The 144179-nt window shown below is 44.8% G+C and overlaps 2 protein-coding genes and 2 long non-coding RNA genes across 5 annotated transcripts; 2 read left to right on the forward strand and 2 right to left on the reverse strand.

Moving 5' to 3' along the window:
- Nucleotides 1–991: 991 nt before the first annotated feature.
- On the forward strand, nucleotides 992–3281 carry LOC115092103. The gene is made up of 3 exons (XR_003856902.1): nucleotides 992–1123; nucleotides 1796–1974; nucleotides 2370–3281. It is a non-coding gene; the product is annotated as an uncharacterized LOC115092103 (long non-coding RNA).
- Nucleotides 3282–28246: 24965 nt separating this feature from the next.
- LOC115092106 lies at nucleotides 28247–93657 on the forward strand. Of its 2 annotated transcripts, XR_003856904.1 has the most exons (4): nucleotides 28247–28320; nucleotides 44189–44249; nucleotides 75354–75435; nucleotides 90778–93657. It is a non-coding gene; the product is annotated as an uncharacterized LOC115092106 (long non-coding RNA). The 2 variants fall into 2 exon arrangements; XR_003856903.1 differs by lacking the exon at nucleotides 44189–44249 and having other exon boundaries at nucleotides 28250–28320.
- ALOX5AP (arachidonate 5-lipoxygenase activating protein) lies at nucleotides 62892–115098 on the reverse strand. Its single transcript, XM_029602642.1, has 5 exons — nucleotides 114957–115098; nucleotides 113918–114017; nucleotides 72706–72776; nucleotides 68273–68354; nucleotides 62892–63529 (listed from the first exon to the last, which is right to left on the reverse strand). Exons 1-5 carry the CDS (start codon nucleotides 115024–115026, stop codon nucleotides 63367–63369), a joined length of 486 nt encoding a protein of 161 aa, XP_029458502.1. The 5' UTR covers nucleotides 115027–115098; the 3' UTR covers nucleotides 62892–63366.
- A 21897-nt stretch (nucleotides 115099–136995) lies between these two features.
- On the reverse strand, nucleotides 136996–142442 carry LOC115092361 (mesenteric estrogen-dependent adipogenesis protein-like). The gene is made up of 5 exons (XM_029603162.1): nucleotides 142234–142442; nucleotides 141993–142120; nucleotides 140639–140754; nucleotides 139644–139829; nucleotides 136996–137310 (listed from the first exon to the last, which is right to left on the reverse strand). The coding sequence occupies exons 1-5, from the start codon at nucleotides 142440–142442 to the stop codon at nucleotides 137239–137241; spliced, it is 711 nt and encodes a 236-aa protein (XP_029459022.1). The 3' UTR covers nucleotides 136996–137238.
- Nucleotides 142443–144179: the final 1737 nt, after the last annotated feature.

Below are 144179 nucleotides of genomic sequence, written 5' to 3' on the forward strand. Positions count from 1 at the left end.
TTGTGGGGATCATACAGGTTGCTGGCTCATCTTTCTACAGGAACAAAGCATAACAGTTGCTACTCCTTCCCCCTGGGGAAGCAGAGCACTAACAGATTGCTGAACTCCGCCTCCTTCAGGAGCCAAGCCTATCAGATTACTAACTCCCTAGCAAGATCCATAACAGATAGCAAACTCCGCCTCCCTGGCGGGATGGTCCTAAACAAATTACTACTTCGCAGCCTAATTCATAACAGATTGCTAACTCCTCCTTCTTTAGGAGCAGAAGCGTAACACATTGTTAACTCCCATCTGCTGGCTCCTCCCATCAGCATAGCAGATTCTAACAGCACCAGAGGCCCATCCTTGTTTTTCTCTTTCTGCACGCCTGGTACTAGAAAAGCAAAACATTCCATATCACTCACAATAGCATATACAAGGGTTCCTCTATTTGTTTGCTGCTTTTCTTTGTGGGGTTTGAGGAGACAAGAGCTGTTTATTCAGCTGAGAGTGACTTGCTTGAGATAGATTAATCTATCTTCAGTCATTGTTAGCTGCATCTAGTGACTGACTTTGATTTAGTGCCAGTCTTGGAAGGTAGCAAGCTAACTAGACACTAGCCAGCTGCAACTTCAGGCCTATAGACTGAGACTCCATGCTTAAGCAACATCGTAGCACTGGGTGGGGTCTTATACGGAGTGACTGACCTGACTGCTGCTTTATCTGTTTGCTTTGGCCGTAGTGTGAGATTATAATATATACAGTTCTTAACTGTAAAGCCTTTTACTGTACAGCTTTTATACTGCTTGTTTCACAGAAACTTTCAAAGTTCCCTCATCCAAAGCAGCTAACGTTCCACCCAATCAGTCTTCAAAACAAGGATCTTTATGTTTGAAATCTTTATTGTAAAGATAACTTCTCATTACTTACAAGAGTTGTTTTCAAACGTCTATGCCTCTGGCAGAAATCCTTGTAGCTGGAGAAAGGCAGGGGAAGGGAGGTGAAGTATCTTTGGACGCAGTAGGAGGAACGTAAAAAACTGTTCATGTAACAAAGGTTACAGGCACTTGAGTTATCTACTGGCTCAGCTGAGACAGACCCACCGTCATGGAATGAATACCGGAGAAAATCTCCTCAGGCTGAGGTAAGGGGAGAGAACCAATAGCAGAGAACCCAGGACCCAGTGACTCAGGAGGGAACATGAAGGGAGGGGGTTTCTGTTAAAGGCAAACTCCCTCTTAAAGGCAGGGCTCTCAGACTTTTATGCTGGGTTACAGAAAGTGTCACAAGTATTAGGAAGGAGGGGCTGTGGTAAACACAGGTGGGCTGCACTATATACAGACACAAACATGTACCCATTAATGGGGACAGAACATAATATGTAAAGGACCTTCAGTTTTCCCTTACTAAAGGCGTGTACAAATTGACTAAGTTGGTTCTGTGCAGAGATAATTGAGAGATTTGGGTTTTGCTCCACAACATGGTAACATATATCGCATATAATTTAACTTAAGAACATCCATAATATATTGGGCTTGGTAGTGTGTCCGTCAGTGCTCGCGCATGTTCCCCAGCCCGCTGATAGATGGCACTATAATATATCGGGCTTGGTAGTGTGTCCATCAGTGTTTGCGGATGTTCCCCAGCCCACTGATAGATGGAGGCTCAAACATGCCATACAGCAGCCATGTCACAACACCAGCTACAAGAGGTACTCCTGGGGGAATTCAGCGCTACTGCAGAATGCAGATTTTGTGCAGAATTCCTCCTTCCCGCAGATTTCCTCCCTCACCTTGCCGATTTCCTCCCTCGCCAGAAGTTTATTCAAAACCGGAAGGACAGCAGACATCGCAGTACAGGCAGAAAATAGCAGAGGAGACCCTGGTATGCGGCGCACGCTCCATTTGCGGCGAAGATGAAGGCCCGGCATGCCATTCACGGTGAAAAGGGAAGGCCCCCGTGTGCCGTGAACGGCGCGAGTCCCACGGCATGCAGGTGAGAGAGAATGTGTGTCGGGGAGGGGAGAGTGAGAGAGAGCAGGAGGGTGTGAGAGAGAGCATGGGGGGATGCTGGTGAGAGAGAATGTGTGTGAGAGAGGGGGGGTGACAGAGATCATGGTTGGTAAGAGGGGGGTGGGGAGGGTGTGAGAGAGAGCATGGGAGGTAAGAGAGGGTGGGTGGGGGGATGCTTGAGTGTGGTTTTCAGAGAGAAGGAGCCTATATGAGGGGAGGGGAATGCCCATGAGAGAGAATGTGTGTGTGAGAGAGGAGAGGGGGTGTGGGGGAATGTGAGAGACAGCTTGGTAAATAAACTTTGTGAGCCCTGGCTTTAGCAAATGTGCCTCCACGTCCCTTGCCCTGGGTGAAAACAATTTAGTTTTTTCTTTTCAGCTAATGCTTCCATACAAGAACATATGTGCCAATAAAAAGGCTCGCTGTCCGGGTGTAGAACGGGTACAGTTGCTAGTCAGAATATACAGAATCACCAAGACAGGAAGAACAAAAGATAATATTCAATCATGAAGAATAAATCAAACGAGATTTACCGCTCATACCTTTGACCAGTCGGGCCAACACATTGCTTTCTATCTTTACAGTGCTCCCCATTTTTCTAGACGCCTGCTTATACCTTGACCAGCCTGTCCAAGGCATTGCACCATGTCTTTATAATTGTCTCGCATTTTGAAGTCCTTTGATCCTACCTTATGCTATAACTTGTTAGATTTTATTAAGTATTTTATCCAATTTGTATCTTGTTAATTTCCTAAGTAATGAATCTTTTATCATTTCTAGTTTATAAGTACTTAATTATCTATTAACTTTGTTTAACAACTGTTTAGCCATGGTTCCTTAATTATGTTCTTGTCTCTTATATTGTTCCATGTAATGCTCCTTTGCAAAGTTTTTGTTCACTGTAAACTGGTATGATTTGTAGTCTTGTACAGGAATATCGGTATATAAAAATAAAAAAATAATAAATAAATAAATAAATAAACGAGAGAATGCAAGACTCTCAAACAACCCCTTAATAAAAATATGAAATCATCATCTTGTGTTAATTATCCATACTCTTTGTATTATGCACTAGATCAATTTTAATATGTACTACAAAAATTCCCCTTGATAGACATTAAGACCTACCCATGAATACAACCTCTGTAATCAATCTTTTATTTGAGTTATAACTATGAATGTCACTTTGTAAACCATTGTGATCTATACATGGAACGACGGGATATAAAATGTCTAAATAAATAAACATAATCAATATCAAAAGATACACCTATGCCGCGAACTGCTGTACTGAACAAAAACAATCAAGAGCATAAGCTCTGTCGCTGTGCAATTGAATAAACTTTTGAATGAATAATATGTGTTCTGAAATTATTTTAAATAAAGTAAATACCTACACTACCAATGGTGAAAATTTTTTAATAGTGTGTATAAATTTAAAAATATTAAGTGGAGTCAGAGAAAGGTTTCATACATGGTGTAGGTGCCCCGCACCTCCGTAAGGTGAACTTATAATCATCAACCTTCCTCCTCCTCCTCAATAACTTTTAACGATTCTTTTTTGAAAATTTTTTATGTGAACTTGTGTTGTCCCTAACAACACCTAAAGGACTCTTCCGTGGCAATATAATTTTTAAATGCGTGACCGCAAAAGTTTACTCCATATTACTCAATGAGAATGTCAATAAAGGGTATAAAAACAGACTTCCCCGATTTTGGTTGGTGTGTCCATCTTCTTATAGGTTATCCCAACATGTTTCAGACAAAAATGCCTTTCCTCAGGGGATTCGATGTTTGCCAGGACCAACTTCACGGAGTCTGCAACCCTCTCCTCGACGGTTTCTCCTAAGCTCGAGATGTTATGCCACAAGGCGATCTTCCTCTGTCGATCGCCAGGAAGAATCATTCCGTCGAGGAGAGGGTTGCAGACTCCGTGAAGTTGGTCCTGGCAAACATCGAATCCCCTGAGGAAAGGCATTTTTGTCTGAAACATGTTGGGATAACCTATAAGAAGATGGACACACCAACCAAAATCGGGGAAGTCTGTTTTTGTACCCTTTATTGACATTCTCATTGAGTAATATGGAGTAAACTTTTGCGGTCACGCATTTAAAAATTATATTGCCACGGAAGAGTCCTTTAGGTGTTGTTAGGGACAACACAAGTTCACATAAAAAATTTTCAAAAAAGAATCGTTAAAAGTTATTGAGGAGGAGGAGGAAGGTTGATGATTATAAGTTCACCTTACGGAGGTGCGGGGCACCTACACCATGTATGAAACCTTTCTCTGACTCCACTTAATATTTTTAAATTTATACACACTATTAAAAAATTTTCACCATTGGTAGTGTAGGTATTTACTTTATTTAAAATAATTTCAGAACACATATTATTCATTCAAAAGTTTATTCAATTGCACAGCGACAGAGCTTATGCTCTTGATTGTTTTTGTTAAATAAATAAACATGCAGGAGGTGGGTCCAAGCTGTTTATCATCCCACAGCACAATATTTCCTTGTGGATTTTCTGTTTGCCTTGCAAGGAGGTAGGAGTGGTCTGCCCTGTGTTTTTCTAAATTTTCCTCCTAATTTAAGGGAAGGAGTCAGGAAGTTCCCTTTAGGGGTCAGCCTACAGTTGACTTGTAGGCCTGCTGTTAAAGATTGTTTTGGTCTCTTCAACCAATTTTTGAGAAATCCCTGATACCCCATCACAGTGGATTGGGGTTTCTGCTATATACGTTTAGATCACGCGTAAAGGAAGATTCTGGCAGTCTTTTTGTCTTCCCTTCAGAGGATATAAGCTGTCTGGTGACCCGATGCAGAGCACTTATATTTTTGTATTAACTGTCTGTCTTGGTGCACCATCTTCTCTGTTTGGAGGAAGTCTTATTCCACCTTTCCTGCTTTTTGCTTAACTCTTCCCTCCCACCTCCCCCTTTTGGATTCATTTTAATATATTTTTCCACTTGGAACTGATAACCTGTGGTACCTGGGAGTCAGCCAGGCTTGGCACGACCGGGTGTGCATTTGCACAGGGCAGCACCCCCAGAGGGGTGGCATGCTGGCAGCTGAAGGAGAGGTCCCCATGCCCATGCATGGCTTCTGCTCCCCCCCCCAAGCAGGAAGGCCGATAGCAGTGGCGGAGCTCATCCCACCACAGGGCAGTGACAACAGGAGGCCCTGTGTGTCACACATAGGATCTGACACACACACACATATGCTGTATCTGTGAGAGAGAAGGAGCCTCTGTATGTGAGAGTATGAATGTTATTGTGCATGTGTGTGAGGGAAGATAAAATTTTGTACGGCCCTACCTCCCCCAATCCATGATGATCTCAGGGTGACTGGAAATCAAAAGATCCCAGGCAGGCCCGGAGCAAGAGGTTGTGCATACCGTGCACTTGCTGGGGTGGTGGCCTAGCGGCAACCGCAAAGGCTCCGGAGCCGCCACAGTGGTGTACCAAGGGGGGGAGGCAGGGGGCGTCAATGCCCCTGTACACAGACCATAGGGGGAGACCTGTGGATCCCATCAACAGGAAGATGAGCCATGCGGCCACCAGTGGACCTCATCCCACCGGTGACAGAGCAAAGAAGTGTCCTTCCTATCCTGTGTCCCAGCCACTGTTCCCACTAAGCTGCACGTGTGCATGGCAATGCATACCAGGAAGACTGGGGTGCCCACCAATGCCTGAAGAAACCTCCAAATCTGCAGGTGCTCCATCTTATTTCTGCCTGCGTGGCCCCGGAAGAAAAACGTTGCTGGAGCCCCGTGGGCAGGAAGGAGGAGGAGCATCAGCCCGCGTATAGAAAAGGAGCAGCGCTGTGGCAGAGCTGCTGCGGATCTCACCTTGAGGAGGTCCACCATGAAGCCCGACCCGTGGAAGCCCTGTAGAGTGAGTTGAGAGATTATGAGTGAGAGCCTGTATGTCCAGAGAGACAGCATGCGAGAGCCTCTGTGTGTGGTGAGAGAGAGCCAGTGTGTGTATATGAGAGAGCATGCAAGAGTGAGCCATGTGTGTATGTGAGACATTATTTATTTATTTATTTATTTCAGATTTTTATATACCGGCATTCGAGACAGCAGTCACATCATGCTGGTTCACATAGAACAGGGGTGCATAGTAAACATAACTATAACAATGGTGCTGAAGAGGCAGTTACATATAACAGGGTGATAAGAACTTGGCTGAGAAGGAAGAGAAAGGACAGGTTATTAATTCACATAGGTATGTGAGAGGAGAGCCTCTGTGTCTGTTTGTTTGAGGAAGGCAGAGAAGAAGAAGGTGGAGAGAGAAGAAACAGAAAAAAAAGAGACCCTGTAAAAGGAATTGATAAAAGAACAAGAAAGGGAACATGAAAAATAAGCCTGTGACTAGAAAACTAAGATCAGACAGCAAAGGTGAAAAAAAAAATCCCAAATTCGAATTTTTTGCGATCGGCTTATGTTATCTTTGGGAATGTGTGAGAGTAGCATTTTCTCTATGCTGGTCTCATGCATCACGAGATCAGTATGCAGGAACTGGAAGCCCGTAAATTTTTAATACTGCAGGGCTTGCATAGAGGAGGCAGCAGAACGGACTTCAGTGCCAGTAGCAGCGATTGGTGCCTCCTCAATATCCACGCGGAAGCAGTGACAGTGGCAGCAGAGGAATAAAAAGAAGGGGTCTGCCTTCAGTATGTTGCCATGTATGAATGGGAGTCTGCCTGGGGGGGAGTGGGTGTGTGTGTGTGTGAATGAATCAGTGCCTGCCTGGAGGTCTGTGTGTGTTTGTGAGAATGAATGCATACCTGGGTGGGGGGGTGGTAGTATGAGAATCATTAGAATGAATGGGAGCTTGCCTGGGTGTGTGTGTATGTGAGGGAGCCAGTAGGTGAGAGTGTGTGTGTTTATGAGAGAATCCGGCGAGAATAAGAGCTTGTGTGTGGGGGGTGGGGGCAGAGAGAGGGTCTTTAGAGCCTGTGCATGAGAGTGTCTGTGAGAGATAGGTTGTGGGTGTATATAAAAGCATGTATGTATTGTATGTGTGAGAATGGACATGCAAGTAAGTATGAGAGAGAGGACAAACTTTGTTTGCTCTCCTAAACCCCTAATCCTTGCCAATCTCAGGGTGACTGGAAATCAAGAGTTCCCAGGTATGGACAGCAGGGGCTTTTTTTTTTAATCCTTAGTTTTAATTATTGAGTGTTATTTAATGCGTCTGCTGTTTTGAAATATTTTATTAGTGCTTAGGAAATTTGTTTAAAAATGTGTATGACTTTAATAGATGTTCTGTTCGACAGTTTTGAAATATTTATTCTTTTATCAGTATGGTTTTACTATTTTCATTGATGCAATGTTTCTTGATTTTTTTGTTTGTTTATTTATTTATTTATTTATTTCGAGGTTTTTCTATACCGAGGTTTAGCAGATAGCCTTCACCCCGGTTTACAATCGAACAAATTGTTACATATAACGGTATAGTATACATCAAACTGAACGGGTAAACAATCTATAACTGGAATTAACTGAATGAACAAGGTCAGGTCATAAAAACATTAGAGCATTACTAGCTCGGAGGCATATGAGGAATGGTAGCTCTGGTTTGTGCTGCTATTACTGTGAGGTGGCTCCAGAATTTAAAAACATCTTTTTGTATTACGAGCTGTAAGGGAAACATCCAAACTTCATTGTTGGGGAAATTTCTGTGGATGCAAAGTGTGTTACAGAACTGGAGGTGAAGGATTTATATTGACATTATGTCCAATCCTGTATACATTCCTGACTTCACTCTCTTAAGAACATAAGATATGCCATACTGGGTTAGGCCAAGGGTCCATAAAGCCCAGTATCCTGTTTCCAACAGTGGCCAATCCAAGTCACAAGTACCTGGCAAGTACCCAACCATTAGAGAGACCACAAGCTACTATTGCTTATTAATTACCATAATAGCAGTTTATGGATTTATCCTTGCGGAACTTATCCTAACCTTTTTTAAACCCAGTTACACTTACTGCTGTAACCACATCCTTTGGCAATGAATTCCAGAGCTTCACTATGCGCTGAGTGAAAAATAATTTTCTTCAATTTGTTTTAAATGAGCTACTTGCTAACTTCATGGAGTGCCTCCTGGTCCTTCTATTATCTGAGAGAGCAAACAGCTGATCCATATCAACTCATTCAAGTCCCTTCATGACTTTGTAGACCTCCATCATATCCTCCCTCAGTCATCTCCCTTCCGAACCCGTCAGCCCCAACATCTCTAGCTCCTCTCACAGGGCAGCCATTCCATGCCCTCCATCATCCTGGGAGCCTTTCTCTGCACTCTGTCCAGTGCAGCTATATCCTTTTTGAGATGCGGTGACCAGAATTGCACACAGAATTCAAGGTGCAATCTCACCATAAGAACATAAGAACATAAGAAATTGCCATGCTGGGTCAGACCAAGGGTCCATCAAGCCCAGCATCCTGTTTCCAACAGAGGCCAAAACCAGGCCACAAGAACCTGGCAATTACCCAAACATTAAGAAGATCCCATGCTACTGATGCAATTAATTCACCAACTTTGACTTTTTCAAGGGAAACCTTGGCTGGTGGTTTTTGTACGGAGGTTTCTTGTAAGGATAACCGATTTGCAGTTATCCTTTTCTTCGCTTCCGTCTATTAATCTTTTATTATTTTTAAAGACATTTCTGAAGATATTCACTTTTTTATTGTTCCTTTTCTTATTTATTCTTAAAATCCCTTCTCCCCGGCTGCTTTACCGACCCACTTAAATTTTTATTTTATACTTATCAAGGTCGCAGCCTTTATTGATGTTCATGGGTGCGGAGCTGCCGTCCGACATTGGCCATGTTTCGGCACTATGTGCCTGCTTCAGGGACTGCGGGAGAAAGAAGGGAAAGAGGTTGGTTAGTGATCACTGATGCAATTAATAGCAGTGACTATTCTCTAAGTAAAATTGATTAATAGCCATTAATGGACTTCTCCTCCAAGAACTTATCCAAACCTTTTTTGAACCCAGCTACACTAACTGCACTAACCACATCCTCTGGCAACAAATTCCAGAGCTTTATTGTGCATTGAGTGAAAAAGAATTTTCTCCGATTAGTCTTAAATGTGCTACTTGCTAACTTCATGGAATGCCCCCTAGTCCTTCTATTATTCGAAAGTTAAAATAACCGAGTCACATCTACTCGTTCAAGACCTCTCATGATCTTAAAGACCTCTATCATATCCCCCCTCAGCCTTCCCTTCTCCAACCTGAACAGCCCTAACCTCTTCAGCCTTTCCTCATAGGGAAGCTGTTCCATCCCCTTTATCATTTTGGTTGCCCTTCTCTGTACCTTCTCCATCGCAACTATATATTTTTTGAGATGCGGTGACCAGAATTGAACACAGTATTCAAGGTGCGGTCTCACCATGGAGTAATATAGAGGCATTATGACATTTTCCGTTCTATTAACCATTCCCTTCCTAATAATCCCTAACATTCTATTTGCTTTTTTGACTGCTGCAGCACACTGAGCCGACAATTTTAAAGTATTATCCACTATGATGCCTAGATCTTTTTCCTGGGTGGTAGCTCCTAATATGGAACCTAACATCGTGTAACTACAGCAATGGTTATTTTTCCCTATATGCAACACATTGCACTTGTCCACTTTAAATTTCATCTGCCATTTGGATGCCCAATCTTCAAGTCTTGCAAGGTCCTCCTGTAATGTATCACAGTCTGCTTGTGATTTAACTACTCTGAATAATTTTGTATCATCCGCAAATTTGATATCCTCACTCGTCGTATTTCTTTCCAGATCATTTATATATATATTGTTGCGATTCCGGGTCGGCCCCGGAATCGCTACTTACTCCGTCGGGGTTCCGCGTTGGGCCCGCGTTCCCCGGACCTCCGGGGACCTCGGCCGCCGCGGGCTCGGCGTCTCCCCACCTCGCCCGAGCCTGCAGTCCCTTCTGCCATATCCTCTTCGCTGTGATGCAGCAGCCGGCGTCCCTCGGCGGCTGGCCCCGCCCCCTAGACGCGCGCGTGCGTCTCAGGCCAGGATTTAAAGGGGCCAGCGCGGGAAAAGGCAGAGGACGCCTCCGGATGACATCAGACGCTGAAGGATATTTAAACCCTGCAGCTTGACCAGGATATTGCCTTGCAACAAGGTTCCAGGTTTCCTGTCTCAAGTTGCTGCGTCCTGTCTTCTCCTGGTCTTCCTGATTCCTGATCCCGGATTGGCTTACGGTGTTCCCTGGCTCTCGACTTTGGACTGGCTTACGACGATTCCCTGGCTCTCGACTTTGGACTGGCTTACGACGATTCCCTGGCTTCTGACTTTGGACTGGCAAGCGACGACTCTCAGGCACTCGACTCTGGACTGGCAAGCGGCGACCCTCTGGCACTTGACTCCGGACTGGTGAGCAACGACCCTCTGGCACTCGACCTTGGATCTCGTCTGATTCCGCCCCCGCGGGCGCTCCTAAGTCCCAGCGGCTGGGTCCCTACGGGCTCCTCCTGGGGGGACTCCGGCTTCCAGGGTGAATCTCCTAAGTCCCAGCGGCCGGACTCCTACGAGCTCCTCTCGGGGGAGGTTCGGCTTCCAGGGCGAAGACTTCCTCACCACTGTGTCAGCTCCATCCATTCCCTTCTTCCGTGCCTAGCCCTTGGTCGCAAAGGGCATCCCTGGGTCTTCTTCGGTCCAGCCACATCTCCATCCTTGCCGCCTCCCGGTCGGGGCCTCTGCTGCTACCTTGCAGCAGTTCACCTTTCGGTTCCGATTGGCTCAAGGGTCCACGAATCCAACATATATATTGAAAAACACTGGTCCAAGTACAGATCCCTGAGGCACTCCACTGTTTACCCTTTTCCATTGAGAAAATTGACCATTTAATCCTACTCTCTGTTTCCTGTCTTTTAACCAGCTTGAAATCCATGAAAGGACATTGCCTCCTATCCCATGCCTTTTTAGTTTTCGTAGAAACCTCTCATGAGGGACTTTGTCAAATGCCTTCTGAAAATCCAAATACACTACATCTACCGGTTCACCTTTATCCACATGTTTATTAACCCCTTCAAAAAAATGAAGCAGATTTGTTAGGCAACACTTCCCTTGGGTAAATCCATGTTGACTATGTTCCATTAAATCATGTCTTTCTATATGCTCTACGAATTTGATCTTGAGAATAGTTTCCACTATTTTTCCCGGCACTGAAGTCAGGCTCACTGGTCTATAGTTACCTGGATCGCCCCTGGAGCCTTTTTTAAATATTGGGGTTACATTGGCCACCCTTCAGTCGTCAGGTACAATGGATGATTTTAATGATAGGTTACAAATTTTAACTAATAGATCAGAAATTTCATTTTTTAGTTCCTTCAGAACCCTAGGATGCATACCATCTGGTCCAGGTGATTTGCTACTCTTTAGTTTGTCAATCTGGCCTACTACATCTTCCAGGTTCACAGTGATTTCGTTCAGTTCGTCTGACTCATCTCCCCTGAAAACCATCACTGGAACTAGTATCTCCCCAACATCCTCATTAGTAAACACGGAAGCAAAGAATTCATTTAATCTTTCTGCAATGGCCTTATCTTCCCTAAGAGCCCCTTTAACCCCTCTGTCATATAATGGTCCAACCGAGTCCCTCACTGGTTTCTTGCTTTGGATATATTTTAAAAAGTTTTTATTATGACATTTTGCCTCTATGGCCAATTTCATTTAAAATTCTCTCTTCGCCTGTCTTATCAATGTTTTACACTTAGCTTGACAATGCTTATGTTTTATCCTATTTTCTTCAGATGGATCCTTCTTCCAATTTTTGAAGGATTTGTTTTTGGCTAAAATAGCCTCTTTCACCTCACCTTTTAACCATGATGGTAATCGCTTTGCTTTCCTTCTACCTTTCTTAATGCGTGGAATACATCTGGACTGCACCTCTAGGATTGTATTTCTAAAAAATGTCAATGCCTGTTGAACACTTTTAACCTTTGCAGCTGCACCTTTCAGTTTTTTTCTAACTATTTTCCTCATTTTATTAAAGTTTCCCTTTTTAAAATTTTGTGTTAGAGCTGCAGATTTACTTATTGTCCCCCTTCCAGTTATTAGTTTAAATTTGATCATGTTATGATCACTGTTGCCAAGTGGCCCTACCACCATTACTTCTCTCACCAAATCTTGTGTTCCACTAATAATTAAATCTAAAATAGCTCCCTCTCTTGTTGGTTCCTGAACCAATTGCTACATGAAGCAATCATTTACTACATCCAGGAACTTTATGTCTCTAGCAAGTCCTGATGTTACATTTACCCAGTCAATATTGGGGTAATTGAAATCTCCCATTATTATTGCACTGCCAAATTGGTTTGCTTCCCTGATTTCTCTTAGCATTTCATCATCTGTCTGACCATTTTGTCCAGGTGGACGGTAGTATACTCCTATCACTATACTCTTACCCAACACACATGGGATTTCTACCCATATAGATTCTACTGAGCATTTAGTCTCTTGTATGATCTTTATCTTGTTGGACTCTATACCCTCCCGGACATAAATTGCCACACCCCCACCATGTTGATCCTCCCTATCATTGTGATATAATTTGTACCCTGATATAGCACTGTCCCATTGGTTATCCTCCTTCCACCAAGTCTCTGTGATGCCAATTATGACAATCTCATCATTTGCTGCTATATACTCTAACTCTCCCATCTTACTTCTTAGACTTCTGGCATTGGCATACAGACATTTCAAAGTGTGGTTTTTGCTTGTTTTAACAACATGCTTTTCAGTTGTTTGGGATAATTCGGAACTCATTAGCTTTGGTGATTTTTTACAATTAGGCATATGAACTATGTTTGCATTTAATGGAACCTCTCTGTTGGGATGCCCTAACTCTCCTGTTTCATTAGTATCCTTCAAGGATACATTTCTCTGAAGCATGCACTACTGAGTGACTGTTGGCTTTCCCCCTTGTTCTAGTTTAAAAGCTGCTCTATCTCCTTTCGTGGATTACAAACTGGCTAAAAGTCAGGAAACAGAGAGTAGGATTGAATGGACAATTTTCTCAGTGGAAGGGAGTGGGCAATGGAGTGCCTCAGGGATCTGTATTGGGACCCTTACTTTTCAATATATTTATAAATGATCTGGAAAGAAATACGACGAGTGAGATAATCAAATTTGCAGATGATACAAACTTGTTCAGAGTAGTTAAATCACAAGCAGATTGTGATAAATTGCAGGAAGACCTTGTGAGACTGGAAAATTGGGCATCCAAATGGCAGATGAAATTTAATGTGGATAAGTGCAAGGTGATGCATATAGGGAAAAATAACCCATGCTATAATTACACAATGTTAGGTTCCATATTAGGTGCTACAACCCAAGAAAGAGATCTAGGCGTCATAGTGGAAAACACATTGAAATCGTCGGTTCAGTGTCCTGTGGCAGTCATAAAAGCAAACAGAATGTTGGGAATTATTAGAAAAGGAATGGTGAATAAAATGGAAAATGTCATAATGCCTCTGTATCGCTCCATGATGAGACCACACCTTGAATACTGTGTACAATTCTGGTCGCTGAATCTCAAAAAAATATAATTGCGATGGAGAAGGTACAGAGAAGGGCTACCAAAATGATAAGGGGAATGGAACAGCTCCCCTATGAGGAAAGACTAAAAAGGTTAAGACTTTTCAGCCTGGAGAAGAGAAGGCTGAGGGGGGATATGATAGAGGTGTTTAAAATCATGAGAGGTCTAGAACAGGTAGATATGAATCGGTTATTTACTCTTTCGGATAATAGAAAGACTAGGGGCACTCCATGAAGTTAGCATGTGACACATTTAAAACTAATCGGAGAAAGTTCTTTTTCACTCAACGCACAATTAAACTCTGGAATTTGTTGCCAGAGGATGTGGTTAGTGCAGTTAGTATATCTGTGTTTAAAAAAGGATTGGATAAGTTCTTGGAGAAGTCCATTACCTGCTATTCATTAAGTTGACTTAGAAAATAGCCACTGCTATTAATAGCAATGGTAACATGGAATAGACTTAGTTTTTGGGTACTTGCCAGGTTCTTATGGCCTGGATTGGCCACTGTTGGAAACAGGATGCTGGGCTTGATGGACCCTTGGTCTGACCTAGTATGGCATGTTCTTATATAGGTTCCGAGCATATGTCTTTCTTTAAACCCTGGAAGGCTTCCTCCGCCTCTGCAGACCATCTAACCTTCTCTGGGTCTTTCTTTTGTAATAGACATGTGAGGGGCTCCATTTTTTCTGAAACATTTGGTATGAACCGTCGATAGTAACCGATGAGCCCTAACAAGGCTCTCACCTTACTCTTTGTCTGTGAGACTGGGTCTCAGGTAATTGCTTCTATTTTCCATGCCTGAGGGTGAACTTTTCCTCTCCCAAGGGAGTATCCCAGATATTGTACTTCTTGACCCCCTAATTTACATTTCTTGGGGTTGGCTGTCAATCCAGCCTTTCATAGACTTGTAAGTATGGCCTGTATTTGCCTTAGGTGTGTCTCCCAGTCTCCACTGTAAATGATGATGTCGTCAAGATAGGCCGCTGCATAACCCTGATGTGGGTGTAGTAAGCGGTCTACCAAGCACTGTAAGGTAGCTGGAGCACCATGAAGTCGGAACGTCAGGACCATAAACTGGAAATGTCCCTTCGGTGTTGAAAAAGCCGTCTTCTCATTCGCAGTTGGCGCCAGGGGAACTTTCCAGTACCCTTTGTCAAATCCAGCGTGGAGATGAACTGGGCAGTTGCCAAGCATTCAATGAGTTCATCCACACAGGGCATTGGGTATACGTCCAGCTTCGAAGCCTCATTGACCTTCCGGAAGTCAATACAGAACCGGATACTACCATCCGGTTTAGGTACCATTACAATAGGCGAGGACCAATCACTATTGGATTCGTCTATTACTCCAAGTCGAAGCATTTCTTTCACCTCAGCTTCTACCACCTGCCTCCTGGCTTCAGGAATCTGGTAGGGCTGTTGTCTAACTATTACTCCTGGGGTTATAAAAATATTGTGACAAGCTAAGTGAGTTCTCCCGGGCGTAGTCGAAAAGACATCTTTATTCCGAGTCACTAGTTTATCCAGGTCCACTTTCTGCTTTGTGGAAAGTTGGTCCCATATGGGATCATCTGGAACTCGGACGTTTGTGAAACATCTGGACCAAAATCTTCTTCTTGGATCAGACTGCAAGTCGGAGCAACCCATTTTTTTAGTAGATTCACGTGGAAGATCTGGGCCTTCTTCCATTTGTCAGGTTGGGCCACCTTATAATCCACCGGGCCCATCTTCTCCAATACTTCATACGGACCTTGCCAATGGGACAGCAATTTACTTTCCGACGTCGGTAGTAGCACTGGTACGCGGTCTCCTGGCTGGAAGACCTGAGGAACAGCGGACTGGTTATATTGCTGGGCTTGGGTAGCCTGGGCCTTTTCCAGGCATAATCGGGTAGCTTCTTCTGCTCTCCCTAGTCGGTCCTGCATCTGGATCACATAGTCGGCAAATTCCATCCAGAGTTGGGTTCCTCCTCCCAGGTCTCTTGTACTATATCCAGGATTCCCCGTGGTCTTCTACCATACAATAATTTGAACGGGGAAAACCCTGTCGAACTTTGAGGGACCTCTCGAATGGCGAACAATATATATGGCAAGAGTAAGTCCCAATTCTTGCCATCTTCCGTGATGAACTTCCTCAATATTTGTTTGAGAGTTTTGTTATAATGCTCCACGATCCCATCAGTTTGTGGATGGTAAACTGATGTCCGTAGAGTTTTTACCTGCAATAATGTGCAAACTTGTTTCATCACTTTAGAGACAAATGGGGTACCTTAGTCAGTTAATATCTCTTTGGGTAACCTCACCCGAGAAATCATCTCCACCAAGGCCATGGCTATTGTTTGAATCTTCATATTTCGAAGGGGAATAGCTTCAGGATACCTGGTTGCATAGTCGAGAATGACCAGGATATATTTGTTTCTACAACTAGACCTCTCTAAAGGGCCTACCAAGTCCATAGTGACCCTCTCAAAAGATGTCTCTATAATTGGCATGGGCATTAGGGGAGCTATGTGCGTTGCTGCCGGTCTGGTCAGCTGACAGGTAGGGCAGGACTGATAGTAGTCCTGAATGTGTCAATACAAGCCAGGCCAATAGAACTGGGCTAAAATCTTTTCTCGTATTTTATCTTCCCCTAAGTGGCCCCCCAAAAGATAGAAACATAGAAACATAGAAATGACAGCAGAAGAAGACCAAACGGCCCATCCAGTCTGCCCAGTAAGCTTCACACATTTCTTTTTTCTCTTACTTATCTGTTTCTCTTAGCTCTTTGGTTGTATTTCCCTTCCACCCCCACCATTGATGTAGAGAGCAGTGATGGAGCTGCATCCAAGTGAAATATCAAGCTTGATTAGTTAGGGGTAGTAACCGCTGCAGTTTTACCCAGACTATGTTATTCAGCCCTTATTGGTTGTTTTTCTTCTCCCCTGCCGTTGAAGCAGAGAGCTGTGCTGGATATGCGTGAAGTATCAGTTTTTCTTCTCCCCTGCCGTTGAAGCAGAGAGCTGTGCTGGTTATGCGTGAAGTATCAGTTTTTCTTCTCCCCTGCCATTGAAGCAGAGAGCTATGCTGGATATGCGTGAAGTATCAGTTTTTCTTCTCCCCTGCCGTTGAAGCAGAGAGCTATGCTGGATATGTATTGAAAGTGAAGTATCAGGCTTATTTGGTTTGGGGTAGTAACCGCCGTAACAAGCCAGCTAATCCCCGCTTTGTGAGTGCAAATCCTTTTTTCCACATTTCCTCTTGCTGTTGAAGCTTAGAGCGATGTTGGAGTCACAGTAACCATGTGTATGTTTGTTGAATAAGGGTATTATCTCCAGGCAGTAACCGTCATTCTGGCGAGCCACCCACTCTTCATTGACGGCCTCTTGACTTTATGGATCCACAGTGTTTATTCCACGCCCCTTTGAAGTCCTTCACAGTTCTATGGGCGGGCCGCAACACTTTCTGATGATACTGCTGGGGAACCAAAAGCTGCTCAACTGTTTCACCCTCCAGATTCCCCTTTGCTACTCTGTATACTAGATTTTTCTTGAGTACATAAAAGGGGGGGGGGCTGACTTTTGACCCTCCACCCCAGAGACTAATTCCCCATCTATCATCTGTATATTATCCCGGGCCACTTTTAGTGTCCCATCTTCTTGTTGGGCCCGCCTAAAATTCCCGGGGTTTCCCTCGCCTATCTAGTCTGAGGGAACCTCTATGGGTTGGGGAGCCCCCTCTAACTCCATGACTGCCTCTAAACCTTTGGAATAATTATACTTTTCTATTCTACATTCTCTACAAGGCTTGGGTGTCTTAGGATTATTAATATACAAGTCCATGTCTTCTAACTGAAAGACCTCCGGAAATGAGGTCTCTTCCTCGCTGAAGTCATCTGGGCCCCTCATGAGCCGGGCCCAAAGATTCCCAAAGTCTGGATAATCTCGTCCCAATATCACCAGCATTGTGTATCCAGGGGAGCACTCCCACTTCTATTGTAGCTTGTCCCACTGGAGTCTTCAACAGGACCTGACTGGTCGGGTATTGTTTCTGGTCTCCATATATGCAAGCGAGGGTCACTGTCTGTTCATAATCTGTGTTCTTTTGACCAGTTCCCTCCGAATGAGAGTTTTTGCATTTCCCAAGTCTACTAAGGCTTGGGTTGGATCGCCATCTAGCTCCACTGGAACCATGAAGGTTGAAAACTCCGAGCAGGGAATGTCCACAAACGAGCCAGGAAAGGGGCCACAAAATTGACGTCCATCAGTTCATCCTCAACTCGATAGCAGTCCAGAGCAAAGTGCCCCATCTCTCCACAGTTGAAGCAAGTCCCTTTGGGCATCACTGCTTCTGGATGTTTACTCCTTCCATCCTCAGGCCCTTCTAATGCATCTCGTGAGGTAGGGAGACTCTCCACTTCTTGGCTGATATAGCAGCTTAGGGTTCTGCCCCTCGATTCTCTCCTTCTTTTCTCCAAGCCCTTTACTCAGGAATTCTTCTCTGCTGGAGTAGGCCCATGGCATGAGTCTGCAGTATCCATATAATGCTCTACTAGGGAAACCACATCCTTCAGGGTCACTGCTGTCTGTATCTGTACCCATTCACGCAGTCGGGAGGGGAGAACATCCACAAACTGTTCTGCCATGACAGCCTCTGCAACTTCCACTCCCCTTCTATTATCGGGTTCTAGCCACCGCCAGCACCAGTCCTTTAAATTCTGAGCCAGAACCCGGGGTCTCTTTCCTGGTGTAAATGTTAAGCCACGGAAACTTTTCCGATAAGTCTCTTTGACAGTCCCAGTCTATCAAGTATGGCAGCCTTGACCTCTTGATAGTCTTGGGCTTGCTGGTTGTTAAGGGCCTGGTATGTGGCCTGGGCCTCACCAGTGAAATGCAGGGCCATTCTCATGGCCCACTGGGACCTAGGCCAGGCCATGGTCTCCACTACCCTCTCAAAGGTGACCAGGATGCTTCTGGGTCATCTTGGGGCCCCATCTTTGTCAGCCGGATTTCCAGTGTTGGTGGGGGTGGACTCTGTTCCATTCCGGTGTGTATCCCAGCGGTCCATGGTGATAGTGTCCTTTGTAGTAATTGGCTGTTAAGCTGTGCTTGGGCTTCCAGGTGTTGCTGCAATTGTTGCAGTAGCTGCTGATGCTGCGCATACTGGGTCTGAGCAGCTGCCCGGAGCTGTTGCTGTCCCTCCATCAGGGCTTGCAGTAGCTGCTCCATTTCTCAGGGAGGTTCCTGCAGAGGCTATCCTGTGCTCCTGCCCCTTCAAGACCGGAAACCTTTCCCCTTCTTCCAAACAATAGAAAATCCTGCTTCACCAGCTCTAACTCACTTCTTCTGTTCCCTCCCTCCGGCGGAGCTTCTCTCCTTAGCCTGTACCAACAAACAAAAAATCCTGTGTGGGTCCCTGTCTGTGCAGACGCTTAGACCAGGTAATCCCGCTTCTACCACCATATGTGATATCCGTGGAGCGGTCTAAGACAGGAGAAGGTTGTAGAACAGACCAGGCTGGAGTCTGTTCTGCTTTTCAACAGTTTAATTATAAAAAGTTCAGCAAGACAAAATCAAAATGGCTGCTTACCTCAGCAGACTGACAATGCAAGAACAGTTTTCAACAAGAGCACAGCAAGAGTTAGATAGGCCCCTTCTTCTCACTGGGGCCTATCTAACTCTCTCAGGGCCTCACCTTTGTAGCCCCATTTCCTGTTTGTCTTAAGATGGACTGGGCCAGATAATTGGAGCCGGTCCTTTAAAGCAGTCTGAGGCTCTCTGTCATACACAGGGGGATATGATACAGACCTTCAGATACCGGAAAGGTTTTAATGACACACAATCGACAAACCTTTTCCATTGGAAAGAAATTAGTAGAACTAGGGGTCACAAAATGAAACTCCAGGGAGGACAACTCAAAACCAAAGTCAGGAAATATTACTTCACGGAGAGAGTGTGGTGGATGCCTGGAAGGCCCTTCCAGAGGAGGTGAAAGCAAATACAGTGAAAGATTTAAATGGGGCTTGGGATAAACATTGTGGATCTCTAAAGGCTAGAGGATGGAAATGAAGAAATGAGTGCACGGGGATAACTTGCTGGCATGGTGGTTACAACTTTAACCAATAAGCTTCATATTGTTGATGCAATTCCAACATTGCTCTCTGCTTCAAACGGCAAGAGGTAACAGGAAATTGGACAAAAACAGCAACCAACAAGGGCCCTGACTCTGACGGTCTGGGAAACTGCTAAGTATGGGTGAAACTTGTATGACGCAGCTTGCTTGGCAGACTGGATGACGCAGCTTGCTTGGCAGACTGGATCGACCTTTGTTCCTTTTCTGCCATCATTTCTATGTTTCTATGACTAAGACAGCCTAAGTGTCAGGCCGATGCAATAAAGTGTGCATGGTTAACCCATGGTTGGACATGCATCCATAACCTCTTATGCGATCCAAAACATGCATCCAAACCAGCACGTAGCTAAAAACGCTCATCACATGTAAATGCCATGTTGATGAGACTATTAGCTATTCCCCATTATGTAAAAAATAAATGTGCACCCCTTCCCCCCCCTCCCCCACATGCATATTTTTACTCAAAAATTAAACGCCAGCCTCGGAGCTCGCGTTAAAGTCTTGAGAGGCCCCAAAAGTTAACAGAAAAGCAGAAAATACTGCTTTTCTCTAGGTTCTCTGATGTGGTGAAATTCAGTTGGAGGAACTGAAAAAGGAGTAACAAAAAAAAGAAAAAAAAAGTCTTGCTGGTGTTCAAGTTAGGAGACAGATGCTCAATTAACGAGCATCCATTTTCCTATCCCACACACTGTCAATTCTTCTGGGCGCCCGATACTGGGAAGGCGCTAGGGACGCACACAATTTCCCCTAGCTCCTCCTTTTTAACGCAGTGGTGACCAGAAGGGGAGGATTGGCACACATTAGAAAGACGGGCGCTCGGGGGAGAGCCGAGGAGAGGAGAGAGAAGGGCTCAAACCAGCTTACCATCTGCCACCCGAGCTTGTTTCCTGATTGCCATCGCTGAGAACAGCTGGGAGACTCGGCGTGTGAAAGATCTGGGACTGACGTCATAGGCAAGTGCCTGCCTATAAGAACGGGCGCCAGACTTTGAATCTTGGGGAGAGCCGAGGAGAGGAGAGAGAAGGGCTCAAACCAGCTTACCATCTGCCACCCGAGCTTGTTTCCTGATTGCCATCGCTAAGAACAGCTGGGTGACTCGGCGTGTGAAAGATCTGGGACTGACGTCATAGGCAAGTACCTGCCTATAAAAACGGACGGCTTGCGGCGCATGTCGCCGCCGGCATGCCTTCGGAGCGCGCGGCTTTGTCCGGCTTCGTCCGGATAAGTCTGGTAAGTTTGGGGTTGTTGTTATTGAAACAGGAGAGATTCCCTTTACCCTTCCTTCCCTAAGTAGGCGTATGGGGAGAAAGAGAAAGGTGAAGAGCTTTCCTGTCTCCCCGATAATATGCAGAGGCCCCATGGACAACCACGTCTGTCGACGGGTTGAAGCGCCAATAGGGGAAAATTCAGGGGAGCATTTCTCAGCTTCCCTAAGCCCCGGCGAGGGACTGATACTTTCACCTCAACCGACGGCACTATTAGCAGTATCTTTGGATAAGGCAGGGGCAAGCACCTCAAAAGATGGGGAGGTATGCTTGGAAACTGCTGATATGGCATTAGGAGTTTCGACTCCTATTGATAATTTATCATTGTCAGGAGAATTGATGCGGCCAGAACAATGGCCCACAACTCCTCCAGACAATGTAACTTTAACAGATATATGGAAAATGGTGTCGTCCATGAATGCAAATATTCATCAAATGAAATTATCTTTACCAATAATCGTAAATGAAAATAAGTTGCAAATTGAAGATCAGGGAAAGAAAATAATGAATATGGAACAGGAGATGGGAAAGTTGACAACTAAGGTTAAATTATTGCAAGACACAGAGTCTATCCATATAAAGGATAGCTTTTCTATCCATAGGGATTTGGAACACTTGGAAAATATGTTACGATATAAGAACTTGAGACTAGTTAATTTTCCACAGATGAGACTCCTCTCACCTAAGGAAATGTTTTTAAAATACCTTAGAGAAATTATGCAGTATGATGTAAAAGATATTCCACAAATCTCTAAGGTTTTTTATTTTCCTAGTAGATCTAGTAGGGAAAATAAAGAAGTGAGAGAGGAGAAGGTGGATGACTCAACAATTGGAGTCTCCACCTTTCTAGAGGAATCCATTGATATAATTAATAAAAGATCCACGCTGTTTGTGTCATTACAATTGGAATCTGAGAAAGATAAATTATTTAGAGATTTCTTTAGATTTAAAGAATTAAACTTTTGTGGTCAACCCATTCAAATGTTCCATGATGTATCTAGAATTACTCAAGTGAAGAGAAAGCATTTCTTGTCTCTAAAGACTAGGTTACTAGCCTTGGGAGCAAGTTTTTTTCTAAAATACCCATGTTTATGCCTTTTAACATATCAAGGAAATAAGTTTAGTTTTAATGATCCGATGCATTTGGAGACTTTTTTGCAGGATAAGAGCAATGTTGGAGGAAATAATGAAGTCCAATACAGGTAGATAATCTCTCTCATTGAATCTTTGTTAATATGGAATATAAATATTTTTTGTTTTCTCTCCCCCAATTATGGGTTCTGTAATTACAGATATAAATGAGTTTTGTGCAAATGTTGGATAATTATGATCTGTAAATTGCTATCTATATATTTTGTTTAAATTGATTTTAAATGAAATTCAATAAAAAAGAAATTAAAAAAAAAGAAATTAAAAAAAAAGAAAGACGGGCGCTCAATCAAGAGTGCCTGTTTGTCGCTCGCCGATATTTCATTGACCCGACAGTGAGAAAATTGTCTGAGCCAAAGCACTGCCATTACGTGTCACAACTGTTGCGATCCCCCCTGGTGCTATGCTACAGGAGGTCTCTTACCTTCCTCCGGAGGCCGCTCTGAAGCCTGGGCCTCGCCTGTGTTCCATCCGGGACTTGCTCCAGGGCCTGAGAGGCCTAGCTGTGCCTGTGGCTTGCATGCCTCTGCGTTTGGACTTCCTGGTTTCCAGCCACGCCCGTTTCCCTAGGGGCTGGCCCGCAGCTCTCTACCCCAGTTATAGGACCAGCGGTGGGCGGTCCTGGCAAGCTCCTCCCAGGGAGTTGCCTTCTACCTCCAGTATTTAAGGACTTTCTGTTCACTTGCAAAGGGCCTGCGGATCAGGTCCTACAGTTGTCTGTAACCGTGCTGATCCAGGTCTTCCGTGATCACATATGCTTTGATGGATCCCTGTCCAGTGTCTCTGCCTAGATGTTTGTTCCTGTGCCTGCCAGCCGTAAGGACTTCGGATGTGAGTATCCCAGCATTGGAGTTCCTGTTCGCCTGGAGTTTCCCTGCACCCTCCTTTCTTCAGCGTGGTCCATGACCAGCCTTCCTGGGCTGTGTAGGGCGCGTCTGGGACGGGGTGGTCCGTGACCAGTCTAGCTGTGCTGGCTGAGTAGGGCGCCCTGATGGACAGTGCCATGTTTCCGTCCAGCCTTGTCTACAGTGTCTGCTTCAGCCCTTGCCCGGATGTCTTCCTGTCTCTGCCTTAACCTACGTCCTCGTCTGGTTCCTGAGCCTTCTGTCCTGTTGGGCCCGGAGTGGCCAACAGGAGGGATTCGTCCCACGGGCTCTTGAGCTTCTGCCAGCCGAAGGGGCTTCGGATGTGAGTATCCCAGCATCGGAGTTCCTGCTCGCCTGGATCTTTCCTTCTTGCTTCAGCCCTTGCCCTGATGTTTTCAGTGTCTTGCTTCAGCCTGTCTTGGATGTCTGCTTCAGCCCCTGTCTGATGTCTTCTGTATAAGGACTCTGTCTGCCCTCGCCTCTGTCCGGCCTGCTGCCCATTGCCGTTCCCTGCGGCAGGTCCGAAAGGGCCGGGAACAGTCGGAGGACCGTTCATTAGTCAACTTCCCCGTGTTGGCTACCATGGGCATGCAGGTCCGGCTGAGGGTCGGACTCCCTGCTTCTGTTCCTGCCTGCCTGGCTCACCATGCCTGCTCAGCTCACCTCCCACGGTGGGGCTTGGGGCTCCTCCTTGAGTCCTGCCGTGGCCCAAGGGCTCACCACCACCCGCTTACGACGACCGCGCGCGCTCGTAACAACAACTTCCCTCTTTGTTCTAATAGAAATAGGTATACTTAATAGGGATGTGAATCATGTGATCGATCGTCTTAACGATCGATTTTGGCTGGGGGGGGAGGGAAATCTGATCGTCATGGTTTTTTTTTGGTAAATATCGTAAATCGGGGGAGGGCGGGAAAACCGGAACACCAAAACAACCCTAAAACCCTCCCCCACCCTCCCAAAGCCCCCCAAAATGTTTTAAATTACCTGGGGTCCAGTGGGGGGGGGGGGGTCTCGGCGCGATCTCCCGCTCTCGGGCCACAGCTGTGTTAATAGAAATGGCGCCGGTGGCCCTTTGCCCTTACCATATGACAGGGAAAGGTAGCGCTGGCGCCATTTTTGTTCCTGTCACCTGACGTCACGAGTGCAGGAGATCGCTTCCGGACCCCCGCTGGACCCCCAGGGACTTTTGGCCAGCTTGGGGGGGCCTCCTGACCCCCACAAGACTTGCCAAAAGTCCAGCAGGGGTCCGGGAGCGACCTCCTGCACGCGGGCCGTATTGCCAATATTCAAAATGGCGCCGGCGCTACTTATGCCCTCACTATGTCGACATAGTGAGGGCAAAAGTGAGGGCAAAAGTAGCGCCGGCGCCATTTTGAATATTGGCAATACGGCCCGCGTACAGGTGGTCGCTCCCGGATCCCCGCTGACGTCAGGTGACAGGAACAAAAATGGCGCCGGTGCTACCTTTGCCCTGTCATATGGTAAGGGCAAAGGGCCACTGGCGCCATTTCTATTAACGCAGCCGTGGCCCGAGAGCGGGAGATCGCGCCGGGACCCCCCCCCCCCCCCCCCTGGACCCCAGGTACTTTAAAACATTTTGGGGGGCTTCAGGAGGGTGGGGGATTTGTTTTAAAGGGTCGGGGTGGGTTTTAGGGTTGTTTTGGTGTGCCGGTTTTCCCGCCCTCCCCCAATTTATGATTTTTTGACGATAAATCGGGGGAATTGCTATTGTATCGCGGCTCTAACGATTTTTGACGATTTAAAACATATCTGCTTAAGAAGTTTTTCTAGTTTTTCACAGTGTGTATGTATATATGATATTGAATCATGATTTGAAAATTTTCTACACTGCTGTGTAATATCTTAATGAAAAGAAATACTTAATAAAAATAAAATATATCTGACGATTGTTTTAAATAGTCAAAAAACGATTCACATCCCTACTTAATCTTTTTTTAAGCCATAACTAGAGAGCAACAACACTTTGGGCACCTTTTAGTTTCCCTGACCAGAAGACAATTGTGTTATTAGGAATCCTGTTTTTTAGTTCTTTAAAAGTACAGCATAGGGGAAGAAGAGTTTGAGATGAGATCAACCGGTGCCTCTCATCTATTCAAGCAGCAGCACTCAAACAGGAAGAGTGAGAGAGTGAGAGAAGTAAATGGAGACAGCAGGAGGAAAAAAAAAAAAAAAGAAACCAATTATCACAAACTTTCATGAGAAGTTTCCTGTTGATATTTTTCCAAGGTACCATTTCATCAGCTGGTTCCATCATCATCACCTATAGAAAACAAAAAAGGTTTACACAAAGAATCAGATTTTTTAAGCAATTGATGTAAAACATCACATTTAGTGGTATGTTATTAAAGAAGACAACTAATAGATTACTTATCTGATATTTATTTTTGTTTATATTCAGAACCAGTTCTAGTAGTTTCCTTAACTAGGAAAAAGAAAAGAACTTACAGGCTATTGCAAAACAATGTGCATTAAAAACAGACACTCATATTGAGCACACATTTTCCTAACACGTCCACAGTGGCATGCCCTGGGCGCCCGACGCAATATGTAAATGAGGGATTGCATAAAAAAAAAGACATGCTAGGGAAGAATTGTGCATCCTTAGCACTCAAATGCATCGGACATCCACAACTGCAATGGGCATGCGTCTGTTTCATCCCGCTGCAGGCCAATTTTGCCCCTGCTATTGTGCATCCAGAATTTTTTTTTAAATCACATCAAGTGAATCGGTTATTTACTCTTTCGGATAGTAGAAAGACTAGGGGGCACTCCATGAAGTTAGCATGGGGCACATTTAAAACTAATCGGAGAAAGTTCTTTTTTACTCAACGCACAATTAAACTCTGGAATTTGTTGCCAGAGAATGTGGTTAGTGCAGTTAGTATAGCTGTGTTTAAAAAAGGATTGGATAAGTTCTTGGAGGAGAAGTCCATTACCTGCTATTAAGTTCACTTAGAAAATAGCCACTGCCATTAGCAATGGTTACATGGAATAGACTTAGTTTTTGGGTACTTGCCAGGTTCTTATGGCCTGGATTGGCCACTTTGGAAACAGGATGCTGGGCTTGATGGACCCTTGGTCTGACCCAGTATGGCATTTTCTTATGTTCTTATGTTCTTAAGTCATTGCATTATATCTTTATTTTTAAATACCACAAGCAGTAGATTTAAGTGATACAAACATACTAAGTGGGAGAAGCCACAGAGGATAGTATTTAATTTCTCATGAGCCCTTGATTTGTGGATTGACTTAATGCCACCTCTGGGACTGGAGTTAAATTTTCCACGTTAAGACGTGTCTGTTGGGCACCCAGCAATTTTTTGCAATCGAAGGTAATAGCTAATAGCCTCAACTATATGGAATGTACATGTGATGAGCGCTATAGTTAGGCTACGCATTTGTCTGAGTATGTGTTTTGGATGCGCTAATCTCCTTATTGCATCAGGTGTTAGTCTAGTCTAGAGCATCCAAAACACACATCCAACCGTACATAGACCTGTGCGCACTTTATTGCATTGGCCCTTTAGTTAATATTCATAATCTGTTATTTTGGGGTACTCTCATTAATCATTGTAAATTTAACATTGTTACTGCTTTTTTGAAAATAAAATGAAAGTTGACATGTCTTAAAGGCTCTAAAATTATTTCATCTGATTTCTTCTAAAGTTCTCTTTTGTAATTTGGGGTCTGCCTTCCCACTCAATCCCTGGGGGGACATTCTAGGTGGGTTCTGGACCCCTTTTCCATTTTATAGGAGACTCAGTGGGAAGGAGAATTCCCTTTCTGCCCTCCTCATCTTGGTTTCTCTTCATAGAGTGAATCCTCGGATAACGTCTGAAACCCCATTTCCTATCATCTCGCTTTAGTCACTGTAGCAGGAGACTCATTATATGGTAGGGATGTGAATCGTGTGCCCGATCGTCTTAACGATCGGGTTTGGCTAGAAGGAGAAAAAAATCTGATCGGTGGTGATGTGAATCGGAATCGGTTCTGATTCACATCGTTAATTTTTTTTTAGTGAGGCCCGACCTTTAAAATTCTCCCCTTACCTTCCCCCAACCTCCCGAACCCCCCAAAAAATTTTTACGAGTACCTGGTGGTCCAGTAGGGGCGCGGGACCGATCTCATGCTCTCGGGCCATCGGCACCATTTTGGCTGCCACTCCAAAATGGCGCCGATGGCCCGATAAAAAAAAAACCACCCAACCCTTTAAAAATGACCCCTTAGCTTCCCCCACCCTCATGAGCCCCCCAAAACATTTTAAAATTACCTGGTGGTCTAGTGGGGGTCCCGGGAGCGATCTCCCATTCTCGGGCCATCGGCTGCCACTCCTAAAGATGGCGCCGATGGCCCTTTGCCCTTACCATGTGACAGGGTATCCATGCCATTGGCCAGCCCCTGTCACATGGTAGGAGCACTGGATGGCCGGCGCCCATCTTTATGATGGCGGTGGCCATCTTTAAAGATGTGCACAACTTTTCCTGCGGGCATGCATAGCTTGCCCTCCCCTCCCAGTACAGGAAGCCTGGTGGTAGGGATGCGAATCGTTTTTTGATGATTTAAAATAACGTCCGATATTTTTTAAATCGTCAAAAATCGTTAAAGAGTGCGATACAAAAGAAATTCCCCCGATTTATCTTGAAAAATCGTTAATCGGGTTTGTGTCCACTAACGGGAGTTATTTGGGGGGAGGGCAGGAAAACCGGCACACCAAAACAACCCTTAAACCCACCCTGACCCTTTAAAACTAATCCCTTACCTTCCCCCACCCTCCCAAACCCCCCCAAAACGTTTTAAAATCACCTGGTGGTCCAGTGGAAGCCCCGGGACCGATCGCCTGCTCTCAGGCTGTCGGCTGCCACTAATAAAAATGGCGCCGATGGCGCTAGCTTTACCCCTTATTCAGTAACACGCGTCCAACCCCCCGAAACAAATAGCGCCTGCAACATGCAAATGCATGTTGATGGCCCTACTAGTTATTCCCGTGCGATACAGAAAGTAAAATGTGCAGCCAAGCCGTACATTTTACTTTCAGAAATTAGCGCCTACCCAAAGAAAGGCGTTAATTTCTTTCGGCACCAGGAAAGTGTACAGAAAAGCAGTAAAAACTGTTTTTCTGTACACCCTCCGACTTAATATCATAGCACCTCCTTTTACCCCGGGCCCTAATAATTAGCATATTTTTATTTACTGGATCGAGTGCTCGCCCGCTCTCCCGCGTTTCTTTCTGTATCGGCCTGTTAAAGTGCTCCAAGAGGCAGTGCTTATTCACAGCGTGTTTGAGCACTGGGCTGCTCTGCCTTGCTCTCTGTGTTTGCTTTCACTTTTGACAGAGACGAGTAACGACTTTTAAGGTAAGTCTCTATAGAAGGAAAAACTGTGTTTAAGATCTTTTTTTTGGGGGGGGGGGGGGGTTTAAGATTATAAATGTGTTTGGAATTTTCTGTGAGATTTTTGGCAAAATGTGCATTTTTGAAAATGTATTACAGATACTCACCCGTGATTTTGATAATTGAGATGCTCTCTTATAGTGCTATTTGGGATAAAGTAGTGAGTGTAATGAAAAACCTTAGTCTGTGTATTTATATCGGTATATGTTAGGTATATGTAAAAAAAAAAAAAAAGATGTGTGGCACGAGCAGTTAATCACTCTTTAATACATTAATTCACAAATTTTATTTAATCGGAGACAACAGAGGGAACACTTAAGGCACAAATACATTTAACTGTTCATAGTAGTCTTAAATGTTCCCTCTGTCTCCGATTAAATAAAATTTGTGGATTAATGTATTAAAGAGTGATTAACTGCTCGTGCTACACATCTCCTTTTTTTTTTTTTGACATTTATCTATGTGTGTGCGCTGTTTACTCCACATATTTGTTGTGTGTTGTTAGTTATAATACCCCAGACAGGGTATGTCAGGGAAGGTCATGATGAACGGTATGCTCATTATTAAGGTCATTTTGATAATGAGGATTTAAACATTGGGAAGCAAGGTAGGATGAACTGTAGAGGTTCAAGCACATGCTGAGATAGTTCTGTATGTGGTCTGAATCAACAATGACAGAATTAGCTTTTACTGAACAGCAGTTTATTGACGTGGCATCATCTCGAGGTTTAGCAGACTTGCTGGGAGACAGGGAAACCATCATGCAGTAGTAGTCTTCTCTTTAAGATCTGATTACATCAAATGACTTAGGCGAAGTGATCCCAATGCAGCGTGTGCCCAGTGAAAAGCCCTCCTTGGGTTTTCTGAAAAAAATGAAGAAAAAGTGCCTCCTTTCAATGGAATTCCTAACAAGGTTGGGCACTTAAGGATCTGTTTCTTTATTTGTTACTTTCTGGAATGATTAGGAATTGGTAATTATTTTTTCTAAAGACTGTAAATTTATGGTTTTTGAAATTGTATTATTCTTAGGCTCTTTGGAAAAGGGCAAACTTCTATATAGTCAAACTGTAAAATGTCTTTTTCTGCACTGTATATGTGGGCACATTTTTGTAAACTTCTGGTTTTGTACTGTTCTAAACAAAAGAAACGGGTTATAAGATAACTGTGGTATGAGTGATGTGAGGGTAGTTGGTAATAGGGAGCTGGAGATAAGAGGAGGCTAGCAGGTATGTATCTGTGAATAAATGTTTTTATACAATCATATTGTCCATATGTTTTAATCTTTTATATTTTTATGGGGGTTAATTGGTTAAACAGGTGGTGGAATGTTTGCATGTGTTTCTTTGAAGAATTATAGAAAAACTCTGATGTAACAAATATAATAAAGTAATATAAACAATTAATAAAATATTGAATGGATCCCTTCCTTTTGATATAATGGTATAGATTGGGATTTTCAGGTTTTGTTGTAGTACTAGACCTCACAACCCAATCAATTCCTTGAGTGGGAAGGAGCCCAGTCCCTTCTGAGTGTTACGGCGGTGGCTGCTGTGCTACCGCCTCACCACCAGGGGTCCCTCTAGGGCTGGCTTTCCTGACAGGCCCAGTCCATCTCCTATGTCCACTCTATGCTCTGGGTGTGCCCTCTTAACCCTGCCTGACAGTTGCCTCGGTGCTTCGGCATCGAGCTCACCTGGGCTCCCTGCTCTAGCCTGCCTTGCGTGGCCTTCGGGCCTATCCTTGCCTTGCCTTGCGCGGCCTTCGGGCCTATCCTTGCCTTGCCTTGCCTTGCGCGGCCTTCGGGCCTATCCTTGCCTTGCCTTGCCTTGCGCGGCCTTCGGGCCTATCCTTGCTTTGCCTTGCCTTGCGCGGCCTTCGGGCCTATCCTTGCCTTGCCTTGCCTTGCGTGGCCTTCGGGCCTTTCCTTTCCTTGCCTTGCCTTGTGCGGCCTTTTGGCCTTCTTCCTTGATTTCCATACCTGGCCTACGGGCCTTCCATGTGTGTGTGTGTGGCCTACGGGCCTTCTGACCTGCCTTGCCCCGCTATTGGTGTGTGGCCTACGGGCCTTTCGTGTGTGTGTGTGTGGCCTACGGGCCTTCTGACCTGCCTTGCCCCGTTATTGGTGTGTGGCCTACGGGCCTTCCGTGTGTGTGTGTGTGTGGCCTACGGGCCTTCTGACCTGCCCTGCCCTGCTTACTGTGCCCTGACCCAGCCTGGACCCAGACACTGCTGACTGCCGCCTGCCCTGACCCAGCCTGTACTTGACACTGCCACTTGCCGCCTGCCCTGACCCAGCCTGTACTTAGACACTGCCACTTGCCGCCTGCCCTGACCCAGCCTGAACCCAGACTCTGATTCTTGCTGCCTGCCCTGACCCAGCCTGGTACCTGACTCTGTTCGAGCTTCCTGTCTCTCTCCACCTGGAGCCACCCTGCTGGGTGGTGTGCACGACTCCTGTCCGGAGCCCAAGCGTAACAGTATGCCGAAGCCATCACATTTTCCAGGGGAAGAGATAGGTCTGTGTCCTGCCGGTGAGTCAACTTTTCACTAATTCAAGATGCCTCCTTCTTTAAAGTTTTATACCTGCAATTCCTGTCAAACTTTGAATTATCCAAGCTATCAGAACTGTCTAGCCTGTGAACTTGTTGGTCAGGAACACTGGTCATGCAATAACTGCAACAAGAAAAATGTCTCTGTCTATCAGGAGTGTTTGAACTGTCTGGCTCCTAAACCAGGGTGGTGGAAATGCTCCTGTCTCCCGTGTTTGTTACCTCCAGGCAAACCCTGCCCCTGTTGTTCTGCTCTAGGACCAGCTGTGCAATTAGAAAAAGCTATCAGCTCTCCTAACCAGTATTCTGTTTCTGGCTCAACTAAAACAGACATTTTTGCTGGCAGTTTGTGGGTAGAAAGACCCAGGACTTACCTGGCCAAGAAGGCTTCTGTGAGACCAGTGCTAGAGCCTCGGGAACAGGTTTCTCTACAACGGAGAGAGCTGATTAACTCTAGCAGGGCTCAGCTTCCCACAGCTGCCAAGCGGACACTAACGAGCACCTTCCCTAGACGTCCTAGAACTGCCTGTGCCTTCTCTAAACTGCTCCCCCAGAAACAAAATCAGGAGCATCAGACTTTGGCTCGAGGTATCAAGCCCACGGCAGTACAATCTGTGTCTTCCATGCACACTACCTCTAACCATGCTACTCTGCCATCTGAACCTGCTACAACGCCCGGAGGGGCGTTCGAGCCTGCTTCACCGCCCCGAGAGGGGTCCGAACCTGCTACAACGCCCCGAGAGGGGTCCGAACCTGCTACAACGCCCGGAGAGGTGTTCGAGCCTGCCTCATCGCCCCGAGAGGGGTCCGAGCCTGCCTCGTCGCCCCGAGAGGGGTCCGAGCCTGCCTCATCGCCCCGAGAGGGGTCCGAACCTGCTACAACGCCCCGAGAGGGGTCCGAACCTGTTTCATCGCCCCAAGAGGGGTCCGAGCCTGCCTCATCGCCCCGAGAGGGGTCCGAGCCTGCTACAATGCCCCGAGAGGGGTCCGAACCTGCTACAACGCCCGGAGAGGGGTCCGAGCCTGCCTCATCGCCCCGAGAGGGGTCCGAGCCTGCCTCATCGCCCCGAGAGGGGTCCGAGCCTGCTACAACGCCCCGAGAGGGGTCCGAACCGGCCCTGCTGCCGTCCTCGGAGGGGTCCGAACCGGTCCTACTGACAGACTTCCTGAGTCAGCCATCGGAGTCTGCTGAATTGGTCCTGCTGCCACCCCTGGAGGGGTCCATACCGGTCCTGCTGCCGCCCTTGGAGGGGTCCGAACCGGCCCTGCTGCCGTCCCTGGAGGAGTCCATACCGGTCCTGCTGACGCCCCCGGAGGGGTCCGAACCGGTCCTACTGACAGACTTCCTGAGTCAGCCATCGGAGTCTGCTGAACTGGTCCTGCTGCCACCCCTGGAGGGGTCCATACCGGTCCTGCTGCCGCCCTTGGAGGGGTCTGAACCGGCCCTGCTGCCGTCCCTGGAGGGGCCCATACCGGTCCTGCTGCCGCCCTTGGAGGGGTCTGAACCGGCCCTGCTGCCGTCCCTGGAGGGGTCCATACCGGTCCTGCTGACGCCCCCGGAGGGGTCCGAACCGGTCCTGCCAACTGACTTTGTTACTCAACTATCTGAGCCTGCTGTACCGGCCTTGCTGCCGCCCCTGGAGGGGCCTGTACCGGTCTTGATGCCGACCTTGGAAGGGTCCGGACCGGTCCTACTATCGCCTCAAGAAGGGTTACGGACTATTTCTCTGCCCCAGGTGGGGTTTGTGTTCCCCTTGTCACCCCAGGAGGGGTTATGGAAATCTGCACCGCCTCTGCTACCCCAGGAGGGGTCTAACCCTGCCGCCTTTTCCCAGGAGGGGTTATGGACTGCCTTATTGCCTCGGAAAGGAGTTGAACCTGCCGCATCACCCCCGGAGTGGTCTCCCGTTATTCTTGATTACCTCCTGCACAGATGGGATCCAGGAGGAGGGGGAGGCCTTGAGGGGGGGGTACTGTTACGGCGGTGGCTGCTGTGCTACCGCCTCACCACCAGGGGTCCCTCTAGGGCTGGCTTTCCTGACAGGCCCAGTCCATCTCCTATGTCCACTCTATGCTCTGGGTGTGCCCTCTTAACCCTGCCTGACAGTTGCCTCGGTGCTTCGGCATCGAGCTCACCTGGGCTCCCTGCTCTAGCCTGCCTTGCGTGGCCTTCGGGCCTATCCTTGCCTTGCCTTGCCTTGCGCGGCCTTCGGGCCTATCCTTGCCTTGCCTTGCCTTGCGCGGCCTTCGGGCCTATCCTTGCCTTGCCTTGCCTTGCGCGGCCTTCGGGCCTATCCTTGCTTTGCCTTGCCTTGCGCGGCCTTCGGGCCTATCCTTGCCTTGCCTTGCCTTGCGTGGCCTTCGGGCCTTTCCTTTCCTTGCCTTGCCTTGTGCGGCCTTTTGGCCTTCTTCCTTGATTTCCATACCTGGCCTACGGGCCTTCCGTGTGTGTGTGTGTGGCCTACGGGCCTTCTGACCTGCCTTGCCCCGCTATTGGTGTGTGGCCTACGGGCCTTTCGTGTGTGTGTGTGTGGCCTACGGGCCTTCTGACCTGCCTTGCCCCGTTATTGGTGTGTGGCCTACGGGCCTTCCGTGTGTGTGTGTGTGTGGCCTACGGGCCTTCTGACCTGCCCTGCCCTGCTTACTGTGCCCTGACCCAGCCTGGACCCAGACACTGCTGACTGCCGCCTGCCCTGACCCAGCCTGTACTTGACACTGCCACTTGCCGCCTGCCCTGACCCAGCCTGTACTTAGACACTGCCACTTGCCGCCTGCCCTGACCCAGCCTGAACCCAGACTCTGATTCTTGCTGCCTGCCCTGACCCAGCCTGGTACCTGACTCTGTTCGAGCTTCCTGTCTCTCTCCACCTGGAGCCACCCTGCTGGGTGGTGTGCACGACTCCTGTCCGGAGCCCAAGCGTAACACTGAGGTTGGTTCTAGCAGTTTGTGTTGGATTTCTGGACTCATTTTTTATGTCTCTTGCTTGTGAGAGCCCTGGTATCCCAGCTACAGGATTTTAGGAAGTCCAACAATGAGGTAGATCAGGCGGTAGGGAACATTCCTCTGCTCTCCTTTCCACCCACTGTGGTCTGGATCAGAGCTGATCTGCTGCAAGAGGATTCTGGATGTTCTTATTTTGTGAATTTTGTCTGGAGGTCCTGGGAAGGAAGCTATCTCTGGAGGCCCACAACTGAATCTTTATCCTGGGAAGAGGAGGTAAAGTGGGATGTTTGTACAAAGACTGCAAGTTTGTTGCCGTATTTTTGGAAGCGTTTTTTCTGCCCAACTAGGGACCTTACTTTTCCAAGCCCTAAAGATTGAGGAGTTTTCCTCCCTAAAACTGAGACATTTGCACAGCTAAATATAGAGAACTGTAAATTTCTCACTTTCATGCCAAAATCTAATGTGAAAGTGCCATTTCTGCTACCTAAGAATTGTGACAGTAAAGATTTCTTTTGGACACTCACTTGGAGTCTCCAGTGTAATGTGTTGGCACTCACATCCCCTGAACGTACCTCCTTCGGGCACTGAATTAAGAGTCACCCTGCCATCTTTGGCCTTGGAGGATTCAGGCTTCTCTTCCCCTGTCCTAGGGCCCCTGGACTCTTTGGAGTAGCAGTTGGCCCCAGAACATTTGTGTGTCCCGGCCCCTAATCCAGATCCGCAGGTTACAGTAAGATATTTGAAATTAAAATGATCAAAGATGTCAGAATTCACATTAAAAAAAATGTAACTCACTAACAAATAATTGTACAACTTCTTTGTCACCTTCTTTTTACTCTTAACACACCAACTTTCCCATGCCTCCCCATTGCACACTTTCCCTTCCCATTACCATTGTAATGTATTTTTTATGATTTTCTTGTATTTTCTGGAAATGTCATCTCTTGTTCTGATCTTCTCATTGTGTTCAAAACTAGTCAAGAAATGTATTAAGCTAGTCCAATAAAATGGTATCGGTGTTTTTTGTTTTTTTTCAAGTGGACTGGCACAGCAAACACACAACCTTAACAGAAATAACATCACTGAGTTTTGACACTTAATCATGTAAACTTCTTTAGTTAACTTTAAGACTGCTCTCTGGTATGACTTGACATAGCTGGATCAGTTATCTGGGTAACTCCACCCGTAAATGCTCTCTGAATACCTTCAAGATATTCGGATACATTTATCAGCTAGCTACATAACTGGATAACTTGAAGGCTGGCAGAATGTGGGAAATTTAAAAGCCTATGGGCTGTCTAAGTTCCAAACTTAGCCAGACAAACCATTTGAATATAGGCCCCCCTCAGGTATTTTACTCAGTAAACGGAGTGTTCCAGTGCTCCAAGGGTTACTGGCCCAATAGACCTCATCTTTGACCAAATAAGTACCTGAAGCCAGATCAGGAGAGAGACGCTGAGCATATCCCCCTCTTTTCTACCTTTCCACGTACAGATATAAATAAAGATACAAGAAATCACTTGCCTCTAAACAAATTTTTATTGCTACAGAAACATTTGAATACAGAAGTAAGTGCAAATCAGCAATGGGGAGTAGTAGCATTAGATCTGAAGGATTTACAATCATAACATTCAATCCATATCATCACAATTATCTGCAGTTTTAGTATGGGCATGATTCAAGCTTCTAGATATCAGAATCATGGTGACTAAAGTATAATCACATTACTTCAATATTTTTAAAAAATAGTGCGGGTCCAATCTTTTCAAGAATGAAGATTAAAATTATTATTTAGTATTCAAAGCTGTTTTTATTTGCCAACCAGATTAGATTAATCTACTCATTCCATATGCTCCAGCATGAATTTTAAAATCTTCTCAGCAAGGTCTTCTTAAGTTACCTGCTCCATATGAAATTAGATTCAAAAGCATTCAACATACACTGTTTTCTTACCAGGCGCCACTATTGTGGAATGCTCTACTTATGCACATTGGTCTTGAAAAGAAAGATTCCAATTTTAGAAATATAGTGTATGTGGGTTTTTTTTTTAATTATTGTATTTGTCACTTTTGTAAATCATTTTGATTATCTGTGAAAGGCAGTATATTAAAATAATGAAATCAAGGACTTGGACAGATCCTCCAGAGCATATCAGAGCTTCTTTGGATGCCAGGCGCAGAAGGGTTCACAGAGGGCTGGATCTGGATGCGATGCAGCAAGAGAACTACTGAACATCGAGGAGCGCATCACCTTTTCAATGAATGGGTTGTAAAGAAGCTGCCACGTCGTTCCAGTTTAATGAGCGGTAGTCTGGAACCTCATCTCCAGCCACAGCGATCATCCTCCTTCCCTGATAGTATTCTTTTTCATAAAGGATCCAAGCTCCGGAATCCACTTTGTGAGAGGAGATCATTTTATCCATCCCAGCATTCCTTAGTGAGCCGACTGCTTGATCCAGCTTCAGCTCTTTGCCCTTGTAATTGATATGCTCATAGACTGTGATCTTGGGATTGTAGACACCACCCTTAATCAATCTCAAGGAAGAGATGCGTTTGTTGAACTCTGGGATGGAGTTGTAGATCCCTTCCTTGAAGATTTCAAAGTCTCCTTGATAGTTGGCCTCATTAAAGGCAATCCAGGGGTTCCCGATCACGCGCAGGGATGAAGCTCTTTTGCTAAAGGCTTTCGGTTCCAGGTTTTTAGTGTCTACCTCTATAGCCACAGATTCGCCTTTCCCATCTGGAAGGTCATAGAGTTCAATGCAATTCATGATCAGGTGTTTGTGAAGGACTCTCAAGCAGAAAGCTGTAGCTGCTGTCTCAGGCTTTGAATATTCCTGGCTGCTGTCTAGTTTATATACTGCAGGACTCTGGGACTGTTGCCCACAGTAACAACATAAATAATCATATGATCAGAATGTTGCACAAGTTATTTTACCAAAGAAATGTCCTTGTATGCTTCATAAATTTAAGAACACATGACAAACGCTTTCCAAGATAAGATAGTACTTAGGAGGAAGCCAGTTCATTCAGTTCCTCAGAATAATATACTGATGTGTGATTTAATATTGTGTGAGTAATTTTACCTAAGAAAAGAATATGCAAATTTTTCACACACATAGTAAAGACAGTTCTTTGGAAGAAGCCCGTGGTTTTGGTTTTTCCATTTAGTTGCTGAGAATGTTTGTTTGCGTGGGGTTATATTCTGATTAAATTCTCATGAGCTGAAGATAAAGACTATTCTTGGGAAGAAGCTTGTTTGTTCATTCGGCTTCTGAGAATGTACTCCAAATGGTGTGAGATCATCATTAATTTCATTTCTTTCATTTCCAATGGATAAAGTCATAAAAACTCAATGAACCCTCTTTCTCCCCTTCTGGACTTATCCATAACATCCCCATTTGTACTGGGGTTGAGGTCAGTAGTACGTGCGCTCGGGCGCTACCCCCCTGTGTAATGTCCCCTTTTCCTTTTCATATTTTGGCAGTTTCAGTTACGCCTCATCTCCCACCCTCTTTTCCTGCCCTGTAAGTATTAGGTCCCTTTAGTAACAACTCTGAACCACAACAAAATATGAGAGAGGAAAATACCAAACAGTAACATCCTATGTCAAGTACATAACTAGAAACTTGCCCGCTTGGCCCATACCAACCAGATGTCCAATTTCCATGCAAGCCTGTGTCAAAGACTGTACTATCCCTTGAAAATCAGATGGAGAGACTGGATGAAATAAAGATCTGGAGGGAGGGTGGGGAGGGGGGAAGGAAAACTAAAACTAAGGGTAAAATATGCAGTCTGGTGAGGCAGATTGGTTTCTGTGTTCCATTTTGACAATGATTGCTGCATATGTCATATTCAACATATAATTTAATAAAAATATAACAAAAAAAACCTCAATGAAACGTTGTTCCTGCCATTCCTTTCATTTTATTGGAATGTTAATGTAAAAGAAGCTCCACCCCATCCAAAAATCTCCCCAATAAAATTTAACATCCCTGCTATACACGTGTGCAGAATCTTTCCCGTATACACATGCAGAATAGAGCAGGATCATTAGTGGTGGGCAGCAGCACTGATGGTTTTGGAGAAAGAGCTAGAGAAAATGCTATAGATTCAAAAGCTGGTGGTACTTAGCACACACCATTTTAAAGTTGGTGGTGGCTGTGCACAACTGTGCACTATGGGCACTATGCCCATGCCACTGCCTACCTGCCAGGCACTGTCATTACCACTAGTGCAACACAGGGTGTACTGCTTTTAAATAAATATATATGTTTTAAAATGAGAATTGGCACCAATGTTTAAATGGGCCAGTAACCACAGGCACCCAGTGATAAAACAGAAAACTATTTGCAACCCCTGGGTCAACGGATCCTTTAACTGACATTCAGGGGCACATAAAGAATTAGAGACAGATCCTTTCTGCTTAAAACAGCTCCAGTCTCTATATACCTCTCCCTTGCTCCATGGATAGCTTTAGTCTCTTGAGGCAAGGCTCCCAGATGGTGGGGATGAACAATAGCTCTTATACCCTGCTTCTTTGCAATCAAGCCCTGTCTCCGGCCTTTAGGGATGTGCATTCGTATTGAACATAAATGTAAAACGCTACTTTTTTTTTTTTTTTAACTTAAAAAAGTGATGAGACATAAACAATCGGATTTCCAACTTATTCAACATAGCTATGTTGAATAAGTTGGAAATCGCGATTGTTGATCCAAAATAAAAATTTAAACCCCTCACCTTCCTTAATCCCCCCCCCAAAGACTTACCACAACTCCCTGGTGATCCAGCGAGGAGTGAGGACGCCATTTCTGAAATTCTTTGCGAGGAGCACGTGACGTCGGCGCCACGTCGGAGTGACGTGGCGTCACATGATTCCCCGCGGGTTCGCGCCGGAACGCTTGTTCGGCCCAAAAGTTCCTTTTGGCCAGCTTGGGGGGGTCAGGAGGCCCCCCCAAGCTGGCCAAAAGTTCCTTTTGGGTCGAACGAGGGTGCCGGAGGGAACCCGCGGGGAATCACGTGACGCCGCGTCACTCTGACATGGCGCCAACGTCACGTGATTCCCCGCGGGGTCGCTTCCGGGATCCTTGTTCGGCCCAAAAGGAACTTTTGGCCAGCTTGGGGGTGTCAGGAGGCCCCCCCAAGCTGGCCAAAAGTTCCTTTTGGGCCGAACGAGGGTGCCGGAGGGAACTCGCGGGGAATCACGTGACACCGCGTCACTCTGACGTGGCGCCAACGTCACGTGATTCCCCGCGGGGTCGCTTCCGGGATCCTTGTTCGGCCCAAAAGGAACTTTTGGCCAGCTTGGGGGTGTCAGGAGGCCCCCCCAAGCTGGCCAAAAGTTCCTTTTGGGCCGAACGAGGGTGCCGGAGGGAACTCGCGGGGAATCACGTGACGCCGCGTCACTCTGACGTGGCGCCGACGTCACGTGATTCCCCGCGGGGGTCGCTTCCGGGATCCTCGTTCGGCCCAAAAGGAACTTTTGGCCAGCTTGGGGGTGTCAGGAGGCCCCCCCAAACTGGCCAAAAGTTCCTTTTGGGCCGAACGAGGGTGCCGGAGGGAACTCGCGGGGAATCACGTGACGCCGCGTCACTCTGACGTGGCGCCGACGTCACGTGATTCCCCGCGGGGTCGCTTCCGGGATCCTCGTTCGGCCCAAAAGGAACTTTTGGCCAGCTTGGGGGTGTCAGGAGGCCCCCCCAAACTGGCCAAAAGTTCCTTTTGGGCCGAACGAGGGTGCCGGAGGGAACTCGCGGGGAATCACGTGACGCCGCGTCACTCTGACGTGGCGCCGACGTCACGTGATTCCCCGCGGGGTCGCTTCCGGGATCCTCGTTCGGCCCAAAAGGAACTTTTGGCCAGCTTGGGGGGGCCTCCTGACACCCCCAAGCTGGTCAAAAGTTCCTTTTGGGCCGAACGAGGATCCCGGAAGCGACCCCGCGGGGAATCACGTGACGCCGCGTCACTCCGACGTGACGCCGACGTCACGTGCTCCTTGCAAAGTTGGTCAGAAATGGCGTCCTGACTCCGCTGGACCACCAGGGAGTTGTGGTAAGTCTTGGGGGGGGGATTAAGGAGGGTGAGGGGTTTAAATTTTTATTTGCACATATGGACATATACTCAACTCATTGAATTCTGTTTATGTCCATATTGACTGCAAATGGGACCCCCTTTGGACATATGGACATATGAACTTAAACGTTTGCTCTGCACATCCCTACCGGCCTTTACTTCACAGCTCTGCAAATATACACTATGGGGCGGATTTTAAAAGGCCCGTGCGCGTAAATCCGGAAGGATTTACGCGAGCAGGGCCCTCGCGCGCCGGCGCGCCTATTTTGCATTGGTCGCCGGCGCGTGTAAAGCCCTGGGACGCGTATAAGTCCCGGGGCTTTCGAAAAGGGGAGGGAGTGGGCGTGTCCGGGGGCATTCCTGAAATGACGCGGCGTTTCGGGGGCGTGCCGTGGCGTTTCGGGGGTGGGCCTTGGGGCATGGCGCCGGCCCGGGGGCATGGTCGAGGCCTCCGGACCAGCCCCCGGGACCGGAGGATGGAGCGGGGCTGCTGGCCGACGCGCGCAAAGTTACGCCTGCTGAAAGCAGGCGTAACTTTGCCGACAAAGGTAGGGGGGGGGGGTTTAGATAGGGCCGGGGGGGGGGGGGGGGGTTAGGTAGGGGAAGGGAGGGGAAGGTGGGGGGAGGGCGAAGAAAAGTTCCCTCCGAGGCCGCTCCGAAATCGGAGCGGCCTCGGAGGGAACAGGCAGGCCGCACTGGGCTCGGCGCGCGCAGGTTGCTCAAATGTGCACCCCCTTGCGCGCGCCGACCCCTGATTTTATAAGATACGCGCGGCTACGAGCGTATCTTATAAAATCCAGCTTACTTTTGTTCGCGCCTGGTGCGTGATCAAAAGTACGCGCTCGCGTATTTTTTAAAAATCTGCCCCTATGTTTGCATCCAGTAAATGCACAAGAAAACAATGGTGGTTTCCAACTTTTTTACTGATACTTTGATCAGATGATTGAATAATATTTATACTTCTCATATTCGATTGATTAGAAACAATGAATAAGACAGCAGAGACAGAATAAACTTGTGACCACATCTACTAGCAAAGTCTCTTAATCATTTTGGAAGTACTCCTTATTTACAATGAAATTTCTTCTCCCAGTTACTTAATTTCCTCACAATACGTAAAGTTAGTTCAATCCTCCTCATTTAATTCTTAATTCTTCCCATATTTAATCAGAACTTAGTCCTAGATTTACCATCTTCCAATAACACCTTCAGACTTCCTTAAACTCTCCAGACAGAGTGAAGTCCCCTTCTGGTGCTTTCTTGATTCTGTTAAATCTTTAGGCAGAGCCTGGAGGGAACTTCTCACCCCTTATGTAAAAAAACTTTACTCAATAGCAACAACGTTCTTTGTTCCCTTTATGTTGTATCTTTGTTTCTCCTGACAGTGCACTTTATTGGGATCCCTTGCAGTAGATGGAATTTGTAACTTTCTGTATTTTTCTGGATGAATGACTCCCCTCATTCAAAGGTTTGGCATGCTGTCTCCCAGGTACCACGAGTTATCAGTTCCAAATGGAAGAAATATTGGAATGAACCCCAAAAAAAGGGGAGGTGGGGAGTCAAGCAAGAAGCAGGAAGGATGGAATAAAACTTCCTCCAAACAAAGGAGATGGTGCACCAAGACAGACAGTAAATGCAAAAATATAATTCGACTGCATCGGGTCACCAAGCGCTTACATCCTGTGGAGGGAAGACAAAAAGACTGCCAGAATCTTCCTTTATGCATGATCTAACCTTATACAGCAGAATCCCCAGTCCACTGTGAGGGGTACCAAGCTCACAGAGATTTCTCAAAAATTGGTTTAAGAGGCCAAAACAATCTTTAACAGCAGGCTGACAAGTCAACTGTAGGCTGACCCCTAAAGGGAACTTCCTTACTCCTTCCCTTATATTAGGAGGAAAAATTAGAAAACACCGGGCAGACCACTCCTGCCTCCTTGAAAGGCAAAGAAGAAGTCCCTGAAGAAAGAATGTGTTGCGGGAGGATAAACAGCTTGGACCCACCACCTGCATGTTCTCACTTTGGGGAGCAAACCCCAAACCTCTCAATTATCTTTGCACAGAACCTCCCTAGTCAATTAGTATACTCCTAATAAGGGAAAACTGAAGGTCCCTTACATATTATAATCTCACACTATGGCTAAAGCAGCCAGTGAGACTTAGATTATAAAACAGCAGCCAGATCAGTCACTCAGTTCCAGACCCCACCCAGTGCCTTTCTGTTGCTTAAGCACAGAGCCTCAGTCTACAGGCCTGAAGGTGCCTATCTTGCAGGAACTGCAAGGCTCTCTCAAATGAACAAAGAGCTCTTGTCTCCTCAAAACCCACAAAGAAAATTAGCACATAGCCAGGGCAACCCTTATCCTATTGCGTCAAATTACTCAGCGATGTTATTTCTGTTAAGAGAGGGCATTTACATGGAATTAAATGTTAACTAAAAAAGAAAAAAGCAACAACATTTTCATTGGACTAGGTTAATACATTTCTTGACTAGATCTTAAATGATTGAGAAGATCAGAACAAGAGATAACATTGCCAGAAAATACAAGTGAATCATAAAATACACTACAGCAGTAGTGGGAAGGGAAAGGAATGGGTTGATTTGGTGTGTTAGAGTGATTAGAAGGTGACAGAGAAGCAGTACAATTATTTCCAGTAGTGAGTTAAATTTTGAATGTGAGTTCCAAAAAGTGTTAGATCATTTTAACTTCAAATATTTCTCTTTAATAAATGTATTTATATATGTATTTGTTTTTATATCCCAATATTCAACGCAAGTCATCACACCGGTTTACATATAACAAATTGAAAAAGAAAAGGTTACATTGTAATAAATAATAGACAAAACAGTAGAGGGAAAATTAATTAATGAGCAGGGGAAATGAAGAGAGTATGATTAGCAAATATTAATTAGAATGGTGGTGATGATGATTCTTCTTATTATGTTGGGTTTGCTTTCTCAAAGCGCCATGTTTTTAATATTTTTTTCGGGTTTAGGAGCCAGGAGGGCAGGGGCACACAAGGGTATAAGCGCCAAATCTCACTCCATTTTCAATGTGGGGGAGGGGGGAGGAATCAATCCTCCAAGGCCCAGGATAGCAGGGTTGACTCATAATTCAGTTCCATGGGAGGTATCAAACGTCTTTCACAATCAGGCGATGTGAGTGAGTGTCCAAAAGAAATCTTTGCTGTCACAATTCTTAAGAAGCAGAAATGGCACTTTCACAACAGACCTTGGCATGGAAGGGTAAAATTTACAGTGCTCCAATTCTATCTGTGTAAATGTTTCACTTTTCTGCAGAGAAACTCATCCTCCAGGACTTAGAAAAGTGAGGGCCCCAGTTGGGCAGTTTTTCCTTAGTTAGATGAAAAAAAACAAACCATTGGCAACAAAATTACAGTTTTGCACAAACATCCTCACTTTACTTCCTCTCCCAGGATGAAGACTCAGTTGGAGGCTTCCGAATATAATTTCCTCCACAAGAACTTGACAAAATTCACAAAAATAGAACATCCAGAATCCTCCTACAGCGAGTCACCTCTGATCTAGACCACAGTGGGTGGAAAGGAGAGCAGATCTATCCCACTTTTGGTCTCCCCAAAATCCTCCAGCAGGGATACCAGGACTCTCACAAGCTAGTGACCTCCAAAATAAGTCCAGAAATCCAACACCAAACTGCTGGTCTCCTTCTCACTCAAGGAATTGATCTGAGCCCTGAGGCCTAGTACTAGAACAGGGGAACACACGTTTAGCTGAGAAAAATCACTCCTTCATCCTCTAAGATGGCTACATTAAGCTAAGCTGCAGTATTTACTTAGACAGGATATGGGGCTGGAAGCATCTAAGTTGTGAGTGTGGTGATGATCCAGAACAATGCTCGGAATGCAAGACATATCATTAATGTTTGCACAGCTGCATGCGCACCAAAGCCTACAGATTGTCATATTGAAGGTTTTCATGTGTCTAGTTGGTGCAGCTGTCAAGAGGAATACGGTGTCTGGCCTTGGAGTGACTGAACGCACTGGATTTCCAAACATTAGAATCTCTCTAGCCAACAGATTTGATGATTCTTAATCAGATTTGACTCAAACCTCAAGAGAAGAATGTTACTGAGGATTTCTAGATTGTGATTTCTGTACTGTTGCTGAATTTTTCTGGATTTTGCTGTATGCCTTTGCTAAATGCTGATTTTGTATAGCCTGTAAGAAAATATTTTCCTAGCTTGGAACACAAAACAAATTCACACAAACTTTAATTTTTCTTTCAGTGATGATCCCCTGGGTCCTGCAGCATGAATCTGAGCTTGTACCAGACATTGCACAGAGTGGGTTGGTACTCAGCAGTCTCTGAAGTTGATCCCCAATGTAGGGGATTACATTTAGTCCATTTATCAGTTCTCACCAATGATTATCCAGGCACAAACTTCTTTTTATTTTTATAAATGCCTGGTGCCAGGTTGGATCGTAGAAGATCCAAATAGAATTGGCAGAGGCAAGAATATCTAGGATATTTCCAAATAATGCCATTGGCCACTTGATCACTTTGCATTTGCATGTTTATATCCCCATCATAGGATCCCCACCTTTGGTAGCATTGCAATGCACCATTATATCTGGCTTTCTTTCTTGTCCTTGTGCAGTCGTCTCATGGGGTACAGTGGAAGAAAGAACATCTTTGCCTTCTTGGCCACCTATGACACTAAATTAGATGGTCCACAGAACCCAAAAATACTTGAAAAAGTATCCTGGTCATCATTGGCAACACTATGGGGGAGGAAGGGACAAGGAGTGGAACGCATGCCCTTCAAAAATGTCTTTCCCTCTCCTATCTCAACCTCCCTCCTCCGAGGCTTAGCCTGCACAGAAAGGACAGCAGAAATATATGACCTGCTCCTCCTGTGACTGCTGGTGCCCCTTCCTGTCACGCAGTTCAAATTGCAATCAGTAGTTTGAACTGCGGGGGAGGAAGAGGACTCCACAGAAGCAAGAAGAGGAACTTTGAATCTCCAGGCCGTGGGCGCCGCTTTCCTGTTGGTAACCTGCACAGTCTGTCACTTGAGCTTGTCTGACTGGACAACTGTCATGCAGCTCATGCCAGGGATGGATCTGTAACCCCTGGGGTTAAAAATAAAATGATGGGGAGGGGGGTATAAGTTTTTATTTAAATAAAGGCGGATAAGCCTTAAAAAAACCCCAAAAAACATTTTTTTGCCTGGCTCTAAGTCCCTGGAGCTGCTGGGAGAGAGCTATCAGGGCTGGCATGGCCTGTGTTTATGGAGCCAGGGTTGTGGGTGGTTTGAGCCTGTGGTGAACTGCAAGGGAGGACAGAGAAGGCTGTCCGAGGCAATCAGGGATGATTATCCTGGTTCCCGAGTCAGAGAAGGGCTGCCAGTGAGAGCAGCAATGAAGGAGGGAGAGACTGGAGGCAAACCATCCCCCCCCCCCCTCCCCCCCAAAAAAAGAGCTTTTCCAAGCGGCCACAATTATGGTGGTGGAGAAAGAATGCAGCAATCAGCTGTCATCAGCCATAGTGGTCATGGGGCTGAAGGGAGCCAGCAATCAGCTGTCCCGGGTTTGTGGTGGTGAAAGACTGTCCCAGGGAGGAGGAGGAGAAATCAGCTCTCAGCAGTAGTGGGAGACTGGGGCTGCAGGAGAGCACTTTCATTGCTGTAGCAGCAGGACTGTAAATAGTGCTGCCGCTGCTGGAGAGAGCCACTTTCCAGCAAAGTCGCTGGTGCCAGTGAGAAGCACCGGAGAACTAGAAGTGACAGAAATGGGGACTCCCGGATTATGGCTAAAAACAAGGGCAATCTCAAATTTAAATTAAGGATAAAATAACCAACGAAAAATTAACACAAGGCCCGATCTAGGGCGGGGGGACCCTGCTGAGGCTCCCACAGGTATTTAGGAGCTCCTGCTGAAACTCACCTCAGCTGACAGAAAAAGTGCACACAACCACGTTAATATTTGGAAATCTGGCAAACCAAAAGTGGTGTTAGGTCAGGGGGGCCTCCTGAAGTGGCCTCTATGGTTTTTAGCACCCCAAAGTGACTTAGAGGACACAAAGGAATAACAGGTGTCCTATCATTTTAAAAAGCCCAAATTCGAGTCCATTCATGGTGGGGAGTCAACTGAGGGCTGGATTGTTAACCCCAAGTGACCTTGGATGAGATTGAAAAAGGGCTTAAATAGGCTCAAATTACAGTTGTTAAATTGAGGGGGAGGAGAGCTCCAAATCTGTCCCACAAAAAACATTCTGAGAAGCACCTGAAAAAAAGATAAGCGACTCCTAATTTACATGGGAGAAGATTATGGGGGAAAAATGTACTTTTACTGTGGTGTCATAAGGACCCTTTCGCTTGTAATGAGGGAATGTGACACTGGGAAATCATGGGAATCCCTTTAAATTGGCCAAAAAGGACAAATTGTGAAAAGAATATTGATACAAGAGTCCAAATTTGAGGAAAGAATGTGGCCCCCAGTAAAGTAATGTTGGGAATTATTAGAAAGGGAATGATGAATAAAATGGAAAATATCATAATGCCTCTGTATCGCTCCATGGTGAGACCACACCTTGAATACTGTGTACAATTCTAGTCGCCGCATCTCAAAAAAGATATAATTGCGATGGAGAAGGTACAAAGAAGGGTGACCAAAATGATAAGGGGAATGGAACAACTCCCCTATGAGGAAAGACTAAAGAGGTTAGGACTTTTCAGCTTGGAGAGGAGACGGCTGAGGGGGGATATGATAGAGATGTTTAAAATCATGAGAGGTCTAGAACAGGTAGATGTGAATCGTTTTTTTACTCTTTCGGATAATAGAAAGACTAGGGGGTACTCCATGAAGTTAGCATGGGGCACATTTAAAACTAATCGGAGAAAGTTCTTTTTTACTCAACGTACAATTAAACTCTGGAATTTGTTGCCAGAGGATGTGGTTAGTGCAGTTAGTATAGCTGTGTTTAAAAAAGGATTGGATAAGTTCTTGGAGGAGAAGTCCATTACCTGCTATTAAGTTCACTTAGAGAATAGCCACTGCCATTAGCAATGGTAACATGGAATAGACTTAGTTTTTGGGTACTTGCCAGGCTCTTATGGCCTGGATTGGCCATTGTTGGAAACAGGATGCTGGGCTTGATGGACCCTTGGTCTGACCCAGCATGGCAATTTCTTATGTTCTTATGTTCTTATGATACAGTTCAGGGTTTTGAAGTGGACTCCATTTCATGGCAAACTTGCTGTAAAATTGTCAGTGTGTGCAAGTTAGCTAACTACCGTTTGGTGAAAAATAACATGAGGGTCTATCATAAAATGGCAGGTGGAAGAGTATGCCTGAGTTTTCAGCTAGCTAATCTGGACCTTATATGGATTTGTAAAAATGCTCAAAAATCCCTAAAATCTTCCGGCCCTAAAAATAGGGGTAGATTATCAAAGGGGTATGCACGTAAGATACGCGCGTACCCCCTGAAAACCGGCCCTAAGTTCCCCCTGCGTGCGCTGAGCCTATGTTGAATAGGCTCGGCGGCATGTGCAAGCCCCCGGTCACGCGTAAGTCTCGGGGCTTTCCTGGGGTGTGAGTCAGGGGCGTGTCGGGGAGTGTGTCGCGGCGGCGTGTCATTCGGGGGCGGGGCCGTGGGCATGGTTCCGGCCCAGGGCGTTTTGGGGGTGTGGCCGAGGCCTCCAAAACTGCTCCCGGGCCAGGGAACTTTTAAAACAAAGGTAGGGGGGTTTAGATGGTGCTGGGGGGGGGGGGGGGGGAGGGGGCCGATTTCGCCCCTTGCTATTGTGCTTATATGGTATCCATCAAGAAATTTTTTTTTTTTAACACATCAAGCCATTGTATTATACCTTTATTTTTAAATGCCACAACCAGTAGATTTAAATGTCACAATGATGGTAAGTAGGAGGAACCAGAGAGGACACTATTTAATTTCTCATGAGCCCTTGATTCGCGGACTGACTTAATGCCACCTCTGGGCCTGGAGTTAAATTTGCCGCGTTAAAAAATGTACGTTGGGCACCCAGCAATATTTGTATCGGGAGTAATAGCTAACAGCCTCAACTATATGACGTTTACATGTGATGAGCGCTATCAGGTTCGCATTGTTTGGGTGCGTTTTGGATGCGCTAATCTCCTTTTTGGATTGGGTGTTAGTCTAGTGCGTCCAGAACACGCATCCATCCGTGCATAAACCTATGAGCTAGGCTGGGTGCACTTTATTGCATCAGCCCCTTAGTTAATATTTACAGGAAAATCTGTTATTCGGGGGTTTTTTTTTTCATCAATCATTGCAAATCGTCATCTACGTTCAATGAACAAATGTATACTGGAGGTACCATCGGAGAAAATAGCAAGATTAGACGTAACTCGCCGCCGTGCCTTCTCTGTCACTGGCCCAGTCTTGTGGAACTCACTACCGGAAGAATTAAGACTAACATCAAATATAAAAGAATTTTAAAAAGCGCTAAACACCTATTCACCGCCACTTAGAAAATCCGTTAACTATCTATCTCTTATTAAAATCAGTAACCAGGACCAAAATGCATCTTACAGTTTTAAACAAGTACCATTGTATCTTACTGCTATAATGTGATGTATATTAAGTCTTTCCCTGTATTGTTTTTAACTATGTATGTTTTATTGTACACCGCTTAGACGGTCAGTTACCTGCCTAATCTGCTGTTTATAAAAACATTTAAATAAATAAATCTAACATTGTTACTGCTTTTTTGAAAATAAAATGACAGTTGAAGTGTCTTAAAGGCTCTTAAATTATTTCATTTGATTTCTTCTAAAGTTCTCTTTTGTAGTTTGGGTTCTGCCTTCACACTCTATCCCTGGGGGGACATTCTAGGTGGATTCTGGACCCCTTTTCCATTTTATAGGAATCTCAGTGGGAAGGAGAATTCCCTTTCTGACCTCCTCTTCTTGGTTTCTCTTCATAGAGTGAATCATCTGATAACATCTGAAACCCCATTTCCCATCATCTCACTTCAGCCACTGTAGCAGGAGAGTCACTACTATAAGCTGGAGGGGAAGGGGTGAACAATCTAAGAAAAATCCTCTGCACAGGCTGTTCCTTGCAAGCTGCAACTCAATGGGACCAAGTAAATGAGAGGCAGCACTGCCCCACTCTGCAATCCAGTAGTCAGGTGAAAAAGGCAGGTGGTCCAGCACTACTAACCTGTTCCTCAACCACTTAGAGAGGAGATGGAGGGTCCTTTGTGGAATTTTGGGTAGAGGCAAGGTTTATGATGAGGGAAAAAGGTTTCCGCAATTAAACCTACCTAGGTTAGGAGTATAGGGGAGGAGAGATTGTCAGGGATATCCGGTAGAACCCAGGAAGACATATGTTGGTATTGGGCAGGTTTCTTTGACTTTTGGGTGAGGTGGGGGCCTCGTTCACATTGACATTTCAGTAAAATAATAGCAATAGCAGGAACAATGTTTCATTCAGTCTTTATGACTTTGTCCATTGGAAATGAAAGAAATGCTGATCTCACATGATTTGGAATACAATACATTCTCAGAAGCTGAATGAAGCAACAGGCTTCTTCTCAAAAATTGGTCTTATCTTCCACTCCTGAGAATTTAATCAGCATTTAACCCCACTCAAACATTATCAGCAACTGAATGAAAAAGAAAAACAGGTTTCCTCTAAAGAACTGTCTTTTACTATGTATGGAGAGAATTTGCATGCTCTTTACTTTTCTTAGGTAAAACATGCAATAATTGTGTGATATCACACATCAGTATGATATTTTCAGCGACTGAATGAACTTACTTCCTCCTAAGAATTGTCTTTTCTTTGAAAGTCTTTGCTGTGTGTTCTTAAGAAATGTACAGTGCATATAAAGGACATTTCTTTGGTAAAATAATTTGTGCAACATTCTGTCCCTGTGGTCATTTATGTCATCACTGTGGGCAACAGCCCCAAAGTCCTGCAGCATATAAACTAGACAGTAGCCAGGAATATTCAAAGCCTGAAACAGCAGCTACAGCTTTCTGCTTGAGAGTTCTACACAGACAAAGACCTGACCATGAATTGCATTGGACTCTATGACCTTATACAGCGGAAAGGCGAATCTGTGTCTATAAAGGTAGACATTGAAAACCTGGAAACAGTTGCCTTCAGCAATAGAGCTTCATCCCTGCGAGTGATCGGGGACCCCTGGATTGCTTTCAGTGAGGCCAACTATCAAGGAGAATTTGTTATTTTCAAGGAAGGGACCTACGACTCCATCCCAGAATTCGACAAATGCATCTCCTCCTTGAGATTGATTAAGGGTGGTCTCTACAATCCCAAGATCACTGTCTATGAGCATGTCAATTACGAGGGCAAGGAGCTGACCCTGAAGGAAGCTGTCGGCTCACTGAAGAATGCTGGGATGGATAACATGATCTCCTCTCACAAAGTGGCTTCCGGAGCTTGGATCCTTTTTGAAAAAGAATACTTTCAGGGAAGGAGGATGATCGCTCTGGCTGGAGATGAGGTTCCAGACTACCGTGCAATAAACTGGAACGATAAGGCTTCTTCTTTAAAACCCATTCAGCCAAGAGGTGAGGCCCTCGATGTTCAGTAGTTCTCTTGCTGCATCGCTTCCAGATCCAGCCCTCTGTGAACCTTCAGCGCTTGGCATCCAAAGAAGCTCTGATATGCTCTGGAGGATCTGTCCAGGTCCTTGGTTTCATTATTTTAATATACTGCCTTTCACAGAAAATCAAAATGGTCTGCAAAAATGACAAAAACAATAATTTTAAAACCCCACATACACAATATTGCTAACATTGGAATCTCACTTTTCAAGACCAAAATGCACAAGTAGTGCATTCCACAATAGTGGCGCCTGGTAAGAAAACAATCCTTGCTGAATGCTTTTCAATTTAAAATTTCATATGGAGCGGGTAACTTAAGAAGACCTTGCTGAGAAGATCTTAAAATTCATCCTGGAGCATATGGAATGAATAGATTTAGCTAATCTGGTTGGCAAATAAAAACAACTTTGAAAACTAAACAAACATTTTAAACTTCATTCTTGAAAAGATTAGACCAGCACTATTTAAAAAAAAATATTGGAGTAATGTGATTATCCTTTAGTCACCATGATCCTGATATCTAGAATTTTGATTCATGCCCATACTAAAACTGCAGATAATTGTGATGATATGGATTAAAAGTTATGATTGTAAGTCCTTCAGATCTAATGTCACTCCATTGCTGATTTGTGCTTACTTCTGTTACTCAAATGTTTCTGTGGCAATAAAAATTTGTTTAGAGAGGCGAGTGACTTCTTGCATCTTTATTTATATCTGTATGTGGAAAGTTAGAAAAGAGGGGGATATGCTCAGCGTCTCTCTCCTGATCTGGCTTCAGGAACTTATTTGGTGAAAGATGAAGTCTATTGGGCCAGGAGCCCTTGGTGTATACTGAGTAAAATATCAGAAGGGGGGGTGGGGGGGGGCCGTATTCAAAACAGTTTGTCTGGCTATGTTTGGAACTTAGCCAGACAGCCCATGGGCTTTTAAAATTTCCTCATTCTGCCAGCCTCCAAGTTATCCGGTTAAGTAGTTAGCTAAAGATGAATCAGGATAACTTGAAGGTGTTCAGAGAGCATTTACAGGCGGAGTTAATTTATCCAGATAATTCCATTTTTCAGAGTTACCCACATAACTTTACCAGCTAAGTCAAGTCATGCCAAAGAGCAATCTTAAAGTTAGCTAAAGAAGTTTACCTGGCTAAGTGTCATCATTTCTCAGTGGTGTTATTCCTGTTAAGGTTGTGTGTTTGCTGTGTCAGTCCACTTGAAAGATGAAAGAGCACTGCTTAACATATTTCATGACTAGTTTGAACACAATGAGAAGATCAGAACAGGAGATGACGTTACTAAAAAAAAAAATACAAGAAATTCACATAATACATTACAATGGTAGTGGTGGGAAGGGAAAGGGTGCGATGGGGAGGCATGGGAGGGTTGGTGTGTTAGGAAAAAGAAGGTGACAAAGAAGTTGCACAATTATTTCTGTTAGTGAGTTACATTTTTTAATGTGAATTCTTAGATCATTTTAATTTCAAATATCTTACTGTAACCCTCCGATCCAGTTTAGGGTCCGGGACATATAAATGTCCTGGGGCCAAATGCTACTCCAAAGATTCCAGGGGCCCTGGGACAGGGGAAGAGAAGCCTGAATCCTCCAAGGCCAAAGATGGCAGGGTGACTCTTAATTCAGTGCCCTAAGGAGGTACGTTGAGGGGATGTGAGTGCCAACACAATACACTGGAGACTCCAAGTAAGTGTCCAAAAGAAATCTATACTGTCACAATTCTTAGGTAGCAGAAATGGCACTTTCACATCAGATCTTGGCATGAAAATGAGAAAATTACAGTTCTCCATATTTAGCTGTGCAAATGTCTCAGTTTCAAGCAGGGAAACTCTCAACCTTCAGGCCTTGGAAAACTAAGGTCTCCAGTTGGGCAGGTTATTCTTAGTTCGGCAGAAAAACCTTTCAAAAATACAGATGGCAACAAAATTACAGTCTTTGTACAAACATCCCACTTTACCTCCTCTTGCCAGGATAAAGACTCAGTTGTGGGCCTCCAGAGGTAGCTTCCTCCCCAGGTCCTCAATACAAAATTCACAAAATAAGAACATCCAGAATCCTCTTGCAGCAGATCACCTCTGATCTAGACTACAATGGGTGGAAAGGAGAATAGATGAATCTTCCCTACCACCTGATCTACCTCACTATTGGTCTCCCCAAAATCCTCCAGCAGGGATACCAGGGCTCTCAAGCTAGAGACCTCAAAAATAAGTTCAGAAATCCAACACCAAACTGCTATAACCAACCTCAGAAGGGACTGGTCTCCTTCCCCCTCAAGGAATTGATCAGGGTTGTGAGGTCTAGTACTACAAATAAACCTGAAAATCCCAATCTATATGATTATATCAAAATGAAGGGATCCATTCTATTACGACCCTCGGTCGCAGGTGGCTGCGACCTCTGTTACTCACTGCGGGTTCTACCTCTCTCTCCCCCTTGGGCAAGCTTGTGGCTGTGGCCAGCCGCTTCCGTTGCTCACTGCTCCCTTCCAGGACTCCCCGGAGCGGCAAGGACGCCGACTGCCATGTTGCCTCCGGGCGCGCATACCCTATCATGGACGCCAGGGTGGGAATCTCAGGGGTGTCTCCCTGTGATGACATCACTAACCCTAGACTTAAGCTCCATCAGGGCCTGGCCCTAATTGACTTGGCAACGAGTTCCTTCCTTGCCTAATCATTCGTATCTGTCTACGGACATCTGTTCCTGGTTTTTCCTGGTGTGAGACACTCTCGGGTACCTGCTCCTCGGGGGGACTGTTCCTGTCTCTGGCTATCCGCTCCTCAAAAGGGCCCTGTGCCTTGGACTCTACCTTCAGTTCCCCGCTCCTCGGGATTACCCTGGAACCACTCTGTCTTGTGAAGACTCTAGGTAAATGTACCCCGCCCTGCGGGCCACTGCCTTCCTGCCCTGCTTCGGGGAGACCATCGTAGGTGTACCATGTCCTGTGGGCCATTACTTCCCTACTCTGCTTCGTGGAGATCTACAGAGGTGTACCCCTCTCCACGGGCCATTGTCTTTCCTTTTGTGACTGTGCCACGCCGCCCACTCCTCGGGGCAGCGCGTAGTATATTATGACTGTGCTGCACTTCCCCGCTCCTCGGGGTAGCACTCTCTCTCTATCTCTGCCAGAGACCCTGGGCTTCCCCGCTCCTCAGGTAAGCCTACAGTCATTCCTTGTGTTGACGCTCTCCATGGCTCCACCCCTGGGGATGCTCTTTCTTGCACTCCTCCTTACTCAGCCTGCATCCCCGAGCCTCAGGGCCTGCCTGGCTCCTCACCACTAGGGGGACCTATTCTGGCCATTGTACACGTATTCCCCTCGCTGCACTCTCTGGGCCCTCTCAACTGCTGCTGCTGACTTCGCCTCCTGACAGTGAGACCCCGTGGGGCTCCTCCCCGTGGGCGGTATCATCTCTCATTGCGGGCCAAAGGTCCACTAACCCATGAGTTCTAACACATTCAATATTTTATTAATTGTTTATATTACTTTATTATATTTTTGTTACATATGAGTTTTTCTACAATTCTTCTTAAAAGAAACATATGTAGACGTACCACCACATGTGTAGTTTTACCAGCTAACCTACATAAAAAGATAAAATGAAAACTTATGCAAATAACAATGTATAAAAACACATTTATTCTCATATACATACCAGCTAGCCTCCTCTTACCTCCAGCTCCCTCATACCAGCTACCTACCCTCACATCACTCATACCACAGTTATCTCATAACTCAATGTTTCTTTTGTTTAGAACAGTAGAAAAGCAAAGGTTTACAAAAATGTGCCCCACATATAGAGCTCAAAAAAAGAAATTTTACATTTTGACAATTACATATAGAAATTTGTCCTTTTCAAAAGACCCTAAGAATAATACAATTTCAAAGAACCATAAATTTACAGACTTTAGAAATAATGTACCGGTCAACCAACCTTCTTTGCTTTATCCATAATCATTGGTCCTTACAATGATCACTTTTTCCCTTTTTTAAACTTTTGCATTTAAAACCTTTTCTTAAATATCTGTACACAAACTTGTCTTATATGCTGCCATTGATTAACATCGGTAATACCTATAAGAAGTGATTCAGATATATAATACTTCAGTAAAAATCTGGGTCACTTAGTTGGCGTTGAGCCTCTGCCACATATTGTTCCTTGTCCATTAGCACAATGCCCCCACCTTTGTTCACTGGTTTTATGATTGAATGATCTCTTTTTAATACCCTGATTGCTCCTTGTTCCACCTTTGAAATATTGTATCTCAAAGGGTAATTCTAAATTTTTGAAAAACTTCTATATAAGCATTAGAGAGATCCGTTGCCATCTACTGGGATTTCAAAAAACCAAAACAAAACATTATTAGTACCAGGATTGGGATGGTTGTTAAAAATTGAATTATTTTTAGCCGTCTAAACAATCTAAATAATTCAAGTTGCAAATAAATCATAGGAAGTTGTTGGAACGAATGACAAACCTTTAGTTAAGAAATGTATTTCTGCATTTGACAAGACACGAGATGAGGAATAGCCTAGTGGTTAGAGCAGTGGACTATGAACCAGGTAACCAAGGTTCAAGTCCTGCTGTTGCTCCTTGTGACCTTGGGCAAGTCACTTTACTCTCCATTGCCTCAGGTACAAAAACTTAGATTGTAAGCCCTCTGGGGATAGAGAAATACCTACAGTACCTAAATGTAAACCAGTGTGATATCTCAATTGAGATGAATGTCGGTAAATAAACAACATTAAATGATTCTAGTGTACAATTGACAGCACATTTTGCATACATTAATTGATTTTGCAAAGGAAAGAATTCTTTCTGTAATTGTCAAAAAGTGTAAAATTGTTCTTTTTTTGTACTGTATAAATGGGGCACATATTTTAAAAGATTGTAAATTTTTGGTTTTGCATTGCCCTAAACAAAAGAAACATTGGATTATAAGATACCTATGGCATGAATGAGATATATGTATGAGGGAGGTGAGGTAGTTGGTATGAGGGAGCTAGAGGTAAAAGGAGGATAGCTGGTATGTATCTGAGAATAAATTGTATTTTTATACATTGACATTGTGCATATATTTGCCTTTTTATATTTTTATGTGAGTTAATTGGTAAAACTGCACATGTAGTGGTATATCTGCATGTTGTTTCTTTTAAGAAAAATTATAGAAAATTACAGATAAGAAACGTAAGAAATTGCCATACTGGGTCAGACCAAGGGTCCATCAAGCCCAGCATCCTGTTTCCAACAGTGGTCAATCCAGGCCATAAGAACTTGGCAAGTTCCCAAAAACTAAGTCTATCCCATGCTACTGATGCTAGTAATAGCAGTGGCTATTTTATTTATTTATTTATTTAAATTCTTTTTTTCTACCGAAGTTCAAGGCACAAGTCATATCGCATCGGTTTACATAGAACGAAAGGTAAAATGAAAGGTTTACATTGAACGAGATTTAGATGGATAACATTGAAAAGCAAGGATTATCTATGGATTAAACAGGTGGAGGAAGGGAAAGTAAAACGAAGAAAGGAGGAGGTACTAACTGGGAATTAGTGGTGCAGAACTTGGGAATATATCAACAATAATAATATACATAAAACACTGTAGTGACTGCAGGGTAGCCTAGCATAATATTGGTGTGGTAGTGTTGGTATTTGTCAAATCAACAAAACACATATCAACAGTATACATATCGACAATGTACATTAGACATGGTAGCATCTAACGGTATCAAGGCAAAAGATGGTGCGGTAACCATTGAGCTTTCAAGGGAATCGGATTGGTTATGAAGAGATTGAGACTCAACAGCTGATTTGTGGTGTAGGAGAAAGCTCGGGTGAACAGCTAGGTCTTGAGGTTTTTTTTTGAAGGTTAGTGGGCAGCTTTCCTGGCAGAGGTTGGGGGGCATGTCGTTCCAGAGGGAAGGACCCGCTAAGGAGAAGGCCCGTTTGTTAGTGGAGGAGGGAACTTTTCAAAGTCAACTTGATTAATAGCAGGAAATGGACTTCTCCTCCAAAAACTTATCCAAACCTTTTTTAAACCCAGCTACATTAACTGCACTGACCACATCCCCTGGCAACAAATTCCAGAGTTTAATTGTGCATTGAGTGAAAAAGAATTTTCTCCAATTAGTTTTAAATGTGCTACATGCTAACTTCATGGAGTGCCCCCTAGTGGAGCAACTGAATAAAGGGGCTCTGAAAACACAGGACTTCCGAGCATAGGAACTTTGTCCTCCTCTTCTTCATCCTCCCTCCCACTCAGGGATGCCAACTAGCCCCAGATTTTCAGGACAGGTTGATCCAGTCCTGCTTTTACTCCATTGCCTGCAGGGACTTCTAGTTTTGCTCTTCTAAGGAAATGAAATAGGGAAGTCAGAACTGTAAGTCCCTGTAGGAAATGGGATAAAACCAGGACCGGATCAGCCTGTCCTTAAAATCTGGAGCCAGTTGGCACCCCTACCCCCACCACACAGATTCTGTACCCCATGAATGACTGTGGGACATATCAGAGCCACCTCCTCCTCTGTCATGCCCATGCCCTGGCTATTCTGGATGCAACCTGGGCCTACAAAGCCCGGTTGGGTGTAGGGAATACATCGTTTTAAGAGCCTGTCTCCCTGCAGCTTGGAGGTTCTCAGCCTGGAAGTTGGGGGCTCTGTGGTTCTCGCAGGAAGGAAGGAGCATGTCCATTATTAACTGCGCGCTTAGGGGCAGATTTTAAATACTTGCGCAAGCGCGTACTTTTGTTCGCGCAGCAGGCGCGAACAAAAGTACGCTGGATTTTATAAGATACGTGCGTAGCCGCGCGTATCTTATAAAATCTGGGGTCGGCGCGCGCAAGGGGGTGCACATTTGTGCAACCTGCGCGCGCTGAGCCCAGCGCGCGCTGCCTGTTCCCTCCGAGGCCGCTCCGATTTCGGAGCGGCCTCGGAGGGAACTTTCCTTCACCCTCCCCCCACCTTCCCCTCCCTTCCCCTACCTAACCCACCCCCCCGGCCCTATCTAAACCCCCCCTTAACTTTGCGCACGTCGGCCGGCTGCTCCGCTCCGTGGTCTGGTCCCGGGGGCTGTTCCGGAGGCCGCGGCCACGCCCCCGGAACGCCCCGGGCTGAAACCACGCCCATGTCGCCGCCCCCGAAACGCCACGCCACGCCCCCTAAACGCCGCATCATCCCACCACGCCCCCGCCATGCCCCCACCACGCCCCCGACAGGAAGCCCCGGGAATTACGCGCGTCCCGGGGCTCTGTGCGCGCCGGTGGCCTATGCAAAATAGGCGCGCCGGCATGCAGGGGTTTTAAAATCCACCCCTAAGGGTGAGAAGATCAGGAAGAGCTTGTCCAGGCAGTTACAGTAAGCGCAAGCTAAAAAGATGTGGTTTGGATGCCTTGTAATGCATTCTATTTACATTTGCCCATCTGAACAACAACAAAAAAAAATCATCTCTTTAATTTATTGTGCCAGGTATTGATGTAGAATTGGGAGCCAAGGCAATTCACACTCAGTGTGAAACATTTTTAGGTAGAAAATCTTGAAAGGTAAAATGTGATTGATCATGGATGTCAGAAAAAGATTGTGTGGTTGCTGTCTCAAAGTGCCTGGAAGAGAAGGACCTCAGGAGATCACAAAGCCTCACATCTCAGTTCTGTCCCTGTCTGCAGTTTCTCCATAAATGTTAATTCAGCTGGGAGTCCAGCGCTCCCTGTGAGGGAGGAAGGGGGGAGTGTAACTTCATGGATGTTTTACTCTACCTTTCAAGTCCCTCTGCAAACAGCATTAATAATCTCCAAGGGCCCAATATACAAAAATAAACATTTATTTAAGTTTACCAGAAAAGACTTATCCGGTTAACTTAAATGGGATATTCAGAAGCATAGCCGTGCTGCTGAATATCCTGAAGTCTCTACTGAGCTGGATAAGTGATGGAACATATACAGTGGCTGCCTGATCCGGCTGGGTAACATTTCAATCTTGCCTCAAAGAGTCTATGTCAGCAATAATCATGCTGGAAGCTGAACAATTTCCAACTTAATTTTACTGAAAAGTTGTAAAAGAGAATATGTGTTATTCTTTACAGTTCTTGATGTTAAACCAATTGATTTGCAAGTTGAAAATGTATAAGATTTGTGGCTTTAATCTTCCAACTAAAGTCTTTAGAATTTATGAAATCCAGTTTCTTACTTATTGATCTTCTTCACCTTTCCAATTCATCAGATTGAAGAACGTGTAAACCTTCTCACCAGTTTCCAAAATTTACTTGTAGATTCTTTCCACTGCGGAACGATTAGAATTTTAGTCCTATTCACTTACAAAATTAAAAAATCCCAATTCTTATGCTTCTCCTGTAGTCTTCGCAATCCTCCTGGGACAGTAGTGAAGATACACTTGCATGACCATTTCATAATCCTCTCATAATGGATGTGAATCCATTCCTCCTGTATAGCACAGATATTCCTCAGGTTCTCTCTAGGTGAAAGGCACCTCTTCCTCTAGATTACCAAAAATCTAGATCCCTGGATCCTAAGGATTCTCAGTCCAAGAAAAACACAGACAGAACAGTCTTACTTCAAAGAGAAACAAAATGAGAGAAAGGAAGGGTGGAAACACTTTCTTCTCCAGTAACTAAAGGTCTCCAGAACTCTGGACCAAAATTAGGGCTAAGGCACTTCCAGTCTGATGTAATAAGCCACACTGAGCCTTCTGTAGGTTTTTACACGCACTTTAGTATAGGCGGTTTGATGTTGCTCTACTTTGTAAAAAGGGTTTTAGCACAAAAAAACCCATGCTAAAAACTTTGAGGTAGGCTCAGCGCATCTGCTGCAAATTGCAGGGTCATAGCCTAATTAGCTGTGACCCTGCAATGCAAGGAGACATGCTATTGGGGAAGCTGCCTAGCGCGTCTCATAAGAACATAAGAAATTGCCATACTGGGTCAGACCAGGGGTCCATCAAGCCCAGCATCCTGTTTCCAACAGTGGTCAATCCAGGCTACAAGTACCCAAACACTAAGGAGATTCCATGACACTGATGTTAGTAGTAGCAGAGGCAATTCACTAAGTAAACTTGATTAATAGCAGTTAATGGACTTCTCTTCCAAGAACTTATCCAAACCTTTTTTGAACCCAGCTACACTAACTGCACTAACCACATCCTCTGGCAACAAATTCCAGAGCTTAATTGTGCATTGAGTGAAAAATAATTTTCTCTGATTAGTTTTACATGTGCTACTTGCTAACTTCATGGAGTGCCCTCTAGTCCTTCTAGAGTAAACAACAAATTCACATCTACCCGTTCTAAACCTCTCATGATTTTAAAGACCTCTATCATATCCCCCCTCAGCTGTTTCTTCTCTAAGCTTATCAGCCCTACCTCTTTAGCCTTTCCTCATAGGGGAACTGTTCCATCCCCTTTATCATTTTGGTCACCCTTTTCGATACTTTCTCCAGTAGAACTATATCTTTTTTGAGATGCGGTGACCAGAATTGTACATAGTACTCAAGGTGCGGTCTCACCATGAAGCGATACACAGGCATTATGACATTTTCCATTTTATTCACCATTCCCTTCCTAATAATTCCTAACATTCTGTTTGCTTTTTTGACTGCTGCAGCACACTAAGCTGCATTAATCAACAAAACTTTCCAACCACCACTGGAAATTTAACACCTGCCCAGAGGGAGAAGGTGTTTCCACAGACTGGCCGACAAGTTTTATTTCTCTCCCCATCATGCTAAACCCCCGCCCTGAGGTCTGGCCCATTGGGCCAGGTAGTCAGGGTTCAGACTTGGGGATCCTCCTTTTCTTGCTCACATTTTAAATGCTCAAATTGGCCTGCAGGTTTGGGGTTGTTCCTCCTCCCAGGCCTCTCCTGATCCCCTTAGAAAATAAAAGGCCACATGCAACTCCCTAGCTCTTAAATACCCCCTCTCCAACCAGGAACCCTTGCTGCAGAACCTCCTCTGGCAGGGCTGATCCCGATTGGTTCTTTCACTGACATATACCAGTGATTGGACCAATTGGCAGACAGTAAGGGAATGTCCCACAGCAGGGTAACAACAAAAATTGAATTAAGAACCCACAATGAAAGAAGGTGGCAGGTGATTATAAAGATTTTGAACATAAGATTTGATTCTTCTACACGGGGGAGCCCAAACTCCAACTTCTACTCAGAGACAGAATTAGGAGTTTGCCCCATCTTTCATATTATAAAAATTAATTATACAAATTTATTTTTCAACTTTGAGTCTGTATAATTTATTTAAGTTTTATTGGACGAGGAAAATGGAAGAAGATCTCAGGGATGAGCAGAAGAGAAGGGTAGGATAAGAGGAGCAGGGATGCAGAGAGGAAAGGAGGAGTCCTAGGAATGGGGTGAGGAGAAGGTGAAAGGACTGGCGATAAGAGAGAGGAGTATGAGAAGGAAAGAGGACGGGGGATGGGAGGGAAGAGAAGCAGAAACACTGGGGATGGGGGGGGGGGGGGGAAGAGAAGGAGAAACACTGGGGATGGAGAGGATGAGAGATGGGGAAGATCAAGGAAAGGTGGAAAATCAGAAATCTGGGATGGGAGGAAAAGAGGGGGAGGGATGGAGGTTCTGGGATTGAGAAAGGGGGAACGGGAGTAGGCGATATTAGGGGGGGGTGGGTTCCAAGATCTGGAGAGCAGGGAGAGGAAAAAAGGGAGGATCCAGGATCTGGAGGATAGAATCTGAGATCAAGGGAGAGAGAACCTGAATTGCAGTGGGTGGGGAAGGAGAAAGGAGAGGAGGTAGGTATGCCTATTGCCTATTGTGCTCCGGTCCTGCTCCCCTTACAACTCCTTTCTATCCTCTCAATCTGGCACACACACACACCAGCATCAATCTCTTCTGTCTCTCTCTCACACACACAAACACTTCCACCTTCCCTCCATCTGATCCACTCTCATCCCTCAGCCTCTCTTCTCACCCCCAATGATCCCCATTATGCCCCTCCTAATCTTACCTGTGTTCCAGGCTCACTCGTCTCCCATTTTGTTCCCTGCCTGCTGCCTGGAAGTGAGGAAGCAGGGGGGCTATTCTCCGGCTAAGTGAAATTCGGCACAGCTGGAAGGCAGTAAATCTTCAGCCAGTCTGCTGACTCTCCAGATTTTTGCTGACCTAGGCACAGGCCTAGTGTGCGTATTGATAAATCCAGGCCTGCTCCTACTCGTTAAACACTCTGCACCTGCCCAGATATTTTAGTTTAATTTTTCTGGTAAAGAATCCTATGGTTCCTTTCAGTTGGTTTTCCAGAAATCTTGATGGTAAGTAAATCTTATATTAAACTTCTGCAACAGGATGGTACCTCACATAAGCAGCACTCCAGTCCCAATTACTGGGATTTTCCACTCAATGTACTTACCCCTGGATTCATCAAAATGATATAAATATAGCAGAAATAGACTCTGTATAGATAGCAGTATGTCACTCTCTATTTATACTAATGTAAGTGGGGGTACTTTTAACTCAGTGTGTGGTTTGGGGAGGTGGGTAGGTTTGTGGGTGGTTACATACACAGTCAGAGGTACCAACAGCAAAGTTAACATCACGGAAGATTTTCTGTCATTTGAATCGATGAAAGGTTCAAGAGGAGATGATTTGTACAAAGCACTCTCCACCATACCTGGGAACTTTTGACTTCCAGTCACTCTGAGATTACCATGGATTAGCAGGGGGGGGGGGGGGGGGGGGGGGGGGAGGGCAACTGGACAACTGCACATTGGGATCGGATGCTCACAAATTTGCTCTCATAAACACTCTTATATGTTCACACTTACTTTCACTGCTCATTCTCTGACATTCTCACATGTCCATTTACACCATTACTTCTGCCATTCTCCCACCAACACACACACACTCACTCACTCACTCACATCTCTCTCTCTTCCATACACGCATGCCCACTCACTTTCACACCCATGCTCACTTGCACTCAGCTCTCTCCTACTCACCTCCATACACTCTCTGATCTCTTCTTCCTACACAAATACACACTCACTCACTCTCACAGACATGCTCATTCATTCTCTCTCCCCCCCCCCTTTCAAAACACACTAGCAATAGCAGACTCTAACTTGGGCTCCTGGAGCAGCAGCAGCCTCTTCCTTCTCCTCCTGTGCTACGGAAGTGGACGCTGCCTGTTTCTTACTCCTCGTTTGATGTACGGGCAGGAAATCGCAATGTCGATTGGCCAAGGCAAATAGGATGGGGCGGGCAAGTGGCTGGATACAGGAAACAGGCTGTGCAGGAGCAGGTGGTGTCACGAGGAAGTGAAGTTAAGAGTTAAAAATATCCGGAGATGGTAGAAATCACTGTCTTTTCAGCCGCGCAAGACCAATGACGTTCGATAGATTTTGTTACCTTGTGTTTTTATTGCAGTTATTATTCAAACAGGGTAAAAAACACAAATGCCATTTAATTTTGGAGAGAACATCACATGGAAAGTTTTCCTGGATTAAATTTAGATCCCTGAAAATTCTACTTTTGCTGTCACCAAGAAGGCACAGAAGAGCTCAGCCTTGGCGCAATCTGTCCCTCAGACATCTGCCAGCATTCAGCCTTGAAATGCTATATACGTCCAATGAAATGGAGACAGATATGAAAACACATTGTAAAATCAGTCTTCTTAATATGAGGAATATTGAACCACAGATTTTACAGTAATTGCACAAACAGAAGATACTTGTTACTCTAATATTTGACAAATCTTTCAGTCTGAAGGTTGGATTTACAACAGTATTATCATGCTGACTTTCTTTCATAGCCAGACACACCTTTCTATTTGTGTTTATTTCAGCACAAGCAGTTGCATAGGATCAATATTTAAGGAATGAGCAGCAGTGGAGAAATGGTACCACTGAGAGTTTTTATATAAATGTTAAAGTCCTGTCCAAACCAGAAGATGAGGAAATAGTTGAGTATTCCAGCCACTGACATAAGAAACAGGAACAACATGATACGTTTTCCAAAGATATAACCGGGAGTGCTGGGAAAGAAAAAAATAAAGAAATCAAAAGGTAGTTGCACATTTTGGGAGTAATTTTGAAACATTGCATACAAGTTAGTTGGCAAATAGACTCATAAGTTACACCAATTTTCAAAATGGACTTATGCACATAAATCTACTTTTAAATTACCCTTTCAAAGCTATGCACATGCAATTACACCTGCTATTTGGTGTATGTAGTTTTAGAGAGAGAATTTATGCACATACTTTTTTACCATGCCAATCCACCCCAAACTCCACCTCTGGAGCGATTCTCCCCTAGGCAATTCTGCACGCACATTGCTCATGTAATTTCCTAAAGGGCCATTCCTGGTGGTGCAGTATTATTTCAGCTGCAGAAATCCCTTTGAAAATTTACAACTGTAAATAAGAATGGTTTCAGCAGTTCCCCTGATTTAAAGCTGCAGCTTAAAATATGAGCCTTTCTGTTACTGGCTCTTGCTTTCTATATAGATCTTAAACCTTGTTTTTTTGTCTGTTCTTATTTCTTATGTTTTTATGCAATTTTGGGTTGTACCTTTTAACATGGGCCAGTGCCCTTTTAACAGTCTTCTACTCTAGGTTCATTTTTGTGCTCTTCACATATATCATTCTGATGCCTGTATGATATATATTTACAAGGATCAGTATAGCAGCACCTTGATTTACTTAGATTTATATTAGTGGGATTAGCTAAGTAGGAGGAGGACGGAAGAATAAAATAAAAACCAGGACTAGCCCAGTGACTCAATGGCAAGCATTGTGTGCGGAGAACCTGGGTCCAGTTCCCAGGCCCAAGTTTCCTTTTCCTAGGCCCTGCCACACCTGTGGATGCTGTGGAAAAAGCCCCAGTCAACACTCCTTGCAGACACCTAAGGATTGGACTTAGGGTCCATGGTTACAGGCTTCCCAAGGGAGCCCTGGTATGTGACTCCCAGTAGAGGGTTGCCATTATAATGGTTGGACTAGGTAAAGGAAGGGGGACACAAAATAGTAAGGATGTGCATTCGTTTTGAATGAATGCGCAATCAGCAACGTATAGGTCCCTATTCATTGCATTCATGGGGTTCCGAAACTTATGGCGAACCCCCACAAATGCAACATATCACTAACAAATAAAACCCCCACCCTCCTGACCCCCCCCAAGACTTGCCAAAAGTCCCTGGTGGTCCAGCGGGGGTCCTGGAGCGATCTCCTGCACTCGGGATGTCGGCTGCCGGTATTCAAAATGGCGCTGATAGCCTTTGCCCTTACTATGTCACAGGGGCTACCGGTGCCATTGGTCGGCCCCTGTCACATGGTAGGAGCAATGGATGGCGGCGCCATCTTGTGCTCCTACCATGTGACAGGGGCCGACCAATGACACCGGTAGCCCCTGTGACATAGTAAGGGCAAAGGCTATCGGCGCCATTTTGAATACCGGCAGCCGACGGTCCGAGTGCAGGAGAATGCTCCAGGACCCTCACTGGACCACCAGGGACTTTTGGCAAGTCTTGGGGGGGGGGGTGTCAGGAGGGTGGGGGGTTGTAGTTAATTAAATTTAAAGGGTTGGGATGGGTTTTTGTTTAACTTTAATGGGAAATGAATGCCATACATAACTAATGGACGAATCGGGGTCCCCCTAAAACGGATGCAACGGATTTGGGTCTCGACGGATACGAATACCGAATCGAATGTATCCGTCCCTGCTGCACATCTCTACAAAATAGTGAAAAAAAAAAACACCAGGTAGTTGCTCACGGCACTACTACTAAATGTAGGTCAGTTCCAAATAGCTGGAAGCCCAGTGAAGCAGGAAGAGAATGTCATAAAGTTAAAAGAAGAATAAAATTAAAATTATAAGACATAAAGAGTACCTTGAGTGAATTAAAAAAAAATGCTAGGACTGATGCCTTAAGGCTTATGGCGCAAGTACAAGATTAACCTTTGATCCATATAATGAAAAATAATATATAATTTGGTACAGTGGTCTATAAAAGAAGCACAACATGTAAGCCAATGAGCTGATCCGAGTGGAAAACCTTTCAGTACCTATGTTATGCTTTTATTGAACAAATATATTCAGTCTTCTCTTCATGAGCACCAAATTAACCAAATGAACAAGCCACAGTCATTACAGCAAAATTTCCCAAACCTGTCTGGGGACTAGACATCCATTTAGATTTTCAGGATATCCAAAATGAACATGCATGAGATAAATTTGCATATGCTGGTTCTCCATTGCTTGAAGATTTATCTCATATGTATGAGATAAATGTGTACCATGTATTTAAAGCAACAGCCCTCGAGGCTAAGTGGTGAAGTGAAAGAAGCTATAAAAGCCAAAAGGACATCTTTCAAAAACTGGAAGCTGGATCCAAATGAAGAAAATAGGAAAGAGAATAAGTACTGGAAAGTCAGATGTAAATTGTTATTAAGGGAAGCCAAAAGTGAATTTGAAAACAAGCTTGCCAGAGAGAGAAAAACTCAAAATAAAAATATTTTCAAGCAAGTCTGAGGCAAGAAGCCTGTGGTTGGAATGATCACTAAATGATTAAATGGTAATAGGGGCGCTTAGGAAAAACAAAGCCATAGCAGAAAAACTAACTGCATTTTTTTGTTTTGGTCTTTATTAAAGAGGGTTTTGGGGAGGAAACTACACAGGAAAAAGTTTTTCAGGGTGATGGTTCAGAGGAACTGAATCAAATCACAATGAACCGGGAAGATGTAATAGAGCAAATTGATAAAACTAAAGAGTAATAAATCATCGGAAGCAGATAATATACACACTGGAGTTCTGAAAGAGCTAAGAAATGAAATTGCAGACTTATTATTAGTAATCTCTAACTTCTCAATCAAATCAGCTATGGTACCTGAAGAATGGAAGGTGACCAATATAATACCTGTACCTATTTTTTCAAACTTATTTACGTGCCTATTTCTAAACCGTTGTGAGGGTGTATTACTAAATGACGGTATAGAAAAGCATTTAAATATATAAATTTAAATAAATAAATAAACTCCAGACCAGTGAGCCTGATGTTAGTGCTGGGCAAAATGGTAGCTGCTATTCTTAAAAATAAAATTACTGGCCATCTGGCTAGTCACAGACTAAGGAGGAAGAGCCAATTTGGATTTAGCAAAGGGAAGTTTTGCCTTACAAATCTGTTAGAGTTTTTGGAAAGGGTCAACACAAATGTTGACATGGGGAAATTAGTTGATATAGAATATCTGGATTTTGAGAAGACATTTGATAAAGTTAGTCATGAGAGACTAATCGGGAAATTAAAAAGTCAGGAGGCAGCATCCTACAGTGGACTAGAAACTGACTAAAGATAGCAAACAATGGAGAAGGGTAAATAGTGGTGTGCCTCAGGGACCTCTACTGGGATCTGTGCTTTTCAATATATTTATAAATGATCTGGAAAAGGGAGTGATGACTGAGGTGATAAAATTGGCAGATGACATAATTATTTAAAGTTCTTAGATCATTAACCAATTGTGAGAAATTGCAAGAGGACTTTGTGAGGCTGGGGGACTGAGTGTCTAAATGGCAGATAAAATTTAATTGGGGGCAAGTGCAAAGTGCATACTGGGGCGGATTTTAAGAGCCCTGCTCGCCGGTGCGCCTATGTTCAATAGGCCTACCGGCGCGCGCAGACCCCGGGACTCGCGTAAGTCCCGGGGTTTGGCGAGGGGGGCATGTCGGGGGGCGGGCCCGGTCGGCGCGGCGTTTTGGGGGCGTGTCAGCAGCGTTTTGGGGGCGGGCCCGGGGGCGTGGCCACGCCCTCCGGACCCGCCCCCAGGTCGCATCCCGGCGTGCTAGCGGCCCGCTGGCGCGCGGGGATTTACGTCTCCCTCCGGGAGGCGTAAATCCCCCGACAAAGGTAAGGGGGGGTTTAGACAGGGCCGGGCGGGTGGGTTAGGTAGGGGAAGGGAGGGGAAGGTGAGGGGAGGGCAAAAGAAAGTTCCCTCCGAGGCCGCTCCGATTTCGGAGCGGCCTCGGAGGGAACGGGGGTAGGCTGCGCGGCTCGGCGCGCGCCAGCTATACAGAATCGATAGCCTTGCGCGCGCCGATCCAGGATTTTAGCGGATACGCGCGGCTACGCGCGTATCTACTAAAATCCCGCATACTTTTGCTTGCGCCTGATGCGCCAGCAAAAGTACGCCAATTCGCGCTGTTTGTAAATCTACCCCACTGGGAAGAAGAGTCCAAGCTTCAAGCTGTAGGTACATGATGTAGGGTTTCATATTAGGGATCACCACCCAGGAAAAGAATCCTGGAATCATTTTGGGCAATACTTTGAAATCCTCTGCCCAGTGCGATAAGTATTATTAGGAAACAAATGGAAAATAAAACAGAGGTTATCATAATAACTCTATCGATCCATGAAGTACCACACTTTTGATTATTACGTGCAGTTCTGATGGTTCCATCTTAAAATAAGATGTAGTAGAACTAGAAAACGCACAGAGAAAAGAGATCAAAATTATATAGGAGATGGAATGGCTCCCCTAGGAGTAAAATTTAAATAGATTAGGACTCTTCATCCTAGAGAAGAGATATGATAGAAATGTATAAAATCTTGAGTGGGGAGGAACGAGTAAACAGGAAATGGTTGTTTACCCTTTCAGATAATACTAGGACTAGGGGTCATAATATATTTTTCCTTCAAAGGAAGTGCTGCTTAGCAGAGAGGGAGAGAGCGTTGAGTGGTGCTAGATTTGTCACCTTGTTTATATTAATTGCAGAGAATGATTTACCTCTGTGTCTTCTCTCCTAGGTACCCAACAAAGTACTTTTGTCTCACTAACAAATACATCAGCCCAGCAAAGGCAGCAGGAGCTAAAAGAGAAAAAGCACTGCAATAATTAGTCGTGCACAATAAAAAATAACTCATAAAGTCACATTTGCTAATTGTGTTAAATGGGAACATTTCATTTTCACAAGCTCTTGAGTGAAGATCTAGAATTTGATTTTTACCCTTGAGCCCTGTGATTCACAAATCACTATTTGGGATTTGTAGAGCATGATTTGTTATTCTCTAACTGTGGTTTGACCTTCACAAATCCAGTTTGGAGAGTTTTGTGTGGCTAGCTCACTGATTAGTAGCCTTTTGCACTAAAGGCCACATGCTATTTATTTGGACTATTTTTTTTTCATGATATTTTGGCATCCATCAGTGGCCCAGCTAGTGATTTGTTTTAACTTTCATGATGCCCTCATTGACATATAACTTGTGTTTCACAGATTATGGTTCAAAGTGGGGTTTTGATGAACTTGAAGATATATGGCCCATTTTGACTCCCAAAAAAGGCTAAACTGGAGAAGCTGAAATGGAAGGGACCCTATATTAACCATCACAATAAGGACTGCAAAGAATACGTACAGCAGGTTTGGGGTAAATACTATAAATTTAATAAAATAGGAATTTTAGCAAATATAAGTCAAGAGAGGTCTTCGGAAAGGGTAACTATAACACATTCTCCTTTACACCACAACAGAGCAGGATGATACTAATAAACCCATAAGGAGCATAATTACTGTCTAGGTACTAAACGGTTTATGACTGGTGTCTCCTTACTTCATTGAGGTGGACTGATGGAATATACTTTAATTTCCCTTTTTTGAGACCTCTTTTGCATTATATTTCTATTAAAAGTCATATTTTATTGTATTTAGAGTATTTATCCCAGATCTTTATTACTTTTGCAGATGAAAGGGACTCTGACATTGTAATGCAATATTGGATACACAGGTGCATGGACTGTGTGAGTAGGAAGTCAGGTTAGATTGCCTCCTGGATAAATATTATGGGGTCAAGTTTCAAAAGATATTTAACCAGGTAAATCTGCCTCATTACAAATTTAATACCTCTAAACACCTAAATTTGTCAGACCCCACAAATTTAACCAGACAAAATGAGGGCTAACCAAAAGGGTTCTTGGGGTGGGATTTTCAAGTTTAGCCTGCTAGTTCTGTATTTATTATGCAAAGCTAACCAGGTATATTTGGCTGAACAGACAGATTTGGGTGCTATAATTACAGACCTTAATTTAGCCAGTCACTGCTCAGCTACCCCCTTCCAAGCCTGCTAGGAGTTTAAAATCACATTCCCAGCTTTTCCATTCCTGAGTTGCATTTTCTTCCTCCTTGCACCCAATATAAAATTGAAAAAACATCACCTAGAAGCTGAAATTCCCCTCTAATTCCTCCCTCCCAACCCCAACCCTTGCAACCCCCCAAAGTCACCACTACACAAGCTGGCATGTTAGCAGGAGGCCTCGTGCATCCCTCCTGCTAACTCAGGAACCCTTGGTGCTCTGACAGCAACGTGGCATCAGAGGAACAAGGGACACTGAGCCAACAGAGGGAAGAGTGAGTCCCTCTTCCAGCTTGCACAGAGGTGACTTTGGGGGGTTTGGAGGGGTAAGGGTGGAAGGGTGGAAGGATGGAAGGGGAGAGTTATGGGTGGGGTGCAGGAGGCAAGATCTGGGAGGAGGGAATTATTAGGGATGTGCTTCATTTAAAGATATTGGGTTGGGCTTTGGATCGGTCGTGTTGTGAAAAATTTAGTGATTTTTCGGCAATTTCCGCCGAAGTGCGTTAGTGCGCACTAACGAGCCTTAATGCACATTAACAACCAGTTAGTGTGCAGTATCTCAGCATTAGTGTGCAGTACACTGGATGAGATAGAGCACATTAGCTAGATGTTAATGCGCATTAAGGCTCGTTAGTGCACACTAACAGGTTAGTTAGTGCGCCCTATTAGAACTTACAGTGCACTAAGTATGTGTTAGTGCGCTGTAACTAATGTTAGTGTGCACTAAAAAAATGCAACTTAAGAAGTAAAAAGTATCAATTCAGAGGAGTTCGTTAGCTAGAAAAACAGTGTGCACTAATTGGTATTACTGCGCACTAACAGATATGTAGTGCGCAGTAACTCTGTTAGTGTGCACTATCTCGAAATACAAAATTTTGGCAAAAGTTTCGACGCATCCGATCCATTATGATTTAGACAATATCGTTGACATTGTCTAATTCGTAAAAAACAAATGCCGATCCCTAGGAATTATGGCTCAGGGAGTGTGTTTTTTTAATTTTATATCCAGGACTGGGAGGGAGGAGAATGGGGAATCATTACTTGATGAGAGTGGTGTTTTAAAATACCAGGTGCGTGGTGCATGTACTGTGTGAGTAGGAAGTCGGGTTAGATTGCCTCCTGGATAAATATTATGGGGGAATACTGTTTTGTTTTTGTTTTGTCTTTTGTTTTAAGAGGACTTAGCGAGTTAACACTGATTTTCATTGCTATCTAATTACCTTATTCACAAAGGGGTAGATTTTAAAAGACCTATGTGCATAAACACCCGGGACACGTGTAAGTCCCGGGGTTGCTGAAAAGTGGATCCATTTGCCGCTGTGCTGGGGGATCGCGTGCTGGCAGGGTGCCGGCATGTGCAACCTGTGCCTGCTCGAAGCAGGTGCAAAAGGTAGGGTAAGGATTTTAGAGGGGTTTAGGATAGGGCTAGGGGGCGGGAAGGTTAGGGGAAGGGGTAGGAAGGTTAGTATAAGGGGCAGGGAAGTTCCCTCCCTGGCCACTCCTAAATTGGAGTTTATGGAGTTTATAAATTGCTCGCACTGGCGCACGCATGTTATAAAATCGTGTGTCCATGTGTGCGCGCCAGGTAACGTGCACACATGGATGCGCGAGTGCAAGCTTTTAAATCTACCCCTAAGGGTTTTTCCTATAGACACAAATTCTGGCACTAAGTTTAATAAGTCTGACTGATGAAATTTTAAACAGCCAGATTTAGCCAAATTTTCAACTGAACATCTAGTAGGTTAGATTCCACAGGATAATAACTGGTTTATTTTAACTGGTTATCTTTGCCTCTCAGCAGCTTTGTGAAAATCTAACCTATGAGTAGAACTTTAGCAGTAAAAGTATATCAGATGTTGATGAAATATCTCTATAGTCTTATATCCTGCAGTGTATTATGGCAGAAACCGAGTGCAGAAGAAACAAAATGGAATACATCATTACGTAATGTAGTCTCTTTTGTTCAGTAGATTTCACTTACAAAACTTGGGGGAGCTGCTGAAGAGGAGGGAAATGTGGGTGCTGTGCAGGAGTGAAGGGAATTGCAAGTGTGGGGCAGTGGCTTGGGGGGATTGCAAATGTGTAGATGGAGGGAGGATTGTGAGTACTTTTGGGGTTTATGTAATTGTCAGTGATGTGCTGGGGGGTCTGTGAATGCAGGGCTGGGTCTGGAGAGGTTGTGCCAGTAGCTGGGGTATATGAGTTTCTGGGCTGGGAAAACTATAAAGCGATTTTGTGACCACTGTTTTTATTCCTTCTGTTTGATCACTTCTCAAGTACCAAAAAAATACCAGCATAGTGTGCAGAGTACCATTCAGAATCTATTCTTGACAACACTAATTTAGCCATTCATGAATACTGGAAGAGAAAGCTGAAGCACTGGCATAAATTGGCTCAGCCTGTATTGCAAGTGTTGGCTTTACATGTGTTAAGTGCCAATGCTGGGGGAGCATTTTCAAAGCAAAAAACTGAGTGGGAGAAAGGAGCATGCATCCATATCCAGAGAATCAATGAAAACAAGCTTTATTACTACCAAGTCAACATTTAAAAAATGCTTCAAGTATTGATTTGTTATGGTAGTAGCAGTTGTGCTATGGAAATAAGCATATTCTGTTAGTTTTATTGAAAATGCTTCAATGATAAGTTTTAATTCTTTTCTTTTTATAAATAAACATTTATAAAGCTTTAAAAGAAATGGAAGCTTTTTTATTTTAACAGAAAATGTCACATGGTTTCACGTTGCAAGCTGAGTATTTTAATACCAGGAAAAGGCACCCAGAAATAGTGGTTGTGCTGTGAAAACACTGGTAAATGTATATTTGGTATCCTGAAGGAATCCCTATTAACTGGAAAATAAACACCTACATTTGCAATTTGGGGATAAATTTTATATTGCACGTAAGCCTGCGAAGAATTTTAAAAGGAAAACTCCTCAGGGAGTTTCCCTTTGAAATTTCAGAGGCAGGCTTGTACCACAGATACTTTCCATATCTTTGAGCTTTGTACCTGCATTGCAGCAGGACAATTGGACCTTTTCTGCCATCATCTTCTACGTTACCTGATGAAAAAAAAAATCTACAGTGTTACACTTACCTTGGCTACAAAACAGTCCTGCACACCAAAGCATAACAAGAAAAGTTGGATAGGCATCGATGCAGTTTTGGCTAGGAGAGAAGAACAGAAAGAAGTAATAGTAAGAAAAGAGTCCAGATAGAGACAAAAGTGATGACCTTCTCCTATGAGAAGAAACCATCCACACAAATAAACAATTCCAAAATAAAAAATACTCCTGTCAGGATCCTCTTAGATCCCCCTGATGTACCAAAAATGTGGTGTGGTTAGGACGTTAAACATTTAAGTTATCAGGGAATGTGGTGGTGGTGGGTGGAGACCCACACAAAGTGATGTCGTAAGTCTTCGTCCCTTCAGAATGTCGGCTAAAAAGCAGTAAATCACAACTTTTATGACATAACAGCATAACAAGTTATGAACAACCCATTATCCACATATTTATTATCCCCTTTCAAAATTAGGGCACATCAACCTTCCACAAACTACTGCTATCATAACAATTATTATGTTATACACAGGGCTCCCAATGTCCTGTGATGCTGTGGAAAGGACCACAAAATCTGGTTCTTCCCACACAATTAGATTCCCACTGCACAATTGCTGCAGGAGACCGTAATCCAGGTCAAGCACCAGCAGTATCGGCATCTGCCCCACATCTCTCTCCCTCTCAACCAGCTGCTGCTAGTGATCCAGAAAAACAGGAGCAGCAGCACCTAAGCTGCTTCCTCTTCGCATTTAGCCTGAGGCCGGGGAGTCAGGGCCAGTGCAAGGGGATTAGGCACCCTGGGCACCTTCTGCCTTGTGCCCACCACCCCTGATCGTGCTGCTACCCCCCCCCCCTCAGGTCCTGTCGCCACCCCCCATTAGGGGGCATGAGCCATATGGGGCTGTGGCGGCAAAGAGGAGTGGAGATTGCTGAATCTCCCCTCCTCTTTGGTGCCACTGCTCACGGCCCAAATGGCTCGGACCCAGGAGTGGCTCAAGGCAATGTGCCGCCTGAGGCGGGGGCCACATGCTGCGCCCCCAAATTTAAATAAAATAACTCCCCCCCCCCCAAGAGTCACAAAAAGGGCCCAGCCACGCGCGTAAGTCCTAATACGCGCACATGTGCCAGGCCCTGAAAAAGGGGTGGGTGGGATCTGGGCTGGGAGGGCCAGGGTAGGACAGAGGCTGGCCAGGACAGAGGCCAGTAGCTGCTGTCCCGGGGAAGCGTGTGCTGGCCAGCTGCCAGCGTGCAGAAATTTCATCTGCTCAGGAGCAGCATTAAGTAGAAAAATAAAAAAGTTTCAGGTCGCTAGGTAGGGGTTAGGGGTCGGGATGGAGAGGGGAAAGGGAAGGAAGGTTAGGCAGGGGGGTAGGGAAGTTCCCTCCCAGTCCGCTTCTTAATTGGAATGGACAGGGAAGGAACTGGGGGTGGCCCAATTGCGTCACCGCGCAGAATTTACTAAAATTCACCCCCCAGCCTGCATGTGTGCATGGCCAATGGATTTTATAACATGCGTGGTGCATGTTATATAATCAGCACATCCATGTGCACGCACCGGGAACCGTGTGCGCCCCTTTTAAAATCTACCCCAAAATTGATAGGCTTTTTGCCTCAAAGAAAGTAGTGCTCACAAGGTAATGTAGGAGGGTGGTCTGTGTTCTAGGGCAGATGACAGCAGCAAACTTTCTGATGCACCACCAGCTTCAGCAGTGACCCTATAACCCATCACAGGGTGTCTGTAAGTGAGGAATCAGAGGCGGGTGTGGATTGTGTGAGGGGATCAGGGACATGGAGTGAGTGAGGGGGTCAAAGGGGATGTGGAGGGGGAGGGTGTAAGCAATAGGATTGGTATCGAGAAGACAGGTGTGAGAAAGTGGATCCACCCTCCCTCGCCTAATCCTGGATCCCTATTCTCTCCTCCCCTTTCCCTCTCCTCCCTTTCTGCTTCTCCCATTCTTGATTCTGTCCCCATTCCCTCCACTCCCTCTGCTTGAGATCCCTTCTATCTCCAACAAGAACTTTTCTTCTTTTCCTGTCCCAATCCCCAGATCCCCTCCCCCATTCCCTATTTCTCAGCACTGATCACTAAAATTCCTTTTCACAAACAAAGAACAAAGTAAATTATCTGGACAGAAGAAATGTCAAAAAAATGAATTTATTTTGATAAAATAAAATATAGATCTATGATATGCCAATCTGTGCAAAAGTATGCAAATGTGCCACATAATTGCCACAAAATTTCAGAAACTTTGCTGTAGAATTTACCCTTTATCTATCGCAATGAACTTGGGGGCTCCATGAATATATTACAAGTAATAGATAAAATTAGTCAGTTGGATTAACTTACCCTTATTTTCCTGCTGTGTACAAATTATTTGTGGACGAGATACATGTTGCACCAAAGAGTTTGAACTGGACTAACAATGTTTCCTGTCCACAATTTTAGGTAACATTTTTAGCACGAGGACATTTTAAGCCGTCTGAATTTTTTTTTGTCAAATATCTATCCCTGCCACTAGATGGCAGTCTCTGCACATGGCAATCATGTATTAGACTAGCGGCACGGATAGGGATTTTTCACTGACCAAGCACAGAAATGAAATGAAGGTTAACAAAAACAGAAAAAATATATAAGGTAAAAACATTTTTATTGTACTAACAATATTTCTTGATTATACCTCAGGTCGGAATAAAATGAACAAAAGATGACATTTGCCAGGAATTATAAGTGAATCAAGAAAGGTATTCCAATGATAGGATGAAAGGTGAGGGGAGTTTTGATGGGTAACATGGTAGCAAGGTAACAGTGAGTGATAGATCAAGACCAAAATGGTCCATCCAGTCTACCCAGCAAGTTTGTGTTTTTTAATGGACTAACACTGCAATCACGCTGCATTAACTAGTAATGGCATATTCAGAACTGTTCCACATTATCACGGATAAATAATGTTACTGGTAGCAACACTCTAGTGAAGAGTAAATAGGATCTTCTATTGAGGTTTGTATTTGAGAATTAATCTTACAGAAAGCAGCCTAGGAAAAGTTTACAAACAAACATTTCAAGTATTAAACAAAACGTTCCATGCAGAACTAATGAGCCTACTTTTCAGGATGCATGTGCATGTGTATTCATCGTGGGTATATGTAGATACCCAAATAATACCCTTATCGGAATCTTCCAGGTCCTCCAGACATGTTTTGATTTGAATATTTGGTGTTGACAGCACACCTAGCCCAAAAGCTATTGGGGGAGGGGGGTGTACATGCACACATATCACACAGACATGGTGATGACAATCTCATAAAAGAAGTTACAAAAGATTTCAACAGGCTGCATACTAGTTTAATATACAACCAAAGATTTGGGATAATACTTTTTTTCATAAGAAAAGAGTTTTAAATTTTTATTTACTTTTTACATATCTTTAAAAATTTTGTTAGAAGTAACACACCCTTATAACACACCAGAGAATTAAAAACCAATACCGCCACTAAAAGCACATTTTTCAGAATTTTTTGGATGACATTCACATTAATCTCTATCTCATAATAATGTCTACATTCAACACATACATAGTTTTTATACAATGTCAACAACTTATCTTATTGTAACTGTTCAATTATTCTTTAAACTGTATAACTATTCACACTCTTTATAGTGTTAAATTCAATATATCCTGTTATAAGAACATAAGAACATAAAATATTTGCCATACTGGGTCAGACCAAAGGTTCATTAAGCCCAGTATCTTGTTTCCAAAAGTAGCCAAGTCAGGTTATAGTTGGCAGGATTCCAAACGGTAGATAGATTCCAAGCTGCTTATCCCAAGAATAAGCAGTGGATTTCTGCAACTCTCCCTTAATAATGGTTAATGGACGTTTCCTCCAGGAACTTGTCTAAACCTTTTTGTAAACGCAGCTACACTTTGGGGTAGATTTTCCAAAAATACACGCGTGTGTCAATGTGCAATTTTATAACATGTGCGATTTTATAACATGCGTGCGCACTGGCGCATGCATGTTATAAAATTCTGGGTCGGCACGTGCAAGAGGGGGAATAATTTAGTAAATTTGCGCGGCGATGCATCGGGCCTTTCCCAGTTCCCTCCCAGTCCGCTCCAATTAAGGAGTGGACTGGGAGGGAACTTCCCAACCCCTTACCCTAACCTCCCTTCCTCTTCCCCTATCCTATTCTTCCCCTATTCCTATCCTACTATCCTAGCCCCCCCCCCCCCCCCCCCCCCCCCATTTTTTTAACTCATGTTTTGCTCCTGCAAAGGAGCAGGAGCAAGATGTGTGTGTCGGCATCCTACCGGCGCGTGATCCCCCGGCACAGCCCGATTTAATAATATTGTGAATTTTTGTATTTATAATTTTTCTTTATTTTTGAAATGCAAATGCTTTTAACTGGACATTTGTCTACAATCTGTAAACTGATATGATATGTGTACATGAATGTCAGTATATAAAAATAAATAAATAAATAAAATTAATGCCCTCTTGCAATTTCTCACAATTCTCTTGTGATTTAACAACTTTGAATAATTTTGTGTCATCTGCAAATTTGATCACCTCACTTGTTGTTCCCATTTCCAGATTGTTTATAAATATATTAAAAAGCCATGATCTCAGAAAAGATCCCTAGGGCATTCCATATTCACTTTTTTCGTCTGGAAAATCTACCATTTAACCCTACTCTCTTTTAACACTGCCCCCATCCCATAACTTTTTAATTTCCTAAGAAGTGTCTCATGAAGAATATTGTCAATGTCAAATGCTTTCTGGAAATCCAGATATACTATATCAACGGTCTCACCTTTATTCACATGTTTATATACACCCTCAAAAAAATGTAGCAAATTTGTGAGGCAAGACTTCCTTTAGCTAAATCTAAGTTGACCTTGTCCCATTAAATTATGCTTATTTATATGTTCAGCAGTTTTGTTCTTTATGATAGTTTCTACCATTTTGCTGGCATAGACATCAGACTCCCTGGTCTGTAGTTTCCTGGATCAGCCGTTAATCCCTTTTTAAAAATTGGCATTACATTAACAACCTTCCAGTCTTCAAGAGGTATAGATGGTGTTACTAATAGTTTACAAATTTCCAACTGCAGCCCTGCAATTTCATTTCTCAGTTCTTTCAGCAATCTGGGATGTATACCATCTGGTCCAGTGATTTGCTACTCTTTAGTTTGTAAATATGCCCTAGTATATCTTCCAGGTTCACTGAGATTTGTTTCAGTTCCTCTGAATCATCACCTTTTAATATAATTTCTGGCATGGGTATATCTCTTACATCTTCCTCAGTGAATACTGAAGCAAAGAATTAATTTAGTCTCTCTGCTATGGCTTTGTCATTCTTAAGTGCCCCTTTTATCCCTTGATCATCTAATGGTCAACTGACGTTTTACCTTGAATTTACCTGAGTTTTTGCTTCCACAGCAAGTGACTTTTCAAATTCTCTCTTTGCCTTCCTTATCAATGCTTTGCATCTGACTTGCCAGTGCTTACGCTGTTTCCTGTTTTCTTCATTTGGATCCCATTTCCATTTCTTGAAAGATGTTCTTTTAGATATTATAGCCTCTCTCACCTCGACTTTTAACCTTGCAGGTAGTCATTTAGCCTTCCTTCCACCTTTTGTAATGCATGGAATACATCTGGTCTGAGCTTCCAAGATGGTATTTTTAAACAACATCCATGCCTGAGCTAAACTCTTAACCTTTGTAGTTGCTTCTTTCAGTTTTTTCCAAACCATTTTCCTCATTTTATCATAGTCACCTTTTTGAAAGTTAAATGCTGTTGTAGTAGATTTCTTTTTTGTGCTCTCTCCAGTTATTAAGTCAAATTTGATAATGTGATCACTATTGCCAATTGGCTCCAACACTGTTACTTCTCTCACCAAATCATGTGTACCACTAAGAACAAGTACTAAAATAGTTTCCCCTCTTGTTGGTAGTTGTACCAGCTGCTCCATGAAGCACACATTTATTTCATCTAAGAACTTTATTTCGATAGAATGTCCTGATGTAACATTCACCCAGTCAATTGGGGTAATTGAAATCACCCATATTTAATGTGCTGCTGATTTTGTTAGCTTTCCTAATTTCTTTTAGCATTTCATTGTATGTTAGTTCATTCTGGCCAAGTGGATGGTAAAACACCCCACAACTATTTTATTCCCCTTTTCATCTGGGATTTCTATTCATAAAGATTCAACATTGCATTTTGTTTCCTGCAGAACTTTTATCCTTTTTGACTCTTTAACATATAGTGCCATCCCGCCACCAATCTGATCCATCCTATCATTTTGATATAATTTGTACCCTGGTATCACAGTGTCCTATTGGTTATCCTCCTTCCATTAGGTCTCTGAGATGCCAGTTATATCAATTATATCTGCCTCTTCATTCAGTGCTATACAGGGATGGATTTAGGATTTTACAACTTCTAGGCACTTTTGGTGTTTTCACTTCCCCATCTTCTGTAAAGATCTGTTCTCTGCTGAATAAGCTTCATCAGAGTTGAAAGGTGGCAAATCTTGGCTAGCTTGCTGTCCCTAAATTTTGCTGCCCTAGGCACAGACAAAATGAGTGCCTATTGACAAATCCAAGGCTGGTGCTATACACTCTAACTTTCCCATCTTAATTTTTAAACTTCTAGCATTTGTATATAGACATTTGAAAGCATGCTTTTTGGTTTGTATTAACAACTTGTTCATCAATTGATAGGGGTAATTTGGAATCTTTTGGCATTTTACTTTTGGGCATCTGATCCCCTTTGGCATTTATTACAGCTTCTCTACTGTGATGCCCTATTTTCCTAGTTCTCTTAATATCCTTCAAAGATACATCATTCCGAACCATATGCTTCTGAGCGACTATCAACTTTCCCCCATTATCTTGTTTAAAAGCTGTGTTATCTCCTTTTTTGAAGGTTAGTGCCAGCAGTCTGGTTCCACTCTGGTTAAGATGGAGCCCATCCTTTCAGAAAAGCCCCCGCCCCCCTTCTCCAAAATGAAGCCCAGTTCCTAACAAACCTAAAACCCTCTTCCTTGCACCATTGTCTCATTCACACATTGAGAATCTGGAGCTCTGCCTGCCTTTGAGGTCCTGCGCGTGGAACAGGGAGCATTTCTGAGAATGCTATCCTGGAGGTTCTAGATTTCAGCTTTCTTTCCTCCTAAAACCCTAAATTTGACTTCCAGAACCTCTCTCCTGCACTTTCCTATGTCATTTGTACCCACATGTACCAAGATAGCCAGCTTCTCCCCCAGCACTATTTAAAATCCTATCTATGTAATGCATGAGGTCCACCACCATCGCGCCAGGCAGGTAAGTTACCAAGCGATCCTCATTTCCACCAGCCACCTATCTATCAACCTTCCCAATAACTGATTCACCAATTATAACAGCAGTCCTAACCCTTCCCTCCTGGGCACATGCTCCTGGAGGCCTATCCTCAGTGCGAGAGGATACTAGATCACCTTGAGGGCAGGTCCTAGCCTCAGGATTGCTTCCTGCCTCATCAAGCTGATGCTCTCTTTCCAAGTGACCTTTCTCCTCCAAAGCAGCACAGGGGCTACCAGATTGAAGATGAGATTTCTCTACAATGTCCCCAAAGGTCTCCTCTATATACCTCTCTGTCTGCCTTAGCTCCTCCAGGTTTGTCACTCTAGCCTCCAGAGATCAGACTGATGGCCTGGAGCTCTTTGCACTTAGCACACACATATGACCTCTTGCCAGCTGGGAGATAATCATACATGAGAAAATCCAGCTGGAGAATGTGGGCATCGATCCCACTGCCTCTTGCATACAAAGTGAGTGCTCTACAATTTGAGCTAATTCCCCTTTAATATCATGAGATATTGCTGATGCAGGTGTTTACTGCCAGATAAACACCTAACGTGGAATAGTAAATGAACCCCTAAGTTTGTACCTGAAGCAATGGAGAGGGAAGTGACTTGCCCAACATCACAAAGAGTAGCAGTGGGATTTGAAGAGTGGGATTTGAACTCTGATGTCCCTGGTTCTCAGCCCACAGCTCTAACCATTAGGATACTCTTCCCCTCTTAAACAAGCTTCTAGCTAGAAACACATAGGTTAAGAACATAAGAACATGCCATACTGGGTCAGACCAAGGGTCCATCAAGCCCAGCATCCTGTTTCCAACAGTGGCCAATCCAGGCCAAAAGAACCTGGCAGGTACCCAAAAACTAAGTCTATTCCTTGTTACTGTTGCTAGTAATAGCAGTGGCTATTTTCTAAGTCAACTTAATTAAAAGCAGGTAATGGACTTCTCGTCCAAGAACTTATCCAATCAGCTATACTAACTGCACTAACCACAGTCTCTGGTAACAAATTCCAGAGTTTAATTGTGCGTTGAGTGAAAAAGAACTTTCTCTGATTAGTTTTAAATGTGCCACATGCTAACTTCATGGAGTGCCCCCCTAGTCTTTCTATTATCTGAAAGAGTAAATAACCGATTCACATCTACCCGTTCTAGACCTCTCATGATTTTAAACACCTCTATCATATCCCCCCTCAGCCGTCTCTTCTCCAAGCTGAACAGTCCTAACCTCTTTAGTCTTTCCTCATAGGGGAACTGTTCCATTCCCCTTATCATTTTGGTTGCCCTTCTACTCTGAAGACTGAACTCAGGACCTTATGAGACTGATGTGCTGCCTGCTGAGGTAAGAAGGCATTGTAGAGCTGTAGAACCCTCCAAAATAGCTATGTTTTGCTTCACTATGCTTGTTCAAGGGAAGCTCATTAACACTCAGCAGGAGTTCTGTTCTTACAGTCACAATCCTTTTTACATCACACTATTACATGCTGTGCTCTCCTCAGCTGACATCTCTTACTCTACCAGTAAAAATGTATGTTATGAAATACACACATACTTTTTACCCACTAGGTGGGGCTACATTTTCAAAAAACTAGATCTACTCACAAAACTCCCTTTTACATGTGTAGATCCTTTGAAAACTGACCTCACAATGTAGCCCAGAGAGACGGAGACTAGCAACATGACAGACATTACTCAGGGAACACAGAAACAGCACATACCTTTGCACTGCATGCAATAGAGGACTGTATGCAAAACACAAAAATAAAACAATGCCACAGCACACATATGAAAGACTCAACAGAGGGACAGAAGAAGGTGGGATGCGCTCCGGAGAAGCTGACCCAAACTATAAGCATAAACAAGACAGGAGAATTGAACAAGGGCCACAGCAGCATGCCACAAAGAGACAGACAACACATGAAAAATCACTTTCAGACACACATCTGAAACTCCATGATGGACAATGACAAACAGGTACAGGGACATACTTACAAACTGGATCTCCTCCACCCTTCAGAGCTGGTCCATTGGGCCTTCGTGCCTCTCTAGGTCCTCAGTTAGTCAGTAAGCCCCATTCTAACCCTGGACCAGAATAAGTTGATTCACATTCTGGGTTGGTCTGTACAACACTGCCAATAGGGCAGCAACTTTCCAGCGAATAAGGGGGTTTGGGCTGTTTGTTCTGCCTAAGCACAGCCGAGAGACATGCTCTGCTCTTTGAGGTTGGTTTCAAAACTGTAGGCTCAAGTCTCTTCTACTACCAGACTGCCAGAACTTCCGGATCATGAACCCATACCTTCTACCACCACTGGGCTAATCCTAATTAATGGATTCTTACTACTTCTGAAGTAGGTGCTTGAGCAGGAGCCCACAACCTCAGCCATCACTGGGCCAATCCTACTTGATTAATTCTTACTACTGCTGCACTAGCAGCTTGTCTTATAGACATATTTACACTCTTGTTCCAATGTCTATATTCAGATCCTGTATTATCTACTGTCATAACTGTGCAGGGCCAGCGCAAGCTTCTGCGGCGCCCTGTGCATGGAGTCCCTGCCGCCACCCCCACGCCGCTGTGCCCCCCCCCCCCCCCATGGAGGCACGGCGGACCTCTGCTTCTTCAGCCATCAGAAGAGGCGCTCTCTCTGTCCTCCGCCACCGATCGGCTGACCCGCCACCTCCCTGGGTAAGCCGCTCCGTGCAATTGCACGGTTTGCACACCTGGTCGTGCTGGGCCTGTATCTGTGTATATATATATATATATGCTCCACCATCATGGTTAATGCAATTTTTTTTATTATAAATTATGTAACAATTGTAAATATAATTTTTAATTACCATTTGGATTGTTATCCACCGGGGGATTAATTTAGGAAAAGGTGGAATATCAAATATTTATGAATAAAATAAAAAGACGGGTCAAGAAATGAAAGTGGCAGCAGTTGCTCTTTGGCTTACACCTGTATGCATTAGTTCCCCCCATGATTACTGAGGGAGCAGTGAGAGCAGGAGTTACTGTATGCAGTTATCCTGGCCTAGAGGACACTATGCCAGTCAATATAGAAAAACTCTAAATAAAATATTAATATGGTTGACAGCTGTGTTGTTTGTAAGAAATGAGTGTAGTTAGTTACAGGAAGAGATGGATGAAGGGCAGTTCTGCTTGTATTGTGGCATAAGTCCTGGAGATATAGGTAGGGGGATATTGTGATGAACCATTTGTGTTTGAGAAATGAGACTCCAATGGGTAGGCTTCTGTCCCTAAACTTGCTAGCCTGTTTGGAAGGGGGTTGGGAGACAATGAGGCCACAACAGCAATGCAAATGTGGAAGATAGCATAGTTGTATAAGAGAAAGATATGCTCCTAGTGACAGTGATTGATGTCCCTTCATGGAGCAGAGAGTTTTGAGAGAGGAATGAAAAATGGAAGTTGTGTAAATGGGACCATGTATGTTTATTAACTTTTATATACATGCTGGCCTTGCCTGCCAGCATGCCATCCAGTCATGCAGCTTTGCAATAGCATTGGTAGTTTCTTTTCTGACTTTAATAAGCATTTATTTCACATGTTTTTAAGTATTAGAGTTTTCCCCATTTATTCTTAGGGGAAACAAGGCAAATAAGTGTTTAATAGGTCATAAAATAAATTTTGGAAAATTACCCAGTCTTACTGTGGGTAAAAGTACTTTTTACCCATGGGAAAAAGGAGTGTTCCCAGGGGTGGGGAGGAGGGAGATATATATGGAGATTTGATTATCAGATCTCCACGCATACTTTTCCCCATTGACCTGATGCACAAAGATAGCAGTGCAAACGATCTTTGGTATTTTTTGCAGGTCCAATTTTCAAAGGGAAACTCTTTAGGGATTTTCCCTTTGAAAATAAACTTGCAAGTCTATAAGCATAAATTATCTGCTGGCCTACAAGCTCCTTGAGGATTTTAGCAAATGAGGCTGTCTGGAATTAAAGTTTGGGCAGGTATTTTTGGCTTCTTGCCTTTAATTTCCACTGATGTCACAGCCCATGGATGCTTGGTGTTGTATCAAACATTTCCTACACGGGACTGATTTTACGTAGGAATAATGAGAAATCAAGAAAAATGAGTGCGGAAGCTGGCAATGTCCACCAGAGTCATTGAAACGTTTTGTCAATGGTGAATATATAGGGGTAGATTTTCAAAGAGTTACGCACGTAACCCCCGAAAAACTGCCCCAAGCTGCCCCTGCATGTGTCGAGCCTATCTTGCATAGGCTCGGTGGCGCGCACAAACCCTGGGATGCGCATATGTCCCGGGGCTTCGAAAAAGGGGTGAGAAGGGGCAGGACTGGGGGTGTGATGGCGGTCCGGGGGCAGGTCCGGGGGTCAGGGGTTGGTCCGGGGGCATGGCGGAGGTTCGAGGGCGGTCCGGGGGGCAGTCCTGAGTCCTCCGGCATAGCGGCCTGTGCCGGGGATGGCGCGCCGGCTCGCACAAGTTACGCCTGCCTCGAGCATAACTTCTGAAACAAAGGTAGGGGGGATCTAGTTAGGGCTGGGGGGTGGGTTAGATAGGGGAAGGGAGGGGAAGGTGGGGGGAAGACAGCCAGCGCAGCTCGGCATGCACAAGTTGCACAATTGTGCATCCCTTGCGTGTGCCGACCCTGGATTTTATAATATGCAAGCGGTAGCGCGCACATGTTATAAAATCGGGCGTAGATTTGTTTGCGCCGGGTTGTGCGAACAAATCTGCGCCCGCGTGCAGGTTTTTAAATCTGCCCCATATTTTTTATTCAAAAGCCAGCTTCCGCATGCATTTTTTCTTGACTTCTCATCCTTTAGTTGCATGTGCTTCTCTCCTGGTATTGGATTTGCATGTAGGAATAATACCCATATCTCCTTTTTATAGGACTGTTATGTGCTAAGATGACTAAAAAAACAGAATTAGAATGCAGATGCCTATGGGACACTTGACCACACTTATTAATTCTAAAAACTGCCTACCTTGCAGTAATTGTTAATCAGTATTACCATGAAGTCTGCATCTCAGTCCTTGCACAAACAGAGGGGGCATTCCATGAAGTTAGCAAGTAGCACATTTAAGACTAATTGGAGAAAATTCTTTTTCACTCAATGCACAATAAAGCTCTGGAATTTGTTGCCAGAGGATGTGGTTAGTGCAGTTAGTGTAGCTGGGTTCAAAAAAGGTTTGGATACGTTCTTGGAGGAGAATTCAATTAACAGCTATTAATCACGTTTACTTAGGGAATAGCCACTGCTATTAATTGCATCAGTAGCATGGGATCTGCTTGGTGTTTGGGTAATTGCCAGGTTCGTGGGGCCTGGTTTAGCATCTGTTGGAAACAGGATGCTGGGCTTGATGGACCCTTGGTCTGACCCAGCATGGCAATTTCTTATGTTCTTAACCAACCAGTGACTTCATCCTTATCTTCAAGAAGTTCCTGCCCGGGAGTGTTCAGCTTCAGAACTGACCACAGGTTGAAACTTGCTTATTCATAGAAACATATGGCCTGAGCCAAATTGTTCATTAAAAAAAAAAAAAAAAAAAAAATTAAATTAAGAAATGCTAATTTGGGCCTTTAAAAAGAAGAGAACAAGACACTAACACCATCGGCCTTCTCATCATTGTTCTCAAGGACCCCTGGACCTTCATCATTGCTCTCAAGCATCATATTGACTGGTCTGCTCTGCTTCCTCTTAAAGACAAGAAACCTGACCTCCTGCTGATTGAAAAAAGGCTTCTGGTCTTCTGTTGAATGCAGACAAAAAAAAAATATTGTCCAGATCCACAGCTGTTCTTGGAGCTCACTAGAGAGGAGTTGTAAGGTTTGGACTGGGAGGAGTCAGACTGTGGTCTATTTGCAAAGAGCAAGTTTAAGTTAATTTAATATGCTCGTGTGTTATTAATGTTATAATGCACATGAATGTATGTGAAACAGTTGCTAAATATGCAATGTTTTAATGTAAACCTTGATAACATTTGCATTTGAATTTTAAAATATAATATAATACAATAGAACCTTGACAAACAAACGAGGGTCTTTATTCTGATAAGAACACTGGTAAGATTCTGGGACTCAGCTCAGAAACATGTAGAATATTCCCTACAGGTACAAGAGCAAGTTTGCATACTGGAAAAGGGATAATAAGATTCATGCTCAGAAAAACGAGAAAGATAATGCTTTCTGTGTCTCCGAGGAATTATACACTCATTTGCAATTCACCATTATTTGGATAGGCAAACAGGCCTTCCTCCAGCTTTAAATAGCAAAATCTTTTAATTGATGGCCTTCCTGAATAGCTATTCTCCTTGGCCTCCTTTCTAATCTCAACATGAATAAATTGACCCCCAACTGTTTTTAACAATGAGGCTGCTATGTAAAAAAAAAAAGCTGATTATCAAAATTAAGGCTCCTAAGTTAGATGCCTATTTTCACCAAAATAGGAGCCTAACCTTTCAGCTGAAAATTCACCTAAATTTAGGGACTTAAAACTTAGGATCCTAAATTTTGAACTGCTATTCATTTCCTAAATTTAGTCCTTAAAGTACAGTAAAAGGTTGATATAAAAAAAAACATACAGGCATCCATGGGTGCGCGCGCACATTGTCGCGTTGATTTTATAACATGTGCAAGTCACCACGCACATGCTATAAAATATGATGCCTGCATGCACATATGTGCCCGATTTTGTATCAGCGTGCACATGTGCGCCCGAGTCACGACTCGCGTGAGCAGAGGGGTTGAATTTTTTAAAGTACACACGGGGAAGTGATTGGGCCTTTGCCCAGTTCCCTACACCCCTACCTAGCCTTCCTACCTTTTCCCCTCTCCTCTCCTCTCCTCCCCAACTCCTACCCCCTACCTACCTAACAATTTTTTTTTTGTTGTTTTAAACTTACCTTCTCCTTTGGAGCAGAAGTAAGTTATGTGCACTGGCTGGCTGCCGGCGTGCACTTTCCCAGGACAGGGCCTAATGGCCGTTGTCCCGGCCGGCACCTTCCCCGCCCCTCCCATTTCAGAGAGGCCGGCACTTCTGCGCATACCTGGGAATACTGTTGCTTCGGTGGACCCCTGAGCCGAGACGAGATCGACCTTACCTAAGGAGAAGATCCAACAGGTCCTCATCGTCGGGAGGCAGATCATGGGGCTGTGGTGATTCAGACCCAAGGCAGGGGTTAACAGCGGAGTCAGGTGGACAGTCCAGCGATCGAGGCAGGCGGCAGGCAGCGGAATCCAGAGAACAGTCCGAGGGTCGAGACAGGCAGTGGGCAGCAAAATCCAGTGAACAATCCAAGGGTTGAGGCCAGAAATCAGTCTGAGGGAGACAGGACCAGGATGATGGAGGGCAATGGAGAAAACTGGACCAGGAGGCAGTAACACATGGTCAGGGAGAATACCAGATCAGGAGCACAAGGCGGAACACGGAATCAGGAACACGAGCAGAATGAGCAGCTTCTCCGAAGACATGCCTTGTTGCATAGGCAAGTCTGAAGAGCAGGGACTAGGTTTAAGTAGTCCCTGCTTGATGACGTCGGATGGGATCCGTGGGAAATTCTCCCGCTGCGGTCCCTTTAAGAGTCCAAGAGACTGCTGCCAGGTGCTGGCGGCATTCTTTGCCGCGGGGAAGAGGCACAATGGTGGTGGCACGTCACGGAGGAGGAGGGAACCGTCCCCAGGCCCTGATGGGTGAGGGAAGCCGGCCGCGGAGTGAATGCAACAAATACGCGCGTGGCTGGGCCATTTTAAATATGCGCTCAGTGCGCACATGGCCAGGCCACACACGTATTCCCCGGTTTTAGCATATACAGTGCTTTGAAAATTTACCCTTAAGAGTACAGTATTGAAAATCAGTGCTAAGCTTCTAACTTTTATTCTCAAACTTTGCCCATATAGCCACCCGGTTTTTAGGGACATAAATTAACTACTCACCCCAAGAAAATTTTCAAAAGAGCTAATTTATGGCCCTAACTCTCAAACAGGCTGATACAGTACAGTGCGCTCCAGTGGAGCGCACTGTTAACCGGCATTTGGACGCGCATTTTTGACGCGCTAGCTTTACCCCTTATTCAGTAAGAGGCAATAGCGCGTCGAAAATGAGCGTCCAACCCCCCTCCCCAAGCCGCACATTTTACTTTCAGAAATTAGCGCCTACCCAAAGGTAGGCGTTAATTTCTGCCGGGGCCGGGGAAGTGCACAGAAAAGCAGTAAAAACTACTTTTCTGTGCACCCTCCGACTTAATATCATGGCGACATTAAGTCGGAGGTCCCAAAAGTTAAAAAAAGTAAAAAAAAATAAAAATTTAAAATCAGCCCACGGCTCGCGGGTTGAAAACAAGACGCTCAATTTTGCCGGCGTCCAGTTTCCGAACCCGTGGCTTTCAGCGGGCTCGAGAACCGACGCCAGCAAAATTGAGCGTCGGCTGTCAAACCCGCTGACAGCCGCCGCTCCTGCCCAAAAAGAGGCGCTAGGGACGCGCTAGTGTCCCTAGCACCTCTTTTTACCGCGGGCCCTAATTTAAATATTTTGGTTTACTGAATCACGCACACAGGACACTGGCCTGTGTGCGCGCCGGGAGAGCGGGCGCTCTCCCGCGAACTTTACTGAATCGGCCTGAAAGTTAGGAGCCTAAACCTTTTGAAAATTGACTTGAAAATATCTCTTTGGCTGCAGAGAAAAGCAGAAGTCTGTTATTATATACTCCTGCAGCATCCTGTACTTTGCTTGTTTGCAAGACAGCTGAGCAGGTCTCTATTTAAAAACAAATGTTTGAAAGACCCTTAAGTCAGTACCCATAAATGAAAAGCAGCACACTGCAAGAACTGAGTAATCTCCTTAGGCAGGCAATTGCTCCATTGCCAGAACATGTGCCAGATCTGAATCTGTAATACTTGGCTTGAAGTATTTTGTAATAGCTTGGTTTAAAGTGGTTAAAATGTTTGCTTTATATCTTGGGAGTGGGCAACAAGAAATGGATCTACTCTTGGGATCAGCCGAAAACTTCCTAGAGCTCCAGATTGGACACTGTTGGAGAAAGGGTGCTGGGCTCGATGGAGCCTTGGTCTGACCCAGTATAGCGCTTCATATGTTCTTATGCTCACAGGGGATCAATATGTTGTTACTTTACTTATAATATTTCTTGAATGCATTTTCATCAGGGCCTGGCTACTACAATAAAAACACATGAAGGGGTCTATGTGGCCCGACTTTCCAGTCCACCACTAAATATCCCTACTTCCATTTCCAGAAATATAACATCTTCAGCTATTCATCTCCCACCTTTTTGTGGTTCAAGGTGTGGCCAGTTTCATTTTAGAGCAAACACCAGAGAGGCAAGATGTAGAATGTTTTCCTCCCTGCTGAGGCCTCCTGCCTCATCAGGTTTCCCCTTTTTTGTAGGGGGCTGGCTTCTGTTCTCCACCTGCCAGAGGATCCCTGAGTATTTCGTTCAGTGTGATAGATTTTTGCCGGATTCCCCTTTGGGGCAAAAGGGCCCTCAAGCCAGAGGACTGAAGATATGTGAGCATCACTCTGCTCCCTAGGTGGGCAAGACTGGTGTCAGATCTGAGTGAGATTTTTGATGGCCGAAATATATCCTGCTTTTTCAAGAAGGAAAATTTAATTTTTGTTGTGAAGAGGTTTCAAGCCTGGCTGGATCAGCAGGTTCCCACCCAAACCCAACCCACCCAACCCAAGGAGTCTCCCTTTTAGACCAGCTTAATAGAGTTCAAGGAAGAACGAGGAGACCCCAGCCATCCGGATCCCCACTAATTTGGGACCAGGACACAGGGCTGGATGTTCGGGAAGACACTGGACTGTAAGATAGGAGTTTTGCAATGCATGAAGGGGACCCCTGAACTAGGAATCCCAGTTAAGCCGCTGGGAGAGCTTTTAGTGCCCAATTTACAGCACCATGGGAAGCTCCACTAGTGCGCTGAAAGAAAAAGACACCTGCCCACAGTGAAGCACTCTATCTGTAAAGACATCATCTGTAACTGCACAAATATTTAAGATGGACTTTTGTTTGCCTTAAAGCAATCAGTAGATTATTATTTAACACCTAGCACCTGGTCCTGTTTGGTTATTCACAGCATCTCCTTCCAGAGGAGGGAAATACAGACAAGGGACACACTAAAGTTTCTTTCATTGTCTGGGCCATAGACGAGAGTCTCCTCCCATGGAGAGAATTCCCCCCAGGGATCAAGAGTGGAGCTGGGAGGAAGTCAGCTAGCCAGAGCAGCTCCAAAGGTTGTAAGATTGTGTGCCCTGGGGATTAAACAACCTGGGTAAGGTTTACAGATAAATAGTGTTATGTTTGGGGGAGTGGGGGGAGGGGCTGATACTCACATGCACAAAAATTGAAAAAAACCTTTTCTAGTGAATAAACCAATATGACATATATAATGTATTTCACTCACATAGACATGCGCATCATAAGGAACACTTCTTCATGAACACTATTTTAATGGTGTATAAAGACCTCATAAAGAAAGTACCGGGAATGCACCATATGCTTTTTTAGTGCCTCGTGTCCTATTAATGATTTGAATCATCAGTCTTGGAACAGTTTGAATCACCCACAGAACTACTACAAATCAGAATAAAAAGCTAGTACTTGTCTTGGTTTGCTGAAATGGAAAAGCACCAAAACAGGCTTCAGAAACATTCATTCCTCAGTATTGTACTTGCCTGTGAAACAAATCACAAACTCTTTTGCCCAAACACCGGACACTGCGGCATTTTGAAAATGTCTTTCTTTTGCAGGGGTTCACAACATGATGCAGCAATGAGGATGAAACCGCCAACTGGCTGTCAAAGTTGAAAGAGATCCTCGTGACTGGACACGGATACTGCTCTTTACGAAAGCTACTCGCTTCCCAAGAGAGGAATGAATGTTTCCGAAGCCTGTTTTAGTGTTCTTCCATTTTGATGCAAAACAATGCATAAGAGACAGACCTTGCTCAATACAGCTTACAATCTAATCAAGAAAAAACATACAGGTCAAGAGACTTGAGGAGTTTCTTTCTAGCCAGTTAAGTAAATACTTAACCAGTTAGATCAAAACCTTTGAAAGTTCTCTGGGCTGAGCGGCTAAATTTAGATGGCTAATTTTCATAAGAGGATAAATTTAGCTGCTAAAAAGGCACTTCCTTTGCCCTATCCCCCTTCCCAATATATTAAAAAAAAAGACTGTCTAGCAGCTGATCCCAGTCCCTCCATCCTGTTCAATATTAAAAATTAAAGACAGTGCCATGGGCAGATCCTCCTCTCTCTTGATATTAAGAAATAAATACTGTCCCTTGGGCCAATCTACATTCTCTCCCTCCCTTCCACTCACCCAATATAAAAAAATAAAAACAGTGCCACGGTTAATCCTCCCCTCCCACCCATTCAATATTATGGAAAAAATGGCCAGCAAATCCCCCTCCATCCATTAAAACATGTCAAGTGACAAGCCCCCTCGATTTCTCTGGACCCGCCACCCTACCCCAAACCGTGAGCTAGGAGGACACAGGGCTATCATCATCCTGGTTCAGCATCCAGCATTCTTCTGAAAACAGCACTGCAGCCTTAGATTGCCGATAATTATATTGCTGGTTTAATGCTTCTGCCAGCCTCCCTTAATTTAAATTAACCAGATTGGCCAAATACCTGCCAGTTGGCAATCTTAGACATGAGGGGATGTGAAATCTATACCTTAAGTTGTTGCATTTAGTGGTCCACGAGTTGCTCCCACGATCTGCCGCACTCACCTCCCCCAGCTAGCCCTGTCTCGCGGCTCCTCATCACCAGCTACCTTCGTGGCATGATGCCGCCTGCCCCAACTCCACCTTGTGGCTCCTCAATGTGATGGAATGCCACCAGCTATCTACGTGGCAGGACACTGCAAGACCGGACCAGACGTGCTCCTCATTATTATTAAAAGTTGTTTAATATACTGCTTGTAAAGCATGTTAACCCATGTGGGGACAGCTTAAAAACAAGCGCTAGAGGTATGGTTCTGAATTCCCATTAGCTGTGTCCTTAGTTACTTGTTTGTACTGCCAAGGTTGCAAGGTGGTGTTTGTGAGGGATGGCCAGTGATATAATAATACCTTTAAATTCTAGTCAGCAAAAGCATGGAATGCAAATGCATATTTTGAATTTGCCAATCCCTTTGTATTTTAGGAAAGGGACCCTGGCATTTTGGGATATGCATACTTTGCTTTCCCCTGGTGTCTGTCTGTGTGTTTGGGTGGAGGGGGTGACTGGTGAGAGGGGAAGTGACTGGAGTGAATGTATGAGATGATATGTGGGAGAGAAATTACTTGGGGTGGTGACTGGTGAGAGAGAGGCAGCCTGGTGTGTGGGGGTGACTGGTGAGAGGGAGAGTAACCAGGATGACTGTATGGTGTGTCATGTAAGGGTTACATACTGGTTGAGGTGGTGACTGGTGAAAGAGAGGCAGCCTGGTATGTGGGGGTTGACTGGTGAGAGGGGGAGTGACTGGGATAACACTATGGGGTGACAAGTGAGAGAGAGACTGGTTGGGGTGGTGACTGGTGAAAGAGAGGCAACCTGATGTGTGTGGGGGTGACTGGTGAGAGGGGCGAGTGACTGGAATGACTGGGGTGACAGATGGGAGAGAGATTGGTTGAGATGGTGACAGGTGAGAGAGAGGCAGCCTGGTATGGGGAGATATGGTGGGAAAGGGAGTGTCTGGGGTGGCTGTATGGGGTGACAGGTGGGGGAAAGACTGGCTGGGTGGTGATTGGTGAGAGAGAGGCAGCCTGCTGTATGTGGGGGTGACTGGTGAAAGGGGGAATGACTGAGGTGACTGAGGTGACTGTATGGGGTGACAGGTGGGAGAGAGAGACTGGTTGTGATGGTGACTGGTAAGAGGCTGCTTGTTTTGTGTGGGGGTTCGACTGGTGAGAGGGGGAAGTAACTGAGGTGACTATGGGGTGACATGTGGGAGAGAGAGGCAGCCTGGTATGAGTGGGGGGTAACTGGGATAACTGTATGGGGGTGACAGGTCACCCGCCTCACACACCAGGCTGCCCCTCCTCTGACATCAGGGGGCTGGCTTCGCTTGTCAGGTGCTGGCTTCGCTTCAAGATGGGTGGTGCTGCTGAAAGGAGGCCTTTCTGAGACCTGTGCTGCTGGTTGCAGGCGATTTCGAGGGGGGGTCGGTTTGTTAGGCTCCCTCGATGCTGGTGGAGGCGTTTGGGGAGGCCCCTGCGGAGCTTGGCGTCAGTGAGATGTAAGATGAGCTCAGCAGTGCTGGATGGGTCCCCTGGGGTGAGTTTAAATTTAAACACCACTCACCCGGCCCCTCCTCTGACATCAGGGGGCTGGCTTTGCTTCAGGATGGGTGATGCTGCTGAAAGGAGGCCTTTCTGAGGCCTGTGCTGCTGGTTGCAGGCGATTTCGAGGGGGGTCAGTTTGTTAGGCTCCCTTGATGCTGGTGGAGGCGTTCGGGGAGGCCCCTGCGGAGCTTGGCGTCAGTGAGATGTGAGATGAGCTTGGCAGCGCTGGATCAAATAATAGCAGGTAATGGACTTCTCCAAGAACTTATCCAATCCTTTTTTAAACACAGCTATACTAACTGCACTAACCACGTCCTCTGGCAACAAATTCCAGAGTTTAATTGTGCATTGAGTGAAGAAGAACTTTCTCCAATTAGTTTAGTTTCTCCGATTAGTTTTCTCCGATTAGTCTCTATCATATCCCCCCTCAGCCGTCTCTTCTCCAAGCTGAAAAGTCCTAACCTCTTTAGTGTTTCCTCATAGGGAGCTGTTCCATTCCCCTTATCATTTTGATCGCCCTTCTCTGTACCTTCTCCATCGCAACTATATCTTTTTTGAGATGCGGCGACCAAAATTGTACACAGTATTCAAGGTGCGGTCTCACCATGGAGCGATACAAAGGCATTATAACATTTTCCGTTTTATTCACCATTCCCTTTCTAATAATTCCCAACATTCTGCCGCAGCACACTGAACTGACGATTACAATGTGTCATCCACTATGACGCCTAGATCTCTTTCTTGGGTGGTAGCACTTAATATGGAACCTAAAATTGTGTAACAATAGCATGGATTATTTTTCCCTGTGGAGTTGCCATCTTAAAAGTATAACATTTTCTACTTAAAATCATGTGTGGACATTGAATTTTTCTGCACATTTGCCTGATTGATTTATCTTATTTTTCCCTATATGCATCACCTTGCACTTATCCACATTAAATTTCATCTGCCATTTGGATGCCCAATTTTCCAGTCTCACAAGGTCTTCCTGCAATTTATCACAGTCTGCTTGTGATTTAACTACTCTGAACAATTTTGTGTCATCTGCAAATTTGATTATCTCACTCGTCGTATTTCTTTCCAGATCATTTATAAATATATTGAAAAGTAAGGGTCCTAATACAGATCCCCGAGGCACTCCACTGCCCACTCCCTTCCACTGAGAAAATTGTCCATTTAATCCTACTCTCTGTTTCCTGTCTTTTAGGCAGCACAAATAAGTAACTGAGGACACAGCTAATGGGAATGCTGAACCATACCTCTAGCTAACAAACTGCTCCCCCAATTGACACTTTTTAACTTATTAGTAACATTTTCAGTTAATGTGCACTAACACAAAATACACATTTTTATAATATTTTGTCATTTTTTTTGTTTCATGGCGCTTCTGAAACAAAATGAAATAGACAATGTTGTTGCCATTGTCTATTTTGTTTAAAATGAATGCACATCACTAATAAGTACTATAAATCACAATCTGTCATTAAACATATTTGGAAACTGGAAAATGATACAGTGCATCTTTTTGCCTAATAAAAAAAGTTCTGTAGAATAACCCAAGTGATGGATTTTGTGAGGTCTTGCAGTTACTAACATTTAAATCTTACTAAAGATCTTCAAATTCCTAGCAAATGATAGTACTATGATTATTACAAAATGTTAGTTGTGTTGTAAGTGGATGGTGTAATTCATTTCTCAACACATTGCAGAACTAGTTTCTGTGTAATGAACAGGGTTTACAAAGAGTAATAAGATGTGCCATACTGCGTCAGAGCAAAGGTCCATTGAACCCAGCACCCTGTCTCCAATGGCGGTCACAAGCTACCCAAGGATAAGCCGCGGCTTTCTCAGATCTACTTGGCTAATAATAGTTTATGGACTGTTCCTCTAAGAACTTGACCAAACCCCTTTTAAACCCAGCTATACTACATGCTTTGACCATGACCTCCAGCAACAAATTCCACAACTTGATTGGGCATTGAATGAAAAAAAAAATTTCTCAGTTTTGTTTTTAATCTGTTACCTGTTAGTTTCATGAAATGTCCCCTAGTCTTTGAACCATTTGAAAGGATAATTAACTATTCCCTATTTATCTGTTCCATCCCACTCATGATTTTATAAATAGTAACATAGTAATAAACATAGTAACAATGGCAAAAAAGACAAAATGGTCCATCCAGTCTGCCCAGGAAGTTTCATATAGTAGTAACCTAACCGCCGCTCTGTGCAGGATACCTTTCTGTCTCTATTTAGGGTAGTAATTGCTGTTCTGTGCTGGTTACCACCAAACCTTATGTTAAGGGTAGTAATATTTATAATCAGACATGCTGCTTGAGCATGCTTTGCTTTTGGTCTTGGCCATAGAAGCAGTCCTGTGTGTTTTCCCTGTTATCTGGAAAGGAATGTGAATGAAGAGTGGGTGGCTCATGGGAACGATAGCTACTACCTGGTAGGGATGTGAATCGTGTGATCGATCGTCTTAACGATCGATTTTCGCTGGGGGGGGGGGGAGGGAAATCTGATCGTCATGGGTTTTTTTGTTAAAAAATCGCCAAATCGTAAATCGGCGGGAAAACCGGCACACCAAAACAACCCTAAAACCCACCCCGACCCTTTAAAACAAATCCCCCACCCTCCCGAACCCCCCAAAATATTTTAAATTACCTGGGGTCCAGTGGGGGATCCCAGCGCGATCTCCCGCTCTCGGGCTACGGCTGCGTTAATAGAAATGGCGCCGGTGGCCCTTTGCCCTTACCATATGACAGGGCAAAGGTAGCGCCGGCGCCATTTTGGTTCCTGTCACCCGACGTCATGAGTGCAGGAGATCGCTCCCGGACCCCCGCTGGACCCCCAGGGACTTTTAGCGTGTCCCTAGCGCCTCCTTTTGGCCCAGAGCGGCGGCTGTCAGCGGGTTTGACAGCCGATGCTCAATTTTGCCAGCGTCAGTTCCCGAGCCCGCTGACAGCCACGGGCTCGGAAACCAGACGCCGGCAAAATTGAGCATCCGGTTTTCGACCCAACAGCCGCGGACTGACTTCAAATTTTTTTTTTTACTTTTTTTACCCTTCGGGACCTCCGACTTAATATCGCCATGATATTAAGTCAGAGGGTGCACAGAAAAGCAGTTTTTACTAGGGATGTGAATCGTTTTTGAACGATTAAAATTATCGTCAGATAATTTTAAAATCGTCCTAAATCGTTAGAGTGCACGATACAATACAAATGCCCCCGATTTATCGTCAGGGGCATTTGCATTGTATCGTTAAATAGGGCACGGGAATTATTTGGGGGAGGGCGGGAAAACCGGCACACCAAAACAACCCTTAAACCCACCCCGACCCTTTAAAACCAATTCCTTACCCTCCCCCACCCTCCCGAACCCCCCCAAAATGTTAAGTTACCTGGTGGTCCAGTGGGGGGGGGGGGGGGGGGGGTCCCGGCGCGATCTCCCGCTCTCGGGCCATCCACGCCATTTTGGCTGCCACTAATTAAAATGGCGCCGATGGCCTGATAAAAAAAAAATCCACCCGACCCTTTAAATCAACCACCCTCCCGACCCTTTTTTTTTAGGGAGGCCTGCGCCGCTAAAAAAAAAAACCCCACCCGACCCTTTAAATCGAACCCCCTCCTTACCCCTCCCGACCCCCCAAAACCTTTTAAAATTACCTGGTGGTCCAGGGGGGCCTCGGGGGGCCTCGGGGAGAGATCCAGGGGGGCCTCGGGGAGAGGAGAGATCCAGGGGGGCCTTGGGAAGAGATTTCCCGTTCCCAGGCATCAGCTGTTCTAAAAAAAATGGCGCCGATGCCCCTTTGCCCTTACCATGTGACAGGGTATCCGTGCCATTGGCCGGCCCCTGTCACATGGTAGGAGCACTGGATGGCCGGCGCCCTATTATACTATACTCTATAATAGGGGCTGATGAGTAAAGATGGCCGGCGCCATCTTTAAAGATGGCGCCGGCCATCCAGTGCTCCTACCATAGGGAAGAGGAACCCAAATTATACTTACAAGGTGCAAGGTTCCACATTGGAAGTCACCGTCCAGGAAAAGGATCTAAGTGTCATTGTGGATAATATGTTGAAATCCTCTGCTCAGTGTGTGGCAGTGGCCAAAAAAGCAAATAGAATGCTAGGAATAAATTTATTTTTCAAGAACCCACCCATCTAGAGATATTCTTGACTGATAAAGAACAGGGATGAGGTAAAATGACTGTAATGTAAAAGGAGGAATTCCAAGATGGCTGCATGCTTGTGCCGGGAACGCTTCTCAATTCCCAAATAAAAATAATTACTTTGAAAGGATTTCCTCAAACAGCTATGGGAAAAAGAAAGGGGAAGGCAAGATCCTACCCCGACGTTGCCGAGATGTTGCCTGTGACCGGTTCTAGGGATCTACAAGTCGTCCGGAACCTGGAGATTTGCTCCGAAGTGAAGTCCTTGGAAGGGAGTGCATGTGGTGGACCAACGCAAACCTCCCCGGACCTGGAGTCAACATTATCGCCGGAGCTGAGTTGGGCCCCTCCTCAACCTGGCCCCCCCATGAAGAGGGATGACGCGATCATTCAGCTCCTGTCACATGAGGAAGATCGTAGGCAGCCGGCTGCCTCAGCGTCAGGTGGAGCCATGGTGGAAGGGCAAACACAAGGAGCGGTTAGCCGGACAACAAGCGATGAGAACACTGGATTTGATCGAGCTATGAATCAAACAATTGTGTCTCCTCAGTCTGATACCGAGGTAACATCTTTTACCTTATCAACGCCATCTTTAATAACTCTGGAAATCATTTGGGAAGCTATTACCAAGCTTTCAAACCAACTCTCATGTTTTATATCTCAACAACAAGAAATAACTGGCCAAGTTAATGCCATAAGATCCCAAATTTCTGAAATTAAGGAGCAAAATGTGGTTTTGGAGACTAAAGGGATAAGTTTGCAAAAGTCTGTGGACAGTGGACACTGTGATTAAGGGTCACTCTTATCTACAAAATAAAATGGAAAATCTGGAGAACAGAATTCATCGCTGCAATCTTAGGATGTTAAATTTTCCTAAGAAAAAATTTGTGTCACCAATTGAAATGCTCCATAAATATTTTCTGGAAACTTTACCTATAAACAAGAAATGATTCCCCCGATTTCTAAGGCTTATTATTTGCCCTTTAAGGCTTCTTTGCAAGTGAATGTAAGAACTGAGGTATCTCCTATAATTGATACCTCACACTTATCTTCTTTTCTGGAAAGCTCAATCGAAGAAGTAAAAACTTCAACTTTAATAGTGACATTAGCACTGGATTCAGACACAGAATTTGTCTTAAAAATGTTTTTCAGACATAGAGATGCATTATTTCTAGGGGAAAAAATCCATATGTTCCCGGCTGTTGCAAAAACCACACAAGTGAAAAGAAAGCGATTTCTAATGATGTGCCCAGCTATTATAGGTCTGGGTGCCTCTTTTTGGTTGTATTTCCCCTGTAAATGTGTGGTGAAACATGCTGGGGTCAAATACGTGTTTTTCGACCCATTACAATTAACCTCTTTTATCAATAGTAAAGTCAACCCTGAGCCATCGCTTGTTAGAACAAGTTCCAAGTAATGTGATCCGACCCTAGAAAGTAAATGTTCACTAGTTTTTGTGGTCTATTCTAAAATTGATCTAGATAGATTTAATTTCCTTCTGATTTTCACAAGAATCCCCCCATTATTGTGGTCTAACAGGATAATACAGGGAATGAATATTGTGTTTATTATCCTTGTCCAATATTTCCTATGATTTGAGAGATTCATTTATCACTGTATATCATTTCTTGTCAAGTTTATTCTTGTTAACTGAGTGTAAAAAGCAATAAATAAAAGATAAAAAAAAATGTAAAAGTCTCTTTTTCAGTATATGTATACTAATTTTATTAAGTAATTTAGGTTATTTTCTTTGTATATCCTCCCATTGTTGGGGACTATAAATCTGATGTACTGAAAAAATTTTTTTTGAGGTGTATTCCTTGTTTTGTTTTAAGTACTAAAGATAAATTTCTTGATTTTTGGAAACATAAAAGAATTTGTTGAAAATCCAAATAAAATATAAATTATAAAGAATGCTAGGAATTAATAGGAAAGGAATGGAGAATAAAACAGAGAATATGTAATGCCTCTGTATTGCTCCATGATGTGACCTAACCTTGAGTATTGTGTGAAGTTCTGGTCACCGCATCTCAAAAAAGATATAGCAGAATTAGAAAAGGTATGGAGAAGGGTGACCAAAATGATAAACCAGATGGAATGATTTCCTTATGAAGAAAGGCTAAAGAGGTTAGGAATCTTCAGTTTGGAGAAGATATGGCTGAGGGGAGATATGATAAAGGGCTATGAAATAATGAGTGGAGTGGCATGCGTAAACTTGAATTGGTTGTTTACTCTTTCAAAAACTACAAAAACTAGGGTACACTGAATGAAGTTACAGGGTGATACATTTAAGTAAATAGGAGGAGAACATATTTTTTTTACTCAACACATAATTAAACTCTGGAATTCATTTCTGGAGATTGTGGTGAAAGCTGTTAGTGTGACAGGGTTTAAAAAAAGATCTAGACAAGTTCCTGGAAGAAAAATCCATAAACCATTAAGTTGGACTTGGGGAAAGCAGCATGGAACCTATTGACTTTTTGGAATCCTGCCAGGTATTTGTGACTAGGATTGGCTACTGTTGGAAACAGGATTCTGGGCTTGATAGACCTTTGGTCTGACCCTGTATGGCAAATCTTATGGTCTTTAGGGTATGTGTGTGTGGTGTGTGTGTGTGCATGTGTGTGTGTTCCTCTCCTCCACTTTTCTGAAGGATCAGTGCCACATGAGGGGAGACTTCCTGTCCAAGAGTACTCCTGCTCAACTCTTCTCTTCCTCCATGACCTCCCTCACCTGAAGGAGAGCTTGATCCAATGACTGCAGCAGTAGCAATAAAAAATTGCAGGGCCTGTGAGTTTCCGTGTACTCACAGATCATGCAGTAGCACCATACAAACCTTCTGCATTGGCTTTCTGTTACTAATGAAATCCTGGAACGATCAAGGCCACCATAGAACCTGTTAATTCATCCAACTCAAAGACCTCACACATTTCTTTTTGTTGTTGTTTCTGCTGCTATGGACACCAGCTCAAGAGCATAGTCCATTGTTTTGTTTTTCTTTTCATGTCAGTGGCAGGCTCAGATGGCAGCATGGTGGCATGACACCTTTAAAATTTGGCAGCATAGGCAACTGCCTACATTGTGTATGCCACAATGCAAGCCTGGAAGGAATCAGTAAAGGCCTCCATGCATGATCCACCTACCAGAACCATCTCAAGCAGATTTTATCTAACCTTTATTTAAAACCCTCCAGTCTATATTCTCCCTAGATAACTTATGCTTTTGCTTTACTACCCTTAATATTAGAATGTTCTTATTGACACAAAATAAACTATCTGTGCTGCTATTTAAACCATATCTATTTGTCCTTTCCGAGTGGAGGTAGAGAATTCATCTCTGTTTTCTTCATATATCTAAATATTGCTCTCAAGTTACCTCACAGGGAAATTTTGTTTGTTTCATTATGTTTATTTCATTTCATGTGTGTCACTCTTGCCCCTTTCTATTTCGCAGACCCTAGGTAGGGGCTAAGAGACTTCTGGGGGCAGGGGCAGGGGAATTAATTTTACTGTTTTGGCAGCTCTCATTTTTTTGTGTGTTGACTTTCAAATATTAAAGTCAACAACAACAAAAAAAGAATTTCTGAGGATTTTTTAAAATTTTGTTTAAAAATGAAACTAAAGCAGGTGTTTCAACATGTTTTTCATTTTGTTTAAAAATGAATACACTTCCCTATCCATTTCCTTTGCGGTCATATTGTCTAGACTTCTAATCAGTTTTGCTATTGTCCTTTGAACTTTATCCACATTATTCTTGAATTATGGAGCTCCAGAGTGAACACAGTCCAAAGGCTTTACCAATTTGGCATAGAGTGAAATAGTAACATAGTAAAAGATGAAAGATAAAAGACCCAAAAGATCCATCTAGTCTGTCAAGCAAGTTACTTGGGTGGGAGAATTACTTCACTTATCATACATTCAATACCCAGTAAACTCCTTATCATAATATTTCATGAGAATAAAGAATATCTTACCAAGTGAAGTAGTTTGTGAGAGCCCTTTGATAAGAAATTGTTAGCACATCACTGCATCTATTAACACATTCCAGTATGGTGTTAGGTTGCATTTTTTTCTAACAGTAGTACACTGTTGTCTCATATTTAGTTTGTGGTCTTCTATAACTCCTTTTTTCTGCTATTAGTACTTATCAGTCAGTCACTTCCCATTTTAGAGCTGATGCAATACAGTGCGCTCAGACAAATGTACTGTTAACCTGCAGTTGGACGGGGGTTGTAGAGGTGCTAACTACCTAATCCTCTTATGCAATAAGGGGATTAGCGCCTCTATAACACGTGTCCAAGTTGGAGTGAATCTAATAGCGCCCATTACATGCAAAAGAATGTGAATGAGGCTATTAGCTATTCACTCCCTATGCCAAAAAAAAAAAAAAAAAGATATATTTGAACTTGTTTAAAGGAGATAACTTCCTCTATCATCAGGAACTGTTCATAACAATGATTTTTTTAAAGAAAAAATTTTTAAGGAAGAAAGTGGAATGTTTCATAGAACTTTAATGCATTACTGACTTGTAATGCAATATATCAGTTTTAATCATGAACTTTCCACCTCCAACCCTTTTCTTAAATTTTTTTGTGAATTTCAAAGTGCACTAAAACTTTTTTATTGAATTTATTCAATGGCAGTGGTAAGTTAGAGTACCGCTTGGTGAATTTAAGATTTTGGTCCACCCCATTTATCCAGTTCAGGAAAGCTTCCAATTTCTCTTGTGATTCCTTCCAGACGACAAAAATATCGTCAATGTATCGGTATGATACATTGACGATATTTGAAATAGTCATTTTCAACAACTATTTTTGTTTCGATGAGAAATTTTATCATCAGAATCATGGCATCCCGATGGGGTCGTCTTTAGCTCCTGCAGTTGCAAATTTGTTTGGGCAAATTTTGAGGACACTGTAATTTATCCATCTCAATGGTGGTCAATGATTGGGGCATGGTACCGATACATTGACGATATTTTTGTCGTCTGGAAGGAATCACAAGAGAAATTGGAAGCTTTCCTGAACTGGATAAATGGGGTGGACCAAAATCTTAAATTCACCTTTCATTATAGCACATCCAAAATAGTGTATTTGGATGTTGTTGTAGAAATGAAAGAGGGTCAACTATTCACGACTGTAAACAGAAAAATCACTGACAAGAACAATTTATTAAAGTACCACAGTCATCATGCAACAGCATTTAAAAAGGGTCTTCCTGTGTCACAATTCTTCCACATTAGAAGAATTTGTTCATCCAACATAGAATTTGAAAAACAAGCACAGTTGTTGTCTAAGAAATTCAGAGATCGGGGATATCCTGGGGAAAGTCATCAAACAAGCCTATAAAAGATCCAAGTACAGTGACCGGGCTCAACTCCTTGCTTATCGTGAACGAAGAGCACAAGAGCAGTTGGTATTTGTCCTCCAGCAAAGTACCTCTACTGTGGCATTGATTGACTCTGTGAAGAGGCATTGGCACGTACTGGGACTCCATGAAATTTTCAATGAACTCCCGTTGTTTGCTACGAGTCGGGGGTCTAACATCTGAGATAAGGTAGTGCATGCTAGCTTAACTAGGACACGGCCCCTTTTTGACAACAAGGGAACACACAAGCAGTGCGGTGCATGTTCTATTTGTGCTAACACTATAGAAGGCAACACCTGGATTGAAGCAAACACTGGTTATGTAGTTAAACGTAAAGCAAGCACTAACTGTATGTCAAAGAACGTGATTTATGCGATTGTTTGCAAATGTTCTAAAGTCTATGTGGGACGCACAAGGAGGGTTATCAAAACCCGGATGATGGAGCATAGATCGCGAATTAATAATGGAGTTTTGTCCGCGCCATTGGCCAATCACTGCGTTGAGCATGGTTACAGCTTTGATGACTTAAAATGGACCATTATCGAACAGGTTACTGTGAAGTCTATGTGGGATGATTTGACTACCATTCTCAACCGAAGAGAACAGTATTGGATTTTTAAATTAAAAACTGAGACACCTTCAGGTTTAAATGATTTGATTGACTGGTCGTCCCTCCTATGAGCGGTTTTCAGGAAGGAGGAGCCCTTTTGACATCTAGCCATGTGCACAATCACGTGATGGTAATGTCCCTTTAAACCAGGGACGCTGACAAGGGTGAGCAGGTTCGCCATCTTTTTTTGAAGACGGAAACAGATGGAGCAGCGTTTAGACGAGCTTGTTATGGATTTGAAAAAGGCTACATTTACTCAAACACTTTGGATATAATTTGAGTGGACTCTCCTGAAGAAGATTCATCGAAACTGGGCCTCGTTGGGGCAAGTGCCACTGAAAAAGATCCGCGTTTTGAACAACAATCTAAGCTAAGTAATTTTCTGTCTCTCTAGGGATTGGTGACCTGAAACCCTTGGTTCAGCACACACTGTTTCACTTTGTTCTTAACCTTCTTTAAAACATTTAAATGGACTGAGCAGTCAATAAGATAAAAGATGCAAGTTGGTTAAGCAACATCAATTTTTAATCATATATAACAAATAATAAAAAATAGGACAAATAAAAATTCTTTTGTAAAAATTAAAAGTGGTGGAAGGTGGTGCTCATGATTATAATACTAAATTGAGCTAGACACCAAGGTTTGGTGTTCTGGTAATTATATGAAGCATCATCCGACACTTCATAATCTTTTTATAATTGGGGGACACTGAGGTGTATTTATAAAAAATTGTTCTTTAAAAAAAATTTAAGACATACTTTATTTAATGAGAATAACATTCGATTAGTGTGCGGGTTCATTTTGTGGATTTATATACGGGTTACCCCCACTTTTTGTGGATGGTTAGTGGTAGGATGAGAATTAATGGCAAATTCAGCCCATGGTAACAGTTTGGCCCAGTTATTCTGACGGCAACTCACAATAGGTCTGAATGAACTGTTTCAGGGTCCTATTCATCCTTTCTGTTTGGCCATTAGATTGAGGATGATAGGCAGATGTATAATCTAGAGAGATGTTGAAAAGTTTGCACAGGGCCTTCCAGAATCTTGCCGTGAACTGAGATCCTCGATCCGAGACTATGTGCTTTGGTAGGCCATGGAGGCGAAAGATATGGACTATGAAGAGCTTCGCAAGTTCCGAGGCTGAGGGTAAGCCAGCTAGTGCCATGAAGTGGGCCATCTTGCTGAAGCGGTCGACTGTGACCCAGATGGTATTCATACCTCCAGAAAGGGGTAGATCAACTACAAAATCAGTAGCGATATGCATCCAGGGCTGTTCCGGAGCTGGAAGCGGTTGTAGCAACCCCCACGGTTGGCCAGAAGTAGGCTTGTGCTTGGCACAGTTGGCACAAGATGCCACATAGGAGAGTGTATCTTCCTTGATAGTTGGCCACCAATAATACTTCTGTAGCTTCAGCAGAGTACGGCATTGACCAGGATGGCCAGCCAGCTTGGAATCGTGCGCCCAATAGAGTACTTTCTTTCTGAGATTCTTTGACACGATAGTTTTACCAGCGGGCACAGAATGAGTAGCCGCTAAGACAACTTTCTTCGGGTCAATTATGTGCTGCAGCTCTTCCGGAATGTCCTCCGAGAGAAAGGAGCGTGATAGGGCATCAGCTCTGGTATTCTTGTCTCCGGGGCAATCCACTGCTGAAGAAATCCATCAATTATGGACTCAGATGAAAGCAATGCTACTCAAAGAGAGTGATCGAGCCAAAAGGTTTTATGATGCTCATCATTCCAAAGTGCCTGTCTTTCAATGTGGTGACAAAGTCTGACTATCCACTAAGCACCTTAGACTGAAGTTACCCTCCTCTCGATTTGCTCCTCACTATGTTGGACCATTTCCAATCCTCCGACGTCTTGGCAATGTTACCCACAGTCTGAAGTTACTACCTGGATTGAACATCTATATTGCTTTTCATGTTTCACTTCTGAAACCACTCATCATCAGTGAATTCTCTTCCAAATCTCAGGAACCATCTCCTATCAATGCAGAAGATGATCTAGAACAGCCAGTGTGTCGCGACACAATAGTGTGTCATCTCCCGGTGTCCCACTACCCCATTGTACTTTCCTTTTGCCTTTTTCCAGCCCCCATTGCCCAATGGGAAGCCTCCTTCATTCTGCCTGCCCACGCACAGGCCAATCGAAAGCCTCCTCCCTACCAGTGGGAGTAGGAAGAAGGGAGGAAGCCTTTGATTGGCCAGTGAGGCAGGCATCAGAATGCCCGGGGATGGGGTGGGAGGAATAGAAACTTTTGAACTCTGACGAAGCAAGGCCACATGGTGAAGAGGAAACCCGACCCCGTCCAAGCAAGGCCGCCACAGCCTGTGGCGATGAAAAGGAAACCCGACCCCAACCGAGGCCACCACGGGAGCTGGTTTGTGTGGGTGTGAATGGGTGCCTGGGTGAGAGCTTGTGTGTGTGGGTGTGAATGGATTCCTGGGTGAAAGCTTGTGGGTGTGAATAGATGTCAGAGTGAGAGCTGGTGTGAACGGGGTGCTTGGGTGAGAGCTTGTGTATGTGGGTGTGAATGGATGCCTGGGTGAGAGCTTGTGTGGGTGGGTGTGAATGGATGCCTGGGTGAGAGCTTGTGGATGTGAATGGGTGCCAGAGTGAGAGCTTGTTTGTGTGAATGGGTGCCAGAGTGAGAGCTGGTGTGAATGGGTGCTTGGGTGAGAGCTTGTGTGTGTGGGTGTGAATGGGTACTTGGGGGAGAGCTTGTGTCTGTGGGTGTGAATGGGTGCTTGGGGGAGAGCTTGTGTCTGTGGGTGTGAATGGATGCATGGGTGAGAGCTGGTGTGAATGGGTGCTTGGGTGAGAGCTTGTGGGTATGAATGGAAGCCTGGGTGAGAGCTTGTGTCTGTGAGTGTTAATGGATGCATGGGTGAGAGCTGGTGTGAATGGGTGCTTGGGTGAGAGCTTGTGTCTGTAGGTGTGAATGGGTGCCAGGGTGAGAGCTTGTGTCTGTGGGTGTGAATGGATGCCTGGGTAAGAGCTTGTGGGTGTGAATGGGTGCCAGGGTGAGAGCTTGTGGGTGTGAATAGATGCCAGGGTGAGAGCTTGTGTGTGTGGGTGTGAATGGATGCCTGGGTGAGAGCTTGTGGGTGTGAATGGATGCCAGGGTGAGAGCTTGTGGGTCTGAATGGAAGCCTGGGTGAGAGCTTGTGTCTCTGGGTGTGAATGGGTGCCAGGGTGAGAGCTTGCGTCTGTAGGTGTGAATGGATGCCAGGGTGAGAGCTTATGTCTGTGGGTGTGAATAGGTGCCTGGGTGAGAGCTGGTGTGAATGGGTACGAGAGCATTTGTGTGTGATTGAGAGCTTGTATATAAGAGACCATGAGTGTTATTGAGAGAGAGACTGGTCAGGGAGGTGATGTGTTTCTGTGTGAAAGAGAGAGACTGGTCAGGAAGATGATTAGTTTGTGTATGTGAGAGAGAGAGAGACTGGTCAGGAAGATGACTGATGTGAGAGAGAGACTGGGACTGGTCGTGGGGTCTAATTGGGGGGGGGGGGGGTGTGACTGGTTGTAGGTGCTAAGGAAGAGGACTGTGAGGACAGAGCTTCAGCAGCCCTTTCTGCTTCTGGTGAGTGCTATTGGCCTGGAAGGGAAAGGAGTAGGAGAGCTGCTGGAGAGGTTAAGTAAAGGTGGCTTTTTAAGGTTATTTTTCTTGATTGACTGCCATTTTAATTATTGGATATTATGCGATGTCTGCTGTTTTGAAATATTTATTGATATTTGGACATGTTTCATAATTTTTATGAGTTTTTAATTGTTGGATATTATTCTGTTCAGCAGCTGTTTTGTAACATTTATTAGTATAGCTTTACAATTATTTCTGTGTGAGGCTCTATAGCAGCTTGGCTTTTTCTGTTTTCCCAATAGGAAATGTATTAGTGTTTAGGGCCTGGTTTAACAGTTGTATTTCTTAGATAGGGTTGTTATTGTTGAGTATGTTCCATAATACAGGTGTAACTTAGTGTGGGTTAGTTTGTGTACATTATTGCAAATCCTGAGAGTCTGTTAGGTGCTATATTTCTCTTTCCATTTCTCCAGGTTCTCACTGCATGCAGAGTGGCTTTTTTGGTTTTCCATTCCAGTTTCTGTCACCATGTTTATAATTTGTGGTTTTTCTGTACTTGGTGAAGGTCAGTTCTGATTTGTGACTGAGATGAGGTATTTAACTAGCATGTAGGCATTTGTATCAATCTTATTTGTTGTGTTTTCTCAATAGGATATGCATTAGTGGTAAATTACTGTCTTTTCATAAGGAAGGCTATTTTGCCTGGTAGTAAAAGGAGTTTGTTTTGCTTTTACTGGGATGTCATCAGAACCAGAATATCTTTTTTGTATGGCGAGTTGTACAGGGTAATGCCCTAGATCTGCTCTGCACTCATGGCTGGAGGTTGAGGGGATTCCTGTGGATGCAGAGTGCATGTTTACATTTAGCCCCCTGATGGTCACATGTTCAGTGTGTCACGCATGTGAGAACCATCTGTCAGGTGTGTCCCGGCCAAAAAAAGGTTGAGAACCACTGACCTAGAATACAAGGTTGAAGCCATTCTTTATGTCCGCAAACGAGGCAAAACCTGGGAATACCTTCTCTCATGGGAAGGTTTTGGCCCTGAAGAAAATTCTTGGGAGCCTCTGGCTAATATCCTTGACAAAGAGATGCTCCATCAGTTTCATCTCTCGCATCCTTGGAAACTAAAACCTGGTACCCGCAGAGGAGATCGCCCTTTGAAGGGGGGTACTGTTGCAACCGTCCCTTCCCGACGGCTTCACTCCACCTACTTTTCTTTCTTTGCACCTCCTCTCGCTATAGATGGACGCCTGACTGCTGCGGTGTCTTCCTGCCGTCCTCTCTGGCGTCCCCGGACCGGCTTGGGCGCTGCCTCCCACCATACTCCGCTGGTACCTTAGGGTGCGTGCACTGCGCGACCCTCACTCTTATTTCTTATTTGGCGCGAACCTCAGGGGCATCCCCCTGTGATGACGTCACGCTGCCCGGATATTTAAAGCCTACGATGTTTGCTAGCCTTTGAGTTAGCAAGGCGAATCTTACGGATGGGATTCGCTCTCCGTACCCAGCTACTCTGCCTCTCCAATCTTCCATTGGACTCTTAATGCTAATGGGGTACCTGCTCCTCGGGTCCTCACTTGCTTTTCAGATTGATATCAGGAAACCAGTACTCGCTCCTCGAGGGCCCATGTTCCCTGACTCGCTGCCTGCTCCTACCTTCTCTTCTGCCTGGAAGGATTTGCTATCTTCAACACCAGTGAGTACTACCATCTTTTCCTCAGAGCTGTTTCCTGGAACCAGGTACTCGCTCCTCGAGGGCCTGCCTCCGTTCCAGCCCTAGTGCCATCTCCTATGTGGAACCACTGTGTGAGTACATTACTTTCAAGCCTCTCAGCTCTCAGGGATCAGGAACTCGCTCCTCGAGGGCCTGCTCTCCCTATCCTGGGGTTCTCCTTACTGGGGCTTTGTGCATATTCAACTGTACTCATTATTCTCAGTTCTTTCCTCTACAGCACTGCTACCGGAGGAGTCGCTGTTCCAGCACCTGAGGGATACTAGTCTAGCCGGGCTACTTCTACTGCTCACTACTGCCACCTCTGGTGGCTTCATCACATTGTCTAATAAAAGATCACTGTGTTTGGGTGTCCTAAGCTGAGCCTGACCTGTGGCCCCTCACGGGACTTCCCCCCGTGGGTGTGGTCAGCTGCCACAGTGTCCAAGGGTCCACCCAAACCTCACTAATTATAACAGGTACTATACAGAGAAAACTGAGATGAGGATAAAATGCATTAGGAATGTAACCCCCACACCAACAGAGTATATAAAATGATGAGAAGTTCTGTCCTCTATCTATAGAGGCTGAGGACCATTTTCTCTAATGTATTTAGTGGGTTCAGACATTGGGGCATGCAGCCAGATAGTGGCACGGATCCTGTGATGAGCAGCTGGGTAGCTCACTTCCCATAGACTGGTCAGGGAGTGCTTTAGCAATCTTCCCCTCCATGAAACTGGTTCCCCTATTTCTCAAATTGTGCTGGCATAAATAAAGGCTCTTACAACAAAGCCACTACACTTTCAGGCTTAAACAAAACTGCCAACTTTATTTCCCTTGCATTTTCCAGCCAGCAGCACTGTACAATTCGATATAGGATATAACATTCATTACTGAATACTCAGAGCTGATGGGATACACAGTCAAAGAAAAAAATAGACTATTAACACCTATAACAGAACCCCAAAGTTTCAGAATACCTTCTTCCCAGGCCACATTTGAACAGAACTTGGATCTTTTCAATCTTCTCTTACTTCACCTCCTCTTTTTCCTCTCATCTCTCCTCTTTCCATGGAACTCACTTCCCCAAATAACCATACGGTCATTCACACCAACTTCAAGAACTACTTGCAAACTCATTACCTCAGAAATCTCTTTTCCTCCATCCTGGGCCTCTCCACTGGCAACGCGCAAGATTCTCCAACCTCCACCACATTCCATTTCTCCTTGGGATTCCCCTTATCTCAGGACACCTAATTGTCACCTTCTCCAGGTCTTCTCCAGCGCCTCTTCTCCAACTCCTCATTCCAGCTAGTTCCTCGGAGGAGAAATCACTAAACTCTCCACTCCTCGACCTTTAGGCCTGTTCCCTTAAGGAGAAAAGCCCCACCAGCAAACAGGCTGCCTACTCCAGTACACTACATCCTGGAGGTCCCTCTCATTCAAACTCCAACTTAGATATTGACTCAGATTTATCCCTTCCCGAGACATTTCTCCACCAATCATATCTTCCCTTTACTCTTAAAGGGACAATTCACCAAAACCCCTTAACCTCGGCAGCATTAACATGTTCCCAAACCCACATTCCATTTAACCAATATCCACATCAAATGCCATCCACTGGCCATTCAGCAGTACTGCAGGTTCACACATTTTAAATTCAAAATATAGTAGAGAGGAAAATTGTTCCCTGCCTGTATCACTGGCATACAAATTGAGCTCTGCTTCCGTTACTCCCCAGCTCCATCTCTCTTTTGTTGTATGGAAATTGAGCTCCACTTCTCTTCCTCCCTATACTCTCCAGCCCTGTCCCCCCCCCCCCCCCCCCTCTCTCTCTGTATTGTCCAATCCACTCTCTACTACCATATATGGAAACTGAGCTCTACCCCCTCTCTTACTGTACTCTCCAGTTCTGCCCCTCTCTACTACCACACAGTACACCTGAGCTCAATGTGCATTCTCTGCTCCCACTCATCTGAATTATGCACTTCCTATACTTCACAGTATATCCCCGTCCTTGGATGGGCATTTACTAATAATTTTATATAAAGCTTTGAACAATGAAGATCCTGGGGACTCCCCCACCCAAAATATCTTGTACTGCCAAACAGGAACAATCTGGGGTTCCCCCACATGAAAATGTTTAAGTAAAAAGAAGTAGTGCTTTGGCAAAATATTAGGAAAGTCCAACAAGCTACCAGTCTACTGTATAGAGCATCATTTAGCAGTCACAGGTAAAAAAAAATAAAAATAAAGCTAATTTAGTTCATGAACAAAAACATTAGCTACCTTTATTGAGCCCCTGAAGATCCTGTGTTTGGCACCAAAATTGGTAGGATGTAGCATACTGTATATTCAATATATCAAGTGGGTACTTAAGATTGACTTGATATAGCAGATATTTTGAGTGTCTCTCCTTGTTGGACTTTATTTGTGAGCCTACTATATATTTTCATTTGTTTATTGGGCTGCTAGCCTTTTCTCCATTCATTATCAGAGACGTATTCTATCCGCTGACTCTACTGCAACACAGGTGACTCTTTCCTTTTCTGTTTATCTTAAGGGAAGCACGATTTGATCTTGTCAAAGAGCAAGAAAAAAAATCATTGTCCATAAAACAAGAGCATCCTAAGAGGAACTGGCGTAATGTTTAGTATCCTGGCAACAAGTGCATGCAAACTGTAGGCAAATGGGCCGGAAGCTGAGCTGCTTGCAATGTGCACTCTTGCACGAACCAAAGCATGACATTATCTCCCATGGCATGAATGATATTAACCTGAACTCATGCTCTCTATTTTGAACAAAAACAGCCAATTTAATAGAACACACCAGAAAAGCAAAGAAAAGTTCTCTGGTTGTGTGAAAAAATATGTGAGGTATCACAGTGATACAATATAGCAGAAACCATATGGAAACAGTAACAAGCAGAAGCAAGGGAAAGAGGACTTAGGTGCTAGAAAGACAGTGATGCAAATAAGTCAATTCAGACAGGAGAGAAATTGACTGTGACTGGATTTGTATGACAGAACAGAGAGCAGGAGACTGAAAGGCAGAGGGACAGGGAAGGTTGTGCTTATAAATGAAGTCCAGGTTACACAGAGATGCAGTCTAAAACTGGATTCTGAAACTGGAGAGTAAGAAACTCCTCAGAGGACAGGGTAACAAGGCCTCACATTTAAGGAGGGTGCGCAGGTGAACACATTTGTGTCTTGGAATCTGGAAGCAAGGAGATGACCGCCGTAGCGAGATGGGGGCATAACTAGTCTCAGCAGAAACTATCGAAACTAAAACGTCACTGCTAGAAATGCTATGATATGATAGAAAATGATAACTAAAGAATAGTCCAATCAAAACATTGTTAATACTTTTTACAGCCAACCAGGACCTTCATACAGAGAACGCAAGTCCAAAGTGCAGATATTCAGCTTCTCCACAACTCATAATCATTGGCCCCTCTATAACCATTAGAAAAAGTATGCCCATTTTTTTCAAATTATTTTTATATGCATAATAAAATCTTAAAGGTGAATTTTAAAAGCCAAATGCACGCTGAAATTAGGGGATACGCAAATATGTTGGGCCGGTGCACACCAAGTGCATTTTAAGAGCCACCCGGATATGCACGTTCATGCTGCTGCGTGCACAAATGAAAAGCTTCTAAAAAGGGGCGGGGATGTGGGCATGGTCTGGACGGAGCATGGGCGGTCCTGGATTTTAACTTGAAATTAGCGTGTAAATATTTATGTGCACTGGCGAGTGCCAGGGGCCCTCTTCCACATAACTCTACTTCTGCTATGGATAGCGTGTGAGTAGTAAAACAAACAAATCTCGACAGATCAGCAGGGTTTTAAGGATCGGGGATATCAGGGGGAAGGGAAGCTATTAAACTAGGGAAGCTTGGAAGTCTTATCCCTTAACTGGGCGAACTGGGAACTGGGAAAACAGGCAATGGCGTCAGCACACGTGCCTTTTAAAATCCCCTCACACAGTTGAAGCAGTATTTGTGCACGCAGGCTCGCGTCCACTTAAAATTGCATATGGTCAGGCTATTTTAAAATAAGCACACATAGATGCGCATATGATATAAAATGGCCATGTCCCTGGGTGCGAGCCGACAAATGCGCACATGTGTGCCCACACACCGCATTGAAAGTTACAGTCCCTATACTTAACTTCGTCCCGACATAGGTCCATGTTTTGAGGAGCTACTCTGTGTCAGGGAATCACAATTAATATGCTGCATAAATGGTTGAAGCGTATATTTGCTGCTTTATAAAGTGGAACGCTTGTCTACAGCTTTTGGCACCTCCACCATAGACACTGCTTGATGTTCCTGCTTCTCTGTCGAGTATCGGGGAGGGCATGTTTAAAGAAGATAGATTCAAGTACGTGTATTGTAATGTTTCAGAAACAGGTCCACGTACATCCACATATGTTCATCTCACCTTCTTGCATTTACATTCATATATATTCTAATTTGAATAGCCTCCTCTGACTCCACAGCTTCCAGCTACATTGCAACCTACTCCAGTCCCAGGAGAGAAGTAAAACAAGGATAATGGATCTCAGGGCCTACACTTGTGACTTGATAGGCATTCCCCTACCAATCTCCTACCATCAGACAGTGAAAATATCAAAAGTCCTCTGGCTATGGGTCACCATGGATCTTCAGTCTCTCCACACCTTTGTACAAGTACATTCTTGACTGGTCAGTACACGACATGACACTGTTGAGAGCTCTTTTTTGGAGGGGTTTCTGCTCATCCTGGAAGCTATGAGCCCTAGTCAGCCTAAAGAGCAGGGGATAGGGCTGGCAGAGTGAGAAAGAAATCCAGGCTTGATTCCCAAACCTATATTATTCCTTTTAATAATAAACATTTCTTTGAACAGCAGCTGTCATGTTTCCCCCCAGCCTCTTTGTGCTTTGTTCAATGGTTTAAACTATACATAGGGAGTAACTGAAATGTGGTCTTTTTCTAATATGCAAATATGAGTCCTGATAAGCAATTGTGTTCTCATTGTAATAGCAGGTATGAGTACAGTTACAGGTAAACAATTAGTTAACACGACTCACTACATTTATTGACAAATATCTTTCTACTTCCCTCCTCTCCACTCTCCCCTACCCCATCCGCCCCTCTCCTCCCACTTCCTCATTTCCAGACTCACTTTGCAGTGTAAACTCTTTCAAAAGCAGGCGAACCTGTCCTCTGGAAACTCCTCGAAGTATGGGTCTTGCACTCATTCTCCACTTTATATTGGAAAAATGCTAAAAAAAACCCAAACAAACCCCACCCCAATTAATTTTACTGAAATGCAATTGTTCACATCTGATGAAGGGGCTTATGTGCTCTTGAATGCATATTCATTACTTCTTTGCATGATTCTTATGTTCCTCTAATAAAAAATAAACACCACAACCTTGATCAACAATCCATGTTAGAGAAATTTAAAAACAAAGAACAAAGCTGAAGCAAAACTATGTCTTAAGAGGAAATTAGATCCAAGGGGATATTTTAAATTACTGGAAATAAATATCAGTGAAGACAAGTAATCAGATTAACTGAATATATTGTTGAAAACTGGCTGAAATGTTACATATATACATGTGTGTATAACTATATGCACTAAATATAATTTAGATATATAGTTAAATTTATGTACTGTATCTGTACAGAATATAAAATACAATTATGCATACAATATACACACAAATACATATATACATTTATAGAACCACCTCATAAACTCTAGTGCTTAATGCTCTGCCTTTTAAGAAACCCACATTTTGACATTTTATTTGAGAGGCATAAAACGTTTGCATCTACTTTACACTACCAATAAAAATGTTTTCATCTTTGGAAAGCCCTGCTCTACTACATTCCCTATGAACTTCTACTTTTGGTGTTGCAAATCATTCCTTATTGCAATAAAACATCAAAACTACCTCCTCCTCCTCCTCCTCCTCCTCCTCCTCCTCCTCATTTACTTATTTCATGCTTTTCCAACAAGAGTTTAACATCCTCACCCTTGAAAAACTAAAAAGAAATCCACATATTTTTACTTGTGTCTAGATAAAATTCAGCAAAAAAAACCCCCACACATTTGAAAGGATATAATTGATAAGATTTCACAGTCTTGAGAGCAAATTTCATATCCTTGCACCTAAAATCTCTACTGATTTATGAGACTGGTTCCATTTCCTTACCATTCTGCACAGCGCTTATCAGAGTTACTATGCCCAGCAGGACGATGTCTCCTAGCATGTCATGCTCCATTTTTGTCTGGTTTGCAGACTACAGCTCCTTGCCCAATTTGCTTTCTCTGAACACCCTGAGGGTGATGATGAACGTTACTTGAAAAGAGGAAGTGAGGACGTGCGTGCAAGCTTTATTTATTTATTTATTTATCTCTTTCATCAAAAGCATTTCCGACCGACTCACTGCAAAACTCCAGACCACAGAAGCATTTCTTTTTCTTGCCCACAAACAATAAATAGTGAAACCATGCTAGTAAAATATTTAAAAACAGCTGATAATTAAAAACTCGAAACAATTTTTAAAAACTTTCCACACACCAATAAAATGTTTCAAACAGAAGATACATCAAATAACATGCAATAATTAAAACAAATTAGGATTTTAAAATAATACCCCACTCTCCTTACATGGGAACCTTTACATTTCCAATTACCCTGAGATTATTCTGGATTAGTGTGTGTGTCTGGGAGGGAGGAATGGGGGAAAGCCCACAAACATTTTTTTCTCTCTCTCATAAACACACACATGTTCATTCCCTCACATACATGCTTACTCTCTCCCACTCTCTCTTTTTCTCTCTCAGACATACCACATGTTATCTCTCTCTCATACTCAAAAACACACACACACACATTGTCCCACTCTCTCTCTCTCTCTCTCACACACACACACACACACTCTCTCTCTCTAACTCAGGTCATGCCTTTCCTTTGTTCTTCAGGCTGCTGGTGGGATGAGATCCACCAATGGTCCCTCCAAGCCTTTTATTCTCACCCACATACAGGTTCTCCCACTCATACGCATTCATGCTTTCTCACTCATACACATACACATGCTTTTCTTCACACAAACACACACACATATTCATGGTCTCTTGTACACACATACTCTCTCCTACTCTCTCTCTCAAGCACACACACATGTTCTCTCTTTTCCATGCTCTCTTTCATGCAGGCATGCATGTTCTCTCACTCTCTTACACACAAACACACACACATGCACACATATACACAATCTCACATAGGATAGGCCTTTTGTTTTTCTTCAAGCCACCTGCAGGATGGGGGTCCACTGACAGCACTGCTGGACCTCTCTTCTTCTTTGGTCTGCTTGGCCTTACTTCTTTGTTGTGGACGTGGACCCTTGGACCAAGGGGGAGTTAGCGCAACCTGCAGGGAGGACCCCACTGTTAGCTGGTGGGATTGAATGAGGCAGAGGCCCAACTGGAGCTTCACCTATACCAGCCCACATTCCCCTTAGGTTGAGCCCTTGGCTGCTGGGGCCAGTAGGTCTTAGGTGGGGGCCTCTGCTGATGAACAGAAGACAAGGATGAGGTGTGCAAGAGAAGTCAAAGGCAAACTTGGATCCATGCAGGCAACATTTGTTATGGCCGCCGGCCGTGGTGGTCCACGACTGGGGCCAAGTACCTTTCTGTGGCGTCGGGCCGCCTCCGAGGCTCCTGTGGGAGCAGGCAGCTTCCTTCGTCCTTCTCTGCGTGGCTGCTGCTGCTGTTAGGCCGGCCGCATGGTCCCTTCGCTGCCAGTCTGACTCCTCCCCCTCCGAGTTGTTTAGAGCCGCGCGCACGGCTGAAGATTAAATTTAAAGGGGCCATGACAGGAAGTTGTCGTGGCTTCTTCCTGAAGATTCATTCCTCGGCTCAGGTATTTAAGGCAAGGTTTGCTCTTCAGACTTTGCCTTGGTATTGAGGCTTCTCGTTGGTGAGTTCCTGAGCTCCACGGTCCTGGTTCCCGTTTCCTGGTCTTGTTCCTGACTTTCGTCCTGCTCCTTCTCTCCGCCCTCGTTGGATTGATTCTTGGTGTCTGACTCTTGGACCAGCTGCTGTTTTTCTCCTAGCTTGACCCTGGACTGGCTTCTGACCCTTCTGGCTTGCTCCTGGACTGGCTTCGGACCACTCTCTGGATTTGCTCCTGGACTGGATTACGACCTTTCTTCTGGCTTTGACCATTGGACCGGCTCTTGACCATTCTTCGGCTTTCACTCCTGGACCGACTATGACCTGCTGGAGGCACCAGCCATCTGGTATCCATGACCTGCAGGAGGCGCCTGCACCCAGACCTATCTTCAGTCTTCAGTGGGTCTCCTAAGTCCCAGTGGCCCGGGTCCTATGGGCTCCTCCTGGGGGGACCACGAACTTCCAGGGTGAAGTCTTCATTCAATTACTGATTCACCAGGCCTTGCCTCCTGGTGGTAGGGACCTAGGAGAGCTGATTCTCTCCTAGGTAGCACTAACTCTACCTTGGAACAAGGGTCCACCTTCTGATCCATAACAGCATTCAAGGATGTCCAGTAACAGGCAGTGGTTTTTGGCAGGTGGCAATCAAAGTCTCCAACAGGCAGGCAGTGGTCAGTGGCAAATGGCAATCAAGGAAGACCAGTAGGCAAGCCAAGGTCAGTACTGAATATCTGTCCAAAGGAAGGTGGGATGGATAGGCAGGGCAGAAAGGCACAGAGCAGCATAGGACAGGCAAGGAGATGTGGAACAAACAACTGAAGAGGACTTGAAGATGAAGACCACTGAAATTGAAGACAAATGATGATCAGGAACCGAAGACAAGACAAAGACCAGGACCTGAGACAAAACAAAGACCAGGAACTTGGAAATGCAAATAGGGAATGCTGAGGCAACTCACACTACAAGGCTGTAGGATACTTGTTGCCAAGGCGAGGTCTGAAGAGCGAACAAGCCTTTTAAAGACCAGGGCTTGTGATGTCATCTGAGGGCACCGCGGTTGAATTCCCATTGTGGGCCCTTTAAATTGGTGCAAGTCAGGTGCATATGCACCTAGGAGCAGCCATGAAGGAAGCCAGCAGTGTCCTGCCTTGCATCATGTTGAGCCTGCTCAACTGTGGGGGCCTGCCATGTGTCTGCTTTTGTCGGCATCAGAGGTCAGTGATGGTGGCTTAGGGCTGGAGGAGAGTGTGTTAGTTCGTAGGAGGGGCCCACAGCCACTGAACACAACATTCTTCTTCTGACAGCTGATGGGTGGGAGTCCATAGACAGCTGCTCTTTTACTCTGGGTCATCATTGGGTTGGGGATTCACTGACAGCTCTATTGGACCTCTGTTCTTCTTCCAGCCACCATTGGAATGGGATCCACCAATGGCCTCTTTTCTTCTTTAGACTGCTGGTAAATTGGGATTCACCAATGGCTCCACCAAGACTCTCTTTTCTTTGGGCTGCCGGCAGGTTGACCTGCTGGAAAGTTGGCCCTCTCTTCTTCTTCAGGCCATCAGTAGGCATCCCCCCTTGCAGGCAGTTTTGGGCTCTTTGCCAGGCTTGCTCAATGGTAGCTATACCACTGCCTGTAACTCAAGTTCCTCAGCACTGAAATGTTGCATCTGCTTCTTGATCAATCTCTGCACTTGACTTGTCTACTTCTGAGATGCTTCATCTCTATGCCAGATGAGCTTGTTCTGCTTCTAAGATGCCAGATTTTAGAATCAGACCTCCAGGTTTTGTCTTATCAAGTCTAGATTTACAGGATTATATATATTTTCTTTTAAATATCTATCTAATAAATACTTCAAAATCATATTGGCTGCCATTTCAGGAAGCACTACCTGTGTATCATTTCACTATCAGTAAGGAATACATACTGCTTAGGGGCTTATGCAATAAAACCTATAGCATAAAAAGTTTTATTTTGTGACTTGATAACATTTTTACATGCACATAAAACAGGACTTAACATACTATATTATGTTTTCTTTAATACCGTGGCCTTGGTACTAACATGAATGTTAACACAAAAAAATGTGTCAGCTGCAGCTCAAAATCCCTCATGCTATCCTGACTTTTCACTTTGGGATGGTTAGCACTGAATATATCCTGTCCCCAAATCCTTGTTGAAGAGAAAGTGTATCCTTCTCCTTCCCCAATCTCCAGTGAGCACCTTCACCTCTTTCTCCCTGATATGCAGAAACTCTCCTGATATAAGGTGCCACCTGACCTCCTGTCATTTCTCCTGGATATGCATCCTGCCTCATAGACCAAGGATAGCCAATCCCAGTCCTCAAGAGCCACAAACAGGTCAGGTTTTCACTACCACATAAGTCATGCATGCAAATCTACCTCATGCATATTTATTGTGGATATCCTGAAAACCAGACTTGTTGGTGGCCTTTCAGGTCTGGTTTTCATGATATTCACCCCTGTTATAGATATCCACTTGCCCAACTTGTGCTGTCTTTGCAGTATATTTAAATGTAGATGCATATATGTTTTCTTATTATGCTACCACCTGGTATCATTTGTGATATTATTCAGCTCAGATTCTTTGCGTGTTGTAGAGTTCCTCTTTCTTATTGGATATTGTTTAATTGTTGCTAAGCTTCTGATTGGATCTGTTCCTGTTTTCTCCACCTCTGTTTTTGCTCTTATTTCTTCCTATTTTTTCTTCCTATTGGTCTGTTGCCTCTTGAAACTTCTGGGAGGCCTTACTTCCTGCTGAAGTTCAGTTTGGAACTGGCTCTTGACTTGCTTGCAGCTCTCCAAGACCTCCTCTACAGACTCTAGAAGCATCGCCCTTTTCACCTTGCTTCCTTGTTCACCACTGCTGGTTTGTTTCTGCTATCTGCTGGCAGTCTCAGCCTCCTCTACGGCTGCAGCCGGTCGTCTGTCTTTGGACTGAGCTCTCTAGAGTTCCTCATCACAACTGTATCACAGCTGCCGTCTGTGCAGTGCTCTCAATACCATGCCATTCGCAGTGAGTGTCAAATTGCTTATCATTTGATACTTGATTTGGTACTAAGATCTGAGTTCTCTCTGCAAGGAAGAGGTTTAACTCTCTGGGTAGGCTCCTAAGCTAGGACATTGGGAGCTGAGGACAGAATAAAAGCAATGACAAAAGAACCCTCCAGAGCTCCCACCCATTGCTCCAGAAAAATGCCAATATGCTCTGGAAGGGCTGGATGCTTATGTGCAGGAGGGACATCAGAGCCCTGCTGCTGGCACCCCAGCTGTCAGTAAATGACACGACGAGGGGGTGCTTTACTCATTTGTTTCCGGAGAGGTGGGTCAGAGGTCTCTGGTGGCCTTTTGCCACTGGAGGAGAAGCCTTTTGTGGGGATTATTATTATGGGGGAAACTTATCCAGGGGGGCTGCTTGCAGGTAGAGCTTGGGGAGAAGGGCACATCCTCTTCACCAAGAAAAAGCCACTTAGTATGGGGGATTTTGGGCCATGGTGTACGTGGTAAATATTTAACATCTGGTCCAAGGCAGTCTCCAAGGATCCAGGGCTGGCTTAACCATTAGGCAATCTCCTAGGGCACAACTTCTGGGGGACAGCATAAAAAAACCAAAACCACAGTAGTGATAGCTAAACAATAGTTCCTGGCAGCCACACAGACTCACAGAGCCATCTACCCTTTTAAGCACTTTGACTTTATATCTTTTGTGTATTCAGATAAACAGCAACACTGAGTACTGCTTTTCATCAGAGATTTGTTTATTTTAGTGTTGTAGGCTTATTTTTAAAAACGTTATTTGAATCATTTAATTCCAACCCTTGTGACAGGACCTGAGTTTTCAGTTTTCTTCCCAGGGTTTAAATACAGGAAAAAAGGAGGGGGGTGGGGGTCAATGTGAGGCCCCAGTAGACAAAGCAGAGAAGAGATTATTTGATCCCTAATCCAGCCCCTCCCAGGCAACTGCAAGGAACAGGAAGGAAGCAGACAGTTCAGAGAAGAGCTAGCATGCTCCCCAATCCAGCCTCTCCACTCCTGTTGTCCCCCTCCCAGGCAGCTGCAAGGAACTGGAGAGCAGAGGATGAGGCTGTAATGCAGGGCAGAGCAAAGAAGATGTAGAAACTCTCCAGGTCTCCACTAGATGGCCCTAGCCTAAATCCTGGCATTAGAGAGTTAGGAGAGAGGCTTACCATTCCTAACAGCACTGCCTCTGAGGGTTGCTGGAATGGTGACCTCCTGTTTGGATAAGAGGGGAGGGGGGTGAGTAGGGAGAGTAGGCTGGCATTTTTGGTTGGGTTTGAAGTATAAGGAGCTGTTTCTTTTCCTGTCTTTTGTTTTGGGTCTTACAGCCTAACGGGCCGATGCAATACCGTTCGCTAGCCGCTGCACTCAGCTTAATACGCGATTGGATGCATGTTTTTGATGCGCGTCCATAACCCCCGATCCAATACAGGAATTAGTGTGTCCAAAATGCATGTCTAAATCACAGCGAGGCTAATAGCGCTCATCACATGGAAATTCCATAGAGATGAGGCTATTAGCTAATCCCTGCGATCCAATAAATTTTCTGTGTGGCAAATTTTATGCTAGCCCAGGGCCTCCTTTTTAGCGCGATCCCTCATTTAAATATTGGATAGCACGCCCTGGAGAAGTGATTGGATGTGCATTAGGAAAACAGGTTCTCAACACTGAGCGCCTGTTTTCTGCGCACATTTATTGCATCGGCTTGTAAGGATACTGGGAAAAAAAAGCATGGTTTTCCCTGCTTAGTACACTCCCTGCCTCTGTTCCCTCCACCTCCCCCCACCTTCCCCTCCCTTCCCCTACCTAACCCACCCCCCAGCCCTATCTAAGCCCCCCTACCTTTATTCCAGAAGTTACGCTTGCTCGAGGCAGGCATAACTCGCGCGCGCAGGCCTGCTGCCAGCGCGCCATGTTCAGGTCCGGGGGCTGGTCCGGAGGCCGCGGCCACGCCCCTGGAACACCCCGGGCCTGAACCACGGCCCCGCCCCTGGAACACCCCAGATGATGCGCCGCTGTGACACTCCCCCGACACGCCCCTGGCACGCCCCTCCAGGAAAGCCCCTGGACTTACGCGCAAGATAGGCTCGGCACACACAGGGAGGGTTTGGGGTAGGTTTTCGGGGGTTACGCACGTAACCTACGTACGTAACCCTTTGAAAATCTACCCCAAAATGAACTGTTTTGTGAAGTCATTTTTGGAAGATTTTTTTTTTTTTTTTTTTTTTTAATTTTTAATTTCTGAATTTTCAATAAAGAACATACATTAATATAACATTAATTGTATACAAATTATGATTTCCATATAATTATAATTATGAATATACAGAGGAAATATTATTCTCATTTTCTGTATTTTCTCAAAGAAATTCCAGGGAAAAGAAATTTTACATAAGTGATTTAAGGAATCAAAGTCAAAGAAAAGTCAATACTTTTCTCATTACATTCAGAGATAAACTACTTAGACCATTAATTATTGCCCTATAAACCATTTCTCACATTTGGGGGGTGAGAATCCAGGAAAGATTGCAATTGAGATACTTCATGGAGCACGTATTTCTGTTCCAAATATTTTAATTCGCATCTGCAAGGATATTTTAATATAAATGTAGCCCCCCTTAAAAGGATTTCTGATTTTAACTTAAGAAACTCTTTCCTTTTTAATTGAGTGGTTCTCGAGAGGTCAGGATAAATCCATGAATCAGTTCAAATAAAGCTGCGCGCCCCTTTGGCGCGCGCGGCTTCGGCAGCGCACCGGCGGCTCCTGCACACGCTGCAGGAGAGGCCGCTTTTAAAGATCTTCCGGGGCCTTAAGATGACATCACCACCGTGACTCTGACTCCAATTCGCCGCTTCAGGGTCAGGGCAGCGCAACTCCTACAAGATACCAGAGGTAAGAATTCAGGCAATTGGTAATTAGGCAAAACCTCGGTTTATCTCTCTCCTCTCCCCGAGGTTCAGCCGCAGGAGAGGCCGCTTTTAAAGATCTTCCGGGGCCTTAAGATGACATCACCACCGTGACTCTGACTCCAATTCGCCGCTTCAGGGTCAGGGCAGCGCAACTCCTACAAGATACCAGAGGTAAGAATTCAGGCAATTGGTAATTAGGCAAAACCTCGGTTTATCTCTCTCCTCTCCCCGAGGTTCAGCCGCAGGAGAGGCCGCTTTTAAAGATCTTCCGGGGCCTTAAGATGACGTCACCACTGCGACTCCGACTCCAATTTGCTGCTTCAGGGTCGGGGCAGCGCAACTCCCACAAGATTCCAGAGGTAAGAATTCAGGCAATTGGTAATTAGGCAAAACCTCGGTTTACCTCTCTCCTCTCCCCCGGAAGACTTTTTTTTCTCTTTTTGTGAATCCCTGGTCCTGGCTGGAGAAGGGAAAGGGCCCTGAATCGGGCAAGTAGGAGTAGAAGATACCCACTGTGCCAGTCTCACAACCAGTGGAGAGATTGTGGTGACTCACCACATGAGAGTTTTTCCTGGGGTTTGAGAAGATTTTGTGGTTTTGTATTTTTCCTGAGCTGGGAAGGAAGTTTTTTAAGGCCACCTTTCCTTACGCCAGAGGTTGGGAAAGATAATGATTTGTTTTTTCCACCCAAAGACTTTTCATCCAGAGAGGTCCAGTGGAGAAGTTTGGAAAGCAAAGCAAGTGTAAGAAGAGTCAAGGCATCCAGAGAACCCCTCTGGAGTCTTCAACCCGGGTCAAAGGACAAGGACTGCTTTTTTGAAGATCTGGAGTTCACGTTGGATCCCAGGTATTGTTGGGCAAGGGATCCCTCAGCACTAGTATGGATTTGTTTTAATGTATAATTAATTTGACAGGTGTTAATTTCTGAAAGTAAAATGTGCGGCTTGGCTGCACATTTTACTTTCTGGATCGCGTGGGAATGACTAATAGGCCCATCAACATGCATTTGCATGTTGCATGTGCTATTAGTTTCGGGGGGGGGGGGGGTTGGCCATGCATTTTCAACGCGCTATTACCCCTTACTGTATAAGGGGTAAAAATAGCGAGTCAAAAACGCAGGCTAGCAGTGCGCTCCGCTGGAGTGCACTTTACTGTATCGGCCCTTCTGTGGGATATGCATGTAGACCATAATACTTTTGGATTGGGCCCCCAAATTCTTCATATTGGTTATTAGGGATGTGAATCGTTTTTCAACGATTAAAATTATCGTCCGATAATGTTTATATCGTCTTAAATCGTTATAGAACACGATACAATAGAAATTCTAACGATTTATCGTTAAAAATCGTTAAATCGTGTTAGTGCGCACTAACTCAAGTTAGTGCGCACTAACTCCCCGTTAGTGCGCACTAACTCGATTTAGTGCGCACTAACTGAAAATGATACAAATAAACACTTTCCAGGTCACTGAAGGTCAGTTAGGAATGAATATGTGTTCCTATTGGCTGGCTGCCCTCTTATCTATTGATATTACCAAGCTTACCACTGAGGTGATGGTTGGGGGGATGGGAAATGGAACTGGAAACTAACGAACACCAACAGAAAATGAAACAAAGTGTTCACACTTCCCAGGTCAGTAAAGGTCACTTAGGAATGAATATGTATGTATGTATTCCTATTGGCTGGCTGTGCTCTTATCTATTGATGTTACCAATATGGTTGGGGGGATGTGAAATGGAAACAGTTGGAAGCTTGACAAAAAAAGTAATGTAATGATCAGCACTCACGTGACTAGAACTTGTTTGTTTATTATTTTTGTTAGCAGGCACCTGAAATGCTAGTGCATGTTGAATTTGCCAATCACTGTGCATTTTAGAAAGGTGGTCCTGGCTGGAACTGTACACAGTTCAAATATATGTAATTGATTGTTGGTAAGTGTATTTTTTAAGTAGCCACACTGGCACCAGTATGTTTACTTTTCCTCCTACTTAACTCACTAGCTCAGCTTTGTAAGAAGGGCTTCTCTGCTTGTGTGTTGTTTTTGTTTGGTGTGAGGAGAGCAGAAACATCAGATCGTTATTCAATCTACTACAGTCATCTCTTACAGTGCCCTATCCCTATTAATACCAGGAGTGTTGTGATCTTCCTGCACACAGTGCCCTAACCCTGATACCAGTATGAGACAGCTCCCTCCCTGCATTACTAGTGAGAGGCTGGCTTCACAGACAGGGGGGAGCTGCCTGACCCTCACTCCTGACTTCCCCCATGTCCCAGCTAGTGAATGGTGTGTGGGTGAGGGGGGGGGGGAGGATGGTGAAGTCTGAGACAGCTCCCTCCCTGCATTACTAGTGAGAGGCTGGCTTCACAGACAGGGGGGAGCTGCCTGACCCTCACTCCTGACTTCCCCCATGTCCCAGCTAGTGAATGGTGTGTGGGTGAGGGGGGGGGGGGAGGATGGTGAAGTCTGAGACAGCTCCCTCCCTGCATTACTAGTGAGAGGCTGGCTTCACAGACAGGGGGGAGCTGCCTGACCCTCACTCCTGACTTCCCCCATGTCCCAGCTAGTGAATGGTGTGTGGGTGAGGGGGGGGGGGGAGGATGGTGAAGTCTGAGACAGCTCCCTCCCTGCATTACTAGTGAGAGGCTGGCTTCACAGACAGGGGGGAGCTGCCTGACCCTCACTCCTGACTTCCCCCATGTCCCAGCTAGTGAATGGTGTGTGGGTGAGGGGTGGGGGGAGGATGGTGAAGTCTGAGACAGCTCCCTCCCTGCATTACTAGTGAGAGGCTGGCTTCACAGACAGGGGGGAGCTGCCTGACCCTCACTCCTGACTTCCCCCATGTCCCAGCTAGTGAATGGTGTGTGGGTGAGGGGGGGGGGGAGGATGGTGAAGTCTGAGACAGCTCCCTCCCTGCATTACTAGTGAGAGGCTGGCTTCACAGACAGGGGGAGCTGCCTGACCCTCACTCCTGACTTCCCCCATGTCCCAGCTAGTGAATGGTGTGTGGGTGAGGGGGGGGGGGAGGATGGTGAAGTCTGAGACAGCTCCCTCCCTGCATTACTAGTGAGAGGCTGGCTTCACAGACAGGGGGGAGCTGCCTGACCCTCACTCCTGACTTCCCCCATGTCCCAGCTAGTGAATGGTCTGTGGGTGAGGGGTGGGGGGAGGATGGTGAAGTCTGAGACAGCTCCCTCCCTGCATTACTAGTGAGAGGCTGGCTTCGCAGACAGGGGGGAGCTGCCTGACCCTCACTCCTGACTTCCCCCATGTCCCAGCTAGTGAATGGTGTGTGGGTGAGGGGGGGGGGGAGGATGGTGAAGTCTGAGACAGCTCCCTCCCTGCATTACTAGTGAGAGGCTGGCTTCACAGACAGGGGGGAGCTGCCTGACCCTCACTCCTGACTTCCCCCATGTCCCAGCTAGTGAATGGTGTGTGGGTGAGGGGGGGGGGGAGGATGGTGAAGTCTGAGACAGCTCCCTCCCTGCATTACTAGTGAGAGGCTGGCTTCACAGACAGGGGGGAGCTGCCTGTCCCTCACTCCTGACTTCCCCCATGTCCCAGCTAGTGAATGGTGTGTGGGTGAGGGGGGGGGGGGTGGATGGTGAAGTCTGAGACAGCTCCCTCCCTGCATTACTAGTGAGAGGCTGGCTTCACAGACAGGGGGGAGCTGCCTGACCCTCACTCCTGACTTCCCCCATGTCCCAGCTAGTGAATGGTGTGTGGGTGAGGGGGGGGGGGAGGATGGTGAAGTCTGAGACAGCTCCCTCCCTGCATTACTAGTGAGAGGCTGGCTTCACAGACAGGGGGGAGCTGCCTGACCCTCACTCCTGACTTCCCCCATGTCCCAGCTAGTGAATGGTGTGTGGGTGAGGGGTGGGGGGGAGGATGGTGAAGTCTGAGACAGCTCCCTCCCTGCATTACTAGTGAGAGGCTGGCTTCGCAGACAGGGGGGAGCTGCCTGACCCTCACTCCTGACTTCCCCCATGTCCCAGCTAGTGAATGGTGTGTGGGTGAGGGGGGGGGGGAGGATGGTGAAGTCTGAGACAGCTCCCTCCCTGCATTACTAGTGAGAGGCTGGCTTCACAGACAGGGGGGAGCTGCCTGACCCTCACTCCTGACTTCCCCCATGTCCCAGCTAGTGAATGGTGTGTGGGTGAGGGGGGGGGGGGAGGATGGTGAAGTCTGAGACAGCTCCCTCCCTGCATTACTAGTGAGAGGCTGGCTTCACAGACAGGGGGGAGCTGCCTGTCCCTCCCTCCTGACTTCCCCCATGTCCCAGCTAGTGAATGGTGTGTGGGTGAGGGGGGGGGGTGGATGGTGTGAAGTCTGAGACAGCTCCCTCCCTGCATTACTAGTGAGAGGCTGGCTTCACAGACAGGGGGGAACTGCCTGACCCTCACTCCTGACTTCCCCCATGTCCCAGCTAGTGAATGGTGTGTGGGTGAGGGGGGGGGGGGGAGGATGGTGAAGTCTGAGACAGCTCCCTCCCTGCATTACTAGTGAGAGGCTGGCTTCACAGACAGGGGGGAGCTGCCTGTCCCTCACTCCTGACTTCCCCCATGTCCCAGCTAGTGAATGGTGTGTGGGTGAGGGGGGGGGGTGGATGGTGAAGTCTGAGACAGCTCCCTCCCTGAATTACTAGTGAGAGGCTGGCTTCACAGACAGGGGGGAGCTGCCTGACCCTCACTCCTGACTTCCCCCAAGTCCCAGCTAGTGAATGGTGTGTGGGTGAGGGGGGGGGGGGAGGATGGTGAAGTCTGAGACAGCTCCCTCCCTGCATTACTAGTGAGAGGCTGGCTTCGCAGACAGGGGGGAGCTGCCTGACCCTCACTCCTGACTTCCCCCATGTCCCAGCTAGTGAATGGTGTGTGGGTGAGGGGGGGGGGGGGAGGATGGTGAAGTCTGAGACAGCTCCCTCCCTGCATTACTAGTGAGAGGCTGGCTTCACAGACAGGGGGGAGCTGCCTGACCCTCACTCCTGACTTCCCCCATGTCCCAGCTAGTGAATGGTGTGTGGGTGAGGGGGGGGGGGAGGATGGTGAAGTCTGAGACAGCTCCCTCCCTGCATTACTAGTGAGAGGCTGGCTTCACAGACAGGGGGGAGCTGCCTGTCCCTCACTCCTGACTTCCCCCATGTCCCAGCTAGTGAATGGTGTGTGGGTGAGGGGGGGGGGGGTGGATGGTGAAGTCTGAGACAGCTCCCTCCCTGCATTACTAGTGAGAGGCTGGCTTCACAGACAGGGGGGAGCTGCCTGACCCTCACTCCTGACTTCCCCCATGTCCCAGCTAGTGAATGGTGTGTGGGTAAGGGGGGGGGGGGGGAGGATGGTGAAGTCTGAGACAGCTCCCTCCCTGCATTACTAGTGAGAGGCTGGCTTCACAGACAGGGGGGAGCTGCCTGACCCTCACTCCTCCGGGGTATTGTGATCTTCCTGCACACAGTGCCCTATCCCTGATACCAGGGGTGTTGTGATCTTCCTGCATGCAGTGCCCTATCCCTATTAATACCAGGAGTGTTGTGATCTTCCTGCATGCAGTGCCCTATCCCTATTAATACCAGGAGTGTTGTGATCTTCCTGCATGCAGTGCCCTATCCCTGATATCGGGATGTGTGCAAGAAGATCACAACACCCCCGGTATCAGGAATAGGGCACTGTGTGCAGGAAGATCACAACACCCCCAGTATCAGGAATAGGGCACTGTGTGCAGGAAGATCACAACACCCCTGGTATTAGGGATAGGGCACTGTGTGCAGGAAGATCACAACACTCCTGGTATTAATAGGGATAGGGCACTGTGTGCAGGAAGATCACAATACCCCTGGTATCAGGGTTAGGGCACAAGTTCTAGTCACATTGACTGATCACATTACTTGTTTTGTCAAGCTACCAACTGTTTCCATTTCCCATCCCCCATATACTGTCAGTAGGAAACTTGGTAACATGAATAAATAAGAGGGCAGCCAATAGGAATACATATTCATTCCTAAACTGACCTTAACTGACCTGAAAAGTGTCAAATTGTATCATTTTCAGTTAGTGCGCACTAACTCCCAGTTAGTGCGCACTAACTCCCGTTAGTGCGCACTAACTCGAGTTAGTGCGCACTAATCGGAAAAAACGATTTTTAACGATTTTTTAACTAAAAAATCGTGCCTAAGACGATTTTCTTGCCCTGCCACACGATTTCTATCGTTAAGACGATATGGAAAACGATTCACATCCCTATTGGTTATTGATATTCTTTCTTTGAGAAAATAGTTTCCCAACCTTTGGTGTCTCTAGTTTTATTATCTGCAATGTTTCTCCCTCTTTACTCATCATCTGTTTCACTTCCCTCTAACTGCTTCTTCTTGTATCTTCTTTTTCATTATTCTTTCCTTTTTATTTTCCATTTCCATTCAGTTTTTTCTGTCTCTTTTCTTCAGTGAATTTGTCATTCCTATCTCTCTCTCTTCTCCAGACTCTTTCCCTTTTCCTTGCTCTTTTATTTCTCCCTCCTCCTCTTGATCTCTTCTCCTCCCTTCATCCTTATGTACAGACCAGAATCCTCTCTTGCAAATTTTGGGCCCGAAGGTGGGAGTGCCTTCTCTGGCAGCAGCAGACTTGCAGAGTTGGGCTCTGCTGCTGGCAGTCCATTGCTATGACTCGTAATATAAGATGTGAGAGGAGAATTTTATTGCAGACACCTTATCTCACCTGTCATTGCCTCTGTCTGAGCTTGACTGCTCCTCATCTGGACTGGGACTAGTTTTTCTCCAGCAATGGATACCTGGTTCAAAAAAGGGAGCCTTCCTGAAAACCTAAGGACATCAGTGCCTGCTTCCAGGGGTACAAGGTTTAGGTCAGCTGGGTCCAAGGTTGTTTACTATCGAACTCATGAAGGGGAATCCCCAGGGGACTTCGTGAGGAGGTTTTCTTTACTTACATTTTATTGACTTTTTCAACTCATACAACACAAATAGAATATCAAGAAACATACAGGCTCTGATGCAACATCATGTGCTCAGGCTAGCACACAGGGTAGCCCATGGTTGGATGCCCGTTTTGGATGCACTAAGCTAACAGTCGATGTAAAAAGGGGATTAGTGTGTCCAAACTAGAGATAAGCTTCATTTTTCTGGGTTGGGTCAGGTTTCAGTTCTGGCGCTTCATGGGAAAACTGGTTGGGAGGGTCAGGATGGGGGTCATTGGGGGGGTCAGGATGGTCCCCCAAGATTTGCCAAAAGTCCCTGGTGGTCCAGCGCGGGTCCTGGTGCGATCTCCTGCACTTGGGCCGTCGGCTGCCAGTATTCAAAATGGCGCCGATAGCCTTTGCCCTTACCATGTCACAGGGGCTACCGGTGCCATTGGTCAGCCCCTGTCACATGGTAGGGCGGGGGCTGACCAATGGCACTGATAGCCCCTGTGACATCGTAAGGGCAAAGGGCCATCGGCGCCATTTTGATTTGTAGCAGGCCCGACAGACCTACGGCCCAGAGGGAGAGATCGCTTGTGGGACCCTGCTGGACCACCAGGGATTTTAGTAAGTCTTGGGGAGGGATCGGGATGGGGGAGGTTGTAACAAAGTAAAAGTGAAGGGTTGGGGTGGGTTTGTTTTTTTTTTTTTGTAATAAATGTGTCCTTCTCCCCCGTACAAATCCGAAAAATGAATTTTCCCAGAAGTTTGGGGAAAATCCGTGTCGGGGTTCAAGCCCCCTGAATCACAACAAATTAGGCAATTTCATTGAAATTGCCTAATTTGTAATAAACTAATGCACATCTCTAGTTCAAACATGCTCGTTGCTAATAGCGCTCATCACACATAAATGCCGTGTAGATGAAGCTATTAGCTAATGCCTCTGATGCAAAAAAATCACTGTGCACCTGACATGCACGTTTTTACACGCAAGAATTAATGCCAGCCCTGGAGCTGGCATTAAGTCTTGACGCATGTCAAGGGCTCAAAAAAAAGCAGAAATTACTGCTTTTCTGTGGCTCCTCCTCTTAGTATCATACCAATATTAAGTGGGAGGAACCACAGAGAGCAGCATGAAAAAGAAATCTTGATGGCAGTTAGGTTAGGAAAACAGACACTCAATTTACGAGTGTTCGTTTTCCTAACCGGTGTCTGTGCATGGGTTAGGAAAACGGACATGTGGAGCCATATCTCCTGGGTGCCCAATGTCATGGACGCATTGGGGATGGACAATTTATCCCTAATGCATCCTTTTTAGTGTGACAGCTGATCTGCATATTGCATTGGGCGCCCAGGAGAGGGGGATATGCATGCATTGAAAAAACATGCACCCAGTTTGAATCCACGTTTTTTTGCACTTAACATTGCATTGGCACAATATTGCAGTAAGTCATCTGAACAACCCCAAATCCCAAATCTGCCCTCATGCACCCTCCCTACCCCTCCCAGCAAGCCTCCACCAAATCCCTTTCCACCTAAATTACATAGAACTACATTAATGTGCCCCAATTGGAGACCTCAAGAACTCTGTCATCGGGCACAATTTCTTCTCCCCCTTACTCAAATCCCCTTTAGCCTTAAAAGACAAAACTACTAATTCCATCATTGACCCTACCCCTACCAACCAATCTATCAATTTTTGAGACTCTAAAAATCTCCATTTACCCAAGATAACCTCCTTCCCACTAAAAAAAAAATTGTAATCAAAATTTACATCATGAGCAGTTTTTAACTAATTTATATGTAGCACATTGAGGGGGTTCCCAAAATAAAATCTATGACCGCAAGTTTTGTCTGATGTCCAGGTCTGGATGAATTTACTGGGTTGGTCAAAGTCTGTTGTGCCAGGTGCGCACTTTATGAAAATCTACTTGTGAAGGCTACACCCACACTGATGATCCCCAACAAAACTAGCAAGGAAATGCTTACTCATGGATTTGGGTGAAATTAAGGAGATGAAATTTCTTGTATTTTGGGATGCTTTCTTCTGCTGGCCAAAAATAGTCAGGTCATAGGATGGAACAGCAGCTGCAATTTTATATTGTATAAAAAAGGATGGGTGATGACCAGATTCTTCTGAGTCCTCACTGTCCTCTCTAACCCTGAATCTGTACTTTCCTGTGTCCCCACTGTCCTCTTTACCATCTCGACATCCCAGAGTCTTCACTCCATTTCCAGGTCCCTATGTTCCCTCTGCTGACTTAATCACTAACGGACCGATACAGTAAAGTCCGCGGGAGAGCGGACAAACGCCCGCTCTCCCGACGCGCTCACCGGCCCCTCGCCAGTGCATACGATGCAGTATGCAAATTAGGTGGCACGGTAGAAAAAGGGAAAAGGAGGCGCTAGCAACACTAGCGCATCCCTAGCGCCTCCTTTTTGACAGGAGCAGCGGCTGTCAGCGGGTTTGACAGCCAACGCTCAATTTTGCCAGCATCGGTTCTCGAGCCTGCTGACAGCTACGGGCTCGGAAACCGGACGCCAGCAAAATTGAGCGTCTGGTTTTCGGCCCGACAGCCGTGGGCCGAATTCAAATTTATTTTTTTTTTACTTTTTTTACTTTCGGGACCTCCGACTTAATATTGCCATGATATTAAGTCGGAGGGTGCACAGAAAAGCAGTTTTTACTGCTTTTCTGTGCACTTTCCTGGTGCCGGAAGAAATTAGCACCGACCTTTGGGTCGGCGCTAATTTCTGAAAGTAAATGTGCGGCTTGGCTGCACATTTTACTTTCTGTATCCCGCGCGCATACCTAATAGGGCCCTCAACATGCATTTGCATGTTGAGGGCCCTATTAGGTGCCACGGGTTGGACGTGCGTTTTCCTCCCCTTACTGAATAAGGGGTAAGGGAAAACGCGTGTCCAATAGCAGGCTAACAGTGCGCTCCGTCGGAGCGCACTGTACTGTATCGGCCTGTAAGGGAGTCATTTTCTAAAGGGATCGCACGCAAAAAGGGACAGGGCAGAATCCTCACCAGAAGGGGAGGAGTCGGGGCGGCATCGGGGCGGACTCCACGATGACTTCACTGATGGCGAAAAGGTAGGACACTTTATCGCTGCCAGTAGTGCACCCAATAGCGCCACCTTTCACGGTGGCGCTATTGGGTGCGAAAGCCGGCAGCAATCGCACTAAGGAAGTGCGATTGCTTCTGGCTTTCACAGGCCCACCCCCCACTTCGCCCCGCCCCCCCCCCCCCCCCCATTACCGCCGGATTCTCTAAGGTCTGTGACCTTAGAAAATCCAGGCCTAAGTCTCCCTCCTCTTACCCCAAATCCTTGAATTTGCACTCTCTTCCTGACCCCCCCAGCTTAAAATTGTATTTCTCCTCTTGCCTGTTTTCTGGTCCTCTTTCACCTCCCTCCCTAGCCAGACCGGCAGGGGGAACAGCACTGCCAAATCTTGTTTGGGGAAGGGAGCAGCAGTCAAGCAGCTTTTTTTTCCAACCAGGTGCAAACCATTTATTTAATTTATTTATTTAATTGTTACTATATACCGGTATTCGAGAATACATCATATCGGTTTACAAAATTAGAAAGTAAAATAACCAGTAAAATAAAATGCATCAGATACAAACTAAAAATGAAATACAACATATTAGAAATACAAACACAATAATCATAAAATACTCAGTATAATATTAAAAAAGTAAAATAAAAGAGTGGCACTATTTAATCAAGAAAATCTTGCTGAAATAGCCAGGTTGTTAGGGTCAGCGGGTGTAGCAGTGACTTTTTTCTTCAGACCGGTGTAGGCACTATTATGTTAGGAGCAGGGAGCACATCGGAAGAGGGCAGCCGCCTTGACTTTATTCTTCAGTCTGATGCAGGGCTGAGAGGTGGGTGACATCGAGTGGAGCAAGATCTGATGATATATGTGATAAGTGTTCCACCCTCTTATTCTCCTCATGGAATGGAAAGATAGATGATGCCCACCTCCTATGCACTCATTGGTCACATCCAACCCAGGGCAGGACTGAAGCTGACCAATGAGTGCTGGCTTTGGGATCAGGGACACAGCCAGGAAAAAGTAGATGCTGCTCGGGACATGACTCTAAATTCATGTACACTCCCCCAAAATATTGTGGACATCTGTTAACCTTAAGATTAGTTTATGTTACAGTGGATATGCTGGTTCTCAAAGCTATAAATTATCCAAAAAAAGACATGTATGTATATTAAACACATGGTAACAGACATGCAAAGCTAGCTTTAAGGACACATCCACTTTTGGCAATTGGAAGAAAAATTATCCTCTTTATATTTGCTTTTGAAAGAAATGAAAAAGCACACTCCACAGATTTTATATATTAACTTGTATTTAGTCAACAGTACGTTTACAATAAAGGGCTAATTTCATTCCATTTGTGGCATTAAACAAAAATTCAGTCTTCATATTTTAGTTAAAGCACATGGTGTTATGTTTATCTATATAAATAAAAATGTTAAATAGTTTGTACGTCGTCGCTAATCTCGCCAACCACTTAACCGAATGCGTTCAAATTTGCACACAACATTCATTTCCCATACGGGAAGGATCTTATACACTTACATTACATACAGGTCACACCTGTGACAGGTAATACAAGTTTAAAAATTGCTTTCACAAAACAGCGACATCTGGTGGCCGTCAGCGCAAGCGCAACCTCTTACACCTTTCACACACACTCACACTCCACACCCCACCCCCACACAGGGCTATTGTCTTTCATTCACACTCCCTCATAACACACAGAAATCCACACTCATCACACCACACACCCCCACCCACACGCCTGTCAATGTCACTTACTTCACCCACCCTCCCAAAACACACCAAAACACAAATTCCTGGCTGCTACATTGGGAAGCCACGCATTTAACACAGCCTCCGATTTTAAATTTAAAGTACCCTCTTCCACCCACCCACGCACTGCACTCCGATCACACACTACACCTTAAACAAGTCTGTGCTTCTCCACTGGCACCACAGGAACGGTCCGGGACACATCGCATTCATTATGGCCATCGGATGCCAGCAACCAAAATGGTGCCGGCGGACCTTGCCCTTACTATGCTATACAGAGACAACAATGACGTTGGTACACCATGTGACATAGTAAGGGCAAGAGCCCATCGGCGCCATATCCTCAGAGGACATTTGTCCTTACTAGGTCAGGAATCCTGATGCACCACTTTCTCCAGTGAAGTTTTGCGACATGGCAGCCGGCGGAACAAACCCTAGCACACACCCTCGCCACCGGCTGGCAGTTTACACAGGTAGCCGGGGAGGAGCATGGTGGGGACCGTTCTTATTTTCCGCCGCGCGTTTTTCACAGGGGGGGGCACTCATTCTCCTCATCTCCCGAGAGGGGGGCTGTAGTGTGGGTTGCTCTATTTCGCCAGGTTGGGGGGGGGGGGGCAGGAAGGTGTGCTTGCATATTTAAACTATTCTTTGCTGGTGCTGTTCATTTGGGGTAAAAAAAAAACCAAAAAAACACACAAACTGTAACCTTTACTGCTCTGTTCTGTTTTTTCAACTTAACCAGGTTCAGCCACTGCAACGCGTGGCAGGGTACAGCTAGTTAATAATAATAATAATAATATATTTCTAAAATATATAACAGTAAAATATAATATAAATAACTCTAAAATATATAATGCTATTAATAATAATACTAGCAGTACAAAAATATAAGCACCATCAAGCTCAGAATCATTATCCAAATAATCAGAGTACATTTGTCAATAACAGAATCAATTTGCCAAAACTATATTGTGGAGTAAGGCATCACAGAACACCTTTTGCCAGTGCAAGAACAGTACAAATATCATGTTCCCTAGTAAGACAGACTTTTCATACACAGCTGAGGCACTCAGCCTGAAGCACTAACCAAAGGCTTCCTAAACCAGTCCTGGGCATCCCACAGGCAGTCAGATTTTCAGGATATCCCCAATTAATATGCATGAGATAAATGTGCATGCATTAAAGATCCAGGATATACAAATGTTTCTCATGTATATTTATTGGGGATATCCTGACATCCCGATCGGCTGTGGGGTCCTCAGGACAGGTTTGGGAAGCCCCCGCACTGAAGCAGCAATGACTCTGCACTCTTCTGTAGCAGCCTGCAAGAATAATTTACTTAGGCACCTGAGATAGAACAATGAGTCTAAGCACTGAGAACCTCTGCCAAAATCTTCTAATCAGAGACCATCAAATATAAAGGCATTTTCACTTACATGTAAACAAAAAGCAATTGCCCCAGTTGTATAATGCTAGGTCCTTAATCCATTCTTTAGAAATATGAACTTTTGTTCTTTGTGAAAACTGCACTAAAAATAGTCCATCAACAAATAATATTTTTCATTGAAAATTTCCTTAGTGCGACACTTTAAATCAATCAAGGAGGCACAGTAAAGTGGACAAAAAGTGGACAAAAAGTGAATAAAATTGGTGCATTTCACCTTCACTCTCTTCACTTACACTACTCGAGCATTTGAGCGCTCTCAGCTCTCAGCCTGAAGACATGGAGAGCTGATGAAACGCTGGAGGGAAGAGGTCTGATAGGAAGCGGGGAATTAATCTAGGAAGGGAATGAAACATCAAAGTCTGTAGCCCCTGATGCAGAAGGATTCTTCTAAACCCCGGACCTGTGTCAGGCAGTTTCCTATGATCAGTGGTAACAGGGGTCAGTGGATATAATGGACATAAGAAGATTACGATAAAGACAATAGCGATAAGTGACATCAATCTTTCTATAGATGTGAGAGAACAAAGGAATTCTGCAGAGTGGAAATGAAGATAGTGAAGATGAGCTGCACCAATTTTTTTCACTTTTAATCACTATATTGTGCCTCCTTTATTGATTTAAAGTACAGTATGGATGTAAGATTTTCAGCAGATATCTTTGTCTTTATTAAAATGTATTAATCGCTTAAGCTGAAGCCCTAAGTGATGTACAACTTAACATACATAATTAATATAAGCCAAAACAAAACATAATCATACAAATAATATAAGCCCCTCATAACACTTGTACTCAGCTCATCAAATGGCCTTTAGAGTAAAGGATCCGGCCCAATAGCCCCTTAAAAGACAGGAAGAGTGGCATTGCTGTAGTGGCTGAAAGTTTTTGCATAGAAAAATTAGGAACTTCATATACACAGTTACACAATAGGCAGGGAGGAAGATAGAGACCCAGACTGAACTATTGCAGTTTACAGCCTAGCTAGGTAACCCTCACAGTTACCCTTTGCCATGCAGGATCAGGTGACACAGCTGGGAAATGCTAACCCATTGCTATCTTGTTTGGAGGATGACGTTTTGCTATCTTTCCTCCACCAAAAAGAATCCATAGGCATTGTCCCAAGCTGGACAGTTTGAAAACTGCCCCCATAATCACATACCCACAAAAATGCTTTCTACAAAATATACACCAGGGTTCACCATTGTTTTCTTCTGCTTTCCCCCATGAGATCTTACATCAAACCACATTGTATTATATTTCCAGATGAAATGCAGCTTGGAAATGCTCACTCAGGACTCTGTCTCAAGCTGTGGAGTGAGAGCCAACTTTCAAATTCCTCCGCTACAGAAACATCTTCAAGTTTCTCCTGTTTTCAGGTTTCAAAGTTATGATGAAACGCAAGCCAATTATTGATGTGCATTGTAAACTTTTTCCAGTGCAAACTTGTATTTCCTTTCATGAGCTTTAAGATAAGTTATCTGCAAAAAAAAAAAAAATCAAAATTTGAGACGTGAAGCTTTTTTATTTCCTCTAATAAATATAGATGCACTGTAAAATAACTGACACACGCTTCCTGTGTCCCCTTCTTCCTCTGGTGGGAATTTCCTGTTTAAGCAGCAGTAAGTGGTGGGGGCCACTGTGGGGATGGTGGGAAAATGCTGCTTCTCAGTCCCACAGTTAGGACCTCACTTTCGCCACTGGAGCTGCCACTGACAGCTGTTGGCTCCTAGAGCCCTGGGGCTTTGCTAAAGATTTATGCATGGGATAGGGGAGGGGGAGTCAGGGCCAAGGCACAGGTTTAAGACCAGTGGAAGGGAGAGTGGAAGTCAATCTGGGGCCTATGCTGCAAAAACATGATCATGTTTCTCTTGTCCTCTGAGAATCTCACAGCCTTCTTACCTCTTTACTTCCTCGTCTTTAAAACCCTCCATGGGTACTACTCCCTGCTCCTTTTCCCACTCCCCCCATTTCTTCAGGCTCCTGTGTTCACAGTATTCTATAAGGATGTGAGTTGTTTTTATAACGAATTGAAATATCGTATGATATTTCTTATTTGTTATATATCGGTTAAAAACTAGAAACAAACACCTTTTCCCTGAATTTTCATGAAAATTGTTTTTCAGGTTAGTGCTCGCTAACGGGATTTAGTGTGCACTAACTCCTATTAGCGCGCACTAACAAAAAACCGATTTTTCATGAAAAAAAAAAAGTCGATCCGTGGGAAAATGAGATTTTCGAACCCGAAAGTGGGAACGATCGGGCACCTGATTCACATCCCTATTCTATCATCCAACCATACTCTTCCTGTGTCCTAGATATCTGGATAAGCCCCTTTCCCATCTCTTTTCTTCTTTTATGTGTCAGGTCTGTTTCTATTCATAAATCTAAATTCAAAAAACCCATCTTTTCTGCTTTGCCATTGATTCTTCTCTTCCCTTTCTCTAACCATCCTACATTACCCTGAAACATTTGTTCCTTTGTAGTATGTATTGATTGTACTTCCATACCAAAAGGTATAAGCACAACGTAATCACATTCACTTAAAATAATAGCTTATTCTTAAAGTGAGACCCTGAGTGAAAAGGTGGCTAGTGATGAACATACTTAGTAGAAGAGGCTTATTAATGGGCTTAAATTCTTTTCAGGGCAGATTGATCCAGTCTGGGTGCTACCCAGGGTTTTATTTTTACATAAAAAAAAAGTGGAACTGTAGTTATTTTGGAGGGGTGGGCAGGATTTTTACTTTCAAGACACACTCTCACACTCATGGTCTCACACACATACATTCTCATTCTCTCCCACACTCTTACTCACACGTCCTCCCTCACTCACATACACTCTCTCTTTGTCCCTTTCTCCCCATCACATCACAATGGAGCAGTTGCAACACTCTCCCTTCCCCACTATGGCCCTAGCTGGCCAAAGTTGTCAGAAACCAATCTCCAGTTGCAGGGCCAGCAGGACTTGACCTTCCAGAGTGACTCCCCAGCTCTTATTACCCTTTTACCACTGTATCCTCCAGACATCCAGCTCCACTGTCCCCAGCTCTATGCTCCCCTGCTGGTTCCATCTGCAGCACCTGTGGCTGAGCGGTGTGGCACATTTTCTGGCAGGAACTGACCCTCAACCTCTGAGACTGCTGTCCTCGGCCAATCTGCCACTACCGCTACTTCCACTGGTATGGGCAGGCTGATTCTGCTACCTCATCTTTCTTTTCTGTCTGGCCCAGCTGGCTCATGCCCCACCTTCTTCTGGCCACATGGGCAAATGACTTGGACAGAGGAGTGGGGGAGGGGGAAGCATGCCAGGATCTAACTACAGGACCCATTCTCTGTTCTCTGCTTTCCTCTGCCTTTGGGGTGGCAGGTGGCTACTGGGATCCAACCATGCTAATCTGTCTCCTGATTGGGGGTGTAGAGGCCCTAAAAGGAAGTCCCAGAAAGCCATTTTGGACATACTGACAGAAATTAAGACCTGGTGGTACCCCACAGCTTTCATGGACTTGAGGTTTTGATGTCCATAAGATAAGTAGGATTAGAAGTACTGTATGCAGTGAGTAAAATAAGGTCTTGATAAAACTGTTCAAAATTAATGGAGACAATTCATAACTCTGTTGAAGACTAGGAATGGGAGGAAGGGTCCTATATTATATATATATATATATATATATATATATATATATATATATATATATAGGTTTTTTTTTACCACCTTTGTTTTTTTTCTACCTTTTTCCTACTTCCCCTATTCATTTTACTCTTACAGACATACCCTACAGTACATTCTTAGTTATGTTAGTATAAGACGTTACCTTCCCCTGGATTGTATAATTCCTTTTGCTGAATCCAAACCAGTATGGGAAGTCAAAGAGTGCATCGCTGTTGTACTTTAGGGTAAATGAAGTGTTTTGCCAATCAGGAGTGATAAAACGTGACTCATGAGGGAGAACAAAATTTGTCTGATATGTCCACGTCTGCAGACATTCCTTCAGATCCAGCTGCAGGAACAGAAAGGAATCAGCATTAGACATTTAGGCACACAGCAGAAAGAGGTACTGGGAAAAAAACCCAACAACCTATGAAAGTAACAAAGTGCTGAAGGACTTCTGCCTGATCCTTAACCCTTTGGGGGAAAAACTCCCAAAGCACTTCTTGCATTTACAGTTTTTTTCCTGTGGATATTTAAGATCATAAGATTTACCATACTGGGTCAGACCAAAAGTCCATCAAGCCCAGTATCCTGTTTTCAACAGTGGCCTATCCAGGTCACAAGTACCTGGCAGGATCTCCTCTAGAAGTTGCAGGAAAGGAAAGCCAGGAATAGAAAGAAGCATTACAGTATTTCAGAGCTTCGTCACTTTATCTTCTCTCACCCCCCATCCTTCCACTTCTATTCCTTTCCTCGCTCCTCCTTCATGCCTCTTCCCTCCACTATGATCTCTTCTGGCTTTAAACCTGGCCCTTCCTGTTGACTAAGGAATGCGGCTGATCTGATGCTGCTTGCACAAAGCATCTTTCTGCCTATGAAATAATGGCCAGGAAGAGCAATGCTAACTCCTCTCCCTCTCAGGATGCATTGCCATTGGATTCCTCTTTGTGGGACTGCATATTGTTGATGTGTAGAAATTTGAAAATATATATTTTTTGAGATTTGTCACACTTTACTAGTTGAACTTCTGTATACAAATGCATATCTAATCTATACAACAAAATTCTTTAAAAGATATAACTAATCTTCAAAATCGTAAGTTTACTACACATTTGAACAGTTTTTATATTGAAAAACAAGATTGCAATGAATTTTCACCTTTACTGTGTAGCTTTCTCCAGCCACAGATGAAATAGCTTGATTTAACTTCTCCTCTAATTGTTGTTGCATCCATGGACTCCTTCCATTTATGATCAGAAAGAATTGCTTTATCACTTCAGGGGGGGAAAAAAAGAGAACTATTAAAAGGGAGTTAGCATTCTTTATTCTTGGAATACTTGACTACCTTTCTTGCCATACTATGGTAAAAATCATATTGTGGCTTTTTCCCCATATGACATGGCATTTTGAAACTTGCCCACCCTGTGTCCAGTGCCTGTACTTTCACCGGCACAGACTGGAGATGTTCCAAGGATTAGAGTCTCTGCAGGGAAATGCAACGATCCACCCAGTTCTGAATTTTCATTTATTGCTCACTCTAAAGATTTACGTCTGGAGCAAAAGTTGGGCGAAAAAAATTAGCAAGTCAGTTGGCTTGAACAATTTTCTAACACTGCATCTTTTGCACATGCATTTAGGGGTAGATTTTCAGAGCCCTGCTCGCCTAAATCCGCCCAAAACCGGGCGGATTTAGGCGAGCAGGGCCCTGCGCGCCGGGAAGCCTATTTTACATAGGCCTCCCGGCGCGCGCAGAGCCCCGGGACTCGCGTACGTCCCGGGGTTTTCGGAGGGGGGCGTGTCGGGGGCGGGCCCGGTCGACGCGGCGTTTCGGGGGCGTGTCGGCCGCGTTTTGGGGGCGGGTACGGGGCGTGGCTACGGCCCGGGGGCGTGGCCGCGCCCTCCGTACCCGCCCCCAGGTCGCGGCCCGGCGCGCAGCAGGCCCGCTGGCGCGCGGGGATTTACGTCTCCCTCCGGGAGGCGTAAATCCCCCGACAACGGTAAGGGGGGGGTGTAGACAGGGCCGGGTGGGTGGGTTAGGTAGGGGAAGGGAGGGTAAGGTGAGGGGAGGGCAAAGGAAAGTTCCCTCCGAGGCCGCTCCGATTTCGGAGCGGCCTTGGAGGGAACGGGGGGAGGCAGCGCGGCTCGGCGCGCGCAGGCTATACAAAATCGATAGCCTTGCGCGCGCCGATCCAGGATTTTAGTGGATACGCGCGGCTCCGCGCGTATCTACTAAAATCCAGCGTACTTTTGCTTGAGTCTGATGCGCAAGCAAAAGTAGGCTGTTTGCGCGCCTCTTAAAATCTACCCCTTAATTTCTAGTAACTGTGGGAAGTAAGTAAATGCAAGATACAGTGCAAGAAAAAGCTGCAAACAGCACTGAGGGTCTTTGAATCAGGCAGATATTCCATAGGGCTTTCACCACAGCTTTTATTCTCTTCCAGGGAAATAATAAATTCTTCTTCACACCCTCTGGTCTGATATATGATGTAAGCTATATGAGATCTCCATTTACCTGTAGTTGCTTTCTCTGCCTTTTCCCTTGGTTTCCTCTCACATGCAGACACCATCAGGAGAATAAGTTTGGAAGTCATTTTGTTTCTTAGTTTGGTGTAGTCACCTAAATTTTCTACCAGAGCAGTACTAGAATGAAAAGAAGAAAATTAGTTGGAGCAAACAGTCTTCAGAATCTTATTTGTAAACAAGCTGAAGATTAAAACCAGTGCCCACAAGCCTTTGGCAACCCTGAAACTTACTTGCCAGTTGAATTCTGAAAAACCACTCTGCTCCCTCCAGCAGTCACAAAGTCATTGATAAACACACAGCAGCTGTCAGGCTCGTACATCACCAGACTATGCCCAGCTCTTCCCTTCTCCACCGTGAAGCCAAATGGAGGATCCTTCAGAAAGTCCTCTGCTGCTATCAACCCCAACATGAAATCAGGCCTGGAGACTGAGGTCTTCATTCTGGACAATAAAAGCTTCAGAGGATGAGTTTACTCTGAGAAATGACAGCGTAAGAGAAGGGACTGCAGCTATATTTATAGTAGCCCGCCTCCTGATAGATACGTGCAGCTCTAACTAGCTGTTTTCTCTTGCAGACAACAATTTTGAAATTTTGCCAAAGTTCCTCCACACCCTGACACTTGTATGTTAATTGTAACATTTTTATAATTGTAATTTGTCTTTAATGCGTTACATTTCCTTACCTGAAATATGATAGTGACGGATTTAGGGATTTGCTATCCCTAGGCACTCTTGGTGCAATCAGCAACCTTACCGCCCTCCCCCCCCCCTCCCAAATAGGGGAAGCCAACAGAGAACAGAAGGTCTAACTCATAGCCCCACAGTTTCCTATGGCAACTCAAGGGTCAATTCTGTGGAAAATTAGAAAATTTTGAAGTATGTTGGCAAATGTTTCTATCTTTTGTATTACATTATCAACATGAAGTAATTTTCCAGCTTTGCTCGTTTCTGTATAATGTTTTCATTAGGAGATAAAAAACGATCGCAAGCATCAATAGAGGAGGTGATCTCAGGAATGGGGAGAGGAGGAAGGGTTGCCAAATGGCTCCATTTACCATTTGCCTTGCTTACGGGCCGATACAGTAAAAGTCGCGGGAGAGCGGACGAACACCTGCTCTCCCGGCGCGCGTACAGGCCACTCTCCTGTGCACGCGATTCTGTATTCAAATGAGGGCCGATGGCAAAAAGAGGCGCTAGGGACACTAGCGCGTCCCTAGCGCCTCCTTTTGGACCGGAGCGGCGACTGTCAGCAAGTTTGACAGCCGACGCTCAATTTTGCCGGCGTCGGTTCTCGAGCCCGCTGCCAGCCAAGGGTTCGGAAACCGGACCCCGGCAAAATTGAGCGTCCAGTTTTCAAGCCGCGGGCCGATTTCAAATTTTTTTTTTAACCTTTTTTAACTTTTGGAACCTCCGACTTAATATCGCCATGATATTAAGTCAGAGGGTGCACAGAAAAGCAGTAAAAACTGCTTTTCTGTGCACCCGGCACTGGCAGAAATTAACGCCTACCTTTGGATAGGCGCTAATTTCTGAAAGTAAAATGTGCGGCTTGGCTGCACATTTTGCTTTCTGAATCACGCGGGAATACCTAATAGGGCCATCAACATGCATTTGCATGTTGCGGGCGCTATTAGGTTTGGGGCGGGGGGGGGGGGGGGGGGGGGGGTTGGACGCGTGTTTTCGACGCATTATAACCCCTTACTGAATAAGGGGTAAAGCTAGCGAGTCGAAAACGTGCGTCTAATCGTGGGTTAACAGTGCGCTCTGTACTGTGTCGGCCTGTTTATGTACGGTGCATTTGTGCTTAGAGCTATTCTTAACTTTACGCTGTTGTAACAACTTCTTGCAGTCAGAAGATTTGAAGGTATTTAACATAATATTAGAACAAGATGTTAAGATTGTTCTTAGCTGTTGAAATGTGTGTAGCTTCTGCAATTCTAGTGCTTTTGGGCCAGGGCAAATATACTCAAAACAACTTGCCCAAAAATCAGTTTTACAGATATTCTACCTTGGTCACTGCTCTGTTACAGAGCCCCACCTCTGCTCTAAATTTACAGCTTATTAATAATGCCTGCTCCAGCAAATTAAAGGTGGCAGTGTTGTCTGATCTGATTAAATACTAGATAATAATCTAGATATTTCACGCATTACAGGAACATGGATTCAACCTGACGATA

This window comes from Rhinatrema bivittatum, chromosome 5 (genome assembly GCF_901001135.1).
Source record: "Rhinatrema bivittatum chromosome 5, aRhiBiv1.1, whole genome shotgun sequence".
NCBI lineage: Eukaryota > Metazoa > Chordata > Amphibia > Gymnophiona > Rhinatrematidae > Rhinatrema > Rhinatrema bivittatum.

Coding starts and splice junctions, on each gene's coding strand:
- ALOX5AP (XM_029602642.1), bottom strand. CDS start 115,026: ATGGAGCATGACATGCTAGGAGACATCGTCCTGCTGGGCATAGTAACT. Junction 72,777..113,917: donor GAAAGAGTTTACACTGCAAA/GTGAGTCTGGAA, acceptor CTTCTCTCCTAG/CCAAAACTGCATCGATGCCT. Junction 63,530..68,272: donor CTAGGAGAGAAGACACAGAG/GTAAATCATTCT, acceptor TTTCTTTCCCAG/CACTCCCGGTTATATCTTTG.
- LOC115092361 (XM_029603162.1), bottom strand. CDS start 142,442: ATGAAGACCTCAGTCTCCAGGCCTGATTTCATGTTGGGGTTGATAGCA. Junction 142,121..142,233: donor TTTCAGAATTCAACTGGCAA/GTAAGTTTCAGG, acceptor TTTTCATTCTAG/TACTGCTCTGGTAGAAAATT. Junction 137,311..139,643: donor ATTATACAATCCAGGGGAAG/GTAACGTCTTAT, acceptor TTTTTTTTGCAG/ATAACTTATCTTAAAGCTCA.